At 36.1% G+C, this 144,179-nt stretch overlaps 1 protein-coding gene, 1 long non-coding RNA gene and 1 pseudogene across 3 annotated transcripts; 2 read left to right on the top strand and 1 right to left on the bottom strand.

Moving 5' to 3' along the window:
• Positions 1-34,150: 34,150 nt before the first annotated feature.
• Positions 34,151-79,348, bottom strand: LRIG3 (leucine rich repeats and immunoglobulin like domains 3). Of its 2 annotated transcripts, none has more exons than XM_016165311.2 (19): positions 78,845-79,348; positions 73,147-73,218; positions 72,879-72,953; positions 51,903-52,034; positions 51,194-51,337; positions 50,028-50,171; positions 49,582-49,725; positions 49,025-49,168; positions 48,022-48,102; positions 47,049-47,120; positions 44,843-44,914; positions 44,242-44,405; positions 41,839-42,159; positions 40,449-40,730; positions 39,087-39,539; positions 38,186-38,344; positions 36,447-36,590; positions 36,080-36,355; positions 34,151-34,806 (listed from the first exon to the last, which is right to left on the bottom strand). In XM_016165311.2, exons 1-19 carry the CDS (start codon positions 79,057-79,059, stop codon positions 34,562-34,564), a joined length of 3,339 nt encoding a protein of 1,112 aa, XP_016020797.2. In that variant the 5' UTR covers positions 79,060-79,348; the 3' UTR covers positions 34,151-34,561. The 2 variants fall into 2 exon arrangements, with proteins under 2 accessions (XP_016020797.2, XP_016020798.2); XM_016165312.2 differs by lacking the exon at positions 78,845-79,348 and adding an exon at positions 75,776-78,835.
• Positions 79,349-79,507: 159 nt separating this feature from the next.
• Positions 79,508-131,797, top strand: LOC118613678. The gene is made up of 3 exons (XR_004955673.1): positions 79,508-79,692; positions 80,224-80,320; positions 126,949-131,797. It is a non-coding gene; the product is annotated as an uncharacterized LOC118613678 (long non-coding RNA).
• LOC107520989 lies at positions 109,602-114,146 on the top strand (annotated as a pseudogene).
• Positions 131,798-144,179: the final 12,382 nt, after the last annotated feature.

Genomic DNA, 144,179 nt, shown 5'->3' with positions numbered 1-144,179 from the left:
TAGGGTCAGGGTGATTAAGAAGGAGAGAAAGTATAGTTTGATTTGGCCTTTTTGGCTTGAGATAAGTGTTGATGTTTTCATTTGGAATGAGGAGATTGATTTTGGTAGAGCATTTTCTAGTCAGGTTAAATCGAGTAGTATCGAAGCTACTTTTTGGCTTGCTAGTAAATTGATTAGTGGTTGTAGTCGGTGCATGACAGTTGGGAAGTAACCCAAGAGGTTTGAAAATTTAAGGTATTTTGAAGGGGGTGTAAGTTTGAGGTTTTGTGTTGCTATATTAAGTTCTAGGGCTACAATAAAGCCTAGTAAGGTGACCAATATGGCTGTAATTTTTAGATAAGTAGGTATAGTCATTTGTGGGATTGTGGTTGGTGTAATATTGTTTGAGATAAAGAATCCAGCGAAAATGCTTCCGATTAGGAGGCGTTTGATTGGGTTAATTAGTAAGGGGTTGTTTTCATTGATGAGAATGAGGGCAGGGAAGCGTGGTTGTCCTAGCAGGGCGAAGTAGATAATTCGGGTGCTGTATACGGCTGTGAGGGATGTGGCGATAAGAGTAATGGTTAGGGCTCAGGCGTTGGTATACGATGTGTTGATAGATTCGATGATGAGGTCTTTTGAGTAGAACCCGGTGAGGAATGGTATTCCTGTCAGAGCTAGGCTTCCTGTAATTAGTGCTGTAGTTGTGAATGGGAGAGATTTGTAGAGTCCTCCTATCTTCCGAATGTCTTGCTCATCATTTAGGCTGTGAATGATGGAGCCAGAGCATAGGAATAGTATCGCTTTAAAGAATGCGTGGGTGCAAATATGGAGGAATGCTAGGTGAGGTTGATTGATACCAACTGTGACTATTATTAAGCCCAGTTGGCTGGAGGTGGAGAAAGCTACGATCTTTTTGATGTCATTTTGGGTGAGGGCACAAATGGCTGTAAATAGTGTAGTAATTGCTCCCAAGCATAGTATTATGGTTTGAATGGTTTTGTTGTTTTCTGTTAGTGGGTAAAATCGGATCAGTAGAAAGATGCCAGCTACTACTATGGTGCTTGAGTGGAGTAGGGCTGAAACGGGTGTTGGACCTTCTATGGCCGAGGGGAGTCAGGGGTGGAGACCGAATTGGGCGGATTTTCCTGTTGCTGCTAGTAGTAGTCCAGCGAGTGGGAGGTTGGTGTTAGTTGGGTTGAGAGTGAAAATCTGTTGGAGTTCTCAGGTGTTAAGGTTGAATAGGAATCATGCCATTGCTATAAGGAACCCCACGTCTCCGATACGGTTATACAAGATTGCTTGGAGTGCTGCTGTATTGGCGTCGGTCCGTCCGTACCATCAGCCGATGAGTAAAAATGACATAATGCCTACTCCTTCTCAGCCGATGAACAGCTGGAATAGGTTATTAGCCGTGACTAGAATTATTATTGTGATGAGAAATATTAATAAATATTTAAAAAATCGGTTAATATTGGGGTCTGAGTGTATATATCACATTGAGAATTCTATGATAGATCATGTGACGAATAGTGCTACGGGCATAAAGATTATTGAGAAGTAATCGAGTTTGAAGCTAAGGTTTAGTTTCAGGGTTTGGATGGTTATTCAATGTCAGTTTGAGATTATCATTTCTTGGCCTGATTGAATGAATATTATTGTTGGGATTAGACTTACTAGGAAAGAGTACGAGACTATAGTTTTTACATAGTTGGGGTAAGATTTTTTGGTGTAGGAATTAAAGTTTGATGCCATAATTGGCATCGTCAAGATTAGTAGAGATAGCAGTGTGGAAGAAGTGAATAGGTTTATTACTTTTATTTGGAGTTGCACCAATTTTTTGGTTCCTAAGACCAACGGATAACTACTATCCTTTAAAAGTGGGAAAAAGCCGCGTTGTTATACGCGGGTGCATGAGTTAGCAGCTCTTGCGTACTTTTTCGGTGGATAAGAGTTTTGTAGTCTCTATTACTAGATTCACAATCTAGTGTTTTGTTTAAACTATATCTACAATAGAGAGTGCCTAAGATGATTTTAGGGTTAATTGATAGGAGGAGCAGTGGTAAAATATGTATTGCTATGAGCGTATTTTCTCGGGTATAGGATGGTGTAAGATTGCTGATATGGTGGGTTTGTTTGCCTCGTTGTGTTATAATGAGTATATAGAGGGAGTATAGGGCGGTGATAATAATATTAATTCCTATTAAGCCAATGGATAGTGGGGATCATGAGAATGTTGATATCACTACGAATAGTTCTCCGATCAGATTGATTGAAGGGGGTAGGGCCAGGTTGGTTAGACTAGCTAGTAGTCATCAGGCGGCTATGAGGGGTAGTACAGTTTGGAGGCCTCGGGCCAGAATTATAGTTCGACTGTGAATTCGTTCGTAGTTGGTATTGGCAAGGCAGAATAGTATAGAGGAGGTGAGGCCATGTGCGATTATTAGGGCTGTTGCTCCTATGTAGCTTCATGGTGTTTGAATGAGGACAGCTACGATTACTAGGGCTATGTGGCTTACTGATGAATATGCGATTAGTGATTTAAGATCTGTTTGACGGAGACAGATTGAGCTCGTTATAATTATACCTCAGAGGGATAATATTAGGAAGGGGTATGCCATAAAGTTGGTTGTTGGGTTTAGTAGGGTAGTAATTCGTAACATGCCGTAGCCTCCTAGTTTGAGTAGTACGGCTGCGAGGACTATCGAGCCAGCAATTGGGGCTTCTACATGGGCTTTTGGTAGTCATAGGTGTAGGCCGTATAGGGGTATCTTTACCATGAAAGCTATTATGCACGCTAATCATAGAAGGGAGTTACTTCAGGAGTTTGTTAGTGGACTAGATCAGTGTTGGATCAGGAGAATATTTAAAGATCCTAGAATATTTTGTAGGTAAATTAATGCGACGAGGAGTGGGAGAGATCCTACTAGGGTATAGAATAGGAAGTACAGACCTGCGTTCAGTCGTTCTGTTTGACCCCCTCACCGTGTAATAATGATTAAGGTGGGTACGAGGGTTGCTTCAAATAGGATATAAAAGAAGATTAGTTCTGTGGCCGAAAATGTTATAATTAGGAAGATTTGAAGTAGAATTAGTATAGTAATATATAGTTTTTTCCGTGTATAAGATTCTTTGATTAGGTGAAATTGGCTGGCAATAATTATCAGTGGGAGAAGTCATATGGTTAGTATTAGGAGTGGGGTTGACAGCGAGTCTGAAAAGTATGTCAAAGACATGTTTAGGCTGTTGTCATTAAACTGGTTAAGCAGGGGCAGGCCAATTAGGGTAATTATTAGGCTGTATGCTGTGGTGTTAATTCAGATTATACTGTTTTTCGATAGTCAGACTAAAGGGATGAGTATAGTTGTTGGAATGATAATTTTTAGCATTGTAGAAGGTTAAGGTTTTGGACGTGGTCTACTCCGTACGTGTTTGAAACCATGACTAGTAGGGAGAGGCCCAAGGCAGCTTCGCAAGCTGCGAATACTAATAGGATAATGGGGATTATGTTGGCTAAGATTAGGTGGGAGTTGAGGATTGTTACTGCTATTGTTACGAATAGGGATAATATTATGCCTTCCAGGCATAGAAGAGATGATATGAGGTGGGATCGGTATATTAGTAGGCCAAGGAGGGAAATTGTAAATGCTAGAGCCATGTTTATGTAGACTAGGGTCATTTGATAATTATGAATATAGTCATAATCTAATGAGTCGAAATCATTTATTTTTCGTTAAACTAATTATCAGTTATTCAGCTCATTCTAATCCTTTATGAGATCATTCGTAGGCTAGGCTAACGGCTAGCAGGGAAATTAAGGTGAGTGATATAATAAGTATAATTTTTAGGTTGTCTGTTTGGGAGGCTCATGGGAGTGGGAGGAGTAGGGCGATTTCTAGATCAAAGAGAAGGAATGTAATTGCTACAAGAAAGAATTTTATTGAGAAAGGAAGACGGGCAGATCCCATGGGATCGAAGCCACATTCATAGGGGCTCGACTTTTCAGCGTATGAGTTTATTTGTGGTATTCAAAAGGCAATTAGGACTAGTAAAGATGCAAGTAGCGTATTGATGAATAATGTTAATATCAGGTTTATTACTCTTTTTCGGGGTATACCGAAGCTAATTGATTGGAAGTCAATTGTACTGTTTATACTAAAAGGGTAAGAGCCTCATCAATAGATGGATACATACAGGAATAGTCATACTACATCTACGAAATGTCAGTATCAAGCAGCGGCTTCGAAGCCGAAGTGGTGTTTTGAGGTAAAGTGGAATTTCAGTTGTCGAATGAAACATACTAGAAGGAATGTGGAGCCAATGATTACGTGTAAGCCGTGGAATCCGGTGGCTATAAAGAATGTGGATCCGTACACTCCGTCTGCGATTGTGAATGGGGTTTCGTAATACTCTGAGGCTTGGAGTAGGGTAAAATAAGCGCCTAAGAGGATTGTAATGAGAAGTGCTTGTAGCATGCTCTTGCGGTTGCCTTCTATTAGGCTATGGTGGGCTCAGGTGATGGATACGCCCGAGGCTAAGAGAACTGATGTATTTAGGAGTGGGACTTCTAGGGGGTTTAGGGGGTGGATACCGGTAGGTGGTCAGCAGCCTCCCAGTTCTGGGGTTGGAGCGAGGCTTGAGTGATAAAAGGCTCAGAAGAAGCCGATGAAGAAGAAGACTTCGGATAGGATAAATAAGATTATTCCATATCGTAGGCCCTTTTGGACAATGGGTGTGTGATGCCCTTGAAAGGTGCTTTCCCGTACGATATCTCGTCATCATTGATATATAGTTAACATATTAGCTGATAGGCCGAGTATTAGTAGAAGAGTCGAGTTGAAGTGGAATCATATAACTAGACCAGATGTTAGTAGTAGGGCTGACAGGGCTCCTGTAAGGGGTCATGGGCTTGGGTTTACTATGTGGTATGCGTGGGTTTGGTGGGTCATTAGGTGTTGTCATGTAGATATAGGCTAACTAGCAGGGTAAATACGTAAGCTTGGATTAGGGCCACAGCAAATTCGAGGATTGTTAGTAAGACGAGAATAATGAATGTAATGAATGATGTTAACATGCTGATGTTCAGTAGTGCTAGGGTTGCTCCTCCGATAAGGTGGATTAGTAGGTGACCAGCAGTGATGTTTGCAGTTAACCGTACCGCTAGGGCTATGGGTTGAATAAATAAGCTGATAGTTTCGATAATAATTAGTATAGGGATTAGGGGGACAGGGGTTCCTTGGGGGAGGAAGTGGGCAAGTGATGCTTTTGTTTTGTGGCGGAACCCTAGGGCTACTGTTCCTGCTCAGAGGGGGATGGCCATTCCCAGGTTTATCGACAGTTGGGTTGTTGGTGTGAAGGAGTGTGGGAGAAGGCCTAGTAGGTTGGTTGAACCGATGAATAAAATAAGTGATATAAGTATTAGGGATCATTTTTGGCCGGTGTGGTTGTGGATTGATATTATTTGTTTGGCCGTTAGGTGAAGGATTCATTGTTGAATTGCAATCAGGCGGTTGTTGATTAGTCGATTAGATGATGGAAACAGGATAGTTGGGAATATAATGATCAGGGTGACAACAGGTAGGCCTATTATCGTAGGGGTAATGAAAGAGGCGAATAGATTTTCGTTCATTTTGTCTGTCAAGGGGTTGTGTGTTGTGTTGATTTTGTGATGGTTGGCTCCGGGTTTTGGTGGTATACGTTTTTTGAAACCTTTAGTTGTATAATGATGTATAGTGTGAGGAGCATTGATACGATAGTAATAAATCATGTAGATGTGTCGAGTTGCGGCATTTCATTAAGGGGAGGTTGGCGCTCCCACTCTTTAACTTAAAAGGTTAACGCTTGAAAATTAGCTTCTTAATGAGTTTATAGTATGGATGAGGATCATTTTTCGAAGTATTTTAGTGGAACTAGTTCGAGGACAATTGGTATGAAGCTATGGTTAGATCCACAAATTTCGGAGCACTGACCATAGTATAGGCCTGGTCGTGTGGATAGAAGGGTTGTTTGATTGAGGCGCCCCGGGATTGCGTCTGTTTTTAGGCCTAATGAGGGGACAGCTCATGAGTGTAGTACGTCTTCAGATGAGATTAGTATTCGGATAGTTAATTCTATTGGTAATACTACCCGATTGTCAACTTCCAGTAGGCGCAGTTCTCCTGGTTTTAGGTCTTGTGTTGGGATTATGTAGGAGTCGAAGGTAAGGTCCTCATAGTCTGTATATTCGTAGCTTCAGTATCATTGGTGACCCATAGTTTTTACAGTTAAATACGGATTATTGATTTCATCCATTATATAGAGAATTCGGAGGGATGGAAGGGCGATTATGATTAGGATTATCGCCGGTAGAATAGTTCAGATGGTTTCTACTTCTTGTGCGTCTATTGTACTGGTGTGAGTCAGGCTGGTTGTAAGCATGACTGAAATTAGATAAAGCACGAGAGAGCTAATAAGAAAGACAATTATCAGTGCATGATCATGAAAGTGGAGAAGTTCTTCTATGATGGGGGATGTTGCGTCTTGGAAGCCTAGTTGGAAGGGGTATGCCATGGAGGTATATAGGGGTTTAACCTATAACTTAACTTTGACAAAGTTATGTAATTTTTACTAATACCTCTCTAGTAGAGAAAGACATAGTGGTTATGGTGTTGGCTTGAAACCAATTGCAGGGGGTTCGAATCCTTCCTTTCTTATTTTGGGTTTACGTATGTAGGTTCCTCAAATGTGTGGTATGGTGGAGGGCACCCGTGAAGTCATTCCAGGTTTAGGGTTGATAATTCTACGGTTGAGACTTCTCGTTTTGATGCGAAGGCCTCTCAGATCATGAAGACCATAAGAATTACTGCGGTAAGGGAGATAAATGAGCCTATGGAAGATACGGTATTTCATGTGGTATATGCATCTGGGTAATCTGAGTAACGTCGTGGTATACCAGATAGGCCTAGGAAGTGTTGTGGGAAAAATGTCATATTTACACCAACGAATATGATGAGGAAGTGAATTTTCGCTCAAGTTGAATTTAGTGTGTAACCTGAGAATAGTGGGAATCAGTGGACAAATCCTCCTATAATAGCGAATACGGCTCCTATTGACAGGACATAGTGAAAATGTGCTACCACATAATATGTGTCGTGAAGTACAATGTCGAGGGATGAGTTAGCTAGGACGATTCCTGTGAGGCCTCCAACCGTAAAGAGGAAGATAAAGCCTAACGCTCAGAGTATTGCTGGTGACCATTTAATATTTCCTCCGTGTAGTGTGGCCAGTCAACTAAATACTTTAACACCCGTAGGAATAGCGATGATTATAGTTGCTGAAGTAAAATATGCTCGTGTGTCGACATCTAGGCCGACTGTGAATATGTGGTGGGCTCACACGATAAAACCTAGGAATCCAATTGATATCATGGCTCATACCATACCCATGTATCCGAACGGTTCTTTCTTTCCAGAATAATAAGTAACAATGTGTGAAATTATTCCGAAGCCTGGTAGAATGAGAATATATACTTCGGGGTGCCCAAAGAATCAAAAGAGGTGTTGATACAGAATAGGATCCCCTCCTCCTGCAGGGTCGAAAAAGGTGGTGTTGAGGTTTCGGTCTGTTAGCAGTATTGTGATTCCGGCGGCGAGTACCGGTAGGGACAGGAGAAGAAGGACGGCTGTGATCAGTACGGATCAGACAAATAGGGGGGTTTGGTATTGGGATAGGGCTGGTGGTTTTATATTAATAATTGTGGTAATAAAATTAATTGCTCCTAGGATAGATGAGACCCCTGCCAAGTGAAGTGAGAAGATTGCTAGGTCTACAGAGGCTCCAGCATGGGCTAGATTACCAGCTAGGGGTGGATATACCGTTCATCCTGTTCCGGCTCCAGCTTCTACTGTTGAGGAGGCTAATAGAAGAAGAAAAGATGGGGGTAGAAGTCAAAAGCTCATGTTGTTCATTCGAGGGAATGCTATGTCTGGGGCTCCGATTATTAGGGGAATGAGTCAATTTCCGAAGCCTCCAATTATAATGGGTATAACTATAAAGAAAATTATTACAAATGCATGAGCCGTAACAATTACATTATAGATCTGGTCGTCGCCCAGTAAAGTCCCTGGTTGGCCTAGTTCCGCTCGGATTAATAGGCTGAGGGCGGTACCTACTATCCCTGCTCAGGCGCCAAATAGAAGGTACAGGGTCCCGATATCTTTATGATTGGTTGAGAAAAGTCAACGGTTTATGAACATAGGTAAAATGGCTGAGTAGTAGGCATTAGACTGTAAATCTAAAGACAGAGGTGTAAGGCCTCTTTTTACCAAGTCCCGTAGTGTTATGAGACATGTCGAATTGCAAATTCGGAGAAGCAGCTTAAATCCTGCCGGGGCTTCTCCCGCCTTTTTTTTTTGCGGCGGGAGAAGTAGATTGAAGCCAGTTGTATAGGGTGTTTAGCTGTTAACTAAAGTTTCGTGGGGTTGGAGCCCACCAATCTAGTAAGGGCTTAGCTTAATGAAAGTGGTTGATTTGCATTCAATTGATGTGGGGTGTAGTCCCGCAGTCCTTAGTATCAGAAACTAAATGTAGTCCATTTACTTAGAGCTTTGAAGGCTCTTGGTCTTTTGTTAACCTAAGTTTCTATTCAAGCAAGGCTAGGATTGGAGATAGAGGTAGGATGAGGGTGGAGAGAATAATTAGGGGTGCCAAGAGGGTTGTTGGGTTTAAGTGTCCAAATTGTCATTTAATTTTTATGTTATTTGTGGATGGGAATATTGTTAGGGATGTGGAGTATGTTAGGCGTATGTAGAAATATAAGTTTAAGAGTGCTGTGATGGCCATGGTGGTTGGCATAATAATGCTGTCATTTTTTGTTAGTTCTTGGATAATTATTCATTTTGGTAGAAAACCTGATAGTGGGGGTAGGCCTCCTAGTGATAGTATCGTTGTTAGGATAGCTGTGGTGAGTAGGGGTGTTTTGTTCCATGTGTGGGATAGGGATAGTGTTGTTGTTGTTGAGTTTAGTATGAATATCACGAATGTTGTAGTTGTTAGTAGAATATAAATTGCTAGATTTAGTAGGGCTATGGTAGGGTTATATGTTATGATGGCTGTTATTCATCCTATATGGGCGATGGACGAGTAGGCTATAATTTTTCGTAGTTGAGTTTGGTTGAGTCCTCCTCAGCCCCCGATGGCAATGGATATTATTGACATAGTAAGGAGCAGGTTTGTGTTGAGTGTTGGGGAAAGTTGATATAGAATTGATATTGGGGCTAGTTTTTGTCAGGTTAGAAGAATTAAGCCAGAGGAGAGTTTAATGCCTTGTGCTACTTCTGGAACTCAGAAGTGGAATGGTGATAGCCCTAATTTTATGGCTAAGGCTAGAGTTATAATAATGGATGTTGTTGGGTCTAGGGGTTTGGTGATGGACCATTGACCAGAGTAGACTAGGTTGATAACAATAGCTAATATTAGTAGTATTGATGCGGTTGCCTGCGTTAGGAAATACTTTGTGGAGGCTTCTATGGACCGTGGGTTATACTTTTTTATTAGGATTGGGATGATAGCTAATATATTCATTTCGAAGCCGATTCATACTATAAGTCAGTGAGAGCTTGTTATTACGATTATAGTTCCTAGTATGACGGTTAGTATAATTATAGTGAAAATTAGGGGGTTTATTAGTACGGGAAGGATATGAACCAACATTTTCGGGGTATGGGCCCGATAGCTTATTTAGCTGACCTTACTTAGAATATGGTGTAACATGGTAGCACTAAGATTTTTGAATTCTTTGGAGTAGGTTCGAGTCCTATTATTCTAGAAATAAGGGGGTTTTCACCTCTATGATTTACTCTATCAAAGTAACTCTTTTGTCAGACATATTTCTTATGTTTGTGGTGGGATGCTTGCTATAGTGATTGGTATGGCGACATGTCACATGCATAGGGCCAGTGTGAGGGGGAGAAAATTCTTTCACAGTAGATGCATTAGTTGGTCATATCGGAATCGTGGATAGGATGCTCGGATTCATAGGAAGAGCACAGTTAGTAAGAGGACTTTGATGGTTAGGTTAATGGAGTGTAGTTCTGGTATAAGGGGATTGTGATATGCGCCTATAAATAGGGTTGCGGTGAGGGTGTTTATTATGATAATGTTGGCATATTCAGCTATAAAGAAGAGGGCGAATGGTCCTCCGGCATATTCTACGTTGAAACCTGATACTAGTTCTGATTCTCCTTCGGTTAAGTCAAATGGGGCTCGGTTCGTTTCTGCTAGTGTGGAGATGAATCATATTATGGCTAGTGGCCATGAGGATAAAATAAGCCAGGTATATTCTTGAGTAATAATTAATGTTGAGAGTGAAAATGATCCGCTTAGGAGTAAGACTGATAATAAAATAATTGCCAGGGTGACTTCATAGGAGATGGTTTGTGCTACCGCCCGTAGGGCACCAATTAATGCGTATTTTGAGTTTGAGGCTCAGCCGGATCATAGGATTGAGTAGACGGCTAGGCTAGACAGGGCTAATATAAATAATACGGCTAGATTTATGTTGATTAGGGGGTGTGGTATGGGTAGGGGGATTCACATTGTTAGAGCGAGGGTCAGTGCTAGGATGGGGGCAATAATAAATATAGAGGGGGAGGATGTGAGTGGGCGCAGGGGTTCTTTTGTGAACAATTTTACGGCATCGGCTGCGGGTTGAAGAAGTCCATATGGGCCAACTACGTTAGGTCCTTTTCGGAGTTGTATGTAACCTAGCACTTTTCGTTCGATCAGGGTGAGGAATGCTACGGCCAATAAGATGGGAATGATTAATGCTAGGAGGTTAATAATAAACATGTTGTTAGGGAGAGGAGTTGAACCTCTGATTGTAAAAGCTTAAGTTTTATGCAATTGCCGGGCTCTGCCACCCTAACGTGGGCCCTGTTCTCGGGCTTGGCTTATGTAGTTTGCTACTAGATTTAGATTATATCATCTATTGGTTTAGAAGGCGCTTATGTTAAGTTGGCCTTGTTTCTCTTGTCCTTTCGTACTGGGAGGAACACAGAATAGATAGAAACCGACCTGGATTACTCCGGTCTGAACTCAGATCACGTAGGACTTTAATCGTTGAACAAACGAACCATTAATAGCGGCTGCACCATTGGGATGTCCTGATCCAACATCGAGGTCGTAAACCCTATTATCGATATGGACTCTCAAATAGGATTGCGCTGTTATCCCTAGGGTAACTTGTTCCGTTGATCAAAAGAGTTTTTGGATCACTAAGTGATTGTGGACTTTGACTCGTCAGTCTTAGTTGAAATCACTCGGAAGTTATTTTGTTTTCCGAGGTCACCCCAACCGAAATTGTTGATCCAGCAGAAGGTTAATTTATTTTCCTTGGAAATGTGAAGTGTTGTTCTGTGGGTCAATTAATTAAAGCTCCATAGGGTCTTCTCGTCTTATTTGTGAATTCCCGCCTCTTCACGGGAAGGTCAATTTCACTGATTGGAAGTAAGAGACAGTAAAACCCTCGTGTGGCCATTCATACAAGTCCTTATTTAGAGAACAAATGATTATGCTACCTTTGCACGGTCAGGATACCGCGGCCGTTTAACGGAAGTCACTGGGCAGGCAGTGCCTCCAATAATTGTTATGCTGGAGGTGATGTTTTTGGTAAACAGGCGGGGTTTATGTTTGCCGAGTTCCTTTTACTTCTTTTAATCTTTCCTTTGTGCACTCCTGTGTTGGGTTAACAGTTGAATTAACAAATGGTTTAGTTGTGGTGTTGTATTTATTTTGCTGTTAATTATCAGTGGGGCATCCGCTCTGATATAGGCTTGTGCAGGGAGAAATTAATTCTTGTTACTCATATTAACAGTATTTCTTCTATTTTGTAATAGAATAGTCCAGTATTAAGTTAGGGGATCGCAGATGTTTGCTTGGAATTGGGATTAATAAGGTCGTTGAGCTTGAACGCTTTCTTAATTGATGGCTGCTTTTAGGCCAACTATGGGGGTTTTTGGGGCTTACCCTCTAATTAAGGTTGTATCCTAATTCTAAAAGGCTGTACCCTTTTAGATTATATTTTAAGTCTGCATTTTAGCTATTAATTTTTTAGGCAGGGCTTAAAGTTGAACTAAAATTCTGTCCTGGACAACCAGCTATCACCAGGCTCGATAGGTTTTTCACCACTACCTAAGAGTCTTCTCACTATTTTGCCACATAGACGAGTTTGCTCTTTAGCTGCTCTTGGGTAGCTCGTCTGGTTTCGGGTTGTTTGGCTAAAATTCTTTTTGTCAAATAATTCTAGTTAAATCATTATGCAAAAGGTACAAGGGGTAAGCTTTGCTGTTAATTACTTTTAATTAATCTTTCATCTTTCCCTTGCGGTACTTCACTCTATAGCGCCGATTAAAATTTCTATCTCCTATACTTTTATTAGGGTGAATGTTTTAATTTATCTTAGATTATAGTTGGGTTTGGTGTTGTGTGGGCTAGCATTTGTTCAAAGTGGCCATTGTTGTGTGGCATCTCCTGGGTGTAAGCCGGGTGCTTTTATATAAGCTACGCTTTGATTTGTCCAAGCGCACTTTCCAGTACGCTTACCTTGTTACGACTTATCTCCTCTCACATGTGTGTACACTTGTTAATAGGGTTAGCTAGTTGTATCTTGGTGCTTGAGGAGGGTGACGGGCGGTGTGTGCGTGCTTCATGGCCTTATTCAATTAAGCTCTCTATTCTTAATATACTCTAAAAACTGCAAAACATAGCTAAGAAAACATAATGAAAACCTAAAAAAATAGGCAGACATAGTGTACTTGTAGATTGAAACAATATTAAGATATTAAATATCCCTAAATTGATACATAGAGTCAAGCAATCTCAATTAAATTTCCTGCCATCTTTTATTTCTACAATTTATAAGGACATACAAAGTACATAAAATAGCCAGATCAACTTTGAAAGAGAAAAACTTAGTTGTAAAATGTTCTAGTTTCCTGTGGCTGCCTAAAAAAGTTACAATAAATTGGGTGATTTAAAACAACAGAAATTTATTCTTTTACAGTTCTGGAGGCCAGAAGTCTAAAATCAGGTGCCAGCAGAGCTGTACTCCTCTAAAAGCTCTAAGAGAGAATCTGTTTCTTGACTCTTGCTATCTTCTAGAGGTTGTTAGCATTCCTTAATTCATAGTCTTGTGACCACATCACTCCAACTCCTGTCTGTGTGATCACAACACCTCCTTCCCTATGTCTGTCTTCTCCTCCGTGTGTCTCTTATAAGGACACTTAAGGATTTAGGGTTCACTTATATAATCAAGCACAATGTCCTTACCTCAAAATTCTTAATGTAATTACATCTGCAAAGACTCTTCCCTCTCCCCCTGCCCCCTGCCCCAATAAGGTAACATTTACAGGTTCCAGGGATAGAAACATGGGTACGTCTTTTGAGGGGCCACTATTCGGCCCACTGCAGAGGACTTCTACTAACTAACTTCAAGACTCCTTATAAATCATAACCAAGACAGTGGTATTAGAGATTAACAGAGAGATCAATGAAACATAATAGAGAGTACAGTAATAGACCCACATATATAGGATCAATTGACTTTCAATGGCACACATAAATTCAGTGGAGTAAAGATAATCTCTTTAACAAATGGTGCTAGAACTGATGGGTAGCCATAAGAAAATAAATAAATGAAAGAATGGATTCATTTATCATATGTATATCAAATATATATGATATATCAAATATACCATGTATATTTGTATTTTTGTATGTTATACAAAAATAATTCAAAAATCAGAGACCAAAATATAAACCCTAATACTTTAAAAGTTAAAGGAAAGATCATAGGAGAACATTTTTATGACCTTGGATCAGGCAAATATTTTGTAGATACAACAATAAAAGCATGATCATATAAGAAAAAATCGTGATTGAATGTCATTAAAATTAAAAATGTGTGCTTTTTGATAGACATGCCATTAAAAGAGTAAAAAGTTAAACTACAGGCTCCAAGAAAATATTTGCAAATCTTATAATCGATAAAGAACTTGTATCTATAATATATAGAGAATTCTAAAAGTATATATCCCAATATGAAATGGCCAAAAGATATAAACACTTTACCAAAGAAAATATGTGAATGGTAAACAGGCATGCGAAAAGATTTTCAACATGATTCATCATTTGAGAAATGCAAATTAAAACTTTAATGAAATGCCACCGCACACCTATTAGAACGTCTAAAAATTAGAATGTTTATTAAGACTGACTCCATCAAGTAATGATGAGGATATGGAACAAATGGAACTCTTATACATTGCTAGAGGGAATGTAAAATGGTACAACTACTTTGGAAACACTTTGAAAGGTTTTTTTTGTAACATTAGACATACTTTTACCATTTGATCCAGCCATTTAACTCCTAGGAATTTATATGAGAAACATAAAAATACATGTCAACAAAAATATTTGTATTTGGTTGCTTATTGAAACCTTACTTATTAGAGCCTAAAACTTGAAAGAACCTAAATGTCCATCAACTGGTGAATTGACAAATTGTGGCGGGTTCATGCAAGGCATACTCCTCAGCAATAAAAATGAACTATTGAAACATGCAACAATGTAGATAAATCTTGAGTCAAAGAAGCTAGGTACAAAAGACTATATTATTACATTTATAAAAAAGTTTAGAAAAATCAAAATTATAGTAACAGAAATCATATCAGTGATTTCCAGGACCTAGAGAGTAGAAGAAAGAGATTGCCTGCAAAGATGCATAAAACATTTTGGGGCAGTGAACATGTTCTATGTCATGATTGTGATGATGACTACACACACTACTGTATACACTGTTAAAAATTAATCAAATCATACATTGAAAATTGGTGAATTTTATCATATGTGAATTATATTTCACTAAAGCTGACCAAATGAAAAAGAAGGTAATTATCCTAAGCGTTAATCAGATATGGACTTCCTTGAATTTACTTACCTTTATTTATTTATTCTCCTTCTACCTCTTTCCCTGAGACTCAGAATGTAAGGTGTCCCTTCTCATATTTAAGACCAAACTCTCTATCTTGACTTGATTTCATTCCTTCTACTATATTATTTCTTTCTATCTCTTCTAATATACTCTCTCCTCATGTTCTACACTCTTAGATCTTTACTGCTCCTTTTTCTTAGCATTTAAACAATAGAGTAAAACAGAAACTTCAATTGACAATAGTTTCATCTTCATTTCTCTCTTGTTCTCAATCCATCCTTGGATAATAGGTTACTCTCTGTACCTTGGATCATACTGTTTCCTTGCCTAGAATCTCCTTTTTCTTGTCGCTTCACCTTGCTTCCTCTATTTTCACCAGACCAATATACAAACATTCTATGTAATTTGTTCCTCTGTGAATCTTTCCATTATATCTTTTGCAGCTTTGGCCTAAGTGTTCATATTTCTGTTTTCCAATTCGGCTATCTCACATTGTTTTAAAATGAACTCATTTTGAGACTGTCTTAAGGGTACTTTATGCCACTACTTATACTACAAGTAGAACATAGCAATTATTTTGTGTTAAATGTGAATAACTTTGTAATTTATAAGACATATATAAATGAGAGTTTTTATTTAAAATGCAGATTGTGAGCCATTTATAGAAATTTAAACTATCTTCGGAGCAAACTTTTTTTTTAAACAACTCCAAAGATGGTTATATACTTTAGAAACATCAATTTCCAGCACAGTTTACAATATATATATTTTGTAATATTGAAAGGGATAATTAAATTTTAAGTGTTACATTATACAGATTAATTCCTTTAGAATTCTGGATAGATGTGGTTTTCAGTGTGCCTTCTGGGAGTACTCTACACAATTCGAAACACTTTCATCTACATTTTACCTGTGTATATATTCAACAACACTATAACAAAGTTAAGGCAAGTATTTCCATGTTATATGGTTGTACCTGCCTCAAGGTATAGTGAAATTCCTGCTACTGGAGGTGTTGAAGTTGTGGCTAGATGACAGACTATCCCCACTGAGCCATCTCCTCTGTAAAAAAAATATAAATTGACAACATAAAAGTCAGTGTCCTTTTGGCTGTTGACAATGACCTTTTAGGAGAAGTTATTTTTTTTATATAGGTCACATGTAACATAAAACACAAAGCTTTCATTTTTTTCTTTAAAATTACAGAGCTATAATTTTATTAGAAGTCATATTTCACCATGCACTTTTATTGGAATTATTTTTCATAATTCATGGTTTTCCTTAGTAATTTAAAAACCATACCTTAGTTGTGTTTTCACATAGCTCTTTTCCTGTCTTTAATGATGTGCCATTTAAATGAGCATGAATTAAAATACAGTTGCTGCCAAGTGTGTAAAGTGCCAGTAAACTTGACATACCTAATGCTGCTGGTATCAAATGTCCAATACTACAAAAGGCTGGCAAGTAGCACTTTGCACTCGACATGCTATTATTTATAGCTAATGTTGACACAGGCATGAACCAATGCAGGAGGTAACAATAGGAAACACCAATGAGCATCTCCTAAACAATAGGTGTCACTCTTCCTTCTGAATCTGGACACCATTCGCTTTGAAGAGTAAAGGAGTATAGTTTTATCATTCACTGTTTGTAGATATTGTCTTCATAAGTTAAGTCTTTTATTAGCATGGATAGAAAATAGTGTCTCTCTTGTCAATTATAGACAATAATCATCCACTTTACAAATTGCTGATTGAAAAGATCATGGCCATTAACATTTATTGAGCAGTACCTGGGTACAATGCTCTATAACAGGAAGAAGAGAAAGGAGAAATGAATGATAAAGTGGAGAGCAGGTTCCAGAGAGAGTTTTTAAGGTGCTTATCAAGGCTCTTAGACATACTATGTGTGCTAAAAAGGCAATTTAATTAAGCATATTTTATTTAGTATTAACTGAAGCATTGGGATCGTTTTAAAAGATGAGTTAATGAGGCCCAGACTTAGTATGCTCCCTCAAATAACTAAGGTTCCAGCTGTACAGATAGAACATAAACATGTAAAGAGTAACTTATAATACTATTCAGTAAATTAGGTTCAAATGAGTAATGAAGAGTGTAATAGCTGTGGATGCACGCAGCTATTTAAGAAGTAATGTATGACTTCTCAGAAGAAATTGGTTTAGAGATGAGGTTTTAAAAATGGACTACATTCGATATCTGGAGGAGTGAGAGGGAGGCTGTACAGAGCCAGCGATAAGCTCCTGGAACTTCTATTCATGTAGGCTGTGCTGAAGAGGGTGTAGAAGTCGAGGCAGAGTAATTGAAGACAATCACCAGAAGATAGTTTAGGGCACAACTGTGGCAAACATTGAGTAATAATGAACATATTTTTCCCAAGTAGTTTCCACAAGCCAAAACTCTAAGGGTGACAAAATGGTTTTTATTTTCCTTTTTGTGCTTGAAGAGTTTGCTTTCCTATGGTTTTAATAACTTCTCCCAGACTCTGACTTTTATTCTAACCAACACATATATATTGGGTAATTATTCTATGATGGGCACTGGGCTGGGTGACAAAACAGTGTTCAAGGGCTTATTCTGGGAAAATAAGGACCTGGAACACCAATAACTCTAATCTAGGGCAGCATATACTTATCTGAGTAGGAGAGGTTTCAGCTGAGATGGATTCAGATAAGAAAGAATTTGCATCTGGCTGAAAGCACTGGCACACCTTCATTCTAAATCTTTTTTTTTTTTTTTTCATAGTACCTGATATAGCACCACCACTTGAATTTAATGGCTCTTCCAAAGGTTCTTTGCTCAACCAGAAAAAATCTGTAGACAACCAAAGAAGTCATGCAATTTCAGGCTCTTTGACCATAAATTAAGGAGATATTTAAGGTGAGGACTATTTTCAGGATACTTGACATCTTTCTCATCAGGTGACTGCCACTCTATCTGACTAGAATCACTGGATCACTATGAATTCTTGACTCTGCTCACTATAAAGAGTGAGTTGCAGACATTTAGCAAAGCCATAGGCCTCGGAGTCATGCATGTGGGTAAGATATAGGGGCTTCGGCTCCATAGGAGAAAGAGTCGGCACAGGCACCTCTCAGCACTCATAGTGATCTGGCATCGGTATCTATGTGTTTGTGGAAAATGCCCACATCTGATATCACATGTAGAAGAAAATGATTCCACTGACTTTTAAAAGAAAAATTCATTATTAAAGAGAGAGAGAGGGGAGAAATATCAAATAGACACGTGGGAAGGCCTGTCCCTCTGCGTCAAAAATCTCTCCTTACAAAGAATAAATATGTCTGATTTACAGGTAGCACTACAAAAGAAATGTAAATTAAAGAAATAATTTCCTTCTTATTCAAGTTAATTTCAGTAAAGAAATTGTTTTCTACCATCGATGTTTAAAAATTATGGTTCAATGCCTATCACATACCATGGCAACTGAAAAACATCTGCATAGTGTTTTTTGATTAATGAAACATTTTTTCATAAAAAATGTTTGCTGCACAATAACCTTAGCTATAAGTTGGGCCAATGTTATACTTAGCCCTTGTTTTACAAAAGAAAAAGGACCAAAGAATATCTTGGCTAGAATTATATATCTAATAAGTCAAAAACCCATGTTCTTTCTAAATCACAACACTAAAGAACCCATAAAGTGACTCCTTGAAGTATGCCTTTCCAAAACTAAGGGAAGTTAAAAATTCAGACATAAGATCTTCATAGAGTAAAAATTTTATATATGAATAAAAAATATTTTGTATAAGTAGAAGAAGAATGTATTGTTTACTAAAGGGTCTTGGAACATTCCTAAATCATGTGAAAAAAGTTAGGTTCCTTCTTCACGTCAAAATAAATTCCAAGTGGACTCATAATTTAAATGCAAAGGGTGAACCCCTGAAAAAAACTAGAAGAAAATATAGGTGGCTATTTCTATACCTCTGGTATCAAGATAGCTTACTAAATATTATAGCAAAGCAACAGTCATAAAAGAAGTGACGTATTCGATAAAAAAATAAAACTCCTTTACAGAATTAAGACAAATGACTCACCTGAGAAACATTTGCAAACTATATAACAAAGTATTTTTATAGCTAATATATAAATATTTCTTATGTATCAATAAAATGTGAACATCCTAAGAGAACAATGGGAAATGTCTTGAATAGTAAGTTCACAAAAGCAAAATATCCAATAAACATATGAAATAATTCAATCTAACTCTCACAGGGATTAAGTAACTTGTATATGTTCAAGTCCAGGCTCAATAATAAGTTAAAAAGTTTTTTAAACTAGGGTAAATTATTTAGTTTAACATTTTAACCTATGAAAAAGGACAACTTTTCTGAGCTTCATTTTCCTTGCTTATAATATGATGGTATTAATAGGATACTTCATGGTACCTATTGCATAAAGTTACTGTGAAGATCGAATAATGTAATTGATTTTAAGTGCTATAAAATTTGTTTGGCATACAGCAAGCACAAAAGAATTTTTAGGTAAATTAAAATAACATGAGATTCCATCTTTCACTTCTTAGATTGTCAAAAATTTGTAGACATAATACTTCTGAGAAGAACTGGGGAATTAGTCCTTTATGTGCACTACTAATTGAGTGTGAGTTGATAGAATCTTTCAAAAGAACGAAATACATCAAGCTTTAAAATGTACCTATTTTTTGATCTAATGTTTCTTCTTTTAGATATTTGTTCTGAGCAAATGAGTAACATTTATCAATGGGTTATTTTCTTTAGGGAAAAATTAAATAATTTAAGTGTTTAACGATATGAAAACAGATAGGTAAATTATAATTTTTCTTTTTATTGAGGTATAATTGACATGGCTTTATATTAGTTTCATGTGTATAACAAAATAATTCAATATTTGTATATATTGCAAAATGATCACCACAATAAGTTTAGTTATAGTCTTTAAAAGTATACCTATATTACATATACACATGTGATTAATATACACACATATAATATTTAATGCTATATATATTTGTATAGATAGTGTTTACATGAAAAATAAGGTGTAAAATTCTGATCAGATTACATGTAGATAATGCATAGGTATGATGTACACAGTGGTTTATCACTGAACAGATGATATGACATGATTTACATTTTCTTTTCTTAACTATTATCTCTAAAGCTCTATAGTGATTACTTTTATAATAATAATAATAATAATAATAATAATAATAAAAGTATGTTGTTGTTTTCCTTTAAAAGACAAAGAAGGAGCAAGGAATGGAGAGACATTACAATAGGCATTTAGGGAAAGTTGGTTTTAAATATCCATATGGTTCAAATTCTAACATGGTGAATGAGGACATTATCTCTAGTACTGCATCTCATCTAAGTGATGACCGCTCCTCGGATCTTGTTGATGTGTTTGTAACTAACTAGATTGAATGGTTCTTAAAACTGAAGTAGAGGCTGTGATGTCCTGAGCCAAGTTAAAGGCCAACTTCTTGACTTTCCCATTGACATCATTTAAACTTAGCAAATCACTCATTGAAATGCATGTACATGAGTAACTCATGTGGATAATAAAAAAGTTGCATTCAGTTTTCTGACCTGTTTATTGAACATCTAATTCCATACCAGGGCTCTGCTAGGCCTCGGGGATACTGCAGAAATAAAGGAGACTCTGACTCTGTGAGCAAACTGCTCACTCAGGTCAGGGAGAGAGGCATTTAACAAACATTCACTGTAGAATATGGCAGATGCAATGAGGGAAGGGCAAGGGGCTGCTACTGCATAGATCTTTACTAAGCATCTACTATGTGCGAAGTGCTGCCACACACATTGAGGATGTAGCCACGAACTTATATATCCCCACCTTTATGGAACTTACATTCTAGTGAAGGAAGAGAAAAATAATAAAATAAAATAAAATAAAATAAAATAATAAAATAAAATAAAATAAATGAATGAATAAATAAATAAAATACAAGGCAGGTTAGATGGTAGGAAGTTGTAAAAGATAAAAACATAAAGCAGGTAGAAGGGTTGGGAATGCTGAGTAATTACAATTAGATAAAGGGTAAAGTGAGCCTGTCAGAGAAAATAACATTTGACTAAAGACTTGATGGAGTGAAAGAAATGAGCCAAGTGAATACTTAGGGTAAGATCATTGCAGAAGAGAGGAAGGAAGAGGTAGGAGGGTTAAGCAGAAGCTCAGGGCCCAGCAAGGGCAGTGTCTCCAAGGTGAGACTATGACTGGTGCTTTCCAGGAGCTATAGGTAGTCCATGTGACTAGAGGCAGCAAGGGACGGGAGAGTACAGTGGAGATGGTATCAGAGATATAAGGGTAATCTGGCTCTTATATTGAGAGTGGAGAGGAGGCATCAGAAAAGATGTAAAGGAAAGGGCTCACAGATGACTGACTCATCTGGCTAAAGTCCGTTCCTGACTGCCCTCTCCCCTTTTCAGGACTATCCAGCTAATATGTTTTTCCATAGCTACCTCCCCTGTTTCAAAGACTCTACAGCTCACATCTGTTGATTTATAGCTTGCTATCCAACTAATGTTCTTATCTCTGTAGCAGTGTAGAAATAACAAGACTGTGTAAAACTGCTTGTTATGCTACAAGTAGAGTTCAGCCTTTGGATAGGAATCTGAGAAGATGCCAGCATCAGTAAGTGCTACTTTCTGCTTATAGCCTCAGTGTCCCAACTCTCTGAGAATCCTATAACAGTGTTGATAACTCTGAGGTCACGGGTTCTACAAGGCAAAATGACCTGTAAATAGATAAGACTAGTGGTCTGGAAATTCCTCCCCACCTTGCAGCCCCCACCTGAAGCTGCCTCTCCCATCCTGAGCCATGAAGCACATGTGAAACCTCAAAGGAATCACATGCCCCTTGCATGGACGCTGCAAGGGTACATAAGCTGTAAGAAACCTAACCAAGGGGAGATCGTGCTTTGGATCTGTTGAATGCCGGCAATAAATTCTCCTTCCTCTACCAAAGTTCTCTAAGTGTCTAAATTCCTCTGTCGGGTGTCGTTTCGTGCAACAATATGGCCTTGAAGACAAATGTAAGGGTCTCTTACTCTCAATTCACCGCAGTGTTTTGAGCGTAGGAGGAACAGGATCTGTTATAATAGGATCTCTCTGGTAATGTTCTTGAGAATAGATTGAAGATACAAAAGCCAGCATATCAATTATGAATAGACTGTAATGATTCAGGTGAAGATAGAGGTAGCTTGGAACAGGTTGGTGGCAAGAGATAATGTGATGAATTGCTGGATTCTGGATATATTTTGAAAGCAGACCAACAGAATTTGGTCATGGATTGGAAATAGGGTGTCATAGGAAGAGAGAATTTAAAAGTGGCTGGTATTATTGCTTTTTTTAACATGAGCAAGAGAAGAATGGAGTTGCCATTAAATAAAATGAGAAAGAGTAGGAGAAGAGCAGCTTTTGAGGGAGATAGGGAGCTCAGTGCTTGACATGTAAAATTTGGATGCCTAATGGATGTCTAAATGGAGATATCGATGAGGCAGAGGAACCTAAAGAATTCAGGGAAGAGAATTCAGGAAATATAGACATGAGAATCATCAGCGTTTAGATGCTATTTAAGTCATAGATAAGACGGTACTGGGTGTAGATAGATAGAGATGAGAAGAGGTTCAGGGACTCCGATGCTAAGAGACTGGAGTATGAAATGGAACCATCAAAGGAGAAGGAGAAGACAGAGTCCCTGGAGTAGAAGGTAAACCAGGAAAATATCCTGCAAGCCAAGAGAAGAAAATATTTTAAGGAGGCAGGAATTATCATCAAATGCTGTAGGTAGGTTGGGTAGAGGTAGGACTGAGACATGACCACCAGATTTGGAAATGTAGAAGTCATAGGTGACCATAACAAAAGCAATTTAGAGAAGTAGGTACATAAGCCTGAAGGGAGTGGGTTCATGAAAGGATAGGAGGTGAGAAATTAGAACTGTTCCAAAAGTTTTGTGGTTTAACATAGTTAAATATGTTAAAGCTCCATATCTTATTGGGAGGGTAAAACTATAAGCGAGCAGTAATAAATATAGAGTGAGTGAGGTGAGAATGGAAAGAAAGCAAATATAAGAGAATATTAATGATCCGTTCGTTCATATCTTTGTGAAAAACTGATAGCTCAGTCTTCCAGGACATCTTCAGAGATGTCATATCAGAGAAGCTGGTAAGTCCCCAAACAGTCCAGAATTCATTTGACAGTTCACACCTCTCAATTGTCAAAGTCATCTTCCTTAGGGGAGACCCAGGGTGGGAGGCAAGGCAGCGAAGGAGTAAAATAACAAGAGAGATGGCAAGTTCTTTGGGCGTAGATGCAGATAGGTGGGTAGTGATGGAATTTGTGAAAAATCTCTTTTGTTTGCTTCTATTTTCTCAATAAAATCAGCTGAGTGAGAGCAGGGGATGATGATGTTTGGGAGATTCATGGTTTAGAGGAGGTTAAATGGTTATCTGGAAGAATGGGAGATAGAAAGACCAGAGAGTCATGGAGTATCACCTGTCTAGAGAGTCTGCAAAGCTTCCCAGGGCGAGGGATCTCGAAGCTGAGATCTTAAGAAGGAGCTAGAGTTAACTGAATGGACAAGAGTCTTATCTTCTAGAAAAGGGAATATAGTATGTTAATACTGGAGCACTAGGAAAAAGCATAGCACAGTTGAATATAAAGATTGCTAAGTGTGGTGCATGATGAGCAAAGAGTAGGAAGTGAATTTGTGAAAATAAGTAGTTGGAAGATTTGTTCTTCAGGTCTTATTTCCTGGGACTGTATAGATAATATCTATAATAAGAAATATTAAAATATATTAAATTAACAAATAGATAATCGTTCTTAATTATTAATCAGTTTCAATTAAGTAGGGGCTTGGTCTTGTCTGACAACATTCATAATAAAAATATTTGATGCATTAAGGTTATTGAAGTGCCAGTCAAGAGTTAAGAAATTTATAAATACTTCTGAAATTCAGATACACTTGGAATTACTGATGGCCCTAATGAAAGTCACAATTAGTCTCATGGACAGAAATGTAAGCATAAGTGTGATTCACAAATATGAAAAGCATTCATCATTTTGAAGATAATAGAGATTATTATCTTCAGCTCCTCTGTAATATTTTAAAGTTATTATATCAGAGAGGAATTTAATGATATGCTACTTAGTATCTTTAGTAGAAGTATCCTAAGAGCATACTCAGAATTACACAAACACACATCTGTGTAACTTCATAACTTTGGCAGAGAAGTTAAAATGTGAAATGGAAGACATAAAAATAAAACTAATTACTATCTTGGCAAAAATAAAACTAATTACTATCTTTCACTCTACTTAGCCATCTCTCTGAAAATAAGACTTTGCATTAGCATCAATTCAGATAGTAATGTTTTGATACTTATATCTCTAGAAGGGTTTTATCCTTTGATAAATAATCAAAATATAATTGGATATAACAACATCTAAAACTACAGTGAATTAAAAACAAATTTGAAAGAGTAATAAGACTATTTTAAAAATAAGTCACTTGAGTTATCTTCAAATTTTAGGTCGTCAACTAAATTTGCTAATACTGCCCTATGTATCTTGTGTATCCCGATTTGAGGGCACCCCTTTGATTTTACTCATTTCTTTACTATAGTATTGGCATATCTACCATGTTTTCAGAATTAATGCCAAAAGCTAAGAAGAATACTAAAAAAGTACCTACCTTTGGAGGGATTCCCAGAGAAAACTCATGAGAACTAGTGTTCTCCCTTCATCCCCCACTCAAATAAGGTAATTGGCTTAAGTCCATGAGGCTTCTTGAAGGGAAAGAGAGGTCTGCTAGAAGCACATGAATCACGAGTGCTTCCATCATTAGCCATTAAAATACAGTGGAAAAGTTAAGTCACCATATGCATGACATGCTGTGGTCCACAGAGGGGGAGAAGTGGTATACCTCCTTTAATTACTCCCATGGAACTGAGCACATGTCTGGCCATGGTCTTTTCTTTTACTATTTTCCAAATAATGAGTACTCTAATTGCTTCAGCTGGAGCAGCTCTTGGTCATTTTAATACCCGGCTGCCAGTGTTCCTTCCCTTTCTTTCCTCTATTCTCTACACACACATTCTCCTTTCCCTCCCTCTTTTACAGTCCGAATTTGATGAAGGTCTGGTTTTTACTCCCTGAAAGTTTAAGTGGCTGAATTAAATCACAACTTGCTTTGGTCAATCACCCAGGGAGCTTTTTAGGAATTGGGGAAACATTTTATTTACGACTCAACTTTCCACCTGTGCTGACATGGCATGGAATTTATAGCTGTATTGAAAGCGTTATAACCAGCACCTCAGAAATTCCACATTCTCTTGAGCTGCATTATTATGGAACATTCGTCATGGAGCCAATTGCTGTGTCAGCCCCTAATTGATTTATATTAGCATCTGTAGGAACGAGGTGGAGTGAGGGTGGGGTGAGCCTGGGACCACGTCAGGTAACCCAATTGCCGAGTTTCCTGTGGACGTGAGAGATTTGCAAACAGAATTGAACATTGACACCATGATTTTTAAAAAATTTTTATTTTTATGCAGCATGTTTAAAATTACAATATTAACAAAGCCAGTATAAACTTTTACCAGTTTGTGAAAAGTTGAGTGAGCTTACTCTCTCTCTGCCATGTTATCACTTAATTATAAAGAACACCTGGCCCTAAAAAAGGAGATTCATTTTTCCCTGGGGAGGGGTTAAATAAAGAAACTAAGAAACACCTTCAAAATGTTTTCCTCTGACAGCCTTCATTTACAAAATATAGTAGTTAGCTTTAATAGCCCTCTTTTATACTTAGATTCCACTCCTGGGTTACAAATATAAATCAAAATTACTCATTTAGAAACACCTGGTCTGAGATTAGGTCCAAGTTGAGGAAACCTGAAGAAATCAGCAAAAGAGGATCATGGTGACAACGCCTAAGACACTCGTTCACTACAATACTGGTTCTTGGGTGCAAATGTCTTATACAAGAGTTCCCAAACAGTGGAACTCCCAGAGTGTCTTGGCCAACCCAATTTTAATTGTTGGCATTTTTAATGGACACCTTGGTCCATCGCGCTCCCTAATGTATCATATCTGGTACAATTTACACATTTAGATTATGTGCCTGGCTTCTGTTGGTATGTGAGTTTGTGATGATTTATACACTGTCTTCTAGAAGCTTCTGCAAGACTTGTGGTTCAGGGAATAGGGGATAATAGGAGATAGGCATGGTATGAATGTGGAGAGTGCAGAGACATATAATGGAAGAAAGGGGTAACTTATGTTATCTGGGCCTCTGGCTATACGACAACCATAACTAAGAGGAACTCTAGGGAAGGGGCTGCATCTTCCTGCTGCCCCCAGAGAACTATTGGATGGTCAACAAAAGTCTTAGGGACAGACCTGGGGCACAGGTATCTGGGCCCCAGAGCTCCTGGCTACAGCAGACCTGGGATACAGTGTTCCCTGGTCTCTGTGTGCATGGGTTATAGTCACAGTGTTCCTTAGGTACCATGTGCTTTGATTACAACTTACTTCAGTTAAAGGCTCCTTAGACTTGGCACAGCTTGGGCAGAATGTACCCTGGTGACATAGTTCTTGGGCCACAGTGTTCCTTGGTCTTCATATGCCTTGGTCCCAGCATATTGGTCATAGAGCCCCTCAACAGGGTATACTTTTGTTATGGCACCAGTGTGCTTTGGTCATAGTGTGTCTTAGTCACTGTATGCTTGCTTTCTTGTGCCTGAGTTTATGTGGATGGGTCACAGCAGCCCTCAGTCATTGCGGGCCTCTGACTCCATGTACCTGGGTCATAGACTTCCTAGCATGCTTTGGTCATTACATACACGATGGTCACCATGTAGCTGGATTACCGTGCACCTGCGTCACTGTGTGCCTGAATTATGGCTCATCTGGGTTGCAGCATGATGTAGCTACAATGTGACTTCCATTTGCAAAGGAATGGTAAATAGAAATAATTGCTTAGAGTCTAGTTTTCTCATGGGAGGTGGTGAGGATGAGGGGATTCCAGAAGTCAAGTAAGAGAGACATGATTTAGCCAGTGAGATAGGTACCCAAAATCAGAATGATATACATAGTAAAAGAATGTGTGCCCCAGAGTATTAAAGTGGGTATATTGGACATATGTATGCATACACACAGAAGATAGGGAAAGGATTTATACCTAAATGGTAACAATTAGTTTCTCTTGGTATAAACGTCTTCTTTTATTCTTTATTCTTTGTAAACTTATTCTTCATTTTTTCCCCAAGTTCTCTTAGTTCATTTACTTTAAGGAAAACAAAGCCCTTTATTTGTCAAGACCCACCTCCAATGTGACAACCTCTGGGACATCTCTCCAAATGGTTGCCAGTCAGAATCAATCATTTCTCCCTTTGGCTTCAGGACACTGTCTCTGCCATGCTCAGAAATCTGTCTTTTCATCTTATTCATCATTGTCTCTTTAAAAACCTGCTTTTCCTTCCTCAGGAGAATATGACAGCATATTTCTATTCACAAACTACTCAATGAACCTTTGCTGAATTATTTACAGTAAACTCTGCTCTCTCCATCCCTGTACCAATTCCATGAAGCTTAGAAAAAAGGGTAGAGATCATTTTCTCAGTTTTCTTTCTCCATGTTGAAATGCAACTAAAACTTTCTAGAGAGCAGGTTATGTTCCTATTCTGAAGAACAGAATAGAAGGTGATTTCAAGACATCCTTTATCTCATTACAGTTGAATAAAGCTTTTCTTCATAGACAACTTTCTGTCCTCTTTCTTCAGTAGAGGCCTACTGCTGATTCTAAGAGCAGTTAAAAGGCCTGCCCCAGGATCATTAAAAAATATCAGTTCAAACACAATAACACAGGTATTATTTGCACCTGTGGGGTCCTGGGCCCTTACACTTAGCCTTTATATAAAGCACTATAGTTTTCTGAGTGCTTTCGGATATGTCATCTCTACAACATTCCTGGGACAAAAAGACCGTACTTATTTTATGAATCATATTTTACAAGTGAGGAAATAAAAATTCTTCCAGGAACACTCAAAGTGTAATTTCAGGTCAGATGGAGAATGCAAGTCTTGGTCTTCTAGCATCTGATCATAAATATGGCTTTCCTTTTAAATCCTCAGTTGTAGAGTAAGATAAGTGAGGTAAGTATAGGAGCAAGTCTTATTCTTCCATAACAAAAAAAGAATTTGTCCAAGATTTTCACCAGCAGAAATGAAAGCAGGTTTTCTATTTGCTCTGTTATTCAATAATAGTAAGAGTAAAATAAATGATAACAGTAATACTTTTTATTTAACCCAGATGCTTGGAACCATATTCATTTGTATTATTTACCTTCACAGAACCCAGGAAAGTATGTGTAATTTCTGATTTACATATAGGAAAACTGAGTCTTAGAGATATTAAATAATGCACATCTTATATAAGATATTAAGGAGTTAGAGCAGGGATGTCTAACTCCTAAATCTGGGATCTCGCCACTGAACTAAGGTGCCTCATGAAATTATAAACACTTGTTTCATTTGTATAATATTGTCAATGTTTGTTCCACAAATAAAAAGCATTGATGAGGTTTGATCTAATTTGTTTATAATAGCAAGTTTCTCTTTTTTTCTCATTCCTGTAACACACTTCTCTAGTAGTGGATGCTCCTAGACATTTCCAAAAATATGGCCTTCCTGAAAATAAACTCAATTGTGAATATTCAAACATTAAATGGGTTTCATTCATATATTTATTTCCAACTTTCCTCTAAAAAAGTTGTTGAGGCTTCTTAATGGTGGAACAGTAGATACATAATTTCACCATGTTTATCAGTACATATTAAATTGATCACAAGGTAGTAATCTTATTATACAACAACTACATCATTAAAGAGTTGGTTTACCTTCTCATGCATTAATCTTTAATGTGTGGCCAATAGGAATCCAGAGTTTATGAGCCATTTTTTTGGGTGCTTAGAAAGCTTAGTGTTGGTGGGTGTGCATTGTCTGAGTTAGATCTGCACACTGAATGGGGATCTAGTGTGAAGAAAAATGACATTAGTATTCATAAGCTCACATTCTAAAAATTATTAATTGAGGGTTAGGGAGTACACCTTCCAGTCACAATGTACTTATCATGACCTAATCTCTTAAATAGGCTTTTATTTTACTCACTTATAAAATCCATGGTCTACTGTGGTTCCCAATTAGCCAAAAAGTTCTTACATATTTACTAAAAATGATTTTCATTAGCTTCTTCTAATTCTATAAACTCATGGGAGCCTACCCCACCCTGAATGACTTCTTTCAATCTTTCTTCTCCTTTTAAGTACAGACACATTTTTCAACCTCTCTTCATTGCCACACTCCTTGATAACCTTAGCTATACTTGTCTTTATCACCAAACCAGTATTCAACTCTCCACAGCCTGGGTTCTACCAACATTGTCCTGACAATGCTCTGGCAGAGCCATACAAACACCCAGAATAAAGACTATTGCTGGCCTGCATTTTCCGCGAGCTTTCCAAAGTAATTGAAATTGAAGGAATGTATCACTGATATTGAAGTCAGAATGACCTGTGTTCAAATCTTGGATTCTCTAGTACTCTCTGGCCTGGGGGAAGCCGTTTAACTCTCTTTGAGTCTCAGGTTTCTCACCTGTAAAATGGGAAGAGTGTTCCAAACACTGAAGCATTATAAATTTTGAATAACACAATGTGCTAATGATTCTAGAACTATGCAGGACAATTCCTATAGGCCTTCTACTCCAGCAATGCTGTGTATATAATAGGAATTTATTGAGAGTAATACCATTGTCCTTATCTCCTTTTCTTACCCAGCTAAATTCCACAGTCAATCTCTATAGGTATATACTTCCAAATCCTTTTCTCCTTGCTTCATTGTTCTCACATGACAATACTACAATCCTGGATAAATACAGATCTCTGCCTTCTCCATGCCTCCACCTACACAGCTCAACAAGACTGAAGAAAAAAAAAAAGTATCATAAATGTGCACCAAGCTCAAACAGGCTCTTAGGGCAGTCTAGACTCTATACTATATATTTCATTACCATTATCCTCCCTCTTTGCAGGTGTCAAATCTCTAACACTTCCTCCTTTGTTTTCAATTTCAGCCAGCTACTTATTCACTAATTAGAAGTTATCAGAATTGAACTCCCACTAGCTCCCACCACCACATGTGCCTATCAGTGCCCATGCAGTCTGCCTTTCCTCCTGCTACCAGAATAGAGCAGTCGTCCATGCTCATTGTTAAAGCTGCCCACTGGTACATTAGACTCTGGCACCACAACTCTCTCTTTTTCTCTTTCATGCATCATCATTTTTACTGGATCTTTTTCATTAGCATGAAAATATGCCAGGTTTTTATCTACCATCTTATAAGACAAAATCTAACAAACGAAACTCTCTTTACTGGGCTTTTTTCTTACAGTGGTTGCCCTATCTCTTTTCTACTATAGCAGACACCTTGAAAACATTGTTTATACTTTATGTAACTTAATTCTTTTCATTTTCACTTGAACCTACTCTAATCAAGTTTTCACTGCCACAACTCCACCAAAACAGTTACTATCAGGGTCACAAATGATCTCCACATTGCTAAATGCAGTGATAAATTCTCAGTTCTCATCTTTCTTGTCTATTAGTAGACCTGACATGGTCCTATATGCTGTAATCAGGATTTAAAGTTTAGATATCGAAGATTTTAAACAGGAAAGTGGCAAATTTAGATCTATTTTAGAAAAATAATTTTAATAACAGTGAAACAATGAGTTGAATGAGACAAAGGACAAAAAGATGCTACTGCAAGGGACAGACAAGGATCTGAACTTGGCTGCAGTAACAGGATAAGAGAAAAGCTTTGAGAAAAATTCAAGTGCAAAATCAACAGGAATAGTGATTATTGATGATTAAACAAGCAAGACAGTCCCAGAACTAAAATTGTTTTGGGATGCAGGTGGGAAAAAAAAGATAATCAGCTTGTTCTAGGTATTTATTCAGTTAGAATTAGAGACGAAATTAGTGCCAGTTATATAGGCCTTAGTAAGCTATAGCTTAACACATTATATTATAAGTATTTATTAACCTGTTTCCTGTCCCATTGGTAATTAGGACAAGGATTGATTTTTCTCAATTTTATCTCACCTGTGCAAAATATATAACTAAGTATATAAAAAAAATGTTTGAGAACTGATAGTGTTCTCTGAGCTGTAGATAGGTCAAAAAAAACCATATATAGAAATATCAAAATAACTACCAAAAAATGACAATAATTTCATAAAGGCATTAGGTGTTTTGTTCAAATGTTTTGGGATGCAGGCATTAAAAAAAATTCTTTAATTAAAACAAAATGTAATTCTAATAAAAGGCTACATGTGAATATTGATCATAATTTCTTGTGTTCACGGACAGCAGTCACCATATGTGAGGATATGGAACTTAGGATATAAAATTCAGATCCTTGACAGAATAAGAATGGGAAATATACTTGCAATTTTTACAATAGTTAGTTTTTAATAAACTGTGTACATTTCAATCTATAATATAAACTTTGTTTTGAGTCGATAATATACCTCGAGTAAAATAAAAAACCTTTATTAAAAGACAGCCCATCACATTACATTTCTCAAAAAAAAAAAAAAACCCACAAAAAAAATGAAACAAAATACAAAACACAAAAGGCTAAAAATATTGTGATAATTCAATATATACTCAGTAAATAAATGTATGTGGGCAAACCCTCTATTAAAAGAAAATAGCAACTAAAATACCTCTGTGCCAGTGGAGGTCAAATCTGAAAACTCTTGAGTTTCAGTACTCTATCACATGTTAGCTTAAAAACTGTCAGGGAAAAGATAGGTTCTGGTAACTAGATATTTCGGGAATATTGAAATTATTCATGAAGAAACTGTACCCCTCTTTGAAGATGTTAAGAGATTTTTGGCAAGACATTGTGTTATTCAATGTGTTAATAGAATGCTCTCTTAAATTGTGATTTCTAAATTATCCTATTACACAAGTTCAATCACCACAGATTCCAAGAGTAGGAGGGACAGAGTAGGCATTTTGCAACATTTGGTTCTCATTCTCTTTAAAAAATACCAGTCTAGCCCATCTATTGTAATATTGGCTATAAATTACTTCCTATCACATTAAATCAAAAGGACTAAAACCCCTCAGTGTGTACAAAGACCAAATCATTTTCTCCATCTCTACCCCCTTTTTTAATCAAGTTTTTAAAAATAGTGTCATTGGCTTTATTCTGAGAAATAACTTTTGGTTCTTTTTGTAGGACCACTGTGAAATTGTAAATGTTTCACAGATATTTTTTATAATGTTGCCTGCCACAATTAAGGAATAATTTCCCCTAATATCTTTAAAAAAACAGGTATGATTATACACAGCCACTATCTCATCGTTAGTGTCAATAGTGGAAGAATAAAAATATAAGTCGTGTGAATATCTATTAGTGTTATGTTGTAATGAATTGGTTTTGAATTAGAAAGCAAACATTAAATCGAAAATTTTAAGTACTCCTCCTCATAAATAAACCAAGTGATTTGACATTTATTCATGTAGATTCTTTTCCTGTTATTTTAGTGTATTTGAATACACACTAGATGTATTTTGTTAATTCAATACGGAGCCTCAAAATTATACTTTTCCTGCAAATGTCAAGGAGAAATTGAGCCCCTCCTGTTTTTCTGAACAGCTAAGAGTATACATAATCCATAAATTTCAGCACATGAGCAGAGTAAAAGGGAAAAATCATATTGATGTAGAGTGAATATAAGTTTTGAATTTCAGGCATTAATGATTTAAGCCTTTGTGCTTGTTTGAAAAAATTAAATCCTTTAAAAGAAGGTCATAATTATTGAATAGGCCCCTAGCGATGCTTGTATCACATCTGGCAATAATGAAGACAAATTAACAATAAGATTTGAAAATCTGGCAATATGATAAAGGCAAGCATATGAAATCACTTCTCTCACTTAGTCACTGGTGGTCCAAGGAAGAATTGACTTCCTGTCTTGGACTCTGGTGTCTAAATTAAAGGAGGAAAATCTTATTGCAATCTGGGTTCCAGGCTTCTGGCTCAGAAATAACAAAGCTCTAAACTCACTAAGCAGGAAAACTTTACCCCACTAGATCCTCTAAGAATCCACTTTTCTAATATCTGCTTTTAATTTAGTTCAAAGAACTGACAATGACATAAGTTTGCACCTTCAATAGGTTAGTGGATTGTAAAGCGTAATGTGCTCTATTAACCCCTTCCATACCAATTTATCTTCAGAAAGAGTTCTTTAAACTACAGATGTGAATAGAACTTACTAAAAAAAAAATCAACTAAATGATTAAACTTAGTTTGTTTAAATTAGTTCAAACCATCACTTAATTTTGAAAATGACTATATTCATTTTTTTTTTACATATACATGCTAGGCATGTAATAACCTTTTCACCTTACTGTTTAAAACAAATATTTTAAATAATTTTATGTGTTTAAGTAACAGATTTGATAGTTTTTAACAAGTAGAGATGATGACCGAATTAGAAAAATATTTCATTCTTAAAAAAATGTTGTAGAATAGCTTAGAAGTACTTTTTCTATAAGAAATGCTCATTCAGCAGAAAATCAGTAAGACCAGCAAAGAATTATACCAGCATCTGATTATAACCTAAAATAGTGGATAAAAACCCACCTCTCCTATAGTTGTTTTAACTACAGATATGTGGAATAAACTACTCTTGTTACAATTAAAGGGATGGTGAACATGAAACTTTGGAAAAGCAGAAGATATTAGATTACATAAAGCATTATTATAATGAAGGAAATGTGGCTTGACTAGTGACTTAAGTAATGGTGACTGTACCACATATTACACCAGACTATAATAAATCTTTTGTTTGTAGAGTTAGCAATGTTTATTGAATCCCTGTAACTCTTTCTCGTTTTCCATGTGTTTTCACATACACGAATCTGATTTGAGTCTGAATTACAACAACCTTAGTAATTAGGCAGAATGGTCATTTTTTACTCCTATTTTTATGTGCGGTGCATAATTTTTTAAATCAATTTGAGACATGATAATATGAAATAATTAAGCCTAAAATGTGTTAAAAACAATAAAAATGTTTTGATGGAGTGTGGGTCAAAATTACACATTTTATTAAATGTAATGTGCAAAATAAAATGAAATGACCTCTACTCAAAAAAAGGACACGACAACTATTATTTAAAATGCTTTAGTATTTATTTTCAATAAAAAGAAATCTGGCATTATAAAAATACATAAAATAGTCATGAATTTATACCATTAATTTACATAAGATTTTTTTTTTTTGCATAAAACAAAGTTATAAAATAGTTTAAAAAGGAATTCTTATATGAAAGTTACTCCCGGTATAAAATTTTTATAACTTTTTGTAATTTTGGTCCATCTGTATAAATAAGTCATTTTACTCTTTTAAAATTCTAATCCCATTTAAAAACATAGGATTCTCTCTTTTAAATAAAAGCCCACTTGAGGTAGTATGTTAGTGCTCTTTGGTCCCAGTATAGTCTATGTGTCCAAGTCATAAGACTGAAAATTTGGAGTCCTGTGGTTTTCTAATGTCTGTTTATAGGTATATGTGTGATTTTCTTGCTGAAAATCTGTCCTTTCTTTTCCATCTTCCTCTGACTCAGAGTCTAGGTCTGAGGAAGAATGAGTCTTCAAGTGAAAGGCTCTTGGCTGACAATCTGATGGCTGTCCAAAGCTTGAAAAGGCATCCAGGTGAGGTCTCCTCAGAGGCTTTCCAAATGTTCCTGAAAGAAACAAACCCCTTGAGCAAATGGGTCCTTTTGCTAGTATGTATGTACGTCAACAAAAAGCATTCCAAATGGAGCACCTTACCCCATGAACAAAAAGAAGCATTTTCTACAAGTCCACATAATGGTACTGGGACACACACACACACACACACACACACACACCCACCCACCTACCCACCTACCTGTGTTATGGACAGAGACTTACAGAATGGCTCTGAGGATATTTACACCCCTTCTCATGTGTATCTTCTAAATACACGCACCCATTCTTTATTGCTTCTCATGACCTCTAGTAATATTAATCATTGAGAAGTGAAGTTCCTCAATATAAGTTCTCCCAAAACCTAGCTTTAGGACTTGAGAGCACACAATTTCTATGAAGGGCATTTAGACAGTACCTTATAAAAATAAACTGTGCCTGAATAAAGAAAGTTCCTTTTAAAATAATCCTTCTGTCATGCCCTTTCCTTTTTAGTAGCAAAATATTATTCAATTGACTCAAATTCTTGCAGTTGTATTAAAGATATTATTTTCACTTTTTCAAAAAGGAATATGAATAATTATACTGTTACAAAACATAAAATTTCTTAGTAGCTGGGTAAAACATTTTAAAATTCAATTTTTTAAAAAGCAAGACAAGTTGTGGTTTATTTTCCCACATCTCCATTCAGTGAAAAGATGATCTCAGTTCTTCCACCCCATTGATCCCATGCACCAGACTAAAAAATCTGCAAATGAATCTTGGTGCCAGCCACTGTCCACCACCACCAACATAGGCTTTGTGGTTCCGAAGTCTCCCCTGTCAGAGGTAGCCAGCTTGGCTGGCAAGAAGTTGTTGCCAGGTAGGAGGCCGTCCATCCTTTGACTGTGGGTTCAGTTTTAAGCCACCAGACATCCCAAACCACAATCATGCAGTGCACACATCTCCACCCCAAAGGCTGTTGTGGCCCAAAACCACTTTTTCCACGTGGCTAGCAAACTGAATTGCTAAGTCACTCCCAAAACTTGTGTTCTAGATGATGCCACACACAGTGTTACCCAGAAAGCTCCTTAGGCTTAGTTGTGGATTAAACACATAATCAAATGAAATCCTCTGTGCCTGACTTTGCTTTTAGAAACATGTATATTAACAAACAGAATGTCATAACAGCATCATTAAAAAACAAAAAAAACATTGTTCGCCATTTGGGCATTCAAATCTCTCATTGCTCTCTGATATATAGCATGAAATATAGGTCCTGAGTATCTTATAATTTAATAAACTTACCCATGAACGAATTACTTGAAGTAACTGATGCTGGCTCTGAACTTGGAGCAAAATCTAACGAGGACTTGTTGAGACGTGCATTTTTCATTCCGGGTCCTTCATACTGAGAGTGAGTAGAGTTGATGAACTTTCTCACATGTGATGGCCATCCAGTGTCACTGACACTCTGTTCACACGATTCTTCTGACGGATGAGGACATGGGTAGCACTCCTTTCTCTTTATGTAACTGGGCTCACAGTGGTCCATTAAAGCTGTTCTTGGGTCAGGACCACCACCTTTTTAATTTTGAGACAATGTCAGAAGGAGGTAGAATTAGCACTTTCAGAAGTCTCTGAGGAAACAGAACTCAGTAAGACAACCACATACCTGTGTGATAGGCTTCAAAAGGATCTGAGCCATATATATTCCCCTTCAAATATACAGAGCCTGATGGTCCCAAAAAAGGACAAAGGAACGGATCTGTGGCAGCTTCCACATCGGCTTCACTGCTGTTGTCAATATGGCATGTCCCTTTAAAATAGATATCTCAGTCACTGAACCAAGTTTATTCAAGGGCCATTCAACGTTCTCTCCAGTTTTGGCATTTTCCATATTTATAGATAGAAACTTTGCATAGAGTATTGTATAAAGGAAAAAAGTTACAGAAATATAAGGTTTTTAAAAAATTTATTGAAGCCCATGAATTAGCAATTGAGTAAACTTGTGACTAAATCTTACTAAAAGAGGACCTAATTAAGCACTGTACTAGATGTGTTAACCTGGTGGTTGGCCCCACCTTGTTTCCAGGAGAAATTGATCTGTGTATAGATACTGCAGCTAGAGCAGCTATGGCCAGAATCGAATGATGTCATGAGCACTGCCTGCTTCCTCTACAAAGTCACAGATGACCAGGACCATAGATTAGCACTTAAACAACAATCTCTTAATGTCCAGGTCAAAGACGGGATCAACAAAAAAGAAAAAAAAAATTCATATCATGAGTATCTGAGCTAAACAACCCAGATATGACATGACGGTTAGTAGTAGACACGGCTTTTGAAGGACAAGAGCTACGATGAGGATTAGAGATGCCATGACGAGTCATGTGCCTGGGAAGCAGGAACTGGTCAGAGGGTTAATGGTGGTCTCAGAGGGAAGCAAACGTGTAGAACGTGGTTCAGTAATGCTGGTGGATTCTAGAGCTGCTCTGAGAGCAGACCACCCTCTGCCCAGCATTCAAGCGATGTGATACTATTACTCCAGTTCTGTTCCTTTAGACTTTTGTAAACATCTTTTTAGTAGAGACTGCTACATTTGAATGAGCTTGGGCCTCTGTTCTTTACAACCAAATGAGTCTAACCAGAACATCCACTTTTATGGTCAAATCTTCTGGTCCATTTCTATATTCTCTATCACTGCCTTGCCAAGCACTTTGTAATTATTGAATTTTTTGTCTCACCACTGACTAAACTGTGACACTAAAAACAAACATTCTTCCCTTCCAACTACTGAGTCCACCACAGAGTAGATACTCAATAAATGCTTGTGGGAAAAGATGATACAGTGTTTGAAAACAGGCTCAACAGCTTCTGCTTGTTGAACCTTTAAGATGTGCCTAAGCACCATTATAATTTTATTTAATTCGCACGACAACCTAATAGAGAAGTCCTATAATTTGCCCAGGGATACATAGGGAATGTCAAAATGGGTCCTGAACCAAGCCTGTGCTCTTATTTATGCTGTCTCCATTATTCTTCTTAAAACCACACAGTTCTTAAAGCGAGAGCTAGAATGAGATTTCTCTAATAATTTTTAAACACTGACTTTTAAGATCATACATGAAACCAGTCTATGTCACTTAAATAAGGGGAATATTCAGAGCCAAAGAATATTTACAGGTAAAGGAAATACTACACTGCATGGAGGAATTAAATTTTACTTAACCTATTGTCAGAAACAAAGACTTTTCTAGTATTTGAGAGAACGTATTTAACTTTAGTTTTCTTAGTGATCTTAGGCCTTCCTTGGTCCTAAGACCCATTTCTGGTGAAATTTAATATTATATTTGATCCTTCCATCTGATTATTTCAGAACAACTACAGCTCATGTTCATTTTAAACACTTACCATTACTGTCATGTTGCGGTAAGAAAAATCCGCCCCCTGAAGAAGTGATGAACTGGTGGTGGCTTCCACTTTCTGAGGAGACATACCCATCCTGTCTGTCAGCTAATGTCCCCTGAGATGACAAATAACTAGGGATGTCTGCCGGCAAGTTGGTCTCATCTATAATCAAAGAACAGCATTCTATTAACCAAGAATGATCATAAGTGCCCCCACGGACTTCTCTGATGAACAACATATATTGTTTTGGTATCTGTACAAAACAAATAAATCTGACTGTGCAGTACTCAGGTAAGGCGAATTAGGGCTCTGCTGCTCTGGGAAATATGAACTGATTTTCGACTTTATCACTTAGTGGATGCCCCCTCCCAAATTTCAAAAACAACAAATGTTTAAAAAGATAAAAGTTTAAGAATTTTCCTGGGATGGTATCTAAGCTCTTGAATCTAGCTTGATTTCTACCATATTCCTGACTTAATATTAGTCATTGATACAGGAGTTTGCACATACCGGCCAAGTCTTAGTCCCTCTCTAATAACTGATATCATGCCTAGATGACTGCATACATATATGCACACACAAGACAACCTTATAACTGAAGGGCTGTTTCTGGTTTCCCATTACCATCCTGTGAAGGAGTTAGGCTGTTTATGATTTCCACTGTTTCTCGCAGCCAACAGGATATTCGGATGAGGTTTTAACACAAAGTACTATTCTTTAAACAGCAGCTTTATTTTAGGCCGGGGCGTTATTTTTAGCTAACCATATTCCTGCAGCTTGAAACAAATGAGTCACCCTTCTGACATGGCCTCATACTGCAAGACACACATTCTAGAAGAAAATTACCGCAAGATCACAAACATGCATGACTGCTGCACCCCGTGCCAAGCTTCTGTTTACACACCTGTGTTGGTAATGCTGCAATCTTCATTCCTCCGCCTTGTGTGGTATATGATGACCACCCACACAAGCGACGTGCCTACCACACAGCAAACCACCGCTATGATCACGACGCCTACAGTGGCCCACCCGTCATCATCTAACGATGAGGCGGTTATCTGAGGAGAGTCGCAGGTTGGAGTGGGGATCACACTGAGACGCACGTGGCCTCTCTCAGTGCCGAGGGTATTAGACATTTCACATGTGTATTTCCCAGCATCACTGACATCCGAGTCCACGATGATCAGTAGCTGATTGCCTGCTGCAAAAAAGTGTCTTTCAGTGACCACCAAAGGGCTGTCATCCTTGGTCCAGTTCAACTTGGGAGGAGGGCTGCCTCCAGCGATGCACTGTAGGACGGCTGTTTCTCCCTTGGTTACGGTTCGGTCTAACAGTGGCCGCAAAAATGATGGCGTTTCTGAAATGACAAGTTATGTTTTTTATCTCTTAAATGAAATTGCTTAAGACCTAGTACTTGAATGTATTTTCCCACAATTCAATACACATGCTTCTCTAAGAGTCTAAACATATACAACATTTGGGATTTCATTTCATTATTTGGCCATCATTTACGTATAACACTAGTTAAGGATAATATTTACTATTTTTTTTACCTCATTATTGGTAAGATTGGAGAATGATGGAAGAGGGGCAAAGCTAAACATTTTAGATACTTTTCAACACTTCAGAAACAGAAAGTATGTAAAAACAATTTCAAGCACAAGAGTTTCTTGATGCATAAAAAAAATAAGAATGTTTAAATTTTTAAAGAGAAATTAGTGCTGGGAGTCCAGGCCTACATCAAAGTTCTGAAAATAATTTACTTGTATTATCTGGTGTTAACAGGTTACTCTAAATCTTGTAAAGATACACATGAGTAACATGTTCACATTTTTAAAAGGCACTTGTTTAGGCAAAAAATAAAAAAAAAAACAACCCTCTGATTTCCAGAATGTTATGGTATGCCGAGAAAAGAGAATAGATCCTTCCTGATGTGTTCATGTATTATTTTCTCACATATCATTTATAGTGTTAAGGTATTGGTGGAGACTGCCCGAGAGGGAGAGTAGAGGGTGATCCCTGCAAAAATGAGAAAGCACTTCCCCTGTCTTAAGAACAGAGGGAGCAGATTCATCTCACTGGCCACAGACTTAAAGATGTAACGCGCTAGACTTCAAAGCTTCTGAGAAGCCGTTTGTTCTCTCCAGGAAAGGGCGGTGTCCTACGGATCATCTCTCAGCTTCAAAACTTCTGACATTAAGGCCTTTGGGGGAGCTAGTATCTTTCAGAATAATTTATATCACAGAATCTAAAAATCCCCACTTACCCAGGACAGTCAGAGTCGCATTTGCAGAAATGCTTCCTGCACTGTTTTGAGCTGTGCAGCTATATACCCCGATGTCCTCTATCTTCACGTCCACGATAAAGAACACATCATCCTCAGGCATAACATGCATACGTCTCTCTCTTGCGGCAGGGAAGTCCGTGCCCCCATCTTTCTGCCAGGCTATCTGTGGGGCTGGGTGTCCCAGGGCAGCACACTCCAAGCGCGCCATGGCCCCAGCACGAACGGTAAGGTCCATCGGGGTCTTGGTGAAAGAAGGAAGCACTGAAATCAGAAAATCAACATGAGTATCAGCGCTACAGAATTTTAGAGGTTCATTTTCCTTCTTGTTTTCTTTTTCATTGACACTTACAAATGTCCCTAATATCAGTAAGGCAGGGTTATTTCCAATTGTGAGACAAGGAATCTAAATTTGAGATGGAAAGATTAAGTGACACTTTCAAGGTTTACATGGGTATAGAAATGGAGTCAGAATAACACACGAGTCACCTGATCTTCTATCAGACTAAAGGTCTGATATTTTGCAGTTACAATTTAGGTTACTCAATAATTATCTGTGAGATCTTGGGCAATCAATTAATCTCTTTGTACTCTGACCTTTCCATATATATTTTTTTAAGTCCCTCTTGGCTCTTTTATGATTTTAGATATGGGTTTTGTCCTATAATTTAAACTCAAGACTGTTCTATGTATCAGGCCTCAGCAATCATTTGTTGAATGCATTACTGAATCATATACAAAATCTTCTACCATGGAAGATGTAATTAAATTAAGTGGCAAGGATCCTACTGTAAAACTGCATACCTGCCACACAAAGCAAAGGATAATATACTTTTATTAAGAGCAATTAACACTGCATTTCTGGAGCACTTACCGTATTCCAGGCATTCTAAATCCTTTACACAAATTGTTTTAAGGATTGCCATACCTCTATAGTGTCAGTATAATTATCTCTAACTGACGGATGTAGAAATGGAGGCACACAGAGGTTAAGCTGTTTGCTCAGAGTCACATGACTGTAGGCAGAAGTGCAAGATTCAAACTCAGATCTGAGTTAAAGGTGGTGTGCTTTAACACTGTACTTCATGGCCTCCCACATCAAATTAGGACTTTGTGAACCCCAAAAAGAGCAAAGAGTATCTCATTCATCTCTTGAGTTGTTCACCATGTTACATATGGGGTCTTCACAATAATTGCTTGCCTCAATACAAATAGTCAAGAATCTTAATTTTATGGAGAGACAGGGAAAGAAAGGATTAGGTGGATAACTATGGGAGCAGAGGACAGGAGTAAGAATAAGAGAAAGGAAGCCAGGTACCTTCTGTTTCTAAAAGGTATCTTTAAATGCAAAAGGAAAAGTCAGATCACATACTATTAACTGTTAGCTTGGCTTTGACAGAGTAGGATGAACCAAAGTGATTGGAGATGACACACTGATATTTTCCTTCGCTGGTAAATTCCACATTGCGTAGCCGAAGAATGGTGGTGTACTCCATCACTTCACCACCTTGGGCCCGGAGGTGTGCATAATTTTCCATTTCAGCATCATGCAGTAGTTCATTGTCTTTTTTCCAAGCAAACGTCATTGGGGAATCACTGCTGCTAGCAGCCGAGCAGATAAAGCTCAAATTGGAACCTTTTATTGCTGATTGTGTTTCTGGCTGAACCGTGATCTGGGGTTTAGGAAAATCATCTGTTCAAAATAGAGAGGAGGAAACGAAACAATTTTAAGGCCTGAGAGTCCAAATGCTACTCAAATTTGAACAGCAAGAAACTCAAAACAAACAGTGGCTTAGGTTTTATCCTTTGTGTATGTTTCACAGATGGACTAGCAGCCCCAGTGTTGAAATGATAGCCTGGGAGAGTGTTTATAAAGGAATTCATTCACTTGAAATAGAGACTGTGACCTATTTATCAATGATTAACTGAGAGGAGACTGTTCTTTTGGGATACAGCTTATCCCAGACCACTTGTGCTTTTTAAAATAAATACAAGAAAAAACTTAGTTAAACTTCCGGGCTCATGAACCATCTTTAAATGCTACTATTAGGAACTGCGATTTCTCCCATGTTCTTCACATATAAGGAGCAGCAAAATTAAAAAATCAAACATCAGTAATGATTATCAATATCACTAAAGAAAGCAATTAACATCCCATTTACCAAAAACAGAATCTATATTAAGAGCAGTAATTTGTATGTAGAGAAGAAAAAAATAATGCCGTAGTGAGGGGAAAAGCACCTCCAAAATGCATGGAGAGAGCCTGGCTGCAGCCTGGAGCTTAGAGTGGACAATCAATCAGGCTGCTGTGCTACACTGTCAGAGCTACATTATAATTAGAGCTAAGCAACTCTTTCATTCCCAACATTTATTTTTAGTTCTCTGTTACTTTTTGGAAAAGTTACCGTTTTGAACTTCAGTTTCTCAGAGATGGTCTAAACCCAGAAGGAAACATCTCAGATCTACCAAAATGTGTTATTTGGGTGCTCTGAAAAATACTGTGAGAGAGACAGAGATAGAGATAGAGATAAGAGAGTGGGGAAGGAAGGGGAGAGAGGGCATGCATGCATATGTGTGTGTGCATGTGTGTGTGACAGAGAGAATGAATGGCGTGTGGGGATGATACTGATAACTCCAATGCTAATTTCCAATGCCATGCCTGCATGTTGTAATCAAGACAGTTTCTTCTTTTGCATGACTATTGTAAAATTCTCATGTGGTAAATCAATGTTCAGATTCACAATTGAGGGAATGAAATATTATGTATACTGTACATATGTCTCAAAGTAATAAAGAATTCATATTTTGGGACTAGAGAACTGAAATAAGGACCATGGGAAAGAAATAGCTCAGGCCCTTATAGATGAATGCCAAAAACTGATTTAGATCCAAAAGCTACAACAGACATTTTATTTCCAGAAACTGTTGGCACTGTTTAATGCTACAACTTAAAAATTATATTTTTTTCTTATATGTAAAAAACGATTGTAGGCAAAACAGTTTAAATAAAATTTTAAAGGCCAGTGTAAAGTTAGGTTCTGTTATATCTTAACGCACATTTTGATTTCATATCCTATACGTGTATTTATTTTTACAAAGGTCTCCATGGCAGTAAAGAGTAAACAGTAGTGTAGTAGATAGCAAACTGTACCAGGGAAATGAAAACTTAGGTTTTTGATCCAGATCTGCTAACTAGTTATGTGAAGCTGGGATAAACATATTTCTAATGCTGAGATGCGTAGATGCGAAAACAAGAGACCTTGAATTTATTTATAATACATTCGAACTTTCTATTACTTGTAATGTTTTACCCACCAACGATACAAATTTCAGCAGCCTATAAATCACTAGCTAATAATTTTCTCTTTCTACTCCACATAAATAACATTTGCATAGGGTCTCTTCACTGAGCTCTCGGGAGCCTCTCAATAAACCCAGGAACTGCGAAGAGCAGACGACACAGTTCCTATTTCTTAGATGCAGAGACTGAGACTCAGGGAATTTAAGTAGAAGGGCTGGGATTATATTCTTTAGTTCTCCCAAAATTCAATGTCATTCTCTTTCCACCAAACCACCCTAATGCCAAAATAAAGATGACAAAATTTTAGAAAACTCTCTTTCTCATCTATAAAATTAAAATAATAAGCAAACTATAAATCCATTTTCATCTATCTCGGCAGAAATAACAGCTTTTATTAAGAGAGCACATCAAAACTACTATTTGGACAAATGGGAGAAAAAAAGAATGAATAAAGGGCAAGGGCAATATACTCACCACACACAAAGCCATCTGGGCTAACAGCAAAAATACTTCTTCCTTTTAGCAGCTGAGGATGGGCACAACTGGCATTTACAAAGCTCTGAAAGTTGTTTTCTGCCACCCACTGTGGGAGCCATTTTAGTTGGCAATCGCACAAAAGGCTTGATGTATTTAAATGCCTGAGGAGAGTAATTACATTCAATTTGTTTTGTATGAAATGCAGATTTCTACAAGTAAACTAAACTCAAGCAAATATTAACAAAACAATGAATGTGGAAATCAAATACACACAGCCCATGTAATAAATATCTTACAGTTCATCTCAAAATGCAAGAAATGTAACTAACATGATTTTTTGTTGTTGTTCTTGCTTACCTACTGAGATAGTAGTGCTGATATATCAAATATATCTTACTGCTGAAAACTTGTTACTATGATTAGGCACCGTACTGTATTAGATCCCACAAATTTAAATTGTGAATTAATCATATAAAGAAAAAGAAATTCTTCAATAAAAAGAACAAATTTTCCTTTCATTGCTTTTTGCTTTCCTTTTGCTTTCTGGTATAAAATTTAAGTAATATTTAAAAGTCTAAGAAGGAAAAGAAAAGCTTACAATTGTTGAAGTTTCTTCATTTGTGAAAATGCATTGCCTTGTAATGACATGATTGCGTTGTCACTCAGGTCTCTGAAAACAAATACATTAGAGCGAGCTTTGGTCACTTCGTGCCTTCAGGCAAAGTTTGGGCCCACAGTGCCCACTCCACCAAATACCCTATGTACAGAAAGGTATAAATGGGGCAACCCTGAATGAACCTATCAGGAAGCCTGAACTAAAGAAAAAGGATATTTATATGAGAGGCTAGTTGTGTTATTGTGAAATTCACTTTACATCACCATGTACAGGTAGACTCATAAGGGCCTAAGCTGCTTTATTTTACTGAATTTCTCATTGTTTAAGTTAACCATTATTAACTTTAAATACACAAATAAAATATCTCACAATTATGCTTTTAAAAAACCATCATGTAGAGAATACTTTCTATGATATGGACTGGGTTAAGTGATTAACATGTATTATTACATCAATTCCTCACAGCAAACCAAAGGAAGACAGTATTACTACATTGTTCGGCATGAAAGGGGCAGGTAAGATTTGAACCCAATTATTTCCAATTTCAAAACCTATGCGCTTCATCAGTAGCCTATTCTGTCACACACAACTCACTACTGTAAGGATCATCAAGTGTTTAGATAAGATGTATTTGCTAGACAAACACTTTAGGCAGGACATCTATACAATGAGCAAATATTCTGGGCTGATTTTACTTTTAACTAGTACTTCCAAGCAGTTTGAATTAAAGTACTCTCCTCGAGGATTACTACTCTGCCTTTCTTTACAAGGGTCAGCATATACAGAAAGGATTTTGAATGAGACAAGTGGACATAGAAAACAGACTAGAAGTACCAAACATGGGCAAGGAAAGAGGCTGGGAAAGTCACCAAGGTTTAGAAAATTGAAGTAGAGGTTAATACTCCACTGATCCATTAATTCTACTTTCCCAGAAATGGAATGGGTTGGATGACAAACCCTTTTGGCTACTTTCCCTCTGAAAATAACTTGGTTCAGTAAGTCCAGCAATACTGGTCTGTCCTTCCAAATTCTGCTTTGCAGAATCATTCTACCACAATCTGTACTGCTGCACTGTCAGTAAGGCTAGCCATCCGAATCTCCCTCAAACTAATAGGTAAGTCAGAAGATGACAGCAAAGTGGTCCACAGATAATAACACTTAAATCTTCACTCTCAATACATAGCATGAGGGCACAAACCAAATGTGTACTTTAAATTATAATGTCTTTTGTCCAAGTTAATAGATATTAAAACTTCTCACTACAAGCATCCGTGAATTGTCAAAGTGGAAATATTTTATATTACTTTGTACTTTTACTGTAAGTGTAAAACACACACCCATGGTCATAAGCAGCTGGTTGGTTCAGAGCTCATACAGATTTGACTCCTATCATGATTGGCTATCTCCTAAGGCTGAAAACATTTTAGTCCCTAAATGTCATTTTAAAAGATTGTGAATTCAAGCGCTCATGTGACGCAGGGACACTGTGAAAGCAGAGGGAACCCTGGTCTGAGTCCCGATTCTACCAGTTGCTAACTGAGGGGTCAGCAGCAAAAGAGAACAACAAAAAAAGAACAATAAAGGGGTCTAAACAAGTTGTACATTTTATAATTAACCAACAGCAATAACAAACTAACAGAAATTCTCAAAATAGTGTTAATAACCTCCTCATGTCCCTCTTAAGGAATGTGGGGATTGTCTTATTTGATCTTTAAAATCCAAGTCATCTTCTTAACTGTACGATGGAATCAATATACCCTCAGAATCTCCACTTCTCAATTTAAAATAAAGATAATAACAGCTATTGGATAGTTTTCTGGTGAGGATTCAATGAGACACTGAACATTTAAACACCTGGCATAATGCCTGACATGTAAGTGTACAACAAATGGTAGTTTAAAAATATGTGTGTGTGTGCATAATCACTATTTGAGAAAAATAACACAAAACCCAATAATGATACGTAGCAATGTCCTTAAATGCAAAGGAAACTATGTACCATTACACTTCCAGATAAATATATGTATAGATAAATAGTTAAGGAGAGGATGAGCAGATGCATAAATATACTTTATAGTACTAAGAGAATGCCAACAAAATTACATTCCAATTTGTTCTATCTTTCGTAGCACATACATGGATAACCATCTTAGACAACATTAAGGGTAACTAAATTCCAGCTACTCACAGATGTTCTAGTGCATCCAAACCAGTGAAGGCTTTTTTGGTAATAGAGCGAATTCGGTTTCCCTGAAGGATTCTGAAGAAAAAAATTACATTGGAACAGTTAATAAAAGCCATTTTGGGGTGCAATTCTCATGAAAAGAATTGCTTTTTATAGCATTTATGAATACTTCTATTTTCTTCAATTAAACCATATATCCTGTAAAAATGTATCTGTGCCATCTATTTCAGTAATATAGTTCAGCATGACTTTCACAACATACAGCAGAGAACCCAATACGGCAAAAATAGGTATTTTGATAAGCTACTCCGATGGCTAAATTAAAGCAGTGGTTTGCAAAATCTTTTCAGGAATAGGCAGTAACTTTATTCCAAGTAAATTTGCTCAGAACTCTAATAAATTTAGCAGGTAACAGTGGAGACTTTCTTCTAAAGCTCTTTTCCCATGGATATTTTCATCATCCACAGAAGTTCAGGGCTACATGAAACTCAATTTGAAGAACACTGGCTTAAAATACAGAATTTGGTCATCTGCAAGGACATTTTATGGCTAAATATAAGCATGTTTTTATCCCACATTGCTCAAGACGTACTGCAATATTACCAGCAGATACTAGGTCACGTCATGTAAAAACTCCTATGAGTAGACTGCAACACAGAAAATCTCAAAATGTTGAAGCAACTTTTACACAATGATAATCTCAAGAGTCTAAGCACGCAGAATGATGTAAAATTCTTATCTTGGTATTAAGTTACACAAATTAAAATATTGAATAAAACCCTTATGCTCAAGGAAGAAAAGTGAATTAATACACATTTTGTATAACAGCATCCGTTTGAGACAATGACAAAGGGTAGCAACCAGATTGAGCACCTATTTCTAAACTCTTTGAGATGTCAACTTTGGGAAATGACTTAACTCAGATGCAATGTTTAGGTCAAAGAGCGAGCCGAATTATGAGGCAAATGGTACTCACAGCCGCCTCAGTTTGTCAAGCCCAGAGAAAGCACCATTCATGTCCTCAATAGTCCAGGAAATTTCATTGTTCTTCAGATCCCTAATGCAAAAAAGGAATGTGACTTACACTAATACCATGTACTTAATGAAAAATACAAGCATTCTCTAAGACCGCCACTCGGGTGGCATGTAATTTGTAATAAATTCCTCATAATTCCCCACATCATCTCCATCCCTTTCCAAACAACATAATATTCTCTTTCTTTTCAACATAGATCCTCCTAGACTCTGTCCTTCTCTTTCAACATTTTAAGTTTTTGCCCAAAATCGGGACAGCTGACTCTGACTCTATTAATTCTTCTATCAAGATGACTAAATTCTGAACGACTTGAATAGTCTGAAAAATACATTAAGACTTTAAAACCACTGTTCCAACCACACAAGCAGGAGTTTGCCAAAGCATACAGTATGTCTTTCAATTATGTAATGCTTCAAAAAGTGAACAGGGCAAAAGTTTCTGACAGTGCAAAAATCAAAAGCCCATTGCACAACATTAAAATTAACGTTTGAGAGATTTTTTCAAAGGTCAATTAATCCAATTCCCTTTTCTTTCTCTTGGACAAAGATGAAGTCTGGATATAACTGGTATGATAAACAGGCATCTTCCATTGCTGCCCTTTGTATATCTTTTTGCTCTGGGTAATTTTTAATCTGCATTTTATAAAGAGAATTTAGTGGATTTAAAATTGTTTCCCTCTTCAGCAGTCACTAACTTCCTGGAGATCCTGAAAAGACTAACTATAATCACCAAAACAATCTGATCACTGTCCTTTTTAATCCCTTTAAGAAACATATATGGATGAAACGAACCGATTTTAATCAAACTGATCTGGGAAAGATTATGACACTACTTCTAAGGCTGTACACATTTCCTTCACAACAAAGGAAATTTGCTTAGAGAAAAGCAGGCACATTTAGGAACCAATTAGGTTCATGTATGGAGAGCAAAATGTGTAACTTACAAAGTCTTTAAACTGGAAAGCCCCCGGAAGGCACAATCAGCAATGTAGCTGACTCTGTTGTTCCCCATGTGCAGAGTATTTAGCAAGCTTAGGCCCAGGAAGCTTGAATCATCTAACCTTGATAAGTGATTGAAAGTTAGGTCCCTGTAAAGGAAAAAAGAACAAAAAGCAAACAATAGCTTCTATTTTCTAATTCAACACAATGATTTAAAAAAACAAACAAACAAAAAAACAGGTAATATGTATAACCACAATAATCCTTATTCCAAATCTCTGCCTTCTTAAGAATACTCCAGCAAACATTACTTCTAATCCCAGTAATTTAAAAAAAAATTATCTTTATTTGAAAATAACCATCATTGCTTTAGCCCATGAGCCAGAGACCTGAAATAGAAGACTTAGCTTTGACTTATCACAACGAAAATATGACAAGGTTGCATGTGAAAAAAGCTGTCACCTTGGAAACTGTTAGGAAAATTTCACAGATCAGTGGTAAGAAGCTCATGCTCTGGCATGATCCCTGCTCTCGAACTTGAGGAGAATAAAAGGCAACTCACAGCTCACTGAGTTTCTGGCAGAACTCCCAGGCATCAGGGCTGATCCTGCTGATGGCATTTTGGCTGAGATGAAGTTCCTGCAGCATCAGCAAACCGTAAAGCCAGCCTTTGGTAATCTCTGTTAGGTTGTTATGGTCCAGTTGCCTACATTTACAATAAGAATCAAAAGTGGGATCAAAAGTTCATTATCTAGTCTCTTGAAAAGGGACATATGATGACAACCTATTACATATTCCTATTGCTACTAGATGTTTAGCTTTTGTTATATAAAGACACCATCGAAAAATACCATGTGCTCTTAAGTTCTCAGTAACATTACCTGAAACAAAACTAAATTATAAGTAAGATTGTAAATTATGAGATTTTAACAAAGGATGTCAAATAATAGCTCCTGAATGTTCAGTGATCATACGACCTGAGTAGGAACTGTGATGACCCACACTTACAAGATTTCCATGTTGCTCAGTCCCCAAAAAGCTCCATCCATAAGTTTCGTTACTCCGTTTCTTTGCATTTTCAGAGACTTCAAAGCACCAAGCCCTTGAAATGTGAGCCCATCTATGTTTCTAATCTTGTTTCGGTTCAGTTCACTGCATTGGATATTATAGTTAAATAATTAGCTTATATGACAAATTCTGGAGGTAGTTAATAAAACATGACATTGCTACAACATAGTCAGACTAGCTAAAGTACATAGATTGTCTTAAATTTCTAAACATTTTTATGGATAAAAATTTTGATTTACTAGCAGTGAGTGAATTCCCTTCTGAAACGTGGGATGCACTTTTGGAATAATAAAAGACTGTAACTAGACTACGTTTTAATTTTTAAACTTTTATACACTCAGTATAGCATTTGTTTTTAATTATCCAGAATGAGAACATTGACTATTACACTAAAATGTGAGATCTGTTCAGGAAAAGGGATGTCGAGTTTATCCCATTCAATGTGCTTACAAAAGTTACTTACTCTCTTTCACAATTCTTAAGTTTAATGCTTTCCCTTTAAGGTAGTCATTCCCAGCTTTGGTTGTACACTGGAATCACCTGGGGAATTTTAAAAATTACTGAGGCCTGGATCTTACCCCCCAGAGGTTCTAGTATAATTGGTCTAGGGTGTGGCCTGGGCACTGGGATTTTTAAAAGCTCCCCAAGTGTCTGTAATGCTGTAACATGCAGCCAAGGTCGAAAACCACCATTTTGTAGGAGCCTGTTCAAAGATCATTCAACCACTATTAATGAGACAGTTCTTTACAGCCACTTAAGCTATCAGAGCCTCCTGGAGTTGTCGGCATTATTCTCATAAACCACAGCTGTTGAGAGTCCCCACGATTTCTTCAGTGCCACAATGATGCCTTTGTACAGAGGCTGTTCAATGATTACACTGTTCACTCTTATGGTAACAATCCAACGTGCCTTGTCAAGCAGCAGTTTGTGCTACGTGGCTTTTTAGGCTTGTTCTGATTTGGGGATTCTACGAGTCCGGCTCTCAAAAGGGAAGACGGCCACATTCTTGCTCCTAAACTTGTTTTGCTACACTGTGGATTTTAGGGATAGACACCAAGGGATTACAGGAGATGAGGACTCATTATCACGGAGGGCTTTTTACTTACAGGTGTTGTAGTTGAGGCAATTTAAACATCTTGGGTGGGACAGTTGAAATTCGGTTCCTGTTCAGTTTCAAAACCATGAGTGTGCTGGCCAAATTGTCAAAATACCCAGGTTCCATTGATGTGACCCGGTTGTTGTTGATATACCTGTGGAAAGTTTGAAGATGAGCTTCTCTTTCTGGTTCCTTTGGGATAAAGACAAAGTGCATGTACTGTCCGTAGATAAGAATTTCCAGACGACCTAACCACCATTTGCAACAAACTGGACCACCAGACACTTGAAATAATTGTTCTTTAGGTCCTGATGGACCAATACCAGCTATGACTCACACGGTGCTAGAGAAAGAATAACTGGAATATCCGAAAGTTATGAAAATTTGTTAGATGCTTATCCACCTTTTATAAAATTCTTTTATTAATTAAATAACAATAGTTTAAATCTGATTTTTTTTTTAAAAAAAGCACTTTGCACCCCACATTTTCTAATAGTCAAAGGATTTCTAATTTTTTGTAATTTAAAAGTATAAAAAGAAAAAGAAGATTGTAGTCATTTGGGCTTCCAGGAAATTATAAATCAATAAGAAAGTTACATGTTTGAAAGTTACTCAAAATAGGTCAAGTTCATTATATCTTAAAGTTGATTTTTTAAGAAAAAATTAAAATGATATTCTCACTATAGGTAAAAATTTTGCTAAAGAAAAACTTGACTTACAGATATTTGAGTTGTAGAGGTGGAAGTGCAGTTTTAAGATCTGAAATATTATTGTTGCTGAGGTCCAAAGTTTCAAGGGATTGAAACTGTTTCAACTGTTCAGGTAATATTTCAACAATCCTGTTTCCGGCTCTGGGATTAAAGGATAGCAAAGTTAACAGAGTTAATGATAAGATAATCTAAAAAGTGAAAAATATTTTTAATTCCAAACTTGTTCTTCGGAAATATGGGAAACTGCTCCAAACAACAATACTTTTAAAAGTTAAACGGCAACTCGTTAGTCACTTTAATTTTACATTAAATAGTAAATCATAATATTAGAAGATACAAAAAACATTCCTATATAAATCTAGGTGTGTTTAACAGATGTGATTATCTAAATGCTATGTACTTAAATTGATTTTTCTTTATTACTTTGTTAATAGTCCTTCTTCCATATCATTTCTATGAAATAGTATGTGAAGTGACTAGCATTCCAGGCACTGATGTGTGCTAGTTACCTCTTCCTTCTCCTTGATTCCTAATCTATTTCTAATTTTTCTCTTGGAAAGTACTCACTTTAGGTGCCAATAAACTTAAATACTTATTAGATTGGGGCCCTTTTAAAGCCATGCTAGAGAGATCTCTTTTTAAGAAATGGCAAGTTTCGACGCGAGGCCATAGTCTTCAAAACTAGCAGATATGCTCCGGGGTTCTGAATATTATAAAAGTATTATATAAGAGGCCTCTAGTCTAAATAATCCCTGAGAGTAATTAAATTTTAAAAACTTGATATTAATAGTCCTGAACACCAGACCATAATGTCCAATATGGCAGCCACACAAGCCTCTTTAAATTTATTTATTTTAATTTTGATTTAATTTTTTTTAGGTGAGACAACTCTTGGCTGACCTCACAGGTTGCAAGGACCTTGTCAGCTTACAATCCCTTATTTTTTTTTAATTTTATTTTTTACGCCTGCAACACCTGTTTTTCTTAGGTGGTCTCCCATCCAAGTAATAACCAGGCCTGATTCTGCTTAGCTTCTGAGATCAGATGGAATCGGGCTTGTTCAGGGTAACATGAAGTAGACTCTTTAGAATTCAGTTCCTTAGTCATGGTAGCCACATTTCAAGCTCAATAGCCACATGGTCCTGGTGGTTGTCAAATTAGATGGTGTACATACAAAACATGTCTATCATTGTGGAAAGTCCTACTGGTGAGCACTACATTAGACCACCACCTCTCCCCCGCCCCCCCCAAAAAAGAGAGGCCTTAAGAGATCATCAATACAACAGCTTCCAAGGGAAAGACAGCATTAAATGACTATCTTGCTAAAAAACAAGACTTAAACTGATGTGCAGGCCAGATTAATTGTCATATTAGATCAGATAGCTTTGACTTTTTGGACAATCATTTGGCAGGTGAAATAACATGTCAAGGTAGAAAGCTGGGAAGATAATAGTCTACCTACAAAAAAAGTCTTCTCTTTACAACCAACCCAAGGAACAATGAAACAATCTGAAGGCTCTAAGCTGAACTCTGTATGTAATACAGGTCACATGCTGGCCTTTCTATATATAGTCTAGTTAACCTTCACTTAATGAGAAAACTTAGAATACATATGTCTTATGTGTACCTTCTTACCAAAAACTGGATATCTATGGTGCTCTGAGTGTATTAAGCTCTTTACATTATTGTAACTCACAAGCCTCTCACTATCTCAGAATGCTCCTGAATTAGGTGCAACTTTTATGTATTTTCACAAAATCCTGTGCTGTGTTCAGACACAGCCCTTACCATGGTGGTCTTCTGTCATACTGTAAGATCCTGCCATGCAGGGGTGTCTCTACCCTACTATCTTGAAATGTACATGGAATCTAATCACACTGACTACATATTATATATCAAGTCCTATGCTAAGCATTTTTCATATATTTACCATTTCATTGAAATGACATTTCTGATACAGATGGTATAGCTCATTTTAAAATTAGGAAATTAGAGCTTTTAATCTCATGGGTCTAAGCATTCCCAAACATCTCACGGAATAAGTCCTTATTGGTCCCAAAGCAATCCCTGAAGGCTTGTTTCACACAATATAGTTTCAAAGATCTTCTGATAATTAAGTTCTTTTGTGAAGTTGCAATTCCAGAAAAGTCTGCTACTTCTCACCTTTGCAAAAATGCTGTACTTCATTTCAAACTAATGTGGAATACCACTTTGACTCGCTGAGCCATCGTCATGCTAACACTAAGGATGCCCCCCATCTGTGTTTGCACCGTTGGTAGAAAAGAGGGGCCCCCAGGGGTTTACATGTGTTTGGCATCCACCAGAGTAGACGACTTCCTGAATATGGGCAAATGTCAGGTGCTTTCTCCACAAGAAAGAATAAGGGGAGAACATGGGTTGTAAATTTTCCATTTAAACAACAAACTAATGAAATGTCTCAAAATATTATTAAAAATCTTCATGTTACTTTTAAGGATTGTGGGGAATTCATCTTTTGATCCAAGTCATCAAAGAATCTAACCTCATTTTTAAAAGTAATCTCATACAAGGTAACAAGGTGATGTATATGGTAAGAGCTGAACCCTGTGGTAATAGTAAGGTGGGGGAGTGGGGCAGGAGGATTAGCGGTCCCATGCACAAGTCACAAATATCAAGCTCCTCGGATCCCTATAAAGTCTCACAGACTTTGTTTAGAGTCAAGTCAGCCATGACCTCTGATTTCGACCATTTCCCACATCTGGATTTGCCTGTGTATAAACGCCTTGATCTAGTCGTGAGGTACAGGGTAATGCAAGTGAAACAATTAGTCAATTTCTAGGTCCCGGAGATGGATTCAGTCCAAGGGACAAGCCACAGGGCCTTAGGGTCAGGGTGCGTGGGTTAAACAAAACCACGCTTTAGGGGGTAAAAATGTTCTTTTAAATACCTAACCCAAATGTTTGCATTACCAGGATGTCCTCCCACAAACAGTGGAGTAACCCTGAAGTGCCCAAAGTGCTCCCCTCTCTCCACCTCTCTCCCTTGTCCCTAGCCAGTACCTCCCATTAAACTCTGCATCTGGTTTTGGCCTCCAGGCTGTCTGGGGCTGGTACAGCTACACTCCTATTTAACAACAAAAAGAAAATGCTCAGTTTTAGATTTCTGCAATAAATGGAGCAAATTGTTTTTTTGTGGGAGTGGGAGACCCACAGGTGTCTATCATGTTGGTCAAATAAGGCTACGAGTTAGATAACAGGCCTTACAATCTCTGTTTTATATATTCGTTTGTTTATAAGGTAATTATGAAGAAGGTATTAAAACTGCCAATTACTTGAGTGACGAATAAAATTTTCCTTGCAGTTAAAGTATGCTTCAGCCAAAGCCAGCAATTTCCTGAACTGCACACCTCCTAAATTGCAGTGTGAAAGTGCTCAGTTATAGACGGAGCGTGTACAGTGCCGTCTTTGTCAGCACTGCTTCCTAGCACAAAAATCTCTTATAACTGCTAGGATAATAGTCCCTGTATCACAAAATTTTAACTCTGTACTAATGGAACTGAATTAAATCCAAATACCAGTTTCATATGAGCACTCTGATTTAACTGGCAAATAACCATCAGATAGGTACCAGTTTTTTTTTTTTTTAAAGACATGCTTTATATCACGAAAGAAGGGTTTAAGACAACTACATTAAAAAACTAGATTAAAAATTCTTTGATCACCTAAAGCCCTCAAAATAAATACATTTCACATAGAGCATGTCACAAATAGCCATTTCTAGAAGACAAAGATACAATTCGACTCCAGATTTTTCTCCAAATATGTATAAATGCCAAAATTGATGAATACATTAAAAGCACTACAGTCAGTATTTTTGGCAGGGAATGTGCAATGCTTTAACAAAAAAAAAACTGTGTCAATATCTTTTTCTATAACTTAATATGAAAATGTCATCTTTGCATTGTTCAAAAATCACAATATGGTACTGTACATCTTGGAAGGTGTTTCAGCCCTGTGCAAATCCATCTTAAGGACCACAAATATTTTGATCATCTATGTTTGTTGATGGTAGGTACAAGGTGTTCCATGGTTAAATCACTGCTGAGGTCGAGTACAATCGGTGCCTTGTAGACATACACAGACCTGGAGGTTTGGTTGGCTGGAATGCAGCGGGTTCCCTCAAGGCTTCTCAGAGGCCCCAGGAAAAACAAGAGACCCAGGTATTTCAGCCTTGGCTTCTCAGGCCCAACAATAATGGCTTCACTTTGTTGCTAATTTCACCTTTCAGCCAACTTTGCCAAATACCTTTAAAATGCACACATAATTATGACTTACCATTTTGCATGATACTTGCTCTGAGAGTGCCAAAGATCTAACAATGAAGAAGATGGATATGGTCCCTGACTTCATGGAGCTTAAATTCTAGTGGGGAGAATAAGGCAGGCAAATGGGAACAGTCACTACAGTGATAAGTGCTATGATAAGGAAAGAGTACACTGGAAGAAGAAATAATAGCCTCCTAAAATGTGGTTGGGGGTGGGAGAAAGTGTGTGCAGTTAGCAAAACTTCCCATGGCAAGGAGGAAGTGAGCATTCCAAGCAGAGAAGTGAGGGCAAGGCAAGGCTTCTTCCCTTTGAGAAAATGAAAGAAAGCTTTGATGGCTGGAGTATAGTTCATGGATGGAGACTGGAGAAATAGAAAATTCAAGAGTGAGGTGCTGGGAGATGAGACTAGTTCAAGTGGTATCCTGTAAGCTATGTTAAGCATTTGGCTTTTATCTCAAGATCAAGTAGGGGGAGGAAGATGAAGGATTTCAAATGGTGGAGTGATGATATCAGATATGCATTTTAGAAAGGTTGCTCTGGTAAGTTAGTATGGTGGGTGAGGGGTAGGCAAGACCAGGTGCAAGAGTAGCACCTAGGAGGTGTAGAGGACAGATGATAGCATGCTAGGATAATAGTAATTGTCTGCGTAAATGCTCACTTTGAGGGTGAAGCACGTCTTCCTCTGGTTTCCCAGGGCTCAGGCTATGCTTTTCTCCTCCCCTGACATACAAGCTCGGGCTTCTAGCTCTGTGGTCTCTGGCTACAGGGACCAGATTCAGCCCTACTGGAGTTCCCATTTCCCTCATTACCACTGTTTTGTATTGCTGATATGGAAGGCCTTCTAAAAGCATGGAAAGCAGGCTACAGTCCCTTCATACTCAGGTGCAAGATGCTACTGACCAGAATAGCCTAGTACTGGAATTTTATTGTGCTTGTAATCATTAGGAAAACAGACTAATCTATTATTATCATATATAAGAAATGTGCTTGTTCTGATACTCTGAATGCCTGCATTAAATGTGAATCCAGGCTAAACTAATAACAGTAAAATATAACTTATGAGATTAACGACATGACTACTTGACAATGATTGGTTTTACTTTTTGATTGTGATCTCCAAAAAGCATAAGACTCTCAAAAGAGCTTCATGCACTCTTAAGTGGCTATAAATGATGTTAGTTTATTTGCAGAGTCTGAAAAGAGTCATAGAGTGAAATATTCTTTGTTGGTGAGAAACCAGAATATCAGGTTTTTTCACACTAGAATTCCTGATGAATAAGAAATATCTGTCAATAGTACAACTGTCTTTTAACCTATTGCACAAGATAACAGGCAGCTTAAGGCTTTGTAGCTGTGATGTGTAAAGATGTGCGATCTTGGCTATTCAGAGAAGAGATGTGCACGTGGCATTTTCCTCTTAGAGAGGGTATGTGCAGTGAAATTTAACTTGAAACTATTTTTTTTTTATATGTTGCAATGCCCTCTTTTCTTAGAATGCATTACTACTAACCACATATCCCTTAAGTCCAATTCAGTTATTGTAGCTAACAAATTGCTGAATCCATGGTCATTCCCTACAACCACAGAGCAAATATATTAGCTGTATTGACTGGAAGAGTTGGCCTTGCCCAAGGAAATACTGATTTCTATATAGAACTTGTAAGCAACCATTTTAGCAACCATTGATAAAGGAACTACAAGTTGTTAAAGAAAACACTACCTTTTGCAAACACATTAAAGGTCACTTATATTTCCAACAATAACCCTCTACCCACACACACAAAAAAGCTTCCTTGAAAACTATCTTGGCTGGAATACTAACACCCATAATATTAGGCTTCTTTTAACAGAGATTTGGCAAGCAAAGAACCTCTCCCATGCAGATAAAAATAAACTGTCTCTGCTCATCTTATTTTTAAAAAGATAATTAAGAAGTTTCATTAAAAGAACACATGTCTAAGCTGGTCCGCTGGTACTGTGGCATCAAAGAATAAAACCAATTGAGGCAACTTCTGCAAGGAGAAAGAGTCTTGATTAAAAATTAATGATACTAAGCATAAAATGAGCCACTATAAGGAGCAAAGATTCAGTTCTGTAGCTAAAAGACAGGTCAACATAAAAAATAATTATCTTTTGGATCATAAACATGATAACGGTAGCCACAACATTTCAATAAAGAGGTCCTTCGATAACCAGGACTCTATTTATATGCCAATTATAACACATGTTAAAAATGAAAAAAGAAATTAGTCAAAAGCCCATTCACGCTACAAACAAAACAACTCTTTTGGATCCCAAGGTATAAATTCAATTTAATCCTTTATGTAAACAGAAATTTAAGAGCCAGTCCTTCAATTTAAGAGGCTAAAGAAGATACTGAATAATTATTTTAATCTAAAATAATTTAATTATGTATAAAAATTAACTCTAATTTAGTGAAATTTAAAATTTTTCCCTCTCTCTTTTGAGGCAAAGGCCTTCCATACCCATTTTCATATGATAGACCACGGTCATAGTTAAATTGTGAGTTTGAGTTTTCCCGGTAGCTTGGGATTTACTTTTGAGCAGAGAAAACTTCTAATTCATCTTTGGTTCCTCAGAAATCAGGATTAAATGAATGGGTTCAAGACCCTGAAGTTACCAATCATAATTAGTCTAGAAACTATATATCAAACTTTAGATTGGCCTGTAAGGATTTATCTAAATGGTGGTTCAAGATGCACATGTATATCATAAAACATTATGACCATTACAGCTGCCAGCCAGAAAAATTAAAACTGATTCCATACACTAACCAACTTGTTAAATGTAGGATTCTCTTTTTTAAAATAAAGTAGGATATCTTTGAAGCAGCAATTCAAACTATAGTTCCCCTGCAAAATGTTGATTCTATTCCTGGTTCTGTTCTGATTTATTCTGTTTTGTGAACCTTAATTTTCTCACCTGTCAAGGGGAGGAAATGGAATGACCTCTACCAGCTCTAAGTTGTGATTCTGGAATTGGATGACAAACACTGCACATGATGCACATGACACACATGACTGGACTTGCTACCGGGGCTTCATACAATCATTACATAAAAACCACTGCCTACTGCCTCTCAGAGAACTGGCCTCATGTTGAGGGGATTGCACCTCTTTCTTTTGTTGGAATCCCATCACCCAGCTACCTAGTTTTCCTCTTCCTTGGTTTACTCCCTCATTTCCCTGGAGCACATCCTCTATTAGCTTTCCAAGAAACCATGAGTAGAGGTGCCCCCCCACCCCCGCCCCCATCATGTTTGGAAATGCTGTTCAGGATTGACAGTTTTGGTGTGTAAAGACTTTATATTAGAAATCATTTTCCCTTAGGATCTGAAGACATCATTTTGCCTTATCATAGCACTCACAGATACAAGTTTGAGGAGCCAGAAGCTGTTTTGATTCTCTGCCCCAGTGTTTCCTCAACTTTGGCAGGCATCGGAATAAAGGGACAAAGGATTCTTGAAGCACGGACTGTTGAACCCACCTTCAGGATTTTTTTCAGTGAGTGGGGCCTAAGAATCTGTATTTATACCAGGTTTCCAAGTGATGCTGATGCTCCTAGGAGCACATCTGGAGAACCACTGATAAACCTTACAGCGGACCTGTTTTGTGCTTTGTTTTTCTCTTCCTCTCAGAGCTTCTTTTTACACCTGGTATTCTGAAACTACATAGTAACGTCCCTCCGTGTCTTTTGTTTTTTTCATTTGCTAGCACTCAGTAGGGCCTTTCAACCCAGAAATGTGTTTGTCTGGTCTGGGAAATTTTTTCCCTATTTTTGAAAATTTCCTCTCTTCTATTGCCACAGATGTCCCCTTTTGAAATGTCAGTTAAGACAGGTATTAAACTTGCTACTTAATCTTCCTATTTTCTCAGTTTTCATCTCCTGTTTTCTAACCCTTTGTATTTTAGTTCGTTTTTAGAAAAATTTTCAACTTTCTTCCAACATTTCCATTACCTTTATGAAGTTTGTTATTATGCTTTTAATGTCTAAGAGTTCCCCCTTATTTTCTAAATATTTCTTTTTAACTAGTCTTTTCTTGTTTTATGGATGTAACATTTTTTTTTTTCTCCAGAGATATTAGGTTGAGTTCCCTCCCCCTTCCATTATCTCTGGTTCCCTCTTCCCGTTTGTTTCAGACTGACTTTATTGTTAGAAACTTCTTCAAAAGTCTGGTGGTCGATGGCTATCCATTCATTATTTAATAAAAAGCAGCACTAAAAAGCTCATCAGGGCTGTGTGGGGAACGGACCTGTTGACTGGTGAGTCTCACCACAGGTGCTGAGCAGGGACCTATTTCATGATGGGATCTCCACATCTCATTGCTCAAATCCTCCAATCTCTAGTCTAGTGTTTGGGAGGGTTAACAGGAAAATAAGATGAGGGGAATGGGTTCACTCTCAGTATTCAGATTTGACTTAAATCCTTGATTGCAGAATATGCTGCCCTAAATCCCAATGCCTTGCCCAGCTTGTGTACCAAATTCCAGGAATTTTCTGTTTCAACTATCCAGAGGGTAGATTTCACAGTCTTCTGCCTGTGTCCAGGGAGTGATGGTCACTGGGCTTTGAGTTTTAGAGGAAGGACCTGGAGGTCTGACTGCTTCTCATAAAAAAAGTTTTAACCAATTTCCAATTTTTAGTCCTACTCTGAACCCTTACATTTACATATTTTGAATTCCTGAACTATTCTGAGGTTTTGCACCAAAAAAAGAAAAAAAATTGCTTCTTTTTGGGATACACTCTACTTTTTTTTTCAGTCAGTTACAATTTGTCAGTTTGCATGCAAAATTTTATGGCATTTTCCATTTGAACTATCTTCTCTCCTATTTTCTCTTTGCTCCTATCAGAGTACAGTCCTTTACTTTCATTTTCAGGGGACTTTAGGAAGGTACAGAGTGAAAAGAATGTATTCAGTCGACCATGCTAATAGGAAATCTTTTATAGAAATCCAATCGATGAATAAAAACAGCTTTTCTCTAAAGCCCAAAATAAACCGCAAGGCTTTCCCTCAAAAAAGTTACAATTTTTTTACTTGAAAATTGCCCAACTTAGATTTGTTACATATTAAGAAAAATTAGCCTATACAAAGAATTTTTACTTAAGACGATCGTACTGTGGAACCCTAAGAAGATTCATTTGATGTGAATCCTAAGAAGGAATTCATTTGCTGAGATGGCTCAAATTTTATAAATAAGAGTCTAGGAGCCATTTGCTCTTCATGTATTCTGTATACCAGGAAGAACCACATACCGAACTCTCAGTTTCCCGCACTACAACACATGTATTTATGACTTCTGAGTCAATAGTAGGAAAAGGGAAGCTCTGGTTTTGTCTTTCTACCAACAGAGAGAGACCGGCCTTGTCCAATCAGAACTGCGCAATTTGGATACCTCATTTACATAAAATGGACCTACTTGAGGACCTGGGTGGGCACTTTCATTATAAAAGGTAGCCTCCTTGTTGTTTTGGTGGAACACAATTTAAGTTGCAACCTGAATCTGTGTCTTCCAGGATGCAGCTCCTTTGTGCGCAAATAGATGTCTTTTATTGTTTATTACACTCTAAAATTAATCTTAGTTTACAGTACAAACCAGAAAACATGGCATCATTATTCTGAACCTTAATAAACAGTTATCATAAAGACACTTAATTCTGTATGACTACATCATGCTAAGTCAATGTTACTTTATTTTCTGATACTGTTCACAGACCCGTGGATTAGGAATATCACAGACACAGAGGGTCTTGGTTTCACCAAGTATTTAACTTGTCCTTGTGAATTAGATACAGGAAAACGTGGTGGTGATGATCACATAGGCAAGTAAGTTCACATCATCCTTGTCTTTATTCATAGACTGGCATGGACATTTAGGGAAGATGCTAGTGGCTGATACTGGATGTGCCTGTGGGCCTGTGCTGCCAACATCTGCATGAACAGGGAAAGAGATGTGCAAATGCTGCATAACTGAAGTGTAATTTATCAAATAAATTGTGATCCCAAACCTCTCAATGTATTAAAATAATGGTCTAAAAGAAACCAGAGAAATTAACCTGGGGTAAGGCGGTGCTCTGAATTTTTAATTAATCATTTAAAAAGGGCTATCTGAAAGCAATTATGAAAATGACAACAGATATGAATCTCAGCTGACCACAACTCAACGTGATCCAATACTACAACACAGTCCTTCAGAGGGTAATAGAATCTTAAGCTTCATAATGCCCACTATTTGGGTCAAAAGAGATGGTCCAACCATATTCTGTATTAGACATCTCAAACATCTCGTCCTAAGCACATTTTACACGGTCATGCTAGACAACGTGTGTGAGGGAAGGACCTTAAGAGTCTAGGCCTGTATTGTCTAGTACACCAGCTACTGGCCACATGTAATTGTTTAAATAATATATAAAATTAAAAATTCAATCCCTTAGTAACACTAGCCACATTGCGAGTGTTCAATGTCCACGTGTCTAGTGGCCAGTAGAGAGGACAGCACAGATGAGGGATACTCTCATCCTCTCAGACAGTGCTACTGGAAAGCACTGGCCTAGAACCCATGGCATACAGAAAACAAGAACTGGAATCTGGGCCAGGAGAAGGGAAGGCTTAAGAAAACCTTACATTTTAAGTCTTATATTATAATGGAGAAAATAGAAGGGAGTTGTTCTCTCTAGTGCATAGAACTAGGACAACAGGTAGAAGCCACAGAATGGCGGAAGCCAGCTTCAACAATAAGTCCTAGCAATTAGCACTATTCACAGTGGAAAGACTCCTTGACCAGAAGTGAGCTTTTGTCCCTGAAGTACTCAAGGAGAGGTTGGATAACTCCTCTTTCAGAGATTTCTCCCTAGGGAAAAATGTCTCTTCTAATTCTAAGATACTAGGATTGTGTGTAGACACTCAAAAATAACAACAAAAAAAATTAGTTACGACCAGTTATATAATAGAGCAAGCTGTTTCTAATTCTCTTGACATTTTTCTAGATATTTACCTGCAGATGGCAGTGAGGCAGTGAAACCAAAAAAGACAGGAGAATAAGAGGAAGAGGGATTTGTACAATTAATTGACTACTTTTCTGATTCTGTAAACACTCATCTTTAAAGAATACTGTTGTCTATTTCTAGGCCAAAACCTTGTGCAGGACTACATGGCAATCAATGAATAAGTTCAAAAAGCATATTTTTTTCTAAAAATTTATGCTTGTTTGATTCTACTCTAGTTTGTTATAAAAACATTTAAAATTGTTCATATATAGTAAAATTCATATTCCAACAATGTATACCATGTGTTTCCTATGCCGCATGGTACTTTGAGCTTGAATATTACCTTAATATTTCATTTTGTTTTCAACTTCACTCTAGAGACTATTTTATCTACTGGCTAAAGTTTCATAGAGAAAGACAGCCAGGCAGGTGATTTTAAGTGCCAGAAAGGAGGTGCTTATATTTACAATTGCCTTTTTTTCATGTTTTGAATTTAGTACTTAAGCAACTTTCAGCCAAAGAAAGAAGGAATGGTACTAGTTAGGGCCCTGTTTCATTGTTTTGGTCTCTCTACCCAACTAGAGCCCCGAGAGATACTAAAAAATGGACAAGAAGGAGGAAAAGTAACTAGGCCAGGATTGAGACACATGTTGAATCTTGCCATCCCAGTCATGAAAGCAACTAGCTGTAGCTTTATTGTTTTGTCTGTCTTGGCAGCACAAACCTCATTCAGCTTAGAGAAGTCTCTGGCAGAAGTTGTACTCGATACTTCAAAGCAGCAATCAAAACGGCTAGCATGAAGTTAAGGAAGGGAGGAGAAAACATGGTGTAGGTTCAGGATAAACACAGGAGTTTCTGTGGCACACTACGCTGTAAGGTCAAGTTCAAGAGAGTGGGGTTCAATTTTATCAGCTCCAAGAACCAGCAGTGAAGAAAGCTGCCCAATGGGTCACTATACTAAATCTAAGAATTTTGCTACCTTGGAAAAACCAAGTTTCATTAATGAAAATTTTAAGTGTGTACAAAGAGGCAGGAACAGAAAGGTTAACTGAATAGTTTCTTCTAAAATTAACTTTATATATTAATTTGGGCAGGGGTATCCATTTCATCATTCGTCTAACAAACATATACTGAGTGTCTACACCATTATGTCAGGTTCTGTACTAATGCCAAGGTTACAATGAGGATAAAAATAGGGATGATCTCAGCTTCTATAAAGTTTTATCCCAGTGGGGGAAATGAACTTTAAAGAATTATAAATATGCAAATGTAAAATGTGACTGCACATACAATAAAGTAGACATTGTAAATAAGGAGATATGAAAATATAGAAGGGGAAACCTAAGTCTGATTTAACAAGATTTGGGGGAGGGTGAGTATTCTAGGGAAAGGGAAAGCATATGCAATGGGACCTGAGGCAGGAACAAGCTGGCACATTCCTAGAAGTGAGAAATGAGTCCAGAGGAGGCTAAATGGGCAAAAAAGATTCAGATCATGCAGAGCATCGTTGTGTCTTAAGAAGGATTCTGCTGTGGATCTAAGAGCAATGGGAAATTCCTGCAGGGCTCAAAGTGTCATGACATGATTACAAATTTGTGCTTCAAATACAGTCATTCTAAACTGAGAGTTCAGAAACTTTGCAAACTTATATTTTTGGGACTGATTTACAAGTAAAAGTGAAGATAAGCTTAGAGAGTGTTTGTCACAAACACAGCTCTATATAAACTCTTTTATGTGCAAATCATGTATGTTTTAAAATCCAATAAAAGAATAACATTTATTACAGTAAGATGTTCAGGTGTTTATTTTGTAAGATGTGAGCTTCGCGAGCTTAGTTCCATTAAACACAATAATGTCTGGCTTTTTTTTCTATTTGTGAAGGTTGTAGCCCTCTAATGCAACGTCCTGTACATATGAAGACACTAATCCTTTCATCCACATCAGTACAGCATATATTTTGGGATGCATTTTTCAGTTAAGGTGATCAAGTTCTATGCGTTCATTTATACCGATATGAGATATGATTTACGTCCGTTTAATCAGAACAAAGCTCCCTGATTCCCAGAAACTTAAGTTCTAATGCTGACAAAGGCTGCTCCCCAACTTCCTTGTTTAATATGACAAACTGGTGACTACTTTTTACATATCGACATATATTATCTTTGATTAAAAAAATGAAGTCTTAACGTCTTTTTGAGTTTTATTGCAGTTATAAAATTACTGTTATGTTATCACTTGGATAGATAATGCTTGCCTTCTTTACAGGCAGCTTTATCTCTGAGTTGTGAACTATTAAAATATCATTTTAAAAATTATAAATTGAGTTTGAAGAATTAAAGAAATCTTGGGCAATGGAACCAAGTAATAGTTTCTTAAATCACTATCTCCTAAACTGATTTTATTAGTCTGATTTTTGGAATGTAATGAGAAATGCATGCTTATGGATAAAATTCCCACTTAATATGGTACTGGGTTTAGTATCTAGATAACAGAACAATGTTGATCAGATTTCTAACCACTAGTTCAAATTCACCCTTTTCATCATTCAGTAGTCCATACTCGAATGATTCCCACTCCATGGCCACTTTTCCACTGTGGGAAAAAGAGATGTGGCCCTAACATACAGCAGGGCTCAGCGCACAGAAGGGCTCCGAGGATGCGTAACAGGTATTCATTCGGCAAGTCATAACTGTTAAGTATCGAAGTCACATTATTTGTCTGCATGGCACTTGATTTAGAAAATAAACAGTTTAATGACTACTTGAAAAAAAGTAGAAAAGCAGGTTCTGTGCTTACCTAAAATATGGTTATTTGGGGGTCAAATATGTGGTTACAGAAAGAGATCTAACTATGAGAGATGAACACAGTGTAAATATATATATGCCTTACTGTTAAAGTGTACAGCTAAAACTTATTGGATTTCGTTAACCAATGTCGCCATAAAAAAAAAAATTCCTTAAAAAAAAAAAGTGATAAAAAAATGTGGTTATTTCATCCCCCTGCTTAAAAGTCTTCAATGACTTCCCTAAATTGACCCTACCAATTTATACACGTCTCTTTCCTCCTCTAGACCTCATTCATCCTCACACACTACACTTACTGAAACTACAACTTTGCTCTGCACTGGGGCAGCCCCAAGCATGCCTCTATCATCCAAGGCAGCACCCTACTTGGAGTATCTCTTTACTGTGTCTTCTTCCCCTGTTATTCATTATTCAAAGCCCCTTGAAAGCAGAGGCCAAGTTTCATTTTCATTTGTTTCCTAGCATTTAGCAAATAGTAGGCATTATTGTTGGGTATTATGAGAAGCTCGGAATCCATCTTATAGATATACAAGCCCTCAGGCTAAAAATATTGTCCAATTATTAATTATAATTGAATGCTCACCAATTTTTCTGAACTATGTAAAGATAACAAAAGTTTTCCTGAAAATTCATCCCTAATACAAAGTTCTTTCTCCCTCCCTCATCTACTGCTACCAGGATAATGTTTCTAAACCCTGCCTTCCTCCTGTGACCCTCCTGTTCAAGAATCCACTTTGGCCTACAGCCTCAGGTCTTTGCTCCTCTGCCAAAGCCCACTGCAACTGTTAACAGCAGCAGCTGCTGCTGCTCACACTTTTCAGAGCCCTTTCATGTATACCATGCCATCTGATCCTTCACCGGAACCAGATCAGTGAGAGACGTCTTACATTGTTTTTACAGATAAACAGAGAAGAGTTAGTTAACTCTGCCTGAGGTCAACCAGGTCATCAGTGTGTGGCGAGACAAAAAAACCCCATGTGCCCCATTCCCAGCTCAGGTCTCTCTGCTATCGCACAAGGGTCCGTGATCTCTCTTTGTGCGCTCTGTTGTTTAATGAGCATCTCCTATGTGCCAGAGACTAGACTGGGCTGCTGAGCAGGGTACTGAAAGCTCGGTAAGATATAAGGCGTACCCTGGAATGAGATGTGTGACAAATGCCATTGGAAAACTACATAAACTGCACTTGTGGGAGTTACAAAACTGAAGAAAAGAGACCAGCCACCACACTTTTCAGAATTCCACGACTATTGTTCATGCCACGCAAACTGCCAATATTCCCTACTCCCTATGCTCAGACTTTTCTTCATAGCATATAAATCATATCAGGTCTTGGAGGAAAGGGCATGACTCGCATACCTCTCTGCATTCCCAAAGCATCTCCAATACAGGAGGACATGATATGATGAAACCAAATCTCACACGGCATTAGGTTCCAAAGCCAGTGTGGAAGGGGCAGACCAGCAATCGTTAACATCCCCTTGAAAATCCCTTAACACACCAGCAAAGTATCTTTATGCAGACATGTTCTCATGCTCTTGCTTGTTCCTTCCCTCCTTCCATCCCTCTTCCTCTTCCTCTCTCTCTCTCAAAAAGTCCTTTGGGCCAGTTTTGTATTTTGAATTTTTAGTTCAGGACATGATGAAGCAGAGTTCCCACGTGTGCTGGGCACATGGGCTATGAAAAAAATCTGTATCTCTGAAAACCAAAGTCATCCTTGGTGGGCCGAGATATTCACTTGGAAAGAGAAATGGGAAGGGGTGTTTTAATTCCCACATGCTTTCATTTTGCATACACTCCAGGGCATGTGCTCACTGGCTACAGTGGAGCTCTAAATCCTTACACCACTTAAATTATTTCTCTTGTTCTTTTTTCTTTCGTTTAATTACTCCTGTTGTCATAATTTATTAGTTTTTTTTTTTTTACCAAGCATGCATAGTTAAACACAAATTAAGTAAAAAATCATATGTAGGTTTTGTCACTACTGTAAATTTTTAGTCACTAGTATAGACTAAGTTTATAGGAGACCTGTTTGAATTATGCTAATTGCATGTGGCCAATCTATAAATATTCCTTAATTCATATACTAATTAAGCACCAACTGTATGCCATACACCTGCATTAAGTGCTGGGAAAAACAAGAGACAGCCACTGAGGCCTTAAAGTATGGGAGGGGAGAAAATCACAAACAAAATCATTTCATTACCATGTAACAGTTGGATAAACAAGAGAAGATGGGTCAGGGCAGGGGAAGCTAAAGGTGATGACCTCCACTCTCAGGATACCCCACATGACTCCCTCCCCAACCATGATTCAAGTGCTTCCCTCCTAGTAAGCCCCTCCTCCATGCATTCCCACTGTTAATCCCTCTCTTCTACCACACACTCTCCTGAACCTCCTTTTTGCTTTATTTTTCTCCATAGCACTGATCACCTTCTTACCACATTTATTATTCATTTTACTTTTTGTCTTTCTCCTTCCATGAGAGGGTCAGCTCCATGAGGACAGGCTTTTTCTGTGTTGCTCACTGTTGAATCTCAGGCCTAAAACAGTACCCAGCACAGAAAAGAAGTCTTCCCTGACTATATTAAAGGGCAACTGCCATAGTCCTCTATCCCTTTGTCTTTTTTTCTTTTCCTTCACAGCATTTATCAGAAAACTGAAGTTTTCTTTTAAAGTCCCCCCCCACCCCCCACTACTCACTAGAATGGAAGCTTCCTGATAAGAGGGAAGCTTTGCTCACTGCTGTGTCTCCAGCACTTAAAACAGCCTGGGACTGTTTATTCAATAAATTTTAGCTCAGTGAATGATCATAATCTTCATGATGATGGCTCATATTCACTGAATACTGAGCACATGCCAGCTCATTTGACCTGTATTCCCTCTCTAAATCCTCACAACCTTATGAAGTGGCATTACTGTCATTCTCATTTGATAGATGAAGAAACAAAGACAGTAACTTCTCCAAGGTCCCAAACCTAGCAAAGCGGAGAGCCAGCAATGAATTCCAAGACATGTGACTTGAGCTTTGCTTTTAATCACTGTTCCACTGATGTGACTGGAGCTGCACTTCACAAGATCATCTCTCCTGGCCTATTGCAGTGACTTCCTCATCATCTGTTCCCTCCAAATCACCCTCCTACCACCTCCAAGCCACAGTGACACTTTCAAATACCAAATATGATCACCTCACTCTGCTTGACATCTCTTCAATGAATTTCCATTGGTAAGACACACATTTTTGAGGTTCTATCTACAAAGGTGATCAATTTTTATAACAACTTTCTGGGAAAATGAGAGTGTCATCTCTGGAAAAATAACATTATGAAGAAAATATAAACTTGAGAGAAATGCTCTGTCTTTAACAAATAATGAGAAAAGGCTTATTTGATTATGATAAGCTGGACTCTCTAATTCTAGAAGCATTAATGCAATTTCTCATTAGAATTATCAAGGTAGATGTGTTAAAATTGGATATTCCTGGGCCCCATCCAAACACATTAATTTAGAATCCTTAGAGAGAGGATCAGGAAATCCACATTTTAAATAAGTACTCTAGGTGCCTCTTGGGCATTCATTGACCTAAACCTTTTTGGCTCGAAGACATAAGAAAGTATCTGCATGTTGAGCGATGCTATATAAACCATCAATGTCAAGACTATGATTCAACTAGCTTTATTCAATGACCAATAGGCTTCTTTTGTTCCACAACGATATATCTTCACAGATTCAAACCAGGCCCTAACCCAAGTCACAGGTTTCAAAAATGTCCATTGCTTGAGCAGTTCATGCCACGTCACAGGAAGCCAGAACTGTCACATATGGTAAACACAACTCAATTAAGTCAGGTCAATAGTTTTGCTACAAAATATTTTCCTTCCAAAGATTATTCCATTTCATCTCCTAAAATATACTATCCTGCCATGGCTAGGAAATTGTGAGAGAAAAATAAACAAAAAACACAAACCATGCCTTGCCCTTAGCATGACACTTGACTTCTGTGCTGGTGCTATGTGGGATTCAAAGAAAAGCAAGTCTATTCAGGTCTTTTATATTCTGAAAAAATCCCTAAAAATCTTTGTCATTGGAGAAGCTCATCTAATTATCATCCCAAGACCTGGCATTTTGCCACTTTACCTGATGTTATCAGAACTGGTCCCAAAATAAATTCATCTCTGGACATGGGGTGCCATCTGACCCAATATTAGCTCCTAGCTCCTCAACTGAGAGAAGAGGACGGTCTAACCAGGTATGGTCTTCTCTGCCTAAAGCCTTTCTAGCTGGGAAGGGTCCCCACTGCACGGAGCAGCAACAGTATGGAGCACGGACACTAATATCTTATGCTCAAGACTCTAGCTGATTTTTCATTTTCTTTCACATGTTTTAAAATTATTGAACTTGTGCAAATTACCCAGAAAAATGATTTTTTCCATGAACTGCAAAGAAAAAAAAAGATCTTGACAGAATAAAAGTCAAATAATCCTGGGATTTAATTGTGGTGCTAGAACAAGATTCTAATCTGAGTCATGTTATGTGGTTTAATGATACATATTTTTTTAATTTCAGAATTGTATACGTACTAACTTTTAACTGATTATTTTCAAGTGTGTCTATATAAAAGAAAATGTTCTACACTACAAAAGGCAGAAATTAATAGTGCTTTAGTAATAATGACTGTGTATTGCAATATTCAAAGATGTCTACAGAACATTTGTAGGAGAAAACAGTTCGAGAAGTAAATTTTTCCAGATATTTCAGAGGTGTGAAAATAATTTTCATTATTTATATTTGATCACTTTCTAAATAAATTACTTTTCACAGATTCTCTGTTATTACGTAGATGAACAAAGCAATCCCTAGTTAGATGTACCACAGAAATTAAGAGGAAAGTGATTATTCAAATTTAGAAAAGATTATTGAGCAGTCACTAAAGTAAAAAACAAAAATATGAAGATGAGTTCAAACTCTGAATGAAGATTTCTACCTTTCCAAATTTTATTTCAGCTTTCTAATTTCAAATTATAGATTTAAAGTATAAAATAACTAGGTGATTTATTTCCGATAGAACTATCTAATTTCCTCACAAGTTCTTATGCTTTCAACTCTATACCATGCCAAGGGATTCATGCACGCACACACACAAACATCACAGTGTACTTTCTCTTGATCACGTACTATATTGTAGCATTGTTTCAGTTGTCATATTCCTATTTGGAAGTTAAGACTTTATATTTTTAAATTGCCTGGAGCTTCACTTGGATGTTAGTTAAAGCTAAAGTTGTTTTAGAGATCCAGAATATGTCATGTGAGCCTACAGTTATAAGAAAATAAAATTGTTAATCCATGTTATTGTATCTTAGCACCCAGAAACATTAATACTACTGTTGATGCTTTTCAAAAGTAAAATATATAGACAATGTTCCTAAAATTAAAAATTTTTCACTTAAAAAAAAAAAATTAAGAGAAGACTGTTTTCTCCACCCCACCCAGATTCTGAAACTCCACTGTAAACCCTCTTAACCATGAAGCATGTAGTGACCCCCTCAAAGGCTCTCTTGAACATGATGACAGAACCTGCCAATACAGAGGGCAAGGGCAGAAGGGTGAAATGGCGTTCTCTGGGATTTAAAAAGGCCCCACTGGTCAAATAATAGGTAAAGATGTTTAAGATACCAAAACCAGTGCTTCATTTAGACTCCACAAGTTTAAGCAATTGTGAAAGACAAAGAAAACTGGTATTAATGCTAGTATAAAAATGTTTTTTAAATTCAGTGTTTATTTGTCAAATACCAACTGCTTTTTCTTTCATTCCTTTCTGTTTCTGATCTTTGGGAAAACCACATCAGTATCAAATGTCACTTAGTTCTTATTCAAACAGAGGAAAGCAGACACAGCGGCTGCACCAGTGAATTAGCTGACCTGGGCTCTAAGTAAAACCAAACCTCTATAAATCACCATATGTAAGCAATTGGGTAGTGATCACTTTAATTAATTGAACAGCTTTCCTGAAATTTACTGTATAATTTCGACCCTCCCAACACCTTTCCCAGAAGCACCTAACAATGGTGGTTTTTTCCTTGTTATTAAAGGAGGAAAACATTTTTAACTTAAGTGGGTTAAATACATTTTTAAATCATTTGAGATTAAGGTGGTAAACTACTTAATTTTAGAAATTAAACCATGCGCATTCTAAATGCTACTTTTAGATGCTGAAAGTAAAAATTATTCCAAAACACCTTCAATGCATAAATATAGACATGTTATCTGCCCTAAACATACAGAAAATTTAACACAATTTTAATTTTATTTGAAAACTCATATTTACAAAATAACATGCAATGGTATTTCTAATATCAATTACCTAGTTAATTTCAACTGTATAAAGCTCATACTTTGATGTTTCTGAACCTTAATTTCCACCATAAGCGCCACACTTAGAAGATATTTCTATGCCTTATTAACAACTCCCATTTCTCCTCACAAAACAACTCCAATCATTCTCCACTAATAACTATGGAATAATACTTAATCCATAATTCCCATGCCAACCATTAAATAAAACCAGAATTAAAATCCTAGTCCACAGAATAAAATCAAATACTTGTCTCTATGGGGTGAAGGTGGCATCTCTGAACTGGAGACTAGTTCAGCAATGACAGCAAAGAGCAAAAAGTATGTGTTACAATGATACTTTGAATTTAGGCGTGAGAGAGAGGAGGGCTGGAAAACAAGTCAACCAATTTAAAGAACACTTCCCCATTATCCACTAAAGGAAGTATTCATGTTTTGCTTGTAAGGTCTTTACTCTAGCCTGTGTGCAACTGCTACCTATGGTCCCTGAAAATATACAGGCAAAATACTGATAACATTCACTTACAAGGAGAGAAGTGTAATATTTGTTGATACTGGTCCTAGATTTGGAATGGTCTCCAGTTCGTTGTTGTTCAGTTTCCTAAAAATGCCCAAAAAAGAAAAGTGTGAGAGGAGCTGATTAGATAATAGAGGTGACAATTTTATAAAATTATTGAAAGATACCTCTTGAGTTAACAGTTTTAAATGATTTATTATAATCCATATATTCTTTAAACAGTGTAATGGGTGGTATATTTTATTCAAACATCAAAGAGACTGTAACTAAGACTCACACTTCTCGAAGGCTTTGAAGATGGCTCATGGAACTTGCTTCGATGAAAGATAATCTGTTGTGGCTTAAGTCCCTATGAGGAAAAAAAAAATAAAATTATAAGTAGTTTTTAAAAAAATCACTGATAGGACCTGATATACAAGACAGAGTGGATCTGTGAAATGCCTCCAGCAACACTAGTGACAACATAAGAAATAACTGGTCCATCCTGTCCATAACCGAGATGGTAACCAAAATGCCAAACTCAAAAATATCAATGCTGAGGACAAAATTAGTTTAGGAGGCTGGCAGATTCAAATGCTTTAAGCCCACAAATGTTTTAGGAGATGTTTTTTGGCACAGAGTGAACAGACCTTTTGTGAACTGGTTGTTTTGCTTCACCTTCCCCATCCCCGACCATCTCCTCACTTCCATTTGATATGATGAAGTCATGGCTTATGAAAAGTGGCTAATTAGGCAGTTTGCTAAAACTAAAACCTCTAAAGAAGCCTTTTTATTATCATAAAATTAAGTATTAGTGTCTCTATTATACTCAAAAATTGCTTTTCACTCATTTCTCTGGGTTAAGGTACCAAATTTTGTTTGAAGTATCATTTGTGTGTGTGTGTGTGTGTGTGTGTGTGTGTGTGTGTGTGTGTTAAGGGTAGAAAACAACCTAAACCCTACGCTTTCCTTTCCTGTATTCCCCAAATCTCAAAATAATGTATAATTTAAATCATATCAACCAGCTAACAAAGTTAGGTGAAGTGTACAAAACCCTGTGATCAGCTTTCTTTTCAATCATTAAAATAAATCTGCTTCTTACTCAGACTCTATCTAACATAGTGACAATATCCATAGGACATAATTTTTTTTTTTTTTAAAGCAAAACAAAACTCCTACAGACACAATACTCTAGGCTAGGAAGTCATCTCAGCATTTAAGATTCAAACTATGAAACAAAATCTGCCAAATATTTGGTTATAGTCCCTATATTTGTCAACATACTGAATGTGTACCTTCAAAATGGTGTAATGAAAATGAAATGGCTGAATAGATATTGAAAACCAGGCTAACAACAGTGTGGCTTAAAGCTCTCCCACTGACAGAGGTTAACCCAGCCTTACTAAATTAATTCTTTCAGTGTTTAAAAACGAAGATTTTAAATAACCAAAAAGTTTCAAATGACCAAATTTGATTGGAGAAAAGCATGAACCATCTGATATGTGCATTAGTATGCTCCCCCACCAAAGGCAGAGAAATCATATTCAGAGAAGCACATTACTTAGAGCAAGTCCATTAGTTAACAATTAGAAATCAGAGATCCTTTCAGCCTTTGAATTTTTGTTTTGAGAATAAACCTGGATTTTTCTATTTCACCTTAAAAAAAATCTGCAAAGGTTTTATTTGAAACATGTTTGTCTAAAGACCTACCAGACAGTAACAGACATGAGTAGATTTGTTCTGGTAGAGTTATAACATGAAAAAAAACCTGGCACAGTCTTTAAACTATAAAAATCCTGCAATTACAACCACTGCTGTGCATGCTCACCACGCTGGAGCCAGACACTTTCCCTCACAAACCCAGCTCAGGTCCATCTGGAGTTCATCAAGGAAACCGTGAGCCCAACAACTCACGTTAGGATTCCAACAAAACCTGTGTGCTTTTAGCACCACAGACAGTCACAGATTTCACACAGGGTTTAAAAAACAACCAAGGAAAAGAGTCCTTCACCTGGGAGGTAGCCTGAATCAACAAAAAGTCTCACTTGGACCCACTTAACTAAACATGGAACCAGCATAACTGCGTCTCTTATTGTTTCAGGTTTTAAAAGGAAAGGGGGAACCAATCTGGCATTTATAGTTAATACAGGTGATTTTCCTTTTAATTAGAAAAACTTAAACCACATTCTTCACTTCATTTTAAGGATTATTTCACAGAGCAATCCTGTGAGAAAAGAGATTGAGTGCTTATTTTCAAGCACTCAGTGAGATGCGACCTCCAACAAAAGACCTTTAAACTGAGAAATTGCCTTCAGAGAACAGTACACATGCTGGGGACCACTCTTCTGATTCAGAAGCAGGAGCTGGCAATCTTAAATATCTGTTATTGCAACACTTCCATTCCCGAATTTTGTGTACTACTATTAAAACCACATTACATGTGGGAGAAAAAAAATCCACCCCTTAAGTGACTTTTACTGCTAAATACTTAAAGCCATGAAACTTTTAATGCACCTAAATTTAGATTTAATACAGTTTGTTTCAGAAATGATTCCTTTCCAGTTAAAAGATGTCACGTTTTCCTAAATCTTTCTTATATTGTTTTTATGGCTAGACCATTAAAAACAAATCCAAGTTGCAGTGTTGATGTTTTCTCAAAACCCATAGGAAAACTCAATAAGGCAGGCAGATTCTTTGTTTTTAGAGTTCCATTAATAACATCTTCCCTAAGAACCCTTTTTAAAAAACTTTTGGTAATGAGGTTAATAAAAAGGAAAGTCAGGCAAGTAACCCAAAGGCACCCCAAACTCAGCTGGCCAAATACAGTTTACTTGAAAATACTTGAAAATCAAACTATACATAGTAGAGACATCTTTCTTCTTGAATATTAGCAAGCAAGTAAATATATATGAAAATAATTAATTTACAGCGTTGGGTTCCAGCTATCATTTTCTTCCTTTTAGTATTTGGAAATCTGACTTCCAAGTCAAATTTTAAAATGCAAATCCAGCACAGCTTCTTAATCAATCCCACTGGGGCCTGTGGAGCTGCTAATTCAGCAGAAATCTGGAAAGCTGAAAAACAAAAAGCCAGGCTGTAGCTGTTTTAAGACACTGATCCAAAGTGACTCATAAATCAGCCTGCTATGTTCAAGTTTTAGTCTGGAAAATATAGAAAAACAGCTGTGAAAGCCATATGGACTATTACCCCCACCCGAGTCCCAATTCTGGTACCAACCAAAGGATTTATAAAAGGCAAACACTAAAGAAATCCCACCAGTAGAAAGTACCTTTTGGACCTTTTTTGACTGAGCCCTGCTAATTTACACATTTCTTTGTGAGATAATAAATAATTCTGAAATTCCAGTGAGATTTTAATAATACTTGAAGCTCTCATTGGCAACTTTCCCCTCTCTGTGCTAAGTAACATATTCTGACAAGCCCTCTTAAGGTTCACAATTCTGCGAGCACAAACTCTAGATATTAACTGGAGTCTGCTTTTCATAGTAAGCAACCTTCAAGTAGTTACTGTTTTAAGAATCACTTCCATTAAAGAGAGTATTAGAAGTTACTTTCTCAAAGGAAAACAATATTATTACATTACAGCTCAAACTGTTCAACTTTTCATACATGGGGCCCCAATAAATTACAAATGAATTAAGTGAAAAAAATATGCATATGTAATAAATAAAAAGATGTTAACGTATAAATTCAACAAATAAAAGACACTAAACTTTTTCTGAAAAGTGAGCTCATAAACTAGTCCTAAGGCAAACTTACTGCCGTAATTACATAAAGCAAGGAAGTTAAGCTATGGGAAGAACAGTATGTATTTTTTTCTACTTATTTCTGAATTCTGAAGTGGTCTACTTAAAAACTTTTCTGATTATGTAAATTTAAGAAGCAGCTAGCTTATGCCTCCTGTCCCAAATACCAAGTAACAGAAATTAAAGCTCAATTCCTTGTTTTTCTGCTCCTGTCAAAGGTAGAGAGAGAGGACCTCTAGAGCTTTAGGCACAAAAGAAACATTTACAATAAAGAATTTGGACCACATGGTTTAGTGACAACTACAAAGCTGGTTAAAAGTCACACAAGTACAAGAATGACAGAGCTGTCCAATGAGTGATCACAGTGGGGCTTCTGACAACAGACCTAGAGCTTATTTATACAAGTGGAACTTATTTTCACATACATTTAAGGAATGTGGACTTGTACTGAGACAATTTACTGCTGGCGGAAATGTAATTAAAGATTGTGCTAACCAAATAAACTGTAATTTGTTTTTAGTGTGCCACCAAATTATCTGCAAAACAAAATCCTAATTAGGTCAGCTACTTTTAAGACAACATTTAAATAGGTATCAACACCCTTTTGGTTTAATTCAACTTCTAGTCAAGAGCAATACAGTTATTTTTTAAAAGACATTCAAATCCACAAAAATATATATTGCATGATCCAAGCAGCCACTTGATATTGAGAAGCTATGAATATATGTTAGATTTGTGAATGATCCAAGCCTTTCTAAAGACACTCCAGGAAGCACTACTATATTCATTTTTTTCTTACTCCTTTATTATTCATTGGTGTTCACCTCCAGTCATTCAAATGTTCAGTTCCATATGTTGTCAATAGAGCCATTCACATTTCATGAATAAGGCAGCATGACCTCCACAAGGGGCAATTGAACAGAATTAGCCACAACTAATTGAAAGTCTTCCTGCTTTAGGTTAAAACCCTTATCTCCTTCTTCAATTGTAACAAAAAACTACCAAATAGGACATCTCATGATAAGAGATTAAGTAACAATCTAAAACTCTCCAATCGACTTTTAAACTAAGGTTTATTAACACACAAAGAATATGCTTTTAATGTTCAATAATTCTACAATTCACAAATAAAGATGTTGATTAGCACAATGATTTAAAAGCGATTTCTTTCTACCACTAGTATTAGGACATAAGGATAGTCTACTAGAATTGGTTGAAAACTTCGAATTGCCATTGCAATTCCTCTAGGCCCAAGTCTAAGGATTAAAGATGAACTGCACTTTTATTTCTTTTCAACAGAGAACTATTTTTGAAAAAGAAACACATTTTAGTTATTTGCTTACATTTTACACGAGTCCTCTAATTTTAACAAAACTAGGGCTAGGAGAAAATAAGATGACATTTAGAAAGAATCAGCCAGTCCAACTAAACTACATTTTCGTCCTTGTTCTTGCACGCAGTTGGCAGTGATTTCAGATGTTCAGACTTCACAGCTAGCATCCAAAAAACTTGCATAACAGCTCCCAACTCTCTCTCCTAAACCGTCTGGGCGGGTTGAGAAGTTACAGAAATCACGCCCTTAGATCTGAAAACTCTAGTACCTTTCCTTCCGTATCTATTGATCAGTTATGCAACTTCTCACTGGAACGAGGATGTGTTACGATTTGGTTGAGGAGGAAGATTTATACTTTCCTAACGTGAAATCAAACACGACTAAAGGATGCCTACCATCGTTTGGACAGTGCCCGAACTCAGTTGAGGGGGCTTTCCAAATAAAAAGAGGGCGTTCAACGCTTGGTTGGGAACAGGAAAAAGGGCCTGAAGCGTTAGAAACTTGAGTTGAGCCACAGCCTCACTCAGCGTGGAGGACTGCGAACTCCAGTAATCCGCAGGTTGCCATCTCTCCAGGCGAGGCGGGGGCGCGCATCTGAACCCCTCTGGAAAGCTCCGGGAGCGAGACGTAGACTCTACCCCCTGGAAATGTCTGTGGCTCTCTCCCCTCACCTATCTGCCTCCAGGCGGGGCGCACCCAGGGGCCTGAGAGAAGGAGCGTGAGGTTCCGATGGATCCATCCCCAAAGTGCGTTGTTCGAGGCCTAAGGCAAGAGGAGCTTGCCCTGGAAAAAGATGCTGCGCGCCATGTGCCCAAACCCCTGGGGGGCTCTCCAGAATCTCGAGGGGGGCCCCCTGGATTCTCGCGCGGTTCTCCCTCCGCCCTTAAGAATACTTACAGCCGAGCGACCCAGGGTGGGAGCGGCTCGGGAAGGCGCGCCAGCCGCTGGCGACTGCAGTCCAGCAGCTCCCCAAGGCAGCGGCAGGGAGCGGGGCACGGGAGCTCCGCGGCGACACCACTGCGGGGGTCCTCGGCCGGGCCTGCGCGCCCCAGCACGGCGCACAGCAACAGCCCTAGCGCCGTCGCAGGCGCGCGGAAATTTGGCGCGCCCATCGCGGTCCTGCGGCCTCTCGCTCGGCCTTGCGCTCCGCAACCGGCGCGCACTCGGAGCCCAGCACAAATTTCCAGCTACAGTGGATGCCCGCGGTCCGGGCCGCGTGTGCGCACCCTCTTCTCGCGCTCCCAGGTAAATTCCTTTCTTTTAGTCACGCCAGCGAAGCCCTTTCATGCCCCGAAGCAGCGTGAGGGAAACCGAAAAAGACGGTCAACTGCAGCAGAGTTGCAGAACAAGCAGCGTCGGTGCGCTGAAACCGTCTCTCGCCCGCAAAAGAAACTTTTTCTCCGCCTCCCTGCGGCGGAGCGCCAAGTCCCGGCTCGGCGGAGTCGGGGGGCGGGGCGTGCAGTGGCCGACGCGCGCCCATTGGCTAACCAGGCCCCCGTCTGCCGTGGTCACGTGACAATAACAGGGCTCTAGCCGCGGGCGGGAGCAGGGGAGAAAGTGGAACTGAGATTGTAGGAAATTCGGGGTTACATTTTCCAGCCTCTCGGGCCAGAAGTCTCCACTGCATTCTGGGAAACATATATCAAATAGAGTTGAAGAGAAGAAGGGAGTGAGCAAACAAGTGAGCAAATATTAGAACAGCTCTCGGAGTTGGAGGTATTTAGGGGAACTTAATGGGAGTAAAGGTAAGATAGCTCTGTTATCAGCACACCTTTCTATTCCAAATGTTAAAAATCTATAAATTGTCCTACTATCCGTAGATGGAACAATAGTTTCAATGAAAGTACAGTTAAAAAAAAAGACATTAACATTGGTTGGTTTTTCCATGTTGGCTCCAAAAATAAAAACAGATTGTAAAAGTCATAGTATTAGAAATGGTATATTGAGTTGCATGAAGCCAGCTGTAGTGCACTGGACAGAACTAGGGGGAAATGATGGGAAATGACTTTCTAATAAGCCGCAATGGCAATAACAGATTGCATGCAATAGCTAGAAATAAAAGTACTCACAGTAATATTTCAAAGCAAAATGAAATATTACTAGGATGTTGGAGGAAAAAATTAATGTATGCACCATGGTCCACCTTTGCTTTAAGTGATAACAAATCCCATTGAGAATGCTACCAGGCCAGAAGTACTTGCCTGCCTCTTCAGCTTGGGGTGGGTTCAGTATACAGGATTTCTCAGTGAAGTCAGTTCCTTGACTTACTTTTGTAGGTGACTGGGGCCACAGGATGTTGGAACTGATGGAAAGACATCAGTGATCATCTGGGAATGCCCTCTTCCTCTACCTGTCAAAATAGAACCAGAGAAGGTAACTAACCTGTTTGCAGCACAAACTGGAAGCTTATTTTTAGTTTCCACTTCTTTACTCAGTGTTTCTTGCATTCTCTTTGCCAAAGCATTCCTTGGAGTCATTTAAACTGTTCATTATTGAGGAGTGGAGATAGCTTGTGGAGTTGAGACTACAACTCTAATGCTCATTGATTTCCACTGTAGCAGATCACCTGTATAAGCACTCCCATTCATGGGGGGGAGAAGACTGATTTTGAAGCACTCTGTTTCACATATGATATCCCATCCTCTTCTTTCCAGCTACCATTAGCATCAACTCCACCACCTTTTTTGATGATGTACATTTAGAAAATATTTATAATGATAGCACCTTGATTTTGAATGATCATTTTGCCTTCTTGGGAGGGGTCATGACACATTACAGTGAAGCTTTGAATTTTCCAGCTCAGTCTCCCCCATCTATTTCATATAAGAGAAATCAGGCTTAGTGTATTGGAGTTTTTAAAAAGAAGAAATGTGCCGTTATACACATGCTATTGTGTATAAGCACTGTAGCGTGAGTATGGTGGCTTGCTGATTGACACATCACCCACATGACAGAACTAGTCAGAAATAGGCTACCATTTAGGGAGAGGCTTGGTTTATTTTCTTTCCCAATTCTGCACTCTCCTTGTATTATTTTATCTTCTTTGATTCCATTTATAGCCACTTGCTGATATTTACCACATCCATATTTATAGCCCAGATCTTTCTCATAAACTCTAGACCCATACATTCAACCATCCATAAGTCATCTCAAATTAAGTGTTTAAATGTAACATGTCTAGAATTAAATTTCACCACCCCTGAACCTACTCTTTTTTTTTCTCTGAATTCACTATCTCAAGGAATGGTACCTCCCTCTGTCCAGATGACTACTACCCCAGAATCCTGGTTCACCCTTAGCATTTCATTGTTCTCACCACTACCTGTACATTCAGTCAATTAGCCAGTCCCGATGAAGCTAGCAACTAAATGTATCTCTTTTCTGTCTCTGTAGACATCATGTAAACTCAGACCACCATCAACTCTTTCCTATTTGGCATTCTAGTCCTTTCTTAATAGTGCAGTCAAATGTTATTCCAAAAGCTCAAATCTGAGCCTGTGACTCAACTGCCTAATTATTTTTACAGAGTCCCATTGTCCTCAGAGCAATGTTTAAATTTTTTAGAGTGACATATGCAGCATTTCTGTGTTTGGCCTCTACTTACCTCTTGAACTCATTTAATCATCTCCCTTTTACTTTAGGAACTACTTGCAATTCTCTTCTCATGCTGTGCTCTTTGCCTGTGACCCTCCTTCACATACTGATCTCTCAGTCAAGATCATTCTCTGACCTTCTTCCTGGTTGATTTGTACTTCTGTTAATCATCCCTCTTTTGGAAGAGGCTTCCCTGAATCCTGTTTTAGCTCTTCCTCCAATGCACTCCCAGGACAAATGGTATTCACTGAAATGTAATAGGCCATTTTCACTAAACTACTTCCTAGATAATGCTTAGAATTTCTATATCACCATATATATCTTGTACATCCTTTAAGGGTTTCACCAGATATGTGATGTTATTTAAGTTACTTAAATTTTCAATACCTCAATTTCTCCATCTGTAACTTGGGAATGCAATAGAAACTTATCTGATTCCTGTTTATCAGTTCACTACATTAGCTATCATTGTCTGTTTCCTCTGTAAGATTTGACTAATACCTATCACTAGCTGAATCTAGAGGCTATCAGCCACTCCCTAGTATATGCTTTGCATGTTTGCTTTTACCAGTAGGATGTTGATAGTAGTTCCAGACTTGTTTATATCTATAATCACACAATTAAATTAAATATTGTATAAACCAAGTAAATATGAGTGCAACCAGAATAACAACATTTCTGTGATAATTTATTTGAAGCTTGGGAAAGATTCTTTAAAGGTAATCACTTAAACAAAATGCTGTTAAATTAGATATGGGAAAAACAATTGTAAAAACTGGAAAGAAATTATAAAGCTAGGAGATTTCTTCCCACGGATTGCTTTGCAGGCATCTTCAAATTCTTGTTCCACTTTAATCATGATTAAGAATCAACCAGTTGAGCATATTTTATGGATGCTCCTTATGCTTACTGAGAACTTTACAAGGTCGTTGAGAGAATGTAGTGACATTAAATATGGCTGTTCTCCATCTCAACATATCCTCTGCCGTGCAGTCAATAGAAAGACGAACTAGCTCCACCTGGGAACTTTAAATCAGTGTAATATTTCCACAGATTTCTTGATCCCTTCATGAGCCGCAGGGTAGAACTCCCACTGGGTATCTTACCTGAGCAGGTGAAGACCAAATGTCTTTGAGGTTACTCACAGTCCTGTGCATCTCCTTTTATTGTACTTTGACAATAGGAGTGAAGGCAGAGTGCCAAAAGAGATGGTCTGTAATAGGGGGAGAAAGGAACATAAAATTCTGTTCAATCTCCCAAAATTTATCAGTGAATACCCGTGACCCAGAAAGCCTTAATGTGTCACAGAATTCTCTGATCCTCACTTGATGTAGTTTTTCTAAGTACACACACACACACACACACACACACACACACACACTCAATATAGTAGTAGCAAATGTTAATTCTCAGTTCTTGTGGCTAACGTCTCATAAATAAGGATTTAGTGTGAGGTAGTCAAATTCATTTTGACTAGAGGTCTTTTAACATTTGAATTAAAATGAGATGAAGTGTCGAATTTCCCTACTCCTTCAGAGGTTTATACTGGTTAACCAGGTAGCTGAAAATTTACTCTCCATAGTAACCACCTAAATCAGATCCAGATAGTTCCTCATTTATAATTTTGTCTTGCCGAACGGCAAGTCCCACCCATTTTCAAAACAGCCTCTTACCGTCCATTTTATGGTCAGTATAACCCAACTCCAGTGCTTTTTTCAGTTTTCCTGTTTTGTTCTCCATCTGGCAAGTGTGAGACTTTCTTATCTTGAGTGCTGGCAAGGGCAATGACTCACCGATAAAAAGTAATAGAGGTGCTAAGCTGTCAGTTTTAACATCCAAGGACAAGAATGAAAGCTAAACACTCAGTACTTGCTTTATCTGTGCAATGAATGACACAGTTTGTGTACGTGTGAACTGTGAAAAGGGAAAAGAGATAAGGCAAAGGAGGGGGGGGAAAGCACAAAAATCCCCAGATAATGATGCCAAAAGCAAATGTTGCTGTATTCTGTAACTTAACCATATCTTTCATCACTCATTAAGGCATTTTAGAAGAAATAGATAACCCCCTTTTTTTACACACACACAAATTCAGTACTTCACTTAGGGAACAGAATAGAATATTACTTTACAAAACCCCTGCCATGAACATGTCTTAACTCTTTGGAAAATATTTAGAAAGATGAAGATAGCCACCCATCTGTTTTTCTCAAGTTGGCCAACTGTATGATATTATTGGAATTGAGAAAATGTTGTCTGAACATTCACTTAACTACAAATTAAACATATGCTATCTTTTATTTTAGTCATTTCTCAAGTTTCCCTGTAGAAGTTATATGTACTCGGGGAAAAAAAGTCACCTCACTGTAGCCTGGGGCTATTGGGAGCTGTGAGCCCTGAGGTGGGGTGGCGAATGCGTGAAGGCTCGGAAGGAAGGTGGGGGCGGGCGTCTGGAACTTCTACCAGAGACTTCCACCAGATTCTCCTCAGTGGTGAGTGTCCTGCCCTAGCAACAGATCCTTTTAGTGGTTTTAAGTTTCTTAACTCCTTTCAGGACCTCGGGACACTTTCTCCTTTTTCCTAATTCTTGCTTCATGTTTTCCCCCCTCTAGTTAGCAGCAATATTAAGACTCCACTGGGAATTTCAACACATAAAAAATAGCCAACCCTCTCAGGAAGGCAGAAATCCAGATGCTTGAGAATTTGTGATAGAGAATGCATAGAGGTCAGAAGTCTGACAGTGAAGTCTAAGTGCTGTGACTTTGGCTTGATAAACAACTCTATACTTCATTTTCCTTATCTGTAAAATGGGGTGAAGAGAGATATATTGCTGCGCAGTGGTATTGTATGACTGTAAAGTCCCACATAGATTCTAGTTCTTATGACTTAACTCTCAGATTTCTGTTTTCTTTTCATTATTCAGGCAATTAAAGTGAGTTAAGTACAGAAATGATCTGCTGCTGGGCTTGTTGACCAATGGAATGTTGGAATTAAGTAAATCCTCTGCTATCAGCCCTGAGTAAAATGAGGGAAATAACTATTTTTAAAATGGAAACCAAAGAAAACATTTTATAACCTTAATATAAAACCCATAATTTATTTGTTACAATGGCATACTATACATATCCTGAGATTTTTAATAGGAATTTAATTATACCATCTTAAAAAGTTACTGCATAACACAATTTGTTGTGATTTATGCCATGAGGTCAAAAAGAATCATTAGGCACAATTACTAAAAAGGCTCATGTATCCCTCATGGAACTTTTCTGTAGAATATTTTTCTCTCCTTGGATGTAAGGTTGGCATATATACTATTCTAAGAACTAATTTGCATTTCTAAACCATGAGAGTACTCATAATGAGTTATTTATTGCTTTTATTTATAGTTTCATCTTCTTACTTGTTTGATATTTACCCAGGCTTGACTATCAAATTATTAAGGTGACTTTATGATGAATATTCTCAAAATCATGATCCCTGCATTAAAAACTCTGCTTCAATTCCTAAACATAAAGATCACTGTCAAGTTACAGTATTTACGTATTCTTCTGCTATTTTCAAATAGAGAATGAAAAACTATTTGGTTATACGGAGTTGGGTTCAATATTGGGCACATCCATGTCTGCAGCAGGCAGCCTCCTCCACTCCTAAGGCTGGACCAGTTTTTTTCAGTCAGAGCATTCATCTTGAGTGCCCAGATAATAAATTCCTCCTGCTCTCTTACTGCTATTTGAGCAATGCTTTCTCTTGACAAAAGAGAAGCTATTACCAGAAACATTCCCTAGCTTTCTTCTTTGCAAATCAAATTACTGCAATTATTTTAACACTTTCTCATAAGTACTACTCTTCTCTATGCAACACCCTCAGGAGGATCAGGAATGCCTCGTTTCTATTTACTTGTCTCGTATAAGTGAGTACAGTGAAGTAGAGGTAAGAGACTCCTGCAACTCCAGCAACTCCACAAATGATGATTTCCAACATTTGTCAAGCTCTAATGATTCTTAGTATTCTCTAAATGTGTCATATGTATTAACTCATTTCTTAAAACCACTCTGTAAGGTATCAACCCCATGTTAACAGATAAGGAAACAGGTATGGAGATGCTAAGGAATTTGCCTGTGGCGGAGCTGGGATTCAAACCCAGTCAATCTGACTCCACATTGCACTCACTCACTTACTCTGCTATTCTGCTTTCCACTAGTCAGAAGAAGCAGGGGTTTACAAAGTCTTCCTTAATGCTAGAGAGAATGGGTTTCCTGCCAGTAGACTGGGACAAATAAGGAAAGTCTGGAACTTGCCTTGGTAATTCTTGATGGTGGTTGACAGCAGTCACTCCTCCTTTCCTTCCCTCTTTTTTCCCTCCTCTCTTCATTGATCCAAGTTTAAGAAAAAAGATTTGTCTTATTTAGGTGTATGAGTCAATCTCTTCAGGTTCTGATTTGTAAAGGTAGATGTCCCTCACTAGGTATCAGAGTGGTGCTTGGAATCTAACCATTAGAGATTACTCGTGTGTTCTCAGGCATGACTGCCTCCCTAAAGTTCTACAGTGTTGATACACCCCTGCTCCAGGAGTGTTGCATAAGGTGTCATTGGCGCTTAGGATCAGTGTCCTATAAAATTCCATATGGCTTGCAGGGTAACTTAGGTCATTGGTCATCAGAAGAAAAAAAAGATACAGAAAGGGAAACAGGCTTTGCTCTTTTTACAGTTTTGTCTAGGGCTACACCTAATTAGCGGGACCATAATGGGATACATGTGATTCGAGAAGCCCAGAGAAATGATATGTTAATACTAGAGATTGTATTTCAACTGTTGAGATACTTTACATGTGGAAGCAGAATTTTCTTTTAGCTTTTGGTTTATTAGCTAATGCTAATTTTTATGCTTTTCTAACTCTTGTACAGTTGAAGAAGTGTTTTAGAAGTGCCCCACATTGGCTAGTTTTGGATTCTAGTTTCCAAGGTATCTTTTTAAAAAACAACCCTTCAATTCCATTGCTCCAGGAACATTTTAGTAGCTACCCTTCTTTAGAGGACTCTGCCCTAGACTTGTCAGTGATGCTCAAGTGAGTGTCCTCACATTCAGAGACTCAATTCAAGTTATAGAATAATAACATTTATTATCTTAATTTATACTTGTTAAGCCATTCATTACCAGATAAATAATTTCTATTATGAGTAATATAATAGACATCAAGAAAACAAACTAACCAGGATACTGATAAAAATCTATACTTTCTAGTATTATAAGAGAAAATACTAGAGATGCAAGCTCCCCTGTATTAAAAGTTGTGATTTTTTTGAATATTTATCTCACATTAAGTGCTCTCATCTAAGATTTTGAAACTATATACAAAAATAATTCATATAAGTTAATTTTTTTCAGATATTTCTTAAATATGTTATTTAAAATAGAGCTTATTTGAACAATTTGTCCTAGAACATTAAATTATTTAATACAGTGGTAAATTTTTAAAAGCCGAGATATATCTTCAAAACAAGAATTTGGACAAAATCTTTATTTCACCCAATGAAAGTATACCATAGGAAGTTAATGGAAACATGAATAATTAATGACATTAAATGCTGATGGTCTGTCTCTAAAATACTCTATAGCATTGGAAGTTGAGCATTTTCCTGAAGTTGGTGATTATTCATTGAAATTGATATGCTTGTGAAGGGAACAATGAGATGAACTATGTTTTCTTCTTTGTAACTTGGAATCATTTACTATAGTGTTAATGAGAGTACATGCTAAATGTTTCAAGGTAAGGGTAGAACTCTTCATCTTGTTAGTAATTATACTTGACTTCTTGTGATCCAAGATGAGAATGTTGGAAACAAAATTATGCATAATTTGCACATACTGATTGCAGTCACAAAAGCTCTTCTAAAAGTTTTGCCCTAGGCAAAAAAAAAAAAAAGAAAGAAAAATTTAATCCACTTTTATGAAGTCACTCAAATGTAGCATGCTTGCCTACATTAAAAATAACTAAAATATCCTAAGGCAATTTATATTTGGTAACTGTAGTTACTTTAAGATGTTTTATATGTGACTAGATCTGAAATTAAGAGCAGTTTCTTAAAACTCTGATTTTTAAAACAAAAAGATTTAAGTTAGAGAATTTTAAAAATCCTCCCACATCACCAAGTCCTGTCAGCTTTATTTTCGAAGTAACTGTGGATTCTCCGAGTCTCAACACCTCCACTCCGACCACCTTATTCCAGCTTCTTTCACCTGGACTCACGGAAAAGCCTTGCACCCAGTCTCTGATGCCACTCTTGAATTCCTCTAATCAGTTCTCCACAAAACAACACGTATTCTTCCTTAAACATAAACTAGATTCTTCTACTGTCCTGCTCAAAATCTCTCTGCAGTTTCTCTCACACTTAGAATAAAATTACAAGTTTTCACCATCGTCTTACGGGGCCCCATAGACCTTGCTTCCTTCCCCAACCTTGTCTACCTCCGCCTTGCTCAATCTTGTATTGCTCTCCCTCTGCCCACGGCACTCTTGTTCCACTTCCTTTTATTTCTGGAATGTACCAAGGTAATTCTTACCTAAGGACAGTTTCAGTTGCTAGTCATTCAGCCTAGAAGGTGCTTCCTTGATCACCCCTAGCTCATTCTTATTCCATTAAGGTCTCTACTCAAATGTCATCTCTCAGAAAAACTTTTCTTACCATAGCTTCAAAATGGTCTCCCACCTCTTCCTGCCCCCAGAAGATCTCTAGCCACTTATCCTACTTATTTTTCTCCTTTGTGTTATCACTACCTGAAATTATATATATATGTATGTATACATATATACATACATATATACATATGTGTATACACACACACACACACACACACATATGTATTTGTTTTTTGCTTATGTTCTCCACCAGAAGGTAAGTCCCCTGGGCAGAGTGGGAAGTTGGTCCTGTTTAGCACTGCAACTTCATGCCTAGATCAACGTCTGACGTGGCATAGTAGTTGACAAAACCTCATTGAATATCTGTATCCCAAAGCTGTCACATGATCAGAGGTTTGCATACCTGGGCTGAATGTCTGAATGAATGGGTATTACAAGCTTTGTGTTTCTAGTTAGAAATATTTCCCTTGAGCAGAATGTGCCCCCTCCAGATGAGTGCTCTCACCTAGTCTTCCCCTCGGCCTCCTTGTTCATATTCTCCCATTGGAACAGATTTATTTTCTCCTGTTTGGATGAACAAAGTCAAGGAGAAGGCTAGTTCTTGTTAACTAAAAAGCAATTTGGGACTTATTTTATCCTATAAAATAATCAGACAATTAATTTTTCCCAAAGAAAGGATATAGGGTGATATTCAAGTCCTCACGAAGCAAGTCAGTATCAGCGATACAACACCTGGGATTTAATACCAGACATTTTCCATTTGTTTCTCTCTTTCCTACTCTATACTAATGAGAACCGAAACACCCCATAATAATTCACTTGTTATTGGGATTCTTTCCATTACAATTTCAGATTCCTCATCAGATTCTCAGTTTAGGTTTTAGACACTAACTGCCTCATTGCTACATTTCTAAACAGAAAGTCTTTCTTTATAGAACAAACACTTTAGAGCATGCATAACTGAAAGCTGAGGAATCTCAGGCAGTTCAGTGGTCTTTTGGAAAGATACCTTCCTATTAAAACCTTAAGAAGTATCTGAAAACTATCTGCTATAATAGAAGTATGGCTTCTGATAATATCCAAAATGTTTGAAAAATAGCACGAATGATGAATGCCAATAAAATCATAAAGTTGTTTTTTGTTATATCCCGCCCCCCCTTAGAATCAACTTAAGAATTATTTCACATTGGTAGACAACTGCTTCCCACATGTGAATTATAGTTAAATTATACCAATGATGTCATTGACGTGGAATAAAAAGTGCTGTGATTTTTAGTGATGGCTATTTCACCACAGCTGTGAGCAATGTGTTCCATAAAGACTGGTATAATTCTCCCAGGAGCCATGTTAAAACCTCACTCTTGCAACTCTTTAGTAACATAATAATGATTAAAAATGGATGCAAAAGGTATTTGCCCACAAGGTCAGTATTTTATGTATTTCCCAGTTAAGAAGTAAGAAAAAAAAGATTCTGATCTTATGATACACGTGGTATATTAGGCTAAGGTCCAGCATGTGCTATATTATTAAGCAAGACTGCAAATTAAAATAAGAGGGTGATCAAATACAATAGGGTGATTTTCTTGTTTGAAATAAAAGTGAAAACACAGTGCCTTTGAACTTTAAATATCTGAAGAAAAATAGCCTGGGTCAAAGGTAGAACTAGATTTTTTTTTTTCTTTAAGAGCTTTAAGATTGCCTACTCTTATTTTGGTTGGATTAAAGCAGATCGTTAGCATTACTGTAACCTGGGTCAGAGCCGTCCTGGGGGGGAATGGCTGTGTGCCCAGCAGACCCACTTTGCTGGGAACTGCCATGGTGGCCCTCTCCACAGGTGTCCTCCGTGGAGCACAGTTCTCTCCTTGTGGGGTCTCAGTGATTCACCATTGAACTTTCATTGAAGAGAGAGAGTTTCCCAAAATGGGAAAAGGAAAACAACACCCAGCAACTAAAAATAAGCAGCTGAATTTTGCATAGAGAAGGTGAAGTCATTTCTTATATTCTGAGTCTTTCACCTGTATGCCCAAGATCTGATGTGATGTGACTCTGAGCTGATTGCAGCCTTTTCCTACGAAATCTGTCTGGATATTGTTTGGCCACATTTTGCAGAGCACTATTTATTTGAGTCATTGCAAAAATAAAGCCTCCTGGGTTGACGTTGTATGGGGAAGGATGGTTAATCCAGGATGGCCGAAAGCTCGAGAGTGAATGTGGATAATGCCTTTGCCATCCATGTTCTGAGCTCATGTATATATGAGTTCTGAGAATGCACAAATTATTTCTAAGTTATTTATCATGATCTCGCTTAAACTTAGCCAAGTGCCTAATACCTAGCACATTTTACATGCTCAAAAGAGGTGTGTGTGTGGGTGTGTGTGCGCGCGCACGCATGTGTGCATGTTAAAATGAATAAAATGAGAAGGAAGAAACTTAAGATGGGAAAATGAAAATGATGCTGAGTATCAGTCTAAATAGTGGTATATGGGTATTTTCAGAGAACTACACAGATCCCCAAACTGGAAGAACTAGGCTGTTGAACAGGGAATAGATCAGTGTGGGTGTTCAGAACTAGGACGATTAATTCTACAAGGTAAGGATATCCGATGCCTTTCTAAAAGCTCTTCTCAGTGTGAAAACAAGGCAGGGTAGCCTGACAGTTTACAGAAACAGTTCATAACCGCGACAGCCTCCTTAAAGGACGTGTTTCCTCCTGTGGTATGTCCTACTCAGTAACACCTGCCTCACTGCCCAGTGCATTCTGTCCTTGTGGTATCCCTTTCTACTTTCCTTACTAGTGTGTTCATAAATCTTAAGAGCAACATGGATTGGCCTGTAGGCCTGGAAGATGTAGAATAGTTTCCAAAGACACTTGATTTGCAATCAGGAAGTAGCTCAGACATCAAGCTATTTGGGATTAATTAAGAAAAAACATCTTTGACAGCTACAAGTGGAAAGTTCTTGGGATGGGACAACCTTTAATAGTTCCAGACTTGGCAATCTTCAAAAGAAATGCTGCCAGTTCTTAATTTTAAAACTAAGACTACATTTATGCAACATTTAAATAACTGGTTAACTCAGCGAAACTATCACCCCAATTTAATTCGGTGACATAAAGATGAACAGAGCTTTGATTAACTAATTCACCTTCCAGTCACTTGTCAAGATGTAGCAAATGGGCTGGTTTTTATTTCACACAACTGAGATTAATGATGTTAATAAAGAGATAAGTTTCAATAACTTTATTTTATACTTGAATTATGACTTAAAACAGTGTCTTACATTAATAATGGTGGGCATATGAATATTCGCTTTCAAACTTAGTGTGACTATTTTGGCTTTTTTTTTGTGTGTGACATATTTATCAAGGATAAGTATATGCCAGGGGCTCAAATGCACCTTTAACCATGCTTTTATCTTAGGCTTAGAAAACTACAGCAGGCTCTTTATTTTGCATTGTAGATGTTAATCTCTTTAGTCTATCCCATAGAGTTAAGGAAATCTCCTTAAACATTATTTTATAGTGTAATTTTCCTCCTCAGAAAACTTCAACACTGTATATATGTGCAAACCTCATTATACCTAATCTAATTGAACATATGAAAAATAATAAAAATAAAGATAGGTATACATGAAGGTAATAGATACAGAAAGTTTGATTGCATTTAAAAATTTCTTTTTCCTAATGTATCTTTTCCTACTTATACAATTAGTACATCTTGGCTACATAAAAAAATAATTTAGATTTCATTCTCTTTTTTAAAGTTTCAATAATGCCCATTTTCTTGATTAGAAAAAGAAAGGATAAACAGAAAAAATGGAAAGCACATAAGAATGTGGAAATAATCCATGTATATTACTGATCGGATTAGTATGAAAAAACTAAACTCTCCAGTTAAAATCGGATTGGATTTTAAAACAAATACAAAAAAAAAAAAAATCCAGCTATATTCAGATCATAGGATAAACACTTAAAACATTTGGATAAAGATTTAAAGTCAAAGGACAGAAAAAGTTTGTTTACCATTCAGTAAACAAAATAAAATTGGTGTTTTTATCAGAAGAAGTAAATGTAAAATCAAGAGGGATTCCTAGAGATGAACACTTCAAGTCACCCCTAAGATATAATAATAGTTCTATTCTTATATGCACCTGTAATATGATCTCGAATTGTAGTAGGCCACCTTATAGATGAAGCAGATAAACACGTTAGCAAGGTTGTAGAAGATTTGAAGAGTGTAGTTAACAAGTACGATTTGTTTAACATTCAGAAAACATTACACTCCACAATTGGAAAATAAACATTCTTTTCAAGTACACAAGGAACATTATGAAAATTGACTACATTTTAGAGCATAAAAATACCCTCAACACATGTCAAAAGATTGATATCAGACAGCTCATATTTTTTAAACACAATCCCATGAAGTAGGAGACTAGGAAAAAGAAATGTTGAAATACTTAAAAACTCATTTTCAAAAGGCTCATAAAATAAAAAAAAATAGTGGAAATTATAACTTCATAATTCAATGGTAAAATATTATATAACAAAACTCGTGGGTAGAACCTAAAGTGAATTTTGGAATGACTTTTGTAGCCTTAAATACTCTCATCAGAAGTAAACTCAAAATTAATGTTACCTTATTTATCCTAGCAATACAAAATTGGTTTAATAGAAAGACAATATAATTTATTTCATTAACAGATTAAAGGAGAAAAAATATTTAATAAATACAGTAGAAAAAGTTTGAAAACTTTTAACATTCATTCCTGATAAAGGTCTTAGCAAGCTAGAAATAAAATGAAGCTTTCTTAACCTGAAAAATACTGTACACAGAAGTATACAGTAAATATCATACTCAGTGAGAAGTGTAAGAAGCATTCTTTTTAAATCCAGGACAAATCAGTGATGCTCACTATCACTGCTTCTAACCAATGGTAAGTCAATAAGAGAGCTTCACAAGTTCGATACTGTAATCATAATACAAAATTCAATTCTGTATCCATGTACCTATAACAATCAGGAAATATTATTAAAATAAAACAGAAAAATACATTCATTCTAATATGCCCCAAATCAACAACAGTAACTAATCACAACCAACAAAAACCTTTCAAAATATGCATGCCTTTTATGGAGAAAATTATAACATCTTATTACAAGATAGTAACTAAGTCCTAAATAAATAGAGAGATACATGCTATGTTCTTAAATCCTATATTGTGAAGCAGTGAATTTTCTTGAATTTTATCTAAATATTCAAAGTAATTTCAACTTCTTTTTCTATGAACTTGAATAAACTAATTCTAAAATATAAATGCAAGAGCACAGATGATTGGTGATCAATGTGGTGTTATTTACTCAACCAGATGTTGTGACTGTGTATTTTCATAAAGACAATTAGACCAATAGGATCAAAAATAAAGAACCTAGACACAGATCCTTTTGTACTTGGAAATTGACTTGTGATAAAAAACAGGCATTGTAAATCAGTGACAAGGAAAGAAGAGTGTAATAAATGATGCTGAGAAAAGTGATAATCCCTGTGGAAAAAGCGAAATTGGAGCCCTATTTCATCTCATACACAAAAATTAATTGCATGTGGATTAAAGACTTAAATGTGAAATGCAATAATTAAAACAAATATTTCAAGAAAACAAAATAACAGTATCTTTATATTCTGGTGTTGAGTTATGGAAGCATTTCTCTTAAGATATTTAATATACTTTTAAGTTAAGTACTTATGTTTAGCAAAAGACACCATAAAGGAAAAGAGTAAAAGATAAGCCAAGGACTGGGATAAAATATTTCCAACATATGTCCCTAAAAAATGATTGCTTACTAGTATGTATAAAGAACTCCTGTGCTCAATAAGGCAGTAGGAAAACCCAACAAAAGCTAATAGAAAAATTGGCAAAAGTCATGAATAAACATTTCACATAAAACAGGAAAAGCTCATAAGCATATGAAAAGATGATGAACATCATTAGTAATTAATCAAATTTAACAGTATATTTACATGTTAAGCCACAATGAGATGTTTTATATGCACCAAACTGGCAAAGATTTTAAAAGTCAGAAAATACCAGTGTTTACAAGGATATAGAATAGGGGCTAGCAAACTTTTTCCGTAAAGGATAGTAAATATTTTAGGCTTTGCAGGTCATAGGTCTCTTGTAAACAACTCAACTCTTCCATTTATCACAAAAGCTACCTTAGATAATGTGTAACCAATTGGTGGCTGTGTTCTAATAAGCCTTTTTTACAAAACAGGCAGCAGGCTTGATTTGACCAATGGGTTATAGTTTGCTGACCTATGATGGAGAAGAAAGAGTAATCACATGGGACTATAAATGGGTATAGACATTTTGGAATTAATCTACTATGAGAAGAGTCCATGCACAATCCACTCCTACTTATGTACTGTGAGAGAAACTCTAGTTCCACAGGCCTATGCAAGAATGCTCATAGCAGGATGTTTATAGTATCAAAATACTAGAGTCATCTCAAATGTATATCACCAATAATATGTATACACTTATTTTGAAATTTTCGTACAAAGAAATACTATACAGTAGACAACATGGATGAGCCACAGCTAGAGGCAGTAATGAGGATGCATCTCAAAAACTTTTTTGAGAAAAAAAGAGCAAATCACAGAGGAATACATAGTATGAACCCATTTGAATAACGATTATGAGGCAATACTAAAAATTTTTCTTTAGAATTGCAAACGAGGTGATAAAACTAAATTGAGACTCAATAGAATGATTAAAATAAAATGCAGGACAAAGTTCACCTCTTGTGGGAGGGACAGAATGTAGTTTGGGAAAGCCCCACAAAAGCTTTTAAGATACTGGGGCTGTTCTCTTCCCTAATCCAGTTGTTAGATGCTTGAGTATGGGTTTCATTTTATTCTTTACATGCTAAACACATATATTATATAACTTTGTCTATGTGATATTTTGCAATAAAATATCAGTTCAACTATAGTGTGTTATCTAGTTAAGTAATGTTTTAGGAAGATTATTGTGGTAGAGATATTCAAGGATGACCAGAAAGGATGAAAGAAGGATCAGGCTGACCAGTTAGACACTCCAGACGTAAGGAGCAGTGGTCATGTAATTTGAGAGAAAGGAGTGAATTCCAGAGACTTTTTGAGGTACCAAAAGATCTTGGATAGAAGTGATGAAAAGGATGGTTAGGGAAGAAATGCTTACTGGAAAAATATAAAACAAAACAAAAAAGCAAAAATCTGTTGTAAAAATTCTCAAGGAAAGTTGAACAGTATTTATTTTGACAAAATAATAAAAGAATGGCTCATATTAATATAATTTAATGCATAATGACCCAACACCTGGCACAAAGAGTAACTGCTTAGAACATGAAAAAGTAAGAAGAAATATGATCAATTTACCATGGTGGTTAAGGACATGTGTTCAAATCCCTAGATCTTTGGCAATGTTATTCATGTTTCTAAGACTCAGTTTCCAATCTGTAAAATGAGTGTAATGACATCTATTTCAGATAGTTTGAGAGCTTAATGTGGTGTTTTTGTGTGCTTACTATATTGCATAGCACACCATAAAAACTTGGTAAATGACAGCAAAAATATAATAACACAAAACATAATAAGGAAAATTGTGCCTTTTAAAGAAGTAACTGGTAGGTTTTTTCCCCTTACATTATCTTGATCTGCTTATAATAATGTTTTTACACATGGCACTGTCAACATCTGGCTTGGCTTTCTTGTATCGATCTTTTCCTTTGTCACTTTAAAGAAACATTGGCTAATACAACTGGATTTATTTTAGCCCTTACTTTGATACATTTACTTTTCCCTCTATAATTTTGAAAGGGGCAATTCACTGAATAAGGCTAGTTATGATGTCATAGAACATATCTCACACTTCTATGATTTGGGGTGGTACCCTTAGAGAAGAAAGTGAACATACACACTTCACTCCTAGATATCTGCAAGAGATAAATGGGTAAAAGCTGGGTTTACAAGTATTTAAATTCTCAGTTCTAAGCTTCTCTTTCCTGTGGGTAACTTAGTTAAAATAAAATACAGAGTAGATATAAAGGAAGGAAAGTGAGAGCCCTTGCAAAGGAAGGAAGTCTCTTACTGTTTGGAGTGAATAATCTAAATTAACTGCCTATACTTTTCTTGAAATTACTTTTTTATTTTTATTGGGTACATTCAATCTTTAATGGCTCAAAACTATTTCTTCCCCATTTAATAGTAAGAACAATAAAGTCATGTCTTAACTACATAAATGGGGATTACTTTAGGATTTTAAAAATATGCATTACCTTGAGAGCAAAACATAATCTTCAAGGTGAAACTTGGAATATTGCTTTTAAATTTTTAATTGTGTTTTATGGAGATACTATTTCAATCTTTTTTGACTTTTGAATTAGGGTGTTTAATGCTTGGGGCTATATACAACTACTAGAAGAAATTAACTTCAGAAATATTTTTAAAGGAAATATTTTTAAAGAAATGGAAACTGCTTCTTTATGAAAACCTGAAAAATCTCTAGTAATTTTCTCAAATCATCAAGTAGGTGATCTGTTAATTGTCATTTTTTAAATAATATTTTAATACTAAGTTACCAAATCACCAAACTAGCATGTATATAGTGCCTTATTGCTTGTGGTTTTGGTATATTTTACCTAAGAAGAAAAGTTAGATTTTCCTAACAAAGTAGCTAGTCTTTGCAATTTTGGAGGATGGCTAGAGGGGAGAGGAAGATTCATCACTTCTAACTATAATTTGTTTTATTTACTTGCACTTATGTCAGTGTAAGTAAATAATGAGAAAAGAAGAATCAAATAAATGCACATGAAATATTAGAGATATGTTGCCAAGGAACTAATTCATTTGAAAAATTTAACAACAGTATTTCACAGCTACCTTAAAAAATAAGACAAAATAAGTGGTGACTAAGTGGTATTTACATAAACTAAAAGCCTGGATATATTCGATCGTAGCATTTTAAATATATTTTTTTTTCAGTTTGGTAAAATTCAGAGTAACTTCTTATAACTTCATAATAAAATGATGTGAATGAATGTTTCTACTTTTTGAGAGCTGTGTAAGAGGAGCCAAACTCAATGTCAGTTTTGTAGGATATGCATCATGGTAAAAGCCAGTCAAGTGGTTACAATGCCTGCAGCCCTCTCTGATGGACAGCACAGATTTGGTAAGATGTGGACTAAATTGGAATTCCTGTTCACTCAGACTGTTTCCTGTCTCTTAGTGATGAAGGATGGAGGAATGTGACAGGCAGGAAAACCCGAGTGTGTTAGTAAATAAAGTGAAAAATGAGAGGTAGGCTCAGGCTTATTCACTCCACAGCAATAAGAACACAAATGACAGAGTTCATTCTCAGTTCTCAAAGTTGAGAAATGGTTATAATGGCAAATACTTTTTTAGTAATTGTGATACGCTAGGCATTTGACTAAGAACTTCATAAATCTTACACCATCTCTTGACCCTCCTGACAAAACTGTATAGTAATTACTATTATTATCACCATGTTATGAGATGGAAATTGAGGACAAGGGAGGCTAAATAAATTGGATCGATGTCACAAGCTAAGTAAATGAATGGGCTAGGTTTTAAACTTGGGTCTCTGATTCCAGAGCTCATGTTTTAAACCCCTTACTGTGATTCTGGAGGAAGCAAAGACTGAATGACTCCCAGTGTAGGAGATTCTTCTGTGAGACCAGATTAGGTGTTCATTTGATGTTAACATTCTTGATTGGTTAGATTTGAGGATCTAGTAACAATACCTATGCCCTCTCGGTGACCAATGGTAAATTTGAAAGCTCCGATAAGAAATATTGCTTGATATTATTTAGATAAGCTGAATAAAACATTCTTTAAAAGTTCCATCTGTTTGCTAGACATTTGCTTATGACTACATGTGAAATTTCCAACTGCCTGTGGAGGTTCAAAAAGGATATCAGAATAAAGATGTCCCAAAACAATTCATTTTAGGGAAGCCGTGAAATCAGTGTGCACTAGGAACATGTACTAGGTTAATTGCTACAGTCATTTAAGATGATAACATAAGGTCTGTGTAGCATCATGAAGAAAAATGATGAAAATACTAATTGGCATATGCAGAATACAAGTTGTTTATACACTATAATTATGGCTATGTTTTTAAAAGCACTCTTAAAAAATACACCAAATGCTAATGAATGGTTGTGTCAAGTTGGTGGGATTTTTTTTTTCTCTAAATACAAGTTTTAAATAATGTAGTTAAATTATTTCATAATAGAAAGAATGAATAAATAGAAAACCAAAACAGAAAAGCAAAAATGTATTTGAAAGAGACATTTAAAGCTTATAATCAACAGGTTTTCTTGACATGTGGATGTGGCTGATTATCAAGAAGGTGAAGATGAAGATAATTTCTAGGTTTTCTGGAGTCAAATGTTTTCTCCAAGATAAGAAGAGGAGCAGGTTTGGGAGGAGGATAATTGAATTCAGCTTAGACTTGTTGAATTTTGAAATTAACCCAAATACTGAATGCAGGAGAAAGAGGGGATTTTTGGAGGAGAAAATATGTTGTTTTTGCTGTCAGATTTGTTGTATGCCGGGAGGAATAGATTTGAACAGGTGGGAATGGGGACATGGATTCCATTTTAGAGGCTAGTACTACATTTCTTCTGTGAGTTATTGAGGAAATAGATAATGAAAGATAAACCTATTTAGGTATAAAGCTGAGATAGAGAGGTGATAAAGAAAGGAAATGAGCATGACTCCCAGATAACTACTGGTTTGAGTGACTGAATGCATGGTGGTGTTACCGAGTGATTAATGAAATAAAGAGGATTAGCAGATTTAGCAAAAATTCATGGATTTGGATTTTGATTTTAATGTCTATCATACATCCAGGGAAAAACAGCCAGTCAGCAGGTAGATTTAATTGGGGCTCATGAGTGAGGTCAGAGTGAGCGATAAAGACCAGTGTGGAGATGGTGAAAAACATGGCAGTGAGTGCAGTATCTCAGAAAGAGTAGGTCAGGTAGCATCAGATGCTGCAGAGAGGACCAGGACAAGGCATGAGAGGTGGCCGCTGATTTGGCTGGGGGTGAGTCATTGCTACTTTGGTAAGGGCATAGGATCAAAAGTCTAATTGTAGTAGGTTCAGTAGTGAATGGCGGTGAGGGAGTGGTGACAGCGAAGACAAACCATTCTCTTAAGAATGTCGGTAGATATAAGGTGTTGAGTCCTTTTATTTTATATTTTATCTTATTTTATTTATTAAATTTATTGAGGGGTAACATAGGTTATTAACATATAAAATTCAGGTGTACAACTTTATAAAACACATCTATGTACTTCATTGTGTGCTCACCACTCAAAGTCTAGTCTCTTTCCATCACCATATATATTTGACCCCCATAATCCTTTCATCCTTTCCTTCTAGTAAACACCATTCTGTTGTCTATATCTATGAGTTTATTTGTTTGCTTGTTTTACTTTTTCATTTTCTTTCCTGTTTTATATTCCACATATGAATGCAATCATATTCAGTCTTTTGACTGAGGAAAAGATGCATGACATGGTTTTAGGATGTAGAAAATGGGACAGAGAAGAAAGAATGGTTGAAAATTCTTCAATATGGAGATAATAGATACAATAGGTCCTAGGGAAGGTGTTAGGGGTGAAGTGGGAGTGGAGTTGCCCTGAAAAGAATAGGGATACCTATTGCTCTAAGGAGACCACCTAGAAGTGCTTTGCATATTAAAGCAATAGTTCTTTACTTCTCTCTCTATGCCAACTTAAATCTGTGTTATAACTAGATTGTCATTGTTCCAGAAAAATAATTAGCAATCTTCAAATTAATAAGTTCCTACCGCTCTTCACTTCTGAGCTATCGAAGTTACCCAAGTAAGGAGCAGCTCCATAACTAATCTACTCCTGAAGTTTGGATTGTCTGCCCTTTAACTTTGAAATCATAGTCTATTTCTTCTCAGTCTTTTGGCAGTAGGGACTATCTTCTAAGATGCCACAAGGCCTCCAAAGTGACTATTCCATGGAGCTTATATCTTAAGTCAAATTACCCCAAATTGCCTCCAAATTTCAAAGCTGGTTTTTTTTTTTGGGGGGGGGAGGGTTTTTAATTCGAAAGGCAGCATTAGAAAAAAAGTTAATTTAATCTACATATATTTTAAGCGTCTTATATATTTTACATATATTGCCCCAAACTTTCATTTTCAAAATGAAGGAAGAAAAACTTAAGATTTGGAGGCATGAACTTGTTCATGGAGGCATGAACTTGTTCAGGGTCATACAGCTGATCGATAATACAACAGGAACTACAAATGAGGCTTCCTGGCTTGAATTCTAGTGCTTTGTCCTACGGCCTGCAGTTAATACTTTACATCAAACATGAGGGTCTTTTTGTTTGCTTGTTTTTTCACCTTTCTTTCTTAAAAAGTATATCCATACTTTATTGTATTTGGCCTCAAACAGTAGGTTCATCCCTTATTACTGTGGATGATCTCATTTGGGTCTATTAGAAAGTTTCGCTACCTACATTATGATAGGATCTGGCTGCCAAATAAATGAAATACTATTTCCACTTTCCTCAACTATGATCTCATAAAGCAGCTATCATTGCTTTATTTCGTAATTATCTTCTTTGTCAGGAGAATTAGTTTGAAAGACTTCTTCAGCTTTAACATTTGCATGGTACAATGTACCGTGTCCTAAGTAACACATAGGTAATAAAAAATAAAAGTCAGAACCAACAAACCTATCTTAGAACTGGTATATGTTCCAGAATTTGGTTGGTTCTAGTTTTATAGATTTAAATATAAAACATATGAAAAGATTCTTTTGAAATTGAGCCTTTAAGGTTCTCTTAGAAGAGGAGTTCTGTGTGTGTCAATTGAATTAAACATGATGTGGGATTCCCAGAGTGGAAATCTGAGCTCTTCAGAGAGTGTTAAGTGGTTGGACTGAAGGGACAAATAAATTAGAGACTTGGAAAGCTTATAGGTCTTATCAAACCTTATTTATACTCTCAAGGTTGGCAGCATGTAAAACAAATTAAGATGTGTCACTATTGGTATCTAAATCTCATGATAGTTTTTCAACTATTTTCTGTGGTAATAATCCTGCTTGTTTATGTTGGGTTGATGCCATTTTGTTTCACAATTGGAAGTTCTTTTCTATTCTATAGATCTCTGTCTTGCATTCGAATGATATTTTTTGATGATAGAGATGGAACACAACTAAACAAAACAAACCAATACCCATTGCTGACTATGTTATATTTAAGGGTATTCCTTCAAAGACAAGACATAAATAAAGTGTATCAATTAAGAATGGCTTGGTCTAACTTTAACAATTTTGTGGGCAGGAACAGGCTTAAATTATAGCTCAGCAATTGGGGAAACCCTTCTTATTCTAAGAAGCTGAATTCAGTAACTTAGAAATAATACCAGTGTGTTAGAAGTTCAGTGTGTGACATGTGTTCCTTATTTGCAGTGGGTATTGCTATAGTGCACACACTTTGGCATTTCAAAGTTTGAAAATTGTCACAGAAATTTTTTTTTAATGTTTACATCATGTGGTTTTATATTCCTTTGATTTTTAAAAAACTTGTATGCATGCATCTGGTCTTAAATTTTTAAAAAATGAAAAAATATAAATAGAAACTAATGGTCTCATATTAAGTTTGCCATATAGAGGTAACCACTGTAAACATTTGGGTCTTCTTTTCTCCTGGATTAAAAAAATGTTAATGATAATCATAATCATAAAAATAATAATAATTATAATAGCTGCTAACATGTATTGAAAATTATGAACCAATAACTTCATAGTTCATCAAATTTTTCAAATGACATTTCTATAAGCACATAGAATAGTGCTGTATATACATTCTGTGTGTTTTACATCAATTTCTACTGTATGTCTTGTTTATATAACTTTCCTCATTTGATCCTCACAAAAATATTATGGGGTAGGTATCATTACTGTTCCTATATTCCAGGGGACTAAAATACAGACAGGTTAAGTAACTTGTCCTAGAGCACACAAAGTAGTGGAGTGTTTGAATACCAATTCAAGCAGTCTGACCCCAGAGTCTGAACTTTAACTATTATTCCCATCTGCTGCTTCATATACATGCTCAATTACATTGAATTTAAATCATACTTTAGTAACATGTAACATTCTGCTTTTTTTTTACAAACTTATTATCATAAGGATTCCCCATGCTAATAATTCTTCATAAACATAATTTAAAGTCACCTAATACATCATTATGTGACTGTATTCTATTATCTATAATTATTCTCTTCAAGTGACACATTTAGATTGTTTACAGATTTTCAATGCAATAAGTAATGCTATGAAGTTATTTTGACATAAATCTTAAGATTTCTGGTCATTTTCTTAGGATAGATTTCTGGAAGTAGAATGATTGCTTGCTATGAAGATATTTTAATGTCATACTTTTCTAAATTATAATATAAAAAAAGCCACATCTACAAATAAACTTTAAATCTTCTTTAAAAGTTAATTAATGGGAGTAGCTACATTTTAGAAGCTTTTATGATGTGATGAGAGAAGGCAGGGGGCTAAGCAATGGGGAAACCATTCTCTAATTCAAGCCTGACCTTTGCTCATTGATAAGCCACCCTTTATCTTTGTATAAAACCCCTGGAGCTAATCCACACATGGATTACCCATTGATTTTGAATAAACTGTGTGCTCAGAAGAGCTTTGTAGGGAGACACAACAAGAAAAGAAAATAGGCCAAAGGTTGCAAAGCATGTATGGATACTTAAAAGGCACAACACACAATATTAGTTTTAGTCAGAATTATTATAGACTTATGTGTAACATGAATATAAAATAACAAAACGGAACACTGTTCTAAATCTATATTTAGCATAAATATGGGAATTTCAAGGTACATTATAAAATAAACACTGGATAAGTCCTCTGCAAATGTCTTTATTCTCAAAGTTGAAGCCAGAACCAATGGCATGAGTAGATCTAAACTAGTGGTGGTGGCGTGACTCCGTAGCTGAAAATGTGCTATGTATGCTTCCTTTGGTAGCCTGTCTGATGACAATTTTCTTGTTTAGTGCTTCGCTTCTATCTTTCTTTCTGACTTTATCGATCTTATCCCTAAACTCCAATCTTACTCATCATGCTGTTCTCTTTTTACCTCGATACATTCTGTTATTATATACATTTACATATACACATTCACGTGTATATACATTGTGTATATGTAAATGTGTGTATATGTACATATATACATATGGATATTTAAATATGTATCTTCATTAATCAATAAGCTTGACCCCTAGGTGAAAATGTAAATTATGTAAAATGTTCTCTTTTTATCCCTTGTTTTTACCCAGTGTTTTCTTATTATCTTGTGTCCCAGGCAGGTTTTCCCACCTGGGTCCCAAATTTGTAACGACTATTTTAGAAAAAATGACAGCTAAGTAAAAGAATGAGCAAACCCAAGTAAATGAAAGGACATGCTGCTGGCTCTAGTAAACAAAAATGAAAGCAAGAGGATTAAATACAAAGTGATTACGATGAGAAACATAAATATGTAATAGCATTTAGGGTTGGTTAGGATATTAAGTTCTTGCAGTTATGCCTTTCCTTAAATAACGTACAAATGCCCCCTTTCCAATGTTCCCTCAGGGAGGGTAGAAGTATGTATAATGTTACCTGTTATAAAAGATCTATTGGTTCTTTGTTCAGATGCTTAGATTTAAATTCTTGACTTTCAAAGGACAACTATATAAAGAACGCTCCCTTGGTGAGTCTCTAAATACAAGAGCAGTGGCTCCCAAATTGGCTGCATACTTGAATCACCTGGGGAGATTTATAAAAATGCAGTGGGGCCTGGGAATTTATATTTTTCAAAGTTCTCCAGTTAATTTTGATGCTCATCCAGGTTTGGGGACTGCTGTTAAAGTGGCCTCTTGGATATTAGCTAAGTCAGTTTCTGTGCCTTCAGTGGATATTCAGTAGGTGGCTAACAGTTATTAAGTGTATACGTTGTGCCAATCACCATGACCTTTTATAGCCAAAGAAATTTGTCAAGGTTTGTGAGTGACAGAAACTAGGTTCAAAACAAGACTCTGAGTGCTCATTCTTATGCAGCCTCTCAACAAAATGTTGATTAAAGCGCAGAAAAGGTAAGGAACAGGCTAAAGTTAAAAATTCACTCTAACTCTCACATTTTAGTCAATCAGTTTCTTCACCATAAAATGGAAATAATATCTTTATAGAATATTATTTATTTAACTTTATTCTAAAATGATTTTATACTTAAAGAAGATTTGCCAAGTTAATACAGAGATTTCCTATATACCCTTCACTGAGTTTCTTCTAGTGTTAACATCTTAAGTAATGTAATATCTGACATAGACATTTTATATGGCCACGGTATACTCATCAAAACAAAGAAATTAATGTCTGAATGCCCCCAGTTTTCCCACTAATGTATTTTTTGTTCCAGTGTTCAGTCCAGAATAACATTGCATTTAGGCATCATGTCTCCTCCAATCTGTGACAGTTTCAGGCCTTTTCTTATCTTTTATGACTTTGACACCTTTAAAAACAAGTGGTCAGGTATTTTGTAGAATGCCCTTGGTTTTGGGTTTATCTGATGTTTTCTTATGATTACACTGATGTCATGGGTTTCAAGGAAGCATTCCCAGGGGTGATATACCCATCTTGTTGCATCGAAATAGGGCCTTTATTAGATTTTTGACATGTATTCACTCTCAATAAAGGTATTTAAGCAAAAGCTAGATGATTATTTGCAATGCTGATGAAATCCTTGTATTAGTCAGAATCTTTAAGACCCCTTCCAGCTCTATAAGTCAAACTTACAAGTGAACATTACAAATAAAAAGTCACACATACAAGACAAATATGAAGTTTGAGACTAGAGAGAATCAACATTAAGAGTAATCTCCATCATAGAGAGTGCTAGGGTTTCCCTACATGGGGGCTGAATTCAGAATGTGATATCTCCATTATGTTTGGAGTTTTCCGCCATGTGGAACCTTTATTACAGGCCCTGAAGATGTATCTGTAAGTGAGTATTTGCTGTGGGTAGTTGAAGCCACTGGGCCGCTCCTGTGGTTTTCTTCTTTGTGTTACTAAAAATTAAATTGATGTGTAATTAAGTGGCAAGCAATCTAATTTTAAAGAAAGCAGTGACTTGACTCTGACTATGACTCTGTGGTTTGGATATGTTATGTAACCTTTTTTGCCTTAATTTGTCTGTGACTCACAATTCTTACTGAAATATATTGACTTATATTGGACTTGGAACATAGCTCTAGAAATATAATGCCTACCCCTGGCAAAATGGGATATAATATGGTTAACTTAGAAGAGTTAATTCTGTATTTCAACATATGCATTGTAAAGGTGTTTCATTATAATAAATAATTTAAAAATGAAGATACCAAACAAACTAGTTTATTTGAAACGTACTGAAGTTCCCCTGGAGAGATGGGGGCACAACTGTAACACTGCAAATTTCATGTTGGAATGTTGACTGCTTATCTTGGAAAGATGATAATGTCGTGGAAAATACTCTCAGAACCAAAATACTTGGCTTAGTATCAAAACTTCAGCTACCTACCCTAACAAATCATTTAATCTCACCATTTGGCTTCTTCTCTGCAACATTAGAGAATCAGGCAATTTTTAAGTCTCTGGTTTATAAATTCTATATATATATATATTTGAGACTTCATCTTTCATGTCCATAAGGCCATTGATTCTGTATTGCTAATATACTGTATGTAAATATATTATACTGGGTAGTGTTTTAAAAATTCAGGAAATGCTTGGCTAAACACTTTCCCACTTGAAAAAGCAACTTGTAAATATCTTGCAGTGTTTAATAATTTGTTTGGAAAATTGATACATTTTTGTTCTTGCTACATGTTTCTGAACTAGATAAAAGAACTTCAGTCCCAAGGGAGAGAATAGTTTAGTTATAAGATATGAATTTTTGAAATAGAAAATAACCTTATAAATGAATATACATACAATTTGATGAATAAATTGTCTATCTGCCTAAGATGTTCCAAGTTATTTTATTGACATGAAAATTGTAAAGTGTTTGGAAAACAGTTTCATTTTGATAAGTATAATCAACATATTTCCTGTACTATAGTGGCAGATCTGTTCATAAACAACATTAAAAGAAAAATAAAGTGACATAATGTCTGGGAAAGAATTCTCTAATAGAAACAGACTTAAGTTCATCGTTTGTGATTTTTCAAGTACATAGTTCCTTCTGGGAGGGCCTCTTGACGTATTTGCTGATTATAAAAGAAATGTCATTTGGCTCTATGCAAAGGTGGTATCATTTCATTGTGGTCTGATCCATTCTGTTATTCTTGCTGACCAAAGAGGGAGAAGCAAATTACCCAGTTAAACTCCAAACTGTACTATAAACTTCCTAGCTCCTTCCTTCTGGAACTTAAAGGTACAGAGCAAGATGCCTTTTAAATGTCTTTAATGACACCTTCAGTAAATCCTCCATTATGGTGAGAGGCAAATGGAGCTTTGTGATGGCCAAATGTGTCATGAATAAGCACACATGTCACTTCACATTAGATTCTAGTTTGGTTTCAATCCTAATTTGAAAGTTAATTGTTTTTAAAATAATGTGGAAACAAACTCTTTTGTTAATCATCTTCTAATCTACGTAGAAAATAGCAAAATCAAATACTTTTCAACAGTGTCTCTAAAACTTGTCAGTACATTGTGAATATGTATAACATACTTTATACTCAGTTGTGTTGTTAATGTTTAACAGCTGGCTCTCTAGAGAAAAGTTCTGATTTTTGTAGTGTTTGCCCATGTCCGTGGTATAAATATTCCCAAAATGGGCCAATTTTAAGCCAGCAAGATTACTGTATTTGGAAATGTGCCTAATCAGCTCTCAGATGCTGTACAAGTAAGCTCTAATACGCCTCTTGTTATACGCATTACATGAATGAAGAAAGAGGAAAACTAGGTGGCAAATTCAGGGCCATGGCGTCATAAACAGGAAAATGTTTGTTTCCCAGGTTCAGTCAGGCAAGCGCAGTGATTTCACTGACATTCCTGTCTAGTTTTGAACATTTTAAAGAATAACCTGTGCAAAAGTAGATTAAAACAGGGTGTAATTCCTGTGTGAAAAGGCTTTTACCATTGTTTTAAAAATCGGATCCTTAAGAATTGTGTATTTTCATCCAAAATTACAAATGCAAGGGATCTCCCTGTGTGAAATTAGAGAGTGCTCTTGGACTGTATGGCAACACCATGCAGGAGAAAGGGGTAAAGAATGAGTGTCCTATTGGCTCAGCCTCTGAGTGAGGACAGCTCTGCAGATCTTAGCCAGTTCAGCTTTTTATAACTTTGAGGACAAGAAATTTGAGAGCTAGGACTTTGCTCCTGTGGGTTATGCAATATGACCTGGGCGCATTTTTGGGTAATGTTGAAGCATAGTAAATCCCCTTTCTTACTCTTGGGTCCTAATTGAGCCTTGTTTCTATGTGTGTAACTAAAGAGCAGATAAAACTACTATCCTGGCATTTGACAGGAAATACTCTGACGATGAACTTGATGAATGGTGGCTTAAGTCTTTTTTATGAGAGTATTCATTTAAGTGTTTTATGGTGTTCTCTATAATCAAAACACATATAGGCCTTGCACTTCTTTTGAATGCCGGTATTCCTTAATGTCTGCTTTAAATACCTCTTCCTCAGGGTAAGGACCTCCCCCCCCCCCCCCCCCCATTGCTGGGAAGGAGCGATCATTTAATGTTAACTTCACAAATATTTTGAACACTTTCTCTTTTTTTCTTGTTTCCTTCCCTCTTTCTCTCTCTCCTTTTCTCCCTCTTTCCTTCCAATAACCTCCCCCCCCCCACCAAATAAGAAGAATAAATCCAGAAAATGAATTACAATTGAAATACAAATACAGGAAATTCCAGGGTTAAGCTTCATATGGCAGAGTTAACTTGGCTGTGAGTACGTCCCATTTTTTATTTTTCTGATGTACTTGACTATATTAGTATAAGGTAACCATATGTCCTGAATTAAGTAAGACAGTGTCTTAGATTTCAGCCTTTTTTTTTCTTGACAATATTCTGCTCAAAAATTTTTACCAGGGCCACTCTACTGAATGGCTTATTTTGATTATAGAAATGCTAAAAGCCTTCCTGACCAAAATTGTCTAGTGGAGTCCTTGAAGTGGGCATTTGATCTGAGATAAGCTACAAGTGCTCAAGAAGCAGCAGCAGAGAACTAACTCATTCACTAGGAGGATCTCTTCATCTAATGAATAGCTCACCACTTATTGCCATCTAGCAGAGAACACAGTCTATAGCAAAGGAATTTTTTTCTTTTGAGGGAGCGGAGAAATAAAAGGTGTTCTACTTGAGCAGCATCAGGGCAAACAACAACTGGAGGCAGGGGAAGAGTGAGGCTAGATACAGAAGGATGTGATTACCCGAAGGAGGCATGGAGGGAATAGGAGAAGCAAGAGGCTGCCTAGGCACACTTGACATTTCTGACTGCCATGTGGTTCTCTGCAACCTCTGCTCTTGCCCCATTCCCTGAGCTTCCTTTTCTTTGCCTTCTCCTTTAAAAAATAAACAAACAAACCTATTTACTTTTGCTGCTCAGTAATATACTTGCTAATCTTTAGGGCATTTTGCATTTCTCTAATTTCCACAACCAAATGGAAAAGCCTATCCATCTCACCTGACTTATTCTCTATTTTTCCAACAAAACTCAATTACTGATTTTATGCATCCCTTTTAAGAGAAATTTCTTTGCCCCAAACAAGACCAACCTGTCAGTGAGCATACATCCCATACCTATGCTAGGAATATCTATTTTTGAAATTGCATCTAAAAAAATGATTTATGCTGGTAAATGGAACTCTAGGTTTAAAATTGTGTCATCACATAGTTAAGTAAATATAGTATAGTCAAATTCTGTACTATAATCCTGGAACATGCAAGCCCTTTATGAGTTGACCCACTCTTACATTTGTAGTGTGTCCTCTTGTCATTAATGCCACCCCTAAACCCATGCTCCTAACCTCACAGTTGAACCATCAGACATACTCTGTGGCTTCCTATTTTTGTCTCTGAACAAGCTCTCCTTTTTTTTTTGGACTGTACTCTGCTTAACGTCCCTTTGTTCACGTCACTTGAAATATGTGCATCTTTTCGTGATGAGGAAGATAAAGTATGGTTTTTATTTTAGAACTAGTTAAAGGTATACTTTTAGTAAAATAGGCAACAGAAGGTAGAAAATTATTGAAAAAGAAGAATAATGGGGCAATATTAGGAGATAGCCTGGTAGATATTAATAGTATTATTTTATATTAATAATGTGAAATAAATGAATAAAATTAAGCCAATCAATGAATTAAATCAAATTTTAGAAAGGCTTAAAGAGGTAGTTCTCAATAAATACAGGGACGTATAATGATCATGGTTATGAAGACTCAAGCATGAAAACATTATGAATTCTCACAGAATTAATCTCTAAATTAAATACTGCTTATATTACAACTTCAACGTGTTTTTCATGCAAATTGACAAGGCGAATCTGATATGGGAGAGAAAATATCTAAGACTAGCCATTTTTTTAAAAGTAGAAAACAAAACAGACATTTGCCCTACTCTATACCAAAACATATAAAAAGAGTTAATTGTAATTAAAACAGTGTCAGTTGAACCATTGGCAAATGAATCAGTGGGATACAATAGAATCCCGAAAATGGACCATGTGTAAATCAAAATTCGATATAAATATGTTATTTCAAATTAATCAGAAAAGTTATGGGACAACTTTATATTTATTTTGAAAAAAATCTTCTACTGCTCACCATTAAAAATTAAAGTCAAGTATATTAAAAACTTTCAAGAAGAACTTTTTTGTCCAACACCTCAGCGAGGCTTCAGTGATAGCAACTGTCTCTGAACTTTATTATGCCACCCAAGGATGATAAGATGTCAGAAAGTTGGCCAAGAAAGACAAAGACTCAGGGAACAAACATGGGGGTAGGGCCCAAAATAAGGAGTGGTCGATCCAAAGGCAAAGTTCTAGACAAGCTTAAACACCCAGTCTTGTTTGACATATGACAAACTGTGTAGGGAAGTTCCCAGCTATAAGCTTATAACCCCAGATGTTGTCTGAGTGACTGATGATCTGAGGCTCCTTGGCCAGAGCAGCCCCTTCAGGAGCTTCTTAGTAAAGGGCTTATTAAACTAGTTTCAAAACACAGAGCTCAAGTAATTCACACCTTAAACAAGGGTGGGGATGCTGCAGCTGCTGGTGAAGATGTATGAACAACAGGTTCCAGCAATATCCATTTTGAAAAATAAAACTTTATTAAACCAAAAAAAAAAAAAAACTTTGCAAGAAGAAAAGATAGAATAATTAGTGCCTTGAGGTAAGGAAGGCTTTTATAAGCAAGTGGAAAATCAATTTTAAAAATAGACCATAAACGAAGTTAAAACACAAGTGAAAAACTGAAAAAGTGCATGCACTACATATAACAAAAAATTGGTATCTATATTGTACATTTTAAAAACTCCTGATTTCAATAAGAAAAAGAAACCAATAGAAAAATGGGCAGGTATATGAACAGTCAATGTATAGAAACAGAAGTGCAGACAGATAATAACATGTATAGAAATATATTTCATTAATAATCAAAAACATACAGAACAAAAATTAGGTGCCACTTTTTCACCGCCAGGTGGATGAGCTTTAAATATTTACTAACATAATTTGACAAGGGGGTGTGGAAATAGGCACTCACACACAACAGAGAGAGTGATGTGGCCTCATCTATTAAAATTTAAAATGTTTATAGTCATTAGTTTGTTTCCTAGTAGATATCAGAGGAAAATGTGCAAGAAACATTTGCAAAGATATTCACTGAACGTGGTTGTTTGAAAAACTGAGAAACATTTTTTGTTTTATCAGTTGAGGAGTATCTAAACATAAAGGAACTATAGAATACTGTAGACATGTAAATACATCTATTGTGTATTATTGAGCGAAAAGAATACGCTTAAGTAAGAATAAATAATATGATATAATATCTGTTTAAAATGCATATGTATTCTTTCTGATTACATAATTGTGTGTAATAGGTAAAAGGTTGGCTGTCTTAGGGGATATGCCTTGGACTGGGAAGGTAAACAGTCAAGGGAGATTTCAGCTTCATCAAAATAAATCCTCTCATTTTTCTGCAATGCTGGCCATAAGCTATGATGCATCCATGGAGGTTTATCTTTACACTTTTCATTGCCCAGTTCAAGGGGACAAATTGTGCCTTTTGGCAAAACTGTACTTTAGGTCCTCCTTGATATCAGCAGACACATGTTTTGGCAAGTCAACTTGGTAGAAGCCCCCAGGGGTAACGAAGAAAGTCTTCCTGGAATGTGTCCTCCTCTGCAGCTCTTGTTCCAACAGGAGAAGCCCAGAAACAGCTTTAGAGAGTTTCTTTGCTAGGGGATCTTCCAATGAGACTGTTGCATCTGATGTGTGCCACATCCTCCCAGGAGGCTTTAAGTGCTAGTTTAAGGAAAACTAGCACTAACATAAAACTAGATATTTTGGGGAAGTTTGAACATGAGATAATGCCACATAATTAAGGTTATAACATGTATTTGCTATTAAATTTATTGATACCCCTCTGAGAATAATCTGTGCTTTCAAAAATGAATTTTTGGAAATGGGAGTGTGGGGTATCTGTTTTTTTTACCCCTACCTTCACCTTGTGGTTCTCTGTGGCCAAAAAGGTGCTTTGAGAACATTCAGTGTAGGTCTGAGCCTTTGAAGGTCATGTATTTGTACCCTGTAGATCTTGGGAGGATCGCTATTCAGAGCTCTTGTTTTAGGGGATTCAAATAGCCATGATCTCTGGTTTTAGAAGATTATTTTCATACTTCTTAAATGTCCTGGCTTTTTGTTCTGTGCCTAAGTTCATCAGGTGGTTGTAGTTACTCGGAAGAAGTATATGTATAGATAGTTGTTCATTTGGAGTAATTGATGGTGACTCGGAAAACGGCTATAAGGAGAATTCATGTGAACCCTGAAAGCCTTGAGTGTCTGACCTATGGACACAAGCTGTTGAGATGGGTTTGAGTCAGTCTCTGTGATGTGTTCTGCTCCAGGCTCTTAATTCGTGTCATAATTGAACACCTCGAATTTTCCAGATTAGTGCTTCAGTTGCTAACTTTGCTGTATTAGCAGAGATCTGATTTTCATGTTAGGAAATCTCTTATTTATTGGTGAACCCAATTTAAAATGTCAAAAAGGGCATCGTTTAATTTTTGGAGTCCTTAATGCACCTATGAAAGATGAGTAACATTGTATTCGTTGAAATTTTTGGTGTTTTTGATACACAAAATAGTAACAATATGCATCCATTATAATTTATATTAGGCCCAGGTTATATATTATGTCAGAGATGTTTAATTATGGTGAAATTTTCAATAATTTGTTATTAAAAATGGTCCAATGACTGACAACACTATTCCGAGGGGCCATTTTATGTTTACTTTAACTGAAATGCATGAGGTGAGAATAGCCTCCTTTTTGTTTCTTAAAGTTTTACAACTGAAGTGGTGAAGGTTAAAAACTTGGTAAGGAAAAGATGTTTTTTGTGCTTTGTTTTTTCACAAACATTAATTATTCCCTCATCTTTATGCCGACAGTAGCTTGTCTCTGTTTTGTCTTTCTCCTATACTTTCCTCTTACTTTGCTTGGGCTTTTATAATGTACACTACTTATGACTGGATGTTGTGTGGAAAGAGCATGAATTTTGGTATTAAGTAGACTGAACTTCAAAGTCTAGCTTGGCTACTTACTAGTTTACTTGTTGTGTGACCTTGGACAAATTTATTAAATTTCTTAATGTCTTTGTTCAGTAATAGAATGTGTCATGTATAGTGCAAGGACCTTATGATAATTACAGAAAATTTTATGTGTGCCCTAATGGGTACACATATGTGTGTGTGTGTGTGTATGTGTATGTATATACTTGTGCTTGCAGTACAGTAATGCTCTATAAAAGGTGAATTTGTTCAGTGTAGTATATTAAATTTTTTCATGTGTACATTTGTCTCTACCATTGAGCTGTAATCTTCAAAGAGCATTAACAATGTATTATTTATTTTGTATTCTCTCCACAGTACTCAGCGTACTGATTTGCACAAATGAGACACCCTTTAAATGTTGGACTGAATTATTGAGTTTTTTCTATAAGACTAGGTTTTTTACGAAAACCAAAATCTAAAATCTATGCACGTAGGTGTTTGTGAATTAATTTTGAAAAAGAGAACACTTTGATGTAATACCATCTTTTCCTTTTCTAAAAAAAAAATCAATTTTTAGCCTTAAGTTACCTGTCTACCTTTTGTGACTTTCGGTCAGATCAGAGGCTGGAAATCATATGGGTAACAAGAAAACACAATGCACAGAACTACTCTAGAGGGAGCCTGAGCCATCTTGGCACCCAAATGTTTGCAATTTTTCAGTTTTGCTTCATCTGTAAGTGATTCTGTTTCAGAGACCAGGAAGAGAGAAGTTAAAGGTCAGAGGAGTCCAGTTCACTGGGGTAGTTTGTAATAATCAGAAGAACAGAGAAAGCTGAGGGAAGCCTAAGGTCTTCCTGTCCTGGCTCGATGCACCATATGGAAATCAATTTGTCCTATTAAAAAAAGGAGTTTGGGGGTAGTGTAGGGAAAAACTCAAAGAAAAATAAATTTACTTCAAAATTGCAATGAGGAAGAGGAAAGCTGAAATGCAAAGCTGACAAATGTCAATAATAATTTGCATTTGTCCCCAGCTTTGTGTTTTAAACCTTTCAATCATTTATTTATTTTTATTTTTTTATCATTTTTTTCATTAGAAAGTAGGTATAAGTAATTATACTTATAATAGTTTATTTTGCCTAGAGAACTGTTTTAGTTGTATTTCTATAATTTTAGACATAGATATTTATTATTGATATAGATATATAGCAAATTAATTGGATAAGGTATCCCTAAAATAACTTTTTTGAATTTAATTTTTCCAAATCATTTTTCTCTTGGTTTCATCATATTTACATTCCTTCAGAAGATATTGTGTGTACAATTGAGTTGCAGAATTTTTACAAATCTTTCATTATTGTCAATTTGAATTTTTTTTTTCCAAGATATAACTGTCATTCTACAGATTTTGATGATGATACTTTATCAGGCCAGAAATTTTCATCAGGCTATTCAAACAACAACTAGTTTTCACGTTCCTTCTTCACATGGTCTAAATTATGTGTTGACTAAAACTTTACGATTTGCATTTGTTCATTTGTGACAAGAAAAGTGCTCTAGTTTATGCATATACAAGCAATAGCAATTTAAAAATGGCTGCCCCTAGATAAGAGCAAGGGGAATTCAGAGATGTTAAAATGAGAGGTCTTCAAACGGACTATTATTTCATACCACGTGCCAATAATTTTAAGAACCCAAAATATCACATGTTAAAACCCAAATAGATAAGGGAATATTTCAACCATTTAAAGAATGACCTAAGCAAGGGTGTTTTTATGCTGTTTTTCTAATGCTCTTTATTCCTTACTGGTTTAAAGACCTCACTGATGTGAACATTTACCCACCAGAGGTAATTTATGGCAATCCCAGCAGCTTCATTGCCTAGGTAACATCACATCAAGGTTACATTACAATGGCAAGAAGGGGAAAGCTCTGGTTTCCTATTTATGCACAGATGGTGAAAGTAGTCCTGAATCTTTCTAAATATAAAACACACACACACGCTCATATGTAATATAGCATATTATCTATATTATATGTAAATGTAAATGAAAATAGTCTTTAAAGTATGGTTTCTTAATTTTCCAGGGAAAATGTTCTTCTTTCAAAATATACCTTCTGTGAAACAGAAATGTGTATTGTAACCAAGAGCAATACATTTTATTCATTCATTTAACAACTATTTTGGAGTGTCTACTATGTTCCAGACACTATGCTAAGGAAATAGCATTGAACAAGCAGTGATTTTACATTGCTGATATTTTAGCAGAGGAAAGTAATAAGAATGGTAATTATATTAACAACAATATTGACAATAATAATAATAATAATAAGTTATAACTAATATTTTAGGGTTATACCCAGGGCACCCAAGTCAATCTAACAGGGTAGAGATGGAAGGCTTTTCTGACAAAAATTTAAGTTCTTTTATTTTTGCTTTGGAAGCTTTAAGACAGTAGAAGAACATGATTAAATTTTCACTTTGTAAGATCATCTTATGGAAAATGAATTGGGTTTGGGGATGGGGTCACACAGGGTGAAGGTAGAATTTTTTCCGGCTCTTTGATGGGAGTCTTCTTGAAGCTCACATTCTTTGCAGCAGGGAAAAACACATCAAGGCACTCTGGAAATGCATTCTAGGGCTTAATTTGCATATGTGAGTCTGTATGTAGCAGTGTAGGAAGCAGGGCGGTTGCCAGAGTTAGCTAAACCTGGGTCCATGGAGAGACATTGGTTCATTGCTAGGCAGGTTGGATGAAGGAGGTCCAACAGAGTGATCAGGTGTTAGGAGCTCCTGTGTAGTCCCCTCCCTGTGGCAGTATGCCTCTCCTGACTGGTCCAGGTTTTGACTTGTGATCAGTTTATACCTTCACTCAGCAAACATAACTTCTTCCATAGAAGGCTTTGCCTTCAATTTTACTGTTTTGGCTCATGACCCCTAATTCTCTGAACAGGCTTCCAAGCCGTTTGCCAGTGGTAGAAATTTTTCTTTCTGAAATCAGCTTTCTAAATGAAGCTTTAGGATTTATAAGATATTGTCAAATGGGAATGTATCTAAGAAAAACTTAAGAGAAAGTTATTTAAAATAAAAATCAAAACTTTTTATTGACTTAGAAATGTAGATGTTAATAAATAAAATAATCTCATTAGTTATTCTCACCCCACCCCCATTTTTAAATTCGTGTGTACCTTATAAATTCTTCATTATGTTGCATTGACTCTGGCTAGAGACCATTTGTCAACTGTAGATTAACCCATGCACTGCAGGTGGGCAATTCGTTTCCTCTGGACCATAGCATACGCATGACCAGACAGCTGTTGCATGACTTCATGCCTAATCCTCTATACGTGGATAGTATAAAAATAATAATAAAGGCAGCAGAAGGCCACTTCATTCCAGGAATGTCCTAATCCTTCAGGTTGAAATGATCATTGAAATGAGTTGCTTTTTGTCTTAAAATGTAGCATAATTTCAATATTCTGAAATTCGACTCTAAATGTTAAGCCCGACTTAGGACTCATCATTGAGTGTATACCAAATGCTTAAAAGGTTCTTGCTTTGCTTTATAGCTTTTGATGATCTTTGATACTCAGAATCGCAAAGAATTATACTCTAAGTAATCACAGATGTGCTGAGTGAATGGTTTCTCATTACACTGTACAGTTAGATTTGACTTTTTCTTTTTTTTTTTTTTTGCTATTCCCACATTTATTGATAACTGATACATGATATATGAACATGTGAGCTTTTTTGCATATATTATATGCTCATATTTTCCTTCTTTCAAGTTTTAGTGATAATTCTTTCAGTAAAAGCTGTTTTTATTTTTAACTAAGTTATAGTCCCTATGTTTTCCCTTTGGTAATTGTTAATAACTAATGAAGAAAGTTATAAAGCTTTTAATGGAATACATTTGAAATTATTAGAGTTTTGAAAGCTACTTATGTAAAATTCCTTGGTGAGAGTTTTTATCTGATATAGATTGAGTGATTTCATAAAAGGCAAACTTCTGCTTTAATCCATCAACTCATCTTTTTTTCTTCATATTTTAATTTACTTAGTATTCCATAACAAACTTTCAAGGTCTCTGGACAATTTGTTATAATATTTGGTTTTCAGTAGTTATAATTTGTTTTTGCATGATAAACATAATATATAGATATTTTTGGCATAATCGTCACACAGTGTTTTTATATTGTATAATGGATGTCTTTGGAAAAATAAATACGTATCATTTTTTAAGAGAAAACCATTTGTAAAATATACTAGGAATATATGTAGAGCAATGCTGCAGCAAAATCGTTTTCAAAGTAAAGAATATTCATACCATGAAACCGACTATCTATTATATATGTTTTGCCTTTCTGGATTCTTCTATGTTAGGATTTTCATAAAACATTTGCCTCTCTTCTCCATCTCCTGACTTTAGGTTGCTGTCCTTTAGTAGCATCTCTACCCATTTCAGTATCTGGTAAAGCAGCTGCAAACAAGGAATTATTTCCTGCAGGGAATACAACTTTTGGCCTCCTTCCCTCCTTCGTAAAGAGGATTTCAGAAGAAGCTAGGCCTGCTTATGAGTTCCCTATCCGTTTTAATATCACCTTTACCGAATTGATTCAGGGTCATCTTCACGTTTATTTTCAAAGGAATTATAATCTGCTGTGCTTTATTTGTGGTTTTTGAGCATAGATTCCCTATCTTCTACACTTGTCCCTTAATATTATTTTCTCTGAGCCAGTCTGTCTAGCCCAGTCTCGAGTATCAATAGCTCCAAGTTTGTATTTCTTGGGCACCGATGTCCTGCTATTGCTGGGTGATGTGGAATCCTTATTTGAGCATGAGAAGCCCATAATGATTGGTGCCACAGATCCTCACATTCTTGATCAGTTCCACCTGCCAATAAACAGTAAAGCCAGCACAGCTTCTCTTCTGTGTGGGTTTTCTGCTTTATGGGTAATAAAACTGTCCTTGGTGTGATTTAGGGATCCCTTTGATGCCTGAGAGTTTACTGTATCGGTATTTCAGGGGTGTTGGCAGCCACTAGTGAGACTTCACTACTGGCATCCCTGAACTGTGGCAGTGAGGTCGTTTGGGTAAATTGAGGGGGGAACACAGCTGGTCACACATTTTTTTAAATTTAGATTCATCAAGGGAAAATTTAGAAATGGTCTTGTTGAAACGAGCAAGGCCAAGGGTGTTAGGTTTCTTTGAAACACAGAGAAGGGAAAGAAAGAAGGAGGAAAGGGTGTGGGAGAGCTAGAGAGGGAGAGAGTAAGAGAGGGACGATGCAATGTAATTTTATGAACTCCATGAAAATTCCAAATTGTTTATTTGCAATGATATTTTGTTAAAACAAAATCTCTCTTCTAGTCTGCAAGTTAAAAAAACGAAGCTGAGCTAATTCTTAGCTGTTCTGTATTGAATTAGATAGTAAGTAAAAGTGCTCTATGCAGATTTCAGGGAAGAGGGAAATGTTAATAAGAACATTCTCTCTCAGCCCTTTTCCAGCTCCAATTTTGAGGTCTTTTTATTTTAAGCGTAGGGTTTTGGTAATGTGTTACTGTTTTTTGAGACAGTGGTCATTTTTGTTTTTATTTTTATTTTTTTCTGACCAATTTGTGTAGGATATTCAAAGTGGGAATGACTAAATGTTGTAGGTTAACTCATATAAGATCAAGAGAGACAAGAAACTGAGGCATCTACGAAAAGTAAATGCTTGTGAACTTGGGAAGTTCGCGTTGGTTGGCACTATTGATTTTGAAGTATTTCAACCAAATTAATAACTTAAAATTGGAACTCCTTCGGACTTTGAAATAGCTTTGTTACATTGTGCCCTTCTTTGTATTAGTATTACCTATTATTGTCTTCGACTAACTATTCTGGTCACTTTTTGAATGCCATCAGACTTATCATTACTATCACTATCACATTTTAATATGCAATATTAATTGGCCACAGTTTAAAGAGCATAGGGAAAATTCTGTAAGTACCTAGTGCTCAAGTTATATATCAAATATATCGTAATTACTGGCATCATCTATGTATGTTTTTAAAGATCCAAATTTTCTCCTAATGTACTTTCCTCTTAAATCAGTTAGTACCTCAATGTATATTTTAAAAGTATTTGTTTAGTTCAAAAAATTCTCACGTAAAGATTTATTAATCTATTTTGCAGATAGTAAAATAAGCTACTGAAGACGGTACTGTATGTTAAGAATGAGCAGAGTCTGTGTGTGTGTGTGTGTGTGTGTGTGTGTTTGTGTGTGTGTTTGTGCCTGTGTGTGAAAGACCATCAGCAAAAATGTACTGAGCACCTATTATGCATGTGCTAGGTGCTACAATAAACACTGGGGCTACAAAAATGAATAAAGCATAGTCCCTATCCTTGAAAATGATATAGTGTGATAGGGTGATAGATTTTCAAATAAAAATTATAATAGAAAGTGATGGAACTAAAATAGAAGCTAATTTTGCCTAGGGAAGTTGAGGAAGGCTCCCCAAGAGGTAGTTTTTGAATTGTTTTGAGTGACGAACTAGGGTTTGGTAAGAGCTATGTAGAGAAGAATATTGCAGTTAAAGAGAGAAGTCTGAAAAGGCATCAAGGACTGAAAGTACATGACCTGTCTGGGAAGAGCTGGAGTATGGAAGAGAAAGACCAGAATCAAGAAATGTAATTCCTTCTCTCTGCCTAATTTTTTACCTATTAGCTGCTCTGACAAAAATGTTTATGAGGGAGCAGGTTGACATTTGTGGTCAGTGTTCAAATGCAGATAATTGAAAGTATTTTAGAATGGAAGAGTAAAAAATACAGCAATTCTAAACCAAAATTATAAGGCCTCCAGGCAGTACCTCATGACCACTTAACTAATTCTTCCAGGCTTGTTATGTCTGCTCATCTGAATTCTTTATTCATGTATGCATTTATTCATAGTGTACACCTAGTCTTTTAAAAATATTCAAAATAATAAAGATTTTGGTAGCCTTACATTATTTGATCACAATTAACTTAGGAATTTCTTACATTTATATAAAGTCAACATTTCTAGCTGGTTTTAAAGTAGGTAACTAAGACATTGAAAAAATTGGTTTTCAGTAAACCCTAAGAGAGAGGGGAAAAAAGACTTCGTTTTACTTTGGTTTTTGTCTCCGTCTCCATGAATTAGTATTTATATTTTGTCTCGTCTGTTTTCCATGGAAATAAAATTTATTCAAATACTAATAAATTAGTGTGCCATCCTAACGGAAGCTTGACAAGTAAGAGACACTCCGTTACCCTCCCCACGTTCTGCACGCTTACCTCTTTCACTCCTTCACAAAAAAGGAAATGTCAGAATATCATTTGAAATGCTTACATGTTTAAACTTAAAATAACATGGAATAAGACTTTTGTTTTAGGAAGTGATATGAGAAACCACTGAAGAATACTTTGCTGGACTATTAGAAGTCTCTTGTTTCCTGCAGATATGTAATTTTTGGTGGAAAACTTAAATATTTTAGCCCGTATTATATTGTATGAAGATTGCTTATTAAAAAAAATAAAATTATTCAGCCTTATAAAAGCAGACAGTCCTGTCACATGCTACAACATGGATGAACTTCGAGGACACTATGCTAAGTAAAACAAGATAATCACAAAAAACAAGTACTGTGTAATTCTACTAATGTGAGGTATCTAAAGTGTCAGATTCTTAGAAACAGAAAGTAGAATGATGGTGGCCAGGAGTTGGGGGAAGGGTTGGAGAAAAGAGCTTTTTAATGGGTACAGAGTTTGTTTTGCAAGATGAGAAAGTTCTAGAGATCTTGTTGTATAACAATTTGCATATAGTTAACACTCCTGTACAGCACCGTTAAAATTGGTTAAGACAACAAATTTTCTTTTAATGTGTTTTTACTATGATACAAAAAGCAACAAAACAAAAATAAAAGGTATTAATGCTACTATAAAGATTCACATTAAAAAGAATAAATTTCAAGATACAACTATTCAAATTCTTGTAGTGTGGACATATTTTTGAGGCTATGTCTGAGCACATACATTTTTATTTAAATCAGTTAAACTTAGTTAATCAAAGATAAAATTTGGGGGATTATACATAATATGAAACTTTAGTTTTTCCATTTTACAGTTGAGTACTACATGTAGATATTATTTCTTGCCTTTGGGTAGGTAACCATTTCTTCCCCTGGAATTACACTTTGTTGTTCCTGTCTTTATTTTGTGCACAAAAAAGGCTTATCCTAGCTGCTTTGTATTGCTGCTGGCTGGATGGGAAAAACCTGGAGTGAAGAACCATAATGACTCTGGGACTCTGAGAAGCTCTGGGCCTATCCCTGAGCAGTGGTTCTTACTGCATGATTTCACAGCAAGGAGAAACTGTAGGTAAATGGATAGTGATGAGAACATCCCAATACAGATACCATGATTTTTTTGTTTGTTTGTTTTCAATTAAAGGATTGGGCTTCTTACAACCAGAGCTGCTGTTGTGATTGCACGGGCTGTAGGATTTCTTGAGCCCTTGGCAGCATCCTTGAGATTGGTAGGGGTGATGAGGTGTCGAATTGAATTTAAGATAGTGTTTCTGAAAGAGTTATCAGTCAGCCATTTCCAAACTGTTGTTCTTTTCCCAGACTCTTTGGATGATCTCAGATATATCAATAACACTAAAGCAGATAGGAAACACTTCTCTACCTCTTTTCAGAACTCTAGCTTCATCTTTAGGCTATTGTAACCAAGTACAGGGATGGCTTCAGAAATGCCTAGCAACTGGCTAATGCCCTGTAATTCAAATGTAAAATTGCATATAGTTCATAAGGGCAAGGCCATGCTATCAGGAACCCTAGTTGTTAAACTTTGGTTAACCTGTTTAAGTCCTTTGAGATTCAGTTTCTTCATGTGTAAAGTGATACGATGACATTTAATATTGAGATTATAAAGATTAAATGATTTTATTTTGCACATTACACCTAGTAGTAAGCTCTCAATGATTGATAGCCACAATAAAAAGGAATAATTATTATGGTAGTTAGAACTCCTTTATTATAACACTGCAGAAAGCATTTCTCTTTCCAACATTGTAGTTTGACCACTGTCACCCTGGGGGAAATCAGTATAGAATTAATTTTTCTCATATCTTCCTCTAGCAATATCGGGTAAGAAACTGTCCGGAATAAAAGTTACTCTTTATATGAATCAAGGATCAGTTTGTCATTTCTCATGACTCATCAAGTAAATCACTTGAGAAAATCCCATGTTATTACGCCTTACACTGGAAAAGATGGAAAAGATGGAGTGTTTTTTCTATCATTTTACATTTTAGGCAAATTCTTAAATGCATCCAAGTGCTGTGAATAAGATTCATGGTAAATAACCAATTTCCTAACAGATTGTTTCAGTCATTTTAGTTTCCCTAATTTGTTCTCACAGTGAGTTCTAAAAGCTTTACCTTTACATATGGGATCAGAGTGTGAACACTTTAAATGCCTTGTGAATTTATACAGAGATTCTAGGCTGCAAGTTGCTAGCTAGCATGCCTCTGTCTCAAAGCCATCGGCATCTGTAAAAACTAGTCAGAGTATTTCTGTAAGTGACTCCTTTCATGGTGTCAGTAACTGCTACATGACCTTCTGCAAGACATTTTTTCTTTTTGAATTATGATTTTTAATACCCTTGTAAGGTCAAAAATGTTATCCTATGGAGGTAGTGTTTGTTTGTTTGTTCTTTAAATAATACTTTCACAAGATAGTCATGAATATGTGGTGATTTTGATCCTAAGCAGTCTGGCAAAATACTTATTTGATAAGCGCTTATTTACATAGAAATAGGGGAAAAAGGGTAAATAATGTTTGTTAAACTACATCAACATTTGGTAAACTCCCCAGGTTAAGGGCAAGATAGCCTGGGAACCAATTAATAAAAATTGAGAGAAATTAGATTATGCGATGTCATTTTTCCCCCCAAATTGTCCCCTATTACAAAATCTGGTGTATTATGATCCTGGCTTCACTTTCTTCTTTCTCAGTTGTCCACCATTTCATATCCATTCTATTTATTGGGTATAATAGGCACATGATTTAGGTCCTCAGAGCTTTTTTAAGGCCTTCTGAAAATATTTGAGTCTAAAAACAAATGATGCACTCCAAAAATCTGAAAAAATAAAACCATAAAACTAACATCGATAAATGTTTAATTAAATGTCTACAGAACATAACATTAAGTCAACATCATTAGTTGTTAAAATTAGTATTCATAAAATTTTCATGACATTTGGAAGAAGTCTGTAGTTTAGATTTCTCTTTTTGTAAAAAATTTCTGAATAGGCAAGATGCTTGTTATAAAATATAACCAATCATAAATACACTAAGATGCCTAGCCAAAGAATTTCAAAAGCAAAGCAATAAAATCCTTTCATAATATTGTACTAATAAAAAATCAAGTTTATGTGTGATTTGTGTATATTTTAACATTATATAGTCAGTAGAATAATAAAATAATTATATCACTATATAATGTATTATATATAAATTATTGATATATTAATTATATATAACATTACTATATTTATACATTATATATTTATAATAAGTATTAAGTAATAAAGTATAATAATAAAGCTAACATTTATTGAATGGTTATTATGTGCCAGATACTATTCTAAACTCTTGTCTATTTTGGATGTGCCATTGTTTTTTCCCCCATGTATTTCATATCTAATTAGTCTCCAGTCTAAAATTCTGCCTGCCATTTTCTCTTGAATCTATCCAATTATTTTTCTCTTCCTTGACACCTGCCCCTTGCCCCAACCCAAGATCTCACATCTCTTGGCCAAACTACTGCAAGTCTTACAACCCCTCCTGTCTCCACAGTTCAATCCCTAGCGGTAGAGTGATCCTTTAAGCTCAAAGTCTGTTTACAGCCCTTCTATATCACTTATTACTACTACGAAAAAAGTACAAAATCCTAAACATGACCTATGAATCTCAACTATCTTACAATCAGAACTTTTCTTAGGAGCCCCCTCTTTATGCTCTGGCCAGAGGGATTGAATATGTCATGTAGCTTACTGCCTCAGGGACCAGACGACTTGGCAGGAAGGTTGCTCAGGAGGGGTGTGTCTGATCTACAGAGACATTGGGAGTAGAGTAAGCCCTATATAAAACTGAGGTTATTGTCAAGGGTTGAGAATTGGAGAAGGAAAGGAAGAAATACATTTATTGAGACATGATGATGCAGGCAAGTCCTGGCTAGTTACTGTATATGACAGTGTCATTTGATAATACTTGGAACAGCCTGTGAGGCTAATGTGATACCTGAGTGCATGGATGAGGAAACTGACATTCAGAGAGGCTAGGTTGCCAGGACAGCACAGCTTGTGAACATCAGAGTTGGGATTGGGAACTTGGTTACTAAAGCCAATGTTTTTCCACCTATCGTACCACTGCACCTTGCTATTTGGTCACAATTATAACCCCAGTTGCTTCAAGATGTCAAGTATCTACCCACTAAATAATAGGTGAGCCGGATCTCAGGGTAAGTCGTCTCTAGCTTTGGGACTTCTACTTTGAAGCAAATCACCCTGCTTCATTCAGTTGAGATAGTTCTTATGCTGGCTGAGTGATCTTTTCCACATATATCTATACTCACAGCTGTATTCTAGAGGTTTGAGACCATATTTGTAGTTTACTGTTAGGGGTAAATCTGACTTTCATATATCTGTTTACATAAATTCTTCCAGCATGACTGCTATGATGCATTGTTTTCTCAAAAGTAGAATTTAGCAGTTCCCTATGTACAATAACACAATAGTTCCATGACTTTAAAAGTACCTGGGTACATTCTTCTGTTTAATTTTTGTTAACACATACATATGTATAAATATTTTAAAAGGTTCACTCGAGCGAGGCAGGTAACCACTTGGAGGCTTGCCTGGCAGCTGCTTACCACCAGCCAACAAATTTCTCATGCCAAAAGCTCTTTCTCTAGGCGAAGGAGCAGATGAGCATCCAGATGATAAACACATGTGTGAGAAGTGGAATGTCAGCCTTCATCAAAGTTCCTCAGAAGCTCATCCATAATTCCAATTTTCTTTCTTACTTTCTTTACGCATGGTTTAAAAAATCTGTTTAAAGATATAACAACGACTTTTGACACTTTTAGATCAGCTCTTTGACTAAAATAGAAACCAGCGATGGATTCTAACTGTCCTCCCACCATTGTTTCCTGAATCTCTAAGCTAACAATGACTATTTGCACAAACTACTACTTTTTATCTCCTTATTGAAAGTTTTCAATACAGACCTTTTTGATTATATTTTCCTTCCAATAGATTCCAAATCCTAGTTCAGCAGATATCCTATTTAATGAGACACTCAAAGGAGAATGTGGCCGCTCAAGAAGTACTGGCACATAACTGGTGTGAAGGGAAGCCACAGCCCATCTGCACTTTGCTTTTATTCCTAGGCCTTGACCTCTCACTCCCAACTCAGGTCACGAAAGAACTTCTGGCTTGCTACAGATGATGGCCAAAAACTGAGTTCCTCTGGGATTCATGAAGATAGTTAAGTGGAAACTGAGGCTTTGTTGCACAAGTTAGATAACATTTATGCCCCCGCTACTAAAGGGTGTGGTTATTCTCTGGGTGAGTGCAAGTTGTAGGAGGTAGGTAGCATGGAGCAGGGAGTGAGATACAGAGAAGCACGAATGTGGATGGAGTTCTGCTTTGCTATTTTCTAGTGTGTGACTTTGACCAAGTTTTCTAATCTATCCAGTTGTTTTTTCATTCATCATTAGACATCATAATACTTTTCATAATATTGCTGTAATAAGTAAATCAAATAAAACACATATGTTAGTTTCTTAGGGCTGCCATAACAAGTTACCACAAACTAGATGGCTAGCACGAAAAAAATTTACCGTCTCAGAGTTCTGGAGTCTAGAAGTCCAAAATCAAGGAGCCGGCAAGGCCATCCTCCCTCCGAAGGCTCTAGAAAGGAATCTTTCTTTGCCTGTTCAAGCTTCCAGTGGTTATCAACAGTCCTTGGCATTCCTTGGCTTGTGGTTACATAACATCATTTTCTGCCTCCGTGTGCACATGACCTTCTTCCCTCTGTCTCTGTTTGTCTCAGATCTTTCTTTCCTTTTAAGGAAATTGGTCATTGGATTTAAAGACCACCGTTATCCAGTATGACCTCATCTTAACATGAATATGTCTGTAAAGGCCCTTTTTCCAAATAAGATCACACGCATGGGTTAGGACTTCCGCATGTCGTTTTGGAAGAATAGTCTAACCCACAAAAGTATGTAAAATGTGTAGTACAATGACCATCTATATGTGCACATTTATAGCTCATTACATTTCCAATTTTATTTGTGTGAAAAACACATCTTGCTATTGGAAAGCTTTCTTTTGGTCCCATTGAAACTGTTTTTGTGAGCATCAGTTTATTCATCTTTTTCTTATATTTCATGGCTTTTTAGTCATATATTCCCACTTTGAGACTTAAAAGGTCAGTCAGTACAGCTTACCTCATCCAGATAGTTTTGGAACAAACTCCAGAGCATCTCTGATAAGATGGAATCTCAGAGCCACACAAAGAACCTATTTAACCTTCTGATTGTCAATAAGTCCATCCATATCTTAAGTCCAAATCTGTCCCCATTAGTTTTAGTCACAGTCCCAGGCCTACATCTGGGAGTAGTATAAGAACAAGCCTAATACTTTTTTCCTATCTCAGGCTTTCACATATTCCAAGTCACTTATCAGACATACCTAATGCCTGTTTGTCCCCTACCAATCAACCCAATGTCTTTATCTGGGCTTTCTTTGATATGTTTACAAGTTCCTTCAACATTTCGGTTATGTTCTTATTACTATGACAAATGGGATTATTTTTAATTGTCAGAACAATCAGTGGAGTGGAATCCCTTGGCGGTTTTAACTCTGAGGCAGGGCGATGAAGTTGGTGCTGGCAGTGATCTGGTACCAGAGAAGAAGTGGCAGCAGAGACTAAGACCAGGTAAGAGTCCTGCTGTGATCACAGTCTGAGAGCTGAACTGAAACTGAGCCCTGGCTGATTAGTAGTCCCAGGAAGGGGACCAGGGGTACCCAGTGACTACAACAGTATTTGTGGGGGTATTTGTGGTTTGATTTGTATTTCAAATAATGCAAACAAATAGACATAGCTACTTTATATAAATAAATATTGACACTTGTGAGCAAGTTATTTTAACTCTTTAAAAATGGATGGTCATTATAAATAAAACATCTAGACTTGTAGGGAGTACATTTCCTCAATTGTTAAATGGATTCAAGCAGAACCTGTCTGTGTTTTCTATCTGAATTTCTTATCTCTACGTTTTTATAGTTTGCTCATTTTGCCTACTGAGGAATTATATTTCTGATTGTTATTTTGCTATCCACTTATTTGCAAGTTCCTACCAAAGTTCCACAAATCGATGCACAAATTCACCATATTATTTTCATCCACATTACTGTCATAACAAGTAATGGAAGCCTACTATGTGCATAGCTATGAAATTCATAATTAGGATACAGGGTATGTGTGTAGTCAGGATTTTAACACAAATGCAAACATTAAATATAGTCTACAAGGGTGTATTGCATTAAAAAAAAATCTAGTACTGCTTATATCTGTCCTACTTAAATATCTTGGTTGATTTGAAGATCAAATGATACAATGTGTGAAAACAACATTAGCAAGTGATAGCAGACATTCACCAAGAATCACTATGTACCAGGCCCTGTTCTACAAGCTTTTCATGTGTTCACTTATTTAATCTTCACAGCACCTATATGTGGTACATACTCATACTTTCACCAGTTTATGGAAGGGAAAACTGAAACACAAGATGGCTATATAACTAACTCAAAGTCTCAAATGCAGGCAGTTTACCTCAAGAATCTGTTTTTTAACTGCTATGCTATACTGCTGGTCTCAAAACATGATTCCAAATTTTAACGGGCCTAGTCATACACTATCTTACAAAATGATATATTTCTCATGGAAATGCAATTGCTGGAAATAGACAAGGTTTTGTTCATTTTTGGCGATTACCTTTACTTGATTATTTTTGTCTAAAGTAGATACTAGATGGCCACATTAAGATAGGTCTAAAAATTAGGTTAGTCTGGATTATATTCCAGGCATTTCGTACAATATTAAGAAAGACTTTGTATTTGATGTTAACCATAAATATTTTCCTCTTACCTATATTTATTTTTTTGGTACCCTTTTAGGAGACATAAATAAGCACCATTTTTTTTTTATGATATAGAAATTATGTTTTACTAGTTTAAAAGATTTGTTTTATTCCTTGATTGTTAGAGTATTTTCTTTCCTAATAAAACCAAAATATATATAATTTACCTACATCTCCTTCTCATTTCTGCCATTCCAATACTCATAGTCAGTCTACACTCCTGTGAATTACGATGAATTTATAACTTCTACTTTGTACCAATTTGAAACAGAAAACTATTAATGAAACTGAGTGTCTCCCAAGTTCTTCCAGTATTTACTTGCCTGACCTTGTTCTTTTAGGTCACCAATACTTTTGGTGACTTTGATAAATGAAGTAGCAGGTGATTCCCAGGGATGGATATCTGGTTCCAAATCTAATTGATTATGGCACAAAAGTCTTTTATGTTTCTGTTTTATGACTAAGAGAGAGGTAAGGAAATTATACCCTCTGTTCTCACAACATGTGGGAAACCAGTGTTCAAGGAACCATTTGCATCGGAGGTCACTGGATAGGGGATTAAAGGTAGATTTTTTTATTTCTCTTTCTAATTTTTTTTTTTTTTACAAAGAACATTATATAGGTATAAGGTTAATAGACTGCAGAATATGCTACAGAAAAAGAGTATAATGTGAGCACAGACTCTAGAATTAGATTCTACAGATTCAAATACATCTTTTGTTGCTTCATAGCTATGTGCCCATAAGTTACTTAATAACTGGTCTTTAGTTTCCTCATCTACAAAACAGAAATAATAGTAGTAGCCATTTTATGGTTTATTATTAGGATTATCAGTTAATCCTTGTAAAACACTTAGAACAATAACCGACACATAGTAAGGCCTCAATGAATGTTAGTGGTTAACATTATTATCAGTGAATTATATGCTTGTATATTTTCTTTTTCATTCACTTTTAGAACTCTCAGATATCAGAAATTATTTAATTTGGTGAGAATGCCCAGCACAGTATTCAGTATATTAGATACTTGTGATTAGTAAGTGAATAAAAATTGAGAGTATGCAGAGATATGGAAGGTTCTTTGCTATATTTATTACCTACTGTTTATTCTAAGTATGCTACCAAGACACGTGTGGGTCATTGCCAGAATCCATTATTGGCAGAGGTGAGGGAACTGAATTACTCTAAGGAAGGTTATCAGAATCCCAGTAAAATCAAGTATATGCTTTTGTAATTATACTTAATTCTGGCAGAATGATAAAAGGCCATACAATATACAAACATCATAACTAGTTTCCCTGCCTCTAATCCCAACTCTTTCTAATTATTGCTATTTCTTTCTAACAGAGTATTCTTTTTGAAACCCTGCTTTCAACACATTTTTTTTTTTCCTGTTCCAAACCTAAAATGTTTCCTATTACCAAAGAAAAATTATAATAGCTGAATTTTTGAGTGGTTATTTGGTACCTGGTACTGTGCTACACACTTCCATGCATTATCTCACATAACAAACTCATGTTTATTATAATAATATACTATAAGGAAAGAAACTCAATGATAATAGGACCCTTGTCTCTTTATGTCAAAGACTAAACTATTTCTAGAGTAATGTCTAATTAATGCCCTCAAAACATTGAGTGAATCAGTTAGATATTATTGTTATTCCTGTGTTATAAATAAGGAAAATAAGAGCCAGAAAAATTAACCCAGAAAATAGAAGGCAGAGCCAGGTTTTTAACACATGTAACCCATCTACCTCTTATACAGGGTAGATAGGCTAAAAACTAAACTCCACACTTTTCAGCCTAGCATTCAAGGATCAGCGAATTCTGGTGCACAAGTTTTAACTGTTCATTGAACTTGCCATGCTCATTTATAGTGACAAAGTGTTTGCCCTTCCTAGATTGCCCTTGTATTTTTATTTAATTGTGTTGTATATATTGACCTTGTTTCTCCAAATAGATTTTAGCTTTTAGAAGGCAGTATGTCTTACTATTCTTTATTATTTCTCACTAGCTTAATTCAAATAGTTGAGCTTTACATTTAAGAAACATAAAATATTCATGAATTTGATGAATATTTATTGAGCACGTAGTATGTGTGTTTTTGGATATGGAGGTGAAGCAATACTCATGAAAGACACTGCCCTCATTTTCAAGAAACATATATTTGAAGACAGAAGATGAATAAGTAATAAGCGAATATAATAAGATGGAAAGGGAGATAAGTATGATGAAGAAAATAAAATTGAGGAAAGAGCTGGCAGGCAATGGGAGTTGGCACTGTTAATTTGATGATGGTGCTGGTGAGGAGTGGTTGTGAGAACAGTGTCTCTGAGAAGACAGCACTTGAGATAGGTTGGCGAGACCTGGAAGAAGAGGCAGCCATGACACAATATGGGACAAAGGGCTCTGGCTAAAGATGACAACAGATGGAAAAATGAGAAAGAGCTTGGCATGTCTGAGGATGAGACATGGCCCACATACTGGTGTCATCGTGATTGGAGGGACAGACATAAGAGGTGGCTAGATTAGGTGGTACGTTGTTGGCCAGAAAAATATTTGGATTTATTTAAAGTATAATGAACCCTGCAGAAGGATGTTAAACACCAGAGAGAAATATCTGCTTTATATTTCAAAGGATAATTCTGTTAAAAAAGTAATTGTATATGGAGCAACAGGAACTGTCATTGACTGTTGGTGGGAATGCACAATGGTACAGCTGCTTTGGAAGGTTCCTTACAAACTAAACATACTCTTACTATACTATTCAGCAATCGTACTTCTTGTTATTGACCCAAATAATTTTAAAACTTATGTCTACATGAAAACCACTCACAGATGTTTATAGCAGCTTTATCGATAATTGCCAAAACAGAAGCAACCAAACTGTCCTTTAGTAGATGAATTGATGAATAAACTGGTACATTCAGACACTGGAATATTTTTGAGCACTAAAAAAGAAATGAGCTATCAAGCATGAAAAGACATGGGGGTACCTTAAATGTACTAAGCGAAAGAGATCAAGCTGAAAAGCCTACATGTTGTATGATTCCAACTATATGACATACTGGACAAAGCAAAACTATGGAGAAATAAAAAGATAAGTCATTGTTGGGAGTCGAGGATGGAGGAGGGATGAATAGGTAGAGCATAGAGGATTTTAAGGGAAGTAAATATACTCTGTATGATACTATAATGGTGGATACATATCATTATACATTTGTTTAAACCCATAGAATGTACAACACCAAGCGTGAACCCTAATGTAAACTTTGGGCTTTGGGTGATAGGGATGTAATAATGTAGATTCATCAAATGTACCACCTGGTGGGGTATGTTGATTATGAGGGAAGTAATTCATATGTGGGGGTAGGAGGTATGTGGGATATCTCTGTACCTTCCTCTCAATTTTTCTGTGAGCCTAAAACTGCTCTAAAAATGTTAAGTCTTAAAAAAAGTAAATGTAGTAGAATAATAAGGGAAGAATAGAGAATTATTAGTAAGCTTTTGTAGTAATCCAGAAGAAAGACAGATGGTACGGACCTATTCCAGGGCAGAAATGATAGCGATGGGGGGGGGGGGAATCCAAAAAATTATACAAATTGTATTTATGAGAAAGAACCAATGGAATTAACTGATGATGAATTTTATGTGAAGAGAAGAATTATAGATGTTTCCTACTTTCTTGGCATGAGACCTGGGTAGACAGTGGAGCCATTTACTGATGAGGAGATGCCTTTGAAGGGACAGAGGATAAAAAAAAAATTAATAAGTAGATTAAGGTATTAACGAGACAGATCATAAATACTCATTTTGTTCCTTACTTATTTGCCACCTTGATCCACAAAGGATTTAAAGCATCCTTCAGTGGGAACATGTATTTATAATAATGACAAAGTAGACATAGAAAATAAGGAAGGAACCATAAGCAGAAGTAGAAAGGCAAGTGCAGAGTAGAAAAGGTATATGCTGGTGATTAGTCTCTAAACGGTTACTATCATTCTGCCTTACAGTTAGCTCTGAGGGAAAAGGGAGTCTTGATCAGTTAGTTAATTTTCATTATCAGATCAGAGGAAGCATAACCATGGCTTGGGAGAGGCAAACTTACTCAGGCTTTAAGTTTTAAAAGAAAATCTTTACATGAAGCTCAGAGGAAGTAGACTGAAGAATGCAGTGTGAGAATTCTGATTCGGTTTCTATCAAAAAGACTCTTAGGAAGGACTATACTTAACAGACATAAATGCCTAGAAAGTAATTTGAAGAAGTCAAAATTTTGAATAGCATCTATACCTTAGAATTGCCTGATCTTTATGGTTTCTAAGTTCAAATTCTCTGTAAGGGCTCTCCTGAATGATACTCACAGTCTTCAGTAGAGAGACCCAGCTACATGTTTCCTACCTGGATTTAGTCATTATTATTCACCGAAGGCTCTGAAAAGTCTACACTAACCATCTACATTAACTACTATTTACTGTGTAGTGATAAAGATCTTGGTTCATTCTATTAAAGCTCAGAATGATTTGGGATCCAATTTTTAAAGACAATCAACTACTTTGCTGTTTTGTTTTCCTCCATCAATATTTTGTTTCCAAAAAAATATTTTCAATATAATGAATATAATTTTATATTTATTATTCATTTAATATAATATATATTTTTCTGTTATATTAATACATATTTTATTATATATTTAATATATCAAATATATATTTATTATGTACTTAAAACTAATAAAATAAAATGCTAAAATATATTTTAATATAATAAATACAAATAAATACATATATTTCCATGTATCCCCAGGGATGAGTTCTTTGAAGGATCATATGCAGTGGCATTTGTGGAGGAAGAGTATGACACTCCTATGGTTCTACAAAGACCAGGTTATCTTGAACTTTAGGCAATGTCTCAAGACACATGTTTATTTAAACATCTGGCTCATCCAGTAATTTAAAAAATTGGGGAGGGGGCAGATCTCTGTTCCTCTGACATAAATTTATACAAGCATTTTATATACAGTCTGTGGTTAAGGATAAACTTAAAAATAATTTGAACATGAGAATGTACTAAAGATGAAGAAAGATAACTTTATAGCAAAGAAATCTGCTCAAAGTTCTAATGAAATTGCTTCTTCACAATAAAATATTCAATCAAAAAGCATAAATATTTCAAAGTATTACTTTTCCTTGTATATATGATGAAAATGTTTATAATAGAAAAAATCATGATGGGAGAGCTCTATAAAATTCATGGAAATACAAAGTTAGGTTTCATGTCACTTAAAATTCAAGATATTAAATATTTAGGATGGGTGATGCAAATATTTTATAAAATTGTCTTAGTCCATTTGGGATGCTGTAACAGAAATACTGGGTGCTTAAACAACGCGCATTTATTTCTCACAGTTCTGGAAACTGGGAAGTTAAGATCAAGATGCTGGCAGTTTTGGTATCTGGTATGGGCCTGCTTCCAGTTCATAGACAGCCGTCTTCTGGCAGTGTCCTCACTTGAGGGAGCTGCTTGTGTCTCTTTTATAAGGGCATTAATTGCCTTCATAAGGGCTCTATCCTCATAACGTAATCACCTCCCAAAGGCCCTACCTCCAAATAGTACGACACTGGGGACTAGATTTCAACCTATGAATTTTGGGGGCACAGAAACATTTAGTCTATAGCAATACTATAATATGCAGATTTGTAAAATTAGTACCAAATGAATAAAAGGTATTCATTTGCTAAAAAGAGATAAATATTTGTAAACCAATGTAATTCCATAAAAGACAGAGGCAGTGTTGAATTTTTGAATAAGGTCATGGGACAATAAAAATTATAACATACTGATAATATATTATAAAACCCTTATCTTTGAATGATCTCAAAATATTTTTGCATATATTATCTCAATTATTCCTTTATTCCCCTGTTGTGGCATTCAATATTCTAAAATCATAAAGGTATTTCGAAGTACTAATTTATTAAATTACATAAATGTTTATTAGCCACCTATATGTAAGGACCTGTGTTAGAAATGGCAAAGATGCTTTACAGTTCATTTGGGAGATAGTTCAAACAAACTAAGTATGATAAAAAGCACATTTTAATAAATGCTTCAATAAAGGACAATGAGGTAGGAAGAGTTTGGTTTCTATTATGGAAAGGGTATTTTGAAGCTGAGAGGATTTCGAGGAAAGAAATGAGGTAGACTTTTGATAAATACAGATGAGGAAGTAAGAAAATTATTGAAAATATATATTAGTATATTTGCATTTTTATTATCCTAATAATTTTTAAATATAAGGCAATGTTATTAAATACCATGAAAAAAGGCTTCCTTGTTTGACTTTTGATTTATACATATATATGCACACACACATAAATAAATAAATTTATGCATTTATTTATTTGTTTCCAGATTGATCATTATTGTCACTCCCAATCTAGGCCAATAGGATGAAAAGTCTCCGTTTAGAAACTCACCTGTATTTGTCTCTGGCCTCCCCTTCTGCACAGTTAAGGTGCATTAGAGAGTGTTTTGTTGTTTGGTATCAGAGTATTAATGTTTCAGTTTTTACTTTGAGAAAAATAGTTAACTAAATTGAAAATAATGAGATAGAAAAACTTTTCCAGGTAAATATGAACCACATGCTTAACATTAAACAAAAATTAAAAACAAAACAAAGCTTCATGAGGGACAAAGAAGAACAACAGATCAGGAATTTGTAGACTGTGAATGTAATTATTTGGAAGGCAGATTGGAAGGAAGACAACAAAAGAGTAATGCTGATGTAGGAGGGAAAGGAATGGGCTTGGGGATAGTTTTTGATGGAAAAATAATACAAATCAGAAGGGTGTCCATGAACTATCGATGATCTATGCCATATTCAATTCTATCCACTTGACATTTAAGACAAGAAAAATAAAAGGAAGGGGATAGTGATGTGTGCCATCAAAGACATACAGTTAGAAGACTGGGGGAGTGACTAGGGAGCCCTTAAATAGTCGTAAAATTTGCCATATATTGGTCTAGTATTTTGATGGAAAGTATCCTAATAACCAGGAAAATTATACAAACCAGCAAATAAAATCAAAGACTTTGGTACCAAACGGACTTGGGTTGAAATCCTGACTTGTATTAGATCTTGAGGAAGCTGCTTAATCTAAGCTTCAGTTTCTTCTTTTTTAAATGGCACCGGAGACCTACATTGTAAGATATGAGGATGAAATGAAATAATACACACTGTTTAGCATCGCACTTGTCATATGGTACCTTCAAGAAAGGAGTATGTTTGGAACATTTTCAGGTCCCTTTCATTTCTTTAATAATGTCTATTGTTTTATATCCACTTCACTGCATATAGAATTTGGAGTCAGTCTTGCTATTTTAGAAATTCATAGTTGCAGAGAAGAATGAGAGACACCATCTTTATTTTTTGTTGTAGGACACCTGTTTCCTCAGTTTGGATTAGTTTTGAAATATTTTTTATGTCTATGCATTCTAAAAACTTCGTTGAAAGATTTGTAAGTATGAGTGCTTTTATCATTGTTTTATTCTGTAAAATGTGTGACCTTTCAATGTACACCTGGAGTTCTTCAACTCAGAAAATGTTTATTATATTTTGATCATTGCTTTGGTCTCATTTTTATTGAAATTTGTGTTGTAACATACTATTACTCTTTACAAATATTCCATGAGCTACATAATACACAGTCTGGTATGTGTGTATGTGTATGTGAAATTAGCTTTATTAATTCTGTTATCTTCTACATTCATGATCATTTTTAACCATTTAAGTCTTCCCTTTTGAAATTTTAATTAGCATTCTCCAAATGTAATAACTTCCTTGTCCCTGAAATTTTTATTTTACTTTTTTAAAGATTTGGATTTTTAAAATCAATGTTGGTTTCACTATGGCATACCATAAAACAAATTTAATACTTCTGAATTTTGATCTGTTAAAGAATAACTGTCAACACTGTTTCCTAAACTATTGTGATTTTGTCATTTCTCTTTGTGTTTAACAATATGTAATAAAAAGTTTAAGGCATAAAAGTATGTCATTTTTCTCTATTGTAAATTTGCTCTTTATTTTGTTAAAATTTCACTCTTCTAAACTCTTTGTTTGATTTTTATCTCTTTTTTTTTTCTGATGTTAATTATGGAACACCTAAACTTATTTTGCATTTGCCTCATTTATATTGTTCATCCTTTTCAGATTTTTGTGGTACTTTTTCTAGGTATGATCCTTATAAATAGCATCTAGTTGAATTTTTTCTTTTAATTCAGTTCACAAGACTTTTAACATGGATCGATTATCCATTTTATGCTTGCAAATTTTAAAATAACTGTTGTATATTTCTGTCATATTATCCTTTGCTTTCTGTTTCTCTATACTTGCCTCCCAGTTGCGCCTTATAAATTTTTGTCTTTTTTCCTCTATGCTCTGTGTTTTTTGCTTATATGTCTATTATTCCTTTATTGGTAAATTAATGAAAGTGTAAATGAGTCTGGAATGTCTATATAAAATATGTAGCTTTATTCTTAGAACTCTATATGGATTTTGTTATTTTAAAAGTAATAACGGGTTATGAAATAAAGTTTTTATGTGACCTTTTGTCAGCTTCTAGAAAATCTCCAATTACTTAGATTCTATATAAGAATGATATTAATGTTATCTAACTAGCAACTGTTAAGTACTAGAGCCTGAGAGGTACAGTCCTTGCTATTAAAGGGTATTCATTCACTGAATATTGAGTATGTTCAGCATTTAGTAAATGCCTGCCATATTCCAGACACTGACACATAAACTATCCTCTCAGAGCCAGAAAGGATTCGGAGATGTTACTATAAACCTTGAAAATTGCCGTATGATCAGTTTTAATATGTTTATTAAGGTCCGGAGGGTAAACTCCTTTAAAAAAGATTTGTGACTCATACAACTTCTTTAATTCTCTAATCCTCAGCCTTAGGATTTGCCCCCAAAAAAGAAGATCATTCCTAGTTTGGTTGTGAGTCCATTTTGTCTTCAATCATTTGGTCATGCATCCTAGGAACAATACATATTTTTAGGCACTTTGGAGGAGTCCCGTACCTTTAAACCACTTGCAGAATTATATTGTTGGACACAGGTCACATACCCTACTCTCTGGTTTATATTGATTTTACCTAGTAATTTACATAAATTCTTAGTATATATTTATTCTGATTGAGATTTTTCCTTTTCTCCTAGATGGAGATGAGGTATAGGTGGAAGGAATTTCGAATGATTCAATTTGGATTTAATGTGTTAAGTTCATTTTCTAATTGAGCTGCTAAACTAGTGAGATGTTTTATAAGCAAATCAAGCATAATGCTTGTGTCCTTCAATACCCTGTGCTCTAGTTTCAAACACAGTGCAGCTGCTGCTGATGCCCCATCACTGGGAGCAAGAACACCCTCCTTAAAGTCAGTAGTGTTATGCCATTTATGATTCTGGACACACGACTCCTTGATAATGTCCTATTTTACTCTTAAGAAAACTAAAACTATTGATTTTTAGGATGTTTCCAAATGATATTACAAAGTTTTCAACTTGTGTTACTCAAAATTCATAAGAAATTTTCATAAGAACAACCTCATTTCAAGTATAATGTATCTATCTGATCATTGTAATTTCAAGCATTAAATTGAAATATCGGCAAAAATTATACGTGTGTACACATACATTCATGTGTGTATAAAATAAAGAGAACAAGTAAACTCATTAGCTCACATCATCTTATTTATTGTGCAAGTTACTTATAATATCTTAGAATACAAAAATGAAAGTTTGTGATTAAAAAAAAGAAAAAAAGAAAGAAATACCAGGAAAAGTAGTAGAAAATGAGTTTTCTTATCCATACCTTCCCAAATCTCCAATTAACTTTGGTGGTATCAGTTGACCTCTCTCCCCTTCCTCACTCCTCCCTACCAAATTATAAAGCTTTGAAATTCTACTCTCATGAAAGAAAGAATTGATACCCTTTCCTAACATGCTTTCTTAGCTAGATGAGATGAGCTTTTCTTTCTCCCTCTTTTCACATACTTTCTTGAAAATACTGAGAGACATGAGTTTTCAGTCATTTGCTTGTTTTAAAACTTCCCTAACTTATACTTCATGTGAAATTGAAACTTTTCTTTTCTGTAATAAAAATATGTGTGAAAATTTCAAATGACATGGCTATGATATATTAAATGGAAAGATCCTTTACTTTTCTTCTCCCTGAAGGAATACCATAGAGCAATAAGGAAATACCTTGTTGATAGCAAATGGTTAAAACTATGCTAGTATATTCTTAACAAAAGCAATTTTTTTGTTCTCCTGAACTCAAAGGATAGGACTCCCTGGGAAAGGAACCAGTTTCTCTGGTTTTGTTCTCTCCAGTCTTTAGTGCAAAGTTTAGCCTAAAAAGATGGCAAATGTTGAATGAATAATTTTTTTATAGTTTCATTAAAAAACAATGTGGTTGAGAGGGATGTTAGATAATTTATAATGGGTCTTTACATATTATTGAACTAAGTATGTCTTTCTATAAGAAATTATTTTCATACTTAGACATAGTATATCTCTTTATAGATAACAAGACATGTAAGTTAATAAAGTCATATGTATAATTTTAAAAACAAATTTGAAAGCTTTAACAAATTGAGTATATTTTTGCAAATTCTGCTTCCAAGCAAGATATAGTAACAAGGCCCAGATTTACCTTCTCATGTGAAACAATTATAAAACAAGATGAAATATATGAGAAACACTGAGCATCAGGCAGTGATGGATGATGGTCCTCTAGAGGTGGGAAACTAGTGATGTGAGTGCTATGATTGCCTCAGTTCACTGCCTTGAGAGTGTGTTCAGGCCATAGTACAGGTAGAGGGAGACCAGTCAGAGTTCGGTGGACCTCCTCAGTTGGAGAGATGGAACTAGGAAATGAGAATATAAAAAAGGCTGGTGTTCAGGGGACAAGGTACCAGAGAAGAGAGGGCTGCATGCGGGAGAGAGAGTTTAGAGATCTGAGGAGAGTTTCATTTGAATATTCAGCAGAGTACTGATAAGCACATAGGTGTGAGGCTCAAGAAAAACATTTAAGAGTGTCAGAGGGAAGAGTGACCGGCACTCGCATAGGGATGTAGTGGTACTTACCAGTCAGGCTGGAAAACCTCATAATTCATATAGTATTGGGTAGAGAATGCAGAAGCGTCTTGCCTCATTAGTGAATAATAATTAACTTTAGTCTAGTTGCTATTCTGATACCACCTAGCACATCTTAAGAGTAAGACTCAAAAGTATCAAACTGTTTCCAAGCAACTTAATCCAGAAGAAAATTTAGTACAGGAAAACAAAAATATCTACAACTTGACATGGTAAAATACATAATGTCTGGCATCAATCAAAGATTACTAGGCATGCAAAGAAGTAAGACAATACTACCAATAATGAGGACAAAATTGTTAAAAGTAACCCAGAATTAACAGGCAAGAGAGTTGAGTCAAATTTCTAGAGAAAAAAAACTACATTTTTTAAGATGAAAAATACACCGAATAGAATTAACTTACAGGTTAAATATTGCAGAGAAAAGGTTAGTGAACTTGAAGATATAGCAATAGAAACTATTCAAAATGAAACACAGGAATAAAAAAGTACAAAATATTTAAATAGAACATCATTGAGCTATGGGACAATTTCAAACAGCTTAATATATCTATAATTGGAGTCGCTGAAGGGGGAAAGGCAAAACAAATGTTTGAAGAAATAATGACTGAAAAGTTTCCGAATTTGATGAAAACTATAAGTGAACAGAATTGTAAAACACCACAAGTCCTAAGAATAAAAATATGAAGAAAATGACACCAAGACATATCACAATGGAATTGGTCAACACTAGTGATAAAAGAAAATTCTACGAGCAGACGGAGAACAAAAAGACATGTTAAGTAGAAAGAAAAATGATAAGGATGATTTCTCTGAAAATAATGCAAGTCAGTAATTCAACTGAAAGAACTGCAAGAAGAAATAGACAAACCCACAATTATAAATGAAGATTTCAGTATCCTCTCTCAATATTTGGTACAAAAAGTCGACAGGAATATGGAAGACTGGAAAAATACTATCAACAAATTGACCTAGTTGACACTTATAGAATATTCTACCAAAGAACAACAAGCTAAGTATTCTTTTCAATTGCACAGAGAACATTTATCAAAATAGACATCATTCTGGGCCACAAAACAAGGCTCAAGATATTTAGAAACTTATCTGGAAAATCTCCAAATATGTGGAAGTGAAATAATAGACTTCTAAATAATTTATAGGTCAAAGAGTAAATAAAAAGTGAAATTTGAAATTATTTTGAATTAAATAAAAATTAAAATAGATCATATCAAAATTAAACACCACCATTTAGGAAGCTAGAAAAAAAGAGAAAATTTAAGCCCAAAGTAAGTGGAAGAAAGAAAATAATAAAGGTCAGAGTGGGATTTTATTAACATAAGAAACAGACAATAGAGAAAAATAAATGTAGACAAAAATCCGTTTTTTTGAGACCAATAAAATTGATAAATATCTAGTCCTAGTGATTAAGAAAAAAAGGGAGAAGACAGATTACTCATATCAAGAATAAGAGAGATAACATGGCTAGAGATTCTACAAATATGAAATGAATAACTTTATAGAAATTTAGCATCTTAGATGAATTGGGCAAATTCCTTATGAGACACAAACTGCCAAAGCTCCCTCAAGAAGAAGTAGATATTTAAGTAGCCCTATAGCTATTGAAAAAATTGAATTTGTTGATAAAATCCTCTTCACAAAGAAAGTTCAGGCCCAGATGCCTTAACTAGTGAGTTCTACCAAAAATTTAATGATGAAATAATTCAATTTTAAACTCTTACAGAAAATTTAAGAAGAAAGAATACTTTCCAACTCATTTAGTGATGGGATTATTATCCTGATTCCAAAACCAGACAGATAGCATAAGAAAAGAAAATTATACATCATTACCCAATGAGCATGGATGCAAAAATTCTTAAAAAATAAATAAATAAATCAAATTTAACAATTTATAAAAAGGATAATATATCATCACTAAATAGAGTTTATCCCAGGAATACAGTTTTGGTTTAACATCTGAAAATAAATATAATTCATTAATTAACTAAAAACAATATAATTATTTCAGTAGATGTGGAAAAAGTGTTTTAAAAATCCAACATTAATTTCTGATAAAAAAATTTTCACTGAAGTAGGCATAGAAGGGAGTGTCCTTAACTTGCTAAAAGGCATTTAAAAAAACCTTCAGCTGAGATGACAATGGTGCAAGACTGAATGCTTTCCCTTTAAGATCAGAAATAATACAGATATTTTTTCTTCTATTTAGTCCTGATCTATAAGTCCTAGCTGATGCAAAAGTCAAGGGAAAGAAGTAAAAGATAAATTGTAAAGGAGGAGATAAAACTGTCTTTATTCACGGATGACGTGATTGTTGATAGAGACCATTTGATGAAATCTATCAAAAAAGCTACTGGAATTAATAAATAAGTCTGGTAAGATTGTAGAATACAAAAATAAATACACAAAATACAATTATGTTTCTATGAACTTGTAACAAAACCAGGAATTGACATTAAGAAAACATTGTCATTTATAATAGCACAAAATATGAAATTTGTTTTGAAAACCAAATATGAGATGGATAAACTCCATAAAAGAAGACATAGGCATTAGTCTACAGGAGCTGAGCAGGGCTGTCGAGGACGGGACATTGTGGACGTCACTCATTCATGGGACGTCAGAGACAATGCAATAATAGCACGTAATACGTGAAATACTTAGGCGTAAATCTAACAATAATGTGCAAGATCCATATACTGAAAACTACATACCAATGATAAAGGAAGGGGAAAAAAAGATATAGAGAGATACCATGTTAATGGGTCAGAAGACTCACTATTGTTAAGATGTCAAGTTTTCCTCTAATTAATTTATAGATACAATGGAATTCCAATCAAAACTCCAATAGACTACTTTTTAAAAAAGAAATTGGTAAACAGATTCTAAAGTTTGAATGGAAATGAAAAGGATCTAGAATTTTTCAAAGAACTTTGGAAAAAAAAGAACAAAGTTGGTAGATTTAAACTACATGATTTCAAGACTTATAGAGCTACAGTAATCAAGAGACTATGGTATTGGTATCAAGATAGACATAGATCAGTGGAACAGAACAGAGTTCAGAACTAGACCTGCACATAATATGCTCAATTAATTTTCAATAAGGCAAGGCCGTGGAGAAAAGATAATCTTTTTAACAAATGGTATTAGAGCAATTGGATATACATATGCAAAAAAATAAACTTTGATCCACACATGACACAAAATAAAAAACTCAAAATGGATTATATTTCAAAACGTAAAATCTAAAACTATAAAACTTTTAAAAGGAAACAAAAATTTTGTGACTTTTGTTTAGGCAAAGAATTCTTAGATAGGACGCATAAAGCAACATCTATACAGAGAAAGACAAATGCCATATGATTGCACTTATATGTGGACTCTAAAGAATAAAGTAAACAAAGAAAACAGAAACAAACTCATGGATACAGAGAACATTTTAACGATTGCCAGATGGGAAGAGGTTTGGAAGAAATGGGTGAAAAGGGGGAAGGTATTAAGAAGTACAAATTGGTGGTTACAAAATAGTCGTGGGGATATAAAGTATAGCATAAAGAATATAGTCAATAATATTATAATAACTATGATGTCAGATGGGCACTAGATTTATCAGGGTGAACAATTCATAAGTTGTATAAGTGTCCAATCACTACATTGTACACCTGAAATGAATATAATATATGTCAACTGTAATTGAAATAAAAAAGACTGACCATTCCAAGTATTGGGCAAAATGTGGTAGGGAGAATACACTCTGGAAAACCATTTGGAAGTTTCTTAAAAAGTTAAAATATAGTTACCATATGATAGAGCCATTCTACTCCTTAGGAATTTATCTCACAGAAAAGAAAGCATATGTCCATATATCTACATGAATATTTTTAAAACCAACTTTATCTGTATAAGCAAAAACTACAAACAATCTAAATATCTTAGATAGATAAATGGATAAACAAATTGTAGTATATTCATATAATAGAACACTACTCAGCAACAAAATGATATGAACAATTGATAAATATATGAACATGTATGAATCTTGAAATAATTGTGCTGTATGCTCTGTGCCATATGATTCAATTTTCCTAAAACTCTAACATTAAAGTGAATAAGGTAAATATTGCTTTTAATACAATATTTAATTTATGTGATTTATTCTAGATACTAGGAATCTCTATAAATTATTAGTAAAATAATTCATACTACTGATCTTGTTCTTATAGTATAAGAACAAATTATTTGGGATTTAGAATCATTCTGAAACTGGCTTATAAGAGTATTCAATCTTTTGGGAAACCTGATTGAAATGAAGGAATGTGAAATTTGAAAATTTTATTTTTAACTCTCTTGCAAAGAGAATTTATTTATACCTCTGGCTTAAATCGGATGTATGGCATGAAACTATCAGGTAAAATTTATATAGGATATTGTATGGAATATGACTTCAAGTTATGATGAATTAAACATTTTTTTTTTTACTGAGGTATAATTGGCAAATAACAGTGTAATATATACAATGTGATGATTTGATATATGCATACATTGTGAAAGGATACCATTGAATTAATTAATACATTCATCACCTCACATATTTACCTTTTTTTTTTTATGGTGGTGTGAACACTTAAGTTCTAATCTCTTAGCCAATTTCGATTATACAGTACAGTATTATCTACTTTAGTCACCATGCTATTAGATCCTCAGACCTTATTTATTTTATAATTGAAAGTTTT

The sequence above is a fragment of the Rousettus aegyptiacus genome, unplaced genomic scaffold (assembly GCF_014176215.1).
Source record: "Rousettus aegyptiacus isolate mRouAeg1 unplaced genomic scaffold, mRouAeg1.p scaffold_m13_p_2, whole genome shotgun sequence".
Classification (NCBI taxonomy): domain Eukaryota; kingdom Metazoa; phylum Chordata; class Mammalia; order Chiroptera; family Pteropodidae; genus Rousettus; species Rousettus aegyptiacus.
This window is presented reverse-complemented; position numbering and strand designations above follow the sequence as displayed.

Excerpts from the sequence above, each read along its gene's own strand:
- LRIG3 (XM_016165311.2), bottom strand. The coding sequence starts at position 79,059 with ATGGGCGCGCCAAATTTCCGCGCGCCTGCGACGGCGCTAGGGCTGTTG. Across the intron at positions 73,219-78,844 it reads CCACCCTGGGTCGCTCGGCT|GGACTTAAGCCACAACAGAT; the intron begins GTAAGTATTCTT and ends TTTTCCTCATAG. Across the intron at positions 38,345-39,086 it reads TTGCAGCATTACCAACACAG|ATGAGACCAACTTGCCGGCA; the intron begins GTGTGTAAACAG and ends CTTTGATTATAG.